Source organism: Macaca mulatta, chromosome 2, assembly GCF_049350105.2.
Source record: "Macaca mulatta isolate MMU2019108-1 chromosome 2, T2T-MMU8v2.0, whole genome shotgun sequence".
Lineage (NCBI taxonomy): Eukaryota > Metazoa > Chordata > Mammalia > Primates > Cercopithecidae > Macaca > Macaca mulatta.
In genome coordinates this window covers 15,626,202-15,742,324 of record NC_133407.1, presented here as the reverse complement: position 1 = coordinate 15,742,324, position 116,123 = coordinate 15,626,202, and the positions used below count along the sequence as shown (strand labels likewise).

Below are 116,123 nucleotides of genomic sequence, written 5' to 3'. Positions count from 1 at the left end.
CCGCTCCAGCGTCACATTTATGTCCTGTGGCGAATACCCTGTGTTTGGCGTGACACTAGGGGCCCTAAACTACCCACTACGTGCTTCGTCTTCAGTGGTATCCAAGCGACCGCAGGTGGTGGGGCCGAAGGGGTAAGGGTATTTCATGCACATTTTACGGAAGGAGACAAAACCCAGAGAGTTGAGGGACCACCGGGGTTCCTCTCTGAGCACAGGCGCCCGAAGCGCAAATGCGCGGACTGACCCAGCGGCGCCAGGCGGACTTAATCGCGGGCGCAGCGAGAGGCTTGGGACCCAGAGCGCCACCTACCGGCGGCACGGTCGGCGCAGCGAGCCCCAGAAAGGCAAGGGACGCTGTCAAGCCCAGGGGCCCTTCACCAAGGAGCCCCACCCGCCCTTCAGCTGAGCCTCAGCTGTGGCCCACATCCGGGGCCCAGAGCGCGGCGGAAACGCCAAAACCCGGCCAGCGGGTACCCGCACGTCTCCACCTGCCACCGTGGCGCTTGCTTCATTAACTCGGTTTCGTTTTATTTCTTGAACTTTAGTTTTAATCATTTCAGTTTATTTTGTTTTGTTTCATTTATTTCACTTTAACGTTTTATTTGATTTATGGTTTTACTTCATTAATTTTACTTCATTAATTTTTTTTTTTTTTTTTTTTTGAGACGTAGTCTCGCTCTGTCGCCCAGGCTGGAGTGCAGTGGCGTGATCTCGGCTCACTGCAAGCTCCGCCTCCCGGGTTGATGCCATTCTCCTGCCTCAGCCTCCTGAGTAACTGGGACTACAGGTGCCCGCCACCTCGCCCGGCTAATTTTTTGTATTTTTAGTAGAGACGGGGTTTCACCGTGTTAGTCAGGATGGTCTCCATCTCCTGACCTCGTGATCCGCCCGTCTCCGCCTCCCAAAGTGCTGGGATTAGAGGCGTGAGCCACCGCGCCCGGCCCATTAATTTTACTTCATTAATTCTGTTTTCCCCATTAATTAATTTTATTCTGTCTCAGTATTTATTTGTTTCACTACTTTATTTGTGGGTGAAGGTAAAGGGCGGATACCTTTTTTGTCTTATTTTTCGTTGCTGTTATTGTTTTTTGAGACGGAGTCTCGCTTTGTTGCCCAGGCTGGAGTGTAGTGGCGCAATGCAACCTCCGCCTCCCAGGTTCAAGTGATTGTCCTGCCTCAGCCTCCTGAGTGGCTGGGATTACAGGCGTGCGCCACCACACGTAGCTAATTTTTGTTTTTAGTGGAGACGGAGTTTCACCATGTTGGCCAGGTTGGTCTCGAACTCCTGACCTCAGGTGACCCACCCTCCTCAGCCTCCCAAAGTGCTGAGATTACAGGCGTAAACCACCACGCCCTGCCGGCCTCAGTCATATTTTTAAACCCCTTCCTGCTCTAGGCAAGATGCCTTGCCCAGTGTACAGGGCAGAAATGAGGAGATGACCACATAGTCCTAGGCTCAAGAGCCCCAAGCCAAACTGACAAACGACAAAGACCCAATAATTCAAACCAGGCTCCATGGAGGAAGTGTCATTTCAGGTGGGCAGATACAAAGGGATAGGAGGCTGGTTCAGGTGCCTGGATAATAGGAGCCATGTTCCAGATCAATACAAGGAAGGAGGCGTTCCATCACACTGTGGAGAGTCTCTTGTGCTGCAGCGAGCTGTCTGCAATTCGAGTTAGGCCAGGAAAGTCTCGGCTCTTGGTCCTGATGGTTCTGTGGTTTCCATGGGAGGGCCTTCAAGGTTGTGACATCCTCCCCCCATACCATGTACAATATGGTGTGTGTTATGTATTATTTTGAGGATAGGGGAAGATGATTCCCTATTTATTTGCTATCAGTTCTCTAGAAAGCACAATGAATTGCACTTCTGAATATTCACCTTACTTTCCCCCAACGTTTAATTTTAAAAAATATTAAGTATGTAGAAAAGATGGATGGCCGGGCCCGGTGGCTCACACCTGTAATCTCAACACTTTGGGAGGCCGAGGTGGGCGAATCACCTGACGTCAGGAGTTCAAGAACAGCCTGGCCAACATGGCGAAACCTATCTCTACAAAAATACAAAAATTAGTTGGGCATGATGGTGGGTGCCTGTAATCCCAGCCACGCAGGAGTCTGAGACAGGAGAATTGCTTGAACCGCGGAGGCAGAGGTTGCAGTTAGCCAAGATCACACATTTGCACTCCTGCCTGGGCAACTGAGCAATACTCTGTCTCAAAAAAAAAAAAAAAAAGATGGAAAAGTCGCTTAATGAGCCTCTTTATGTCCTAGATCCACCAACTGATTCTTTGACAGCATTTACTGTAGCATGCTTCCTCTCTTTCACTCTCTCTCTCTCTCTCTCACACACACCCCTTTATGTATGTATGTATCTATCTTTTCTTACTGAAAAAAAATTTTTTTTTGGAGTCTCGTTCTGTCACCCATGCACCACGGCCAGCTAATTTTTTTTTTTTTTTTTTTTTTTTGAGACAGAGTTTCACTTTTGTTGCCCAGGCTGGAGTGCAATGGCGCAATCTCGGCTCACTGCAGCCTCCACCTCCTGGGTTCAAGTGATTCTCCTGCCTCAGTCTCCTGAGTAGCTGGGATTACAGGTGTGCACCACGACGCCTGGCTAATTTTTGTATTTTTGGTCGAGACGGGGTTTCACCATGTTGACCAGACTGGTCTCGAACTCCTGACCTCAGGTGATTCGCCTGCCTCAGCCTCCCAAAGTGCTGGGATTACAGGCATGAGCCACCGGGTCCGGCCTCTACTGGACTTTTAAGAATGAATTTTGGGCTGGGCGCAGTGGCTCACACCTGTGAGCAAGCACTTTGGGAGGCCAAGGCGGGCTGATCGCCTGAGGTCGGGAGTTCAACCTCCAGCCAGCACCGTGAAACCCTGTCTCTACTAAAAATACAAACATTAGCCAGGCATGGTGGTGGGAGCCTGTAATCCCAGCTACTCGGGAGGCTGAGGCAGGATAATCACTTCAACCCGGGAGGCAGAGGTTGCAGTGAGCCCAGATCCCACCACTGCACTCCAGCCTGGGCAACAGAGTGAGACTCCCTCTCAAAAAAAAAAAAAAAACAATTGAGGCTAGGCACAGTTGCACACGCCTGTAATCTCAGCATTTTGGGAGGTTAAGACAGGCAGATCACTTGAGCTTAGGAGTTCAAGTCCAGCCTGGGAAACTTGGTGAAACTTTGTCTCAACCAAAAATATAAAAATAAAATAAAATTAGTTAGGCATGGTGGTACACGCCTGTACTCCCTGCTACTCAGGAGACTGAAGTGGGAGGATCACTTGAACCCAGGAGGCAGAAGTTTCAGTGAATCGAGATGGTGCCACTGTACTCCAGCCTGGGAGACAGAGTGAGACCCTGTCTTAAGAAAAAAAAAAAAAAAAGTCCGGGCCCAGTGGCTCACACCTGTAATCCCAGCACTTGGGAGGCCAAGGCGGGCAGATCACGAGTTCAGGAGATTGAGACCATCCTGGCTAACACGGTGAAACCCCGTCTCTACTGAAAATACGAAAAATTGAAATTAGCCAGGCATAGTGGCAGGCGCATATAGTCGCAGCTACTCAGGAGGCTGAGGCAGTAGAACGGAGTGAACCCGGGAGGTGGAGCTTGCAGTGAGCCAGGATCGCGCTACTGCAGTCCAGCCTGGGCAACAGCAAAACTCCATCTCAAAAAAAAAAAAAGACTAATATCAAAATCCCCCTTCTAGGAAACTACATTTTCCTCTTAGATACCAAATGGAATGCCTTCCTGATGATTTGCTGTTGTATAGCTTCACTAGTTCTGAAGACCACACGTCAAGATCAAGGTGCCAGCACGGTCAGGTTCTAATGGGGCTCTCTTCCTGGCTTATAGATGGCTGCCTTCTCCCTGTGTCCTCACTTAGCTGGAACTGGTTTCCCTCCCTCCCTCCCTGCCTCCCTGCCTCCCTCCCTCCCTCCCTTCCTTCCTCTCTCTCTTTCTTTTTCTTTCTTTTCTTTCTTCTCTCTTTCTTCTTTCTCTCTCTCTGTCTTTCTCTCTCCTTTCCTTTTCCCTTTCCCTTTCCTTTCCTGACAGGGTCTCACTCCATCGCCCAGGTTGGAGGGCAGTGGCACGATCTCAGCTCACTGCAACCTCTGCCTCCTGGGTTCAAGCGATTCTCCTGCCTCCTGAGTAGCAGGGATTACAGGCGGGCACCACCACACCCCACTAATTTTTGTATTCTTAGTAGAGACGAGGTTTCACCATGTTGGCCAGGCTGGTCTCAAACTCCTGGATTTAAGTGATCCACCCACCTTGGCCTTCCAAAGTGCTGGGATTACAGGTGTGAGCCACTGCACCCAGCTGGTATCTTTAAAAGTTTGCTCGTGCTTTTCTGTCTATTTAGCTCCCAGCACTCCTGTCCCCACACTGCTTCCAAAACAATCCAATAAGGAAAGCACAAAGACATCCAAATTTCCCTTTGTAAAAATGGCATGTTTTCTAGGTTGAGAAACTCCAATTTCCATTTAATTATTGTGGCTTTCATTAGCGCTGAACACCAGAAAGGGAGGAATCTGGGAGATTTGGGAGGTGGCTGCAGATGCAGGCAATAGTCAAAACACTGGTTAGAGGAGCCTGTTAGGATGAGGAGATGCAGCACGGGGTTGAGAAGTGGTTAGTGTGGCTGCTCTTTCTTGATCTACATCTGGTGAAATGCAGGGTGGACAGCAGTCCTGAGGTGGGGATTAATCCATCATCATCTGGTGGGGGCAGATTTTTAAGGTCCTCTATCTCAGATAGGGTTTGGTTTAATGGCAGGACTGGAAAGAAGCATAGATCGGAAAGGTTGTAAAGAAAGAAACCTTCGGCCAGGCACAAGGTCTCACATCTGTAATCCCAGCACTTTGGGAGGCCTAGATGGGTGGATCACCTGAGGTCAGGGGTTCGAGACCAGTCTGGCCAACATGGTAAAACCCCATCTCTACTAAAAATACAAAAATTAGCCAGGCATGGTGGTGCGTGCCTGTAGTTCCAGCTACTAAGGAGGCACAGGTGAGAGAATCTCTTGAACCTGGGAGGCAGAGGTTGCAGTTAGCTGAGATGGCACCATTGCACTCCAGCCTGGGCAACAGCGTGAGACTCCATTTCAGAAAAAAGAAAGTAAAGTGAAAAAGAAAGAAGCCTTCTTCCCGTGCCACACTAAATGGTTGGGACAAGGAGCCTACTTGGACAAGATTCCTGCTGTCCCCCTGAGAAGAGCAACACTAGCTACAGGCCCAGTGATGACACCACCAGGCACATGAGTCCCACCAACACAGGCTCCTGTCACTCAAGTCAGGCAAAAGGTGGGTTCTTTTCCATGGACTTTGGATTTTCACTTTGCTGCTTTCTAATTTCTTTGTGATGCGTCCATGTGTATGCTTCCTCCTCCTCCTGGATAGCACTTCAGGGAAGGTGGGAAACATGTTCTCAGAACCAAACTACTGAGGTCCAATTCCCAGCCCTACTATTTCCTGTGTGACCTAGAGCAAGTTACTTTACCTCTCTGTGCTGCAGTTTCCTTTTTTTTGAGACAGGGTCTTGCTCTATCTCCCAGGCTGGAGTGCAGTGGTGCTTGCTATGTTGGCCCACTGCAACCTCCGCCTCCCAGGTTCAAGAAATTCTCGTGCCTCAGCCTCCCGAGTCGCTGGGATTACAGGCATGCACCACCACACCCAGCTAATTTTTGTATTTTTAGTAGAGATGGGTTTCGCCATGTTGCCCAGGGTGTTCTCGAACTCCTCAGCTCAGGCAATTTGCCTGCTTCAGCCTCCCCAAGTGCTGAGATTATAGGCGTGAGCCACTGTGTCCAGCCAATTTCCTTATTTGTAAAACAGGATGATAATGATACAGACCCCTAGACCTGTTAACGAAGCTTAAATGAGGTTGTATTTGTAAAGCTCAAGAAACAGTCCCTAGTACTCAGTATTATACTAGCTCAGTGAAAGTTACATAAATTAAGTAAATGCAGAAGCTACCATCAATGCCATGTGGAACTCCTGTATCCAGACCTCCCTTGCAGACTTGGAAGGGAAGCAGGATGGGTTCACGGAAAAGTCTTGAGTGTTGGGATTAGACGCTCCTGGATTCAGATCCCAGCTCTGCTACTCCCTGGCTCCGTGAGCGTGTAAGCTTCTTGGCCTCTGAACCTCAGCCCCCACACCTGTAAAATGAGAATAATGCTCACTTTGCAGGGCAGTGGTAAGGAAAAGAGTTTCCTTAGCTAAGGCTACACAGTAAATGGCCTCTGCTCTTGTCAGAGTGATTCCTGAGGTTTTCTGGTTTTTGCCTATGAAAATCCAGTCCACTAGGGATGGCAGCTGCCACAGGTGTAAGGAGTGGGTAAGAGTGAACCTTCCCTGGCCTATACTTTCCCTGAATCCCCTGAAGTTTTCAGGCCTTCTTTCCCAGAATGGGGGGTAAAAAATAGGCTTTTTTCTTCCTTCTGGTTTTTCATAAGAACAGTTGTGGTTGGGCACCGTGGCTCATGCCTGTAATCCCAGCACTTTCGGAGGCCGAGGCGGGCGGATCACAAGGTCAAGAGATTGAGACCATCTTGGCCAACATGGTGAAACCCCATCTCTACTAAAAATACAAAAATTAGCTGGGTGTGGTGGCAGGCACCTGTAGTCCCAGCTACTCTGGAAGCTGAGGCAGGAAAATTGCTTGAACCTGGGAGGCGGAGATTGCAGTGAGCCGAGATCGCACCACTGCACTGCAGCCTGGTGACAGAGCAAGACTCTGTCTCAAAGAAAAAAAAAAAGAGAGAGAGAACAGTGTGAAAAACTTTGAAAATCACAGGAGTGGTTTTGTGATCAAAACCCTGAAGTCACATGCAACCCCTCATTTGGCCTGTCAGCCCCTCACAGGCCCCAAAAGTGGGGCAGCTGTCGTGGAGCCCAGTATTGCTATGGCCCTGCAAAGAGTCCCTCCCCTAAGTCTGGAGAAGAGAGTTTGTAACAACGTGGTGAGAGGTAAAATGAGTCTGATGCTCTGTAGGACTCTTGAGTATAGGTTCTATCTATCTATCTATCTATCTATCTATCTATCTATCTATCTATCTATCTATCTATCTATATCTATCTATCTATCTATCTATCATCTATCATCTATCATTTTTTACTACAATCCAGGCTAGACTAATCATTAAAATAGAAAACAGGGGCCAGGCGCGGTGGCTCATGCCTGTAATCCCAGCACTTTGGGAGGCCGAGGCGGGTGGATCACAAGGTCAGGAGATCGAGACCATCCTGTGAATGGTGAAACCCCGTCTCTACTAAAAATACAAAAAATTAGCCGGGTGTGGTGGTGCGTGCCTGTAGTCCCAGCTACTCCGGAGGCTGAAGCAGGAGAATGGTGTGAACCCAGGAGGCAGAGCTTGCAGTGAGCCAAGATTGTGCCACTGCATTCCAGCCTGGGCCACAGAGCAAGACTCTCTCTCAAAAAAAAAATTAGAGAACAGGATTCTTGAAGGAGATGACAAGCTGTGGTCCCTCCTTCACTGATTCCTGCAGTAAAATTCATAGAAAAGGATTCAAGGCCGGGTGCGGTGGCTCACGCCTGTAATCCCAGCACTTTGGGAGGCCGAGGCGGGTGGATCACTTGAGGTCAGGAGTTTGAGACCAGCCTGACCAACATGGAGAAAACTCGTCTCTACTAAAAATACAAAAATTAGCTGGGCATGGTGGTGGGCGCCTGTAATCCCAGCTACTTGGGAGACTGAGGCAGGAGAATCACTTGAACCCAGGAGGCGGAGGTTGCAGTGAGGTGACATCCTGCCATTGTACTCCAGCCTGGGCACGAAACTCCATCTCAAAAAAAAAAAAAAAAAAAAGCACTTTGGGAGGCCAAAGCGGGCGGATCACCTGAGGTCGGGAGTTCAAGACCAGCCTGACCAACATGGAGAAGCCCCATCTGTACTAAAAATAAAAATACAAAATTAGCTGGGCGTGGTGGCACATGCCTGTAATCTCAGCTACTCAGGGGGCTAAGGCAGGAGAATTGCTTGAACCTGGGATGCAGGTTGCAGTGAGCTGAGATCGCGCCATTGCACTGCAGCCTAGGCAACAAGAGCAAAACTCCCTTTGAAAAAAAAAAAAAAAGATTCAGCAGAAACAGATCGACATGGTTTTTTTCTTTTGTTTTGGAAATTTTAATCAGGTTTGGCTGTTCATGAAAACTTTTAATGGCTGAGTTTTTTCTGTGTTTTGTTTTGAGTGGGAGTGAAGTTCTGAAAGGGTCAGGAACAAATGGAAGAAAATGGAGCTAACGGGGGGCCTTGGAGCACAGTGAAGTGTTCTCAGGCCCACTGAGTCAGAGGCACAAGAATCAAATTGTAGAGAGTGAGGAGCTCAAGCCAGACAAAGCCAAAGTGGTAGATTTCCTTTCTTAGGGCAACTAGGTTTTCCTTTGCTCTGAAAGAAGAGGGGCTTTAAAATTTTTGATCTAAAATAGAGGTGAGTTTAGGGTGCCGTACGGCTGCATTTTTCACCCCTCAGAATCCCTTCTGCTTGAAAAAGGTCTTAATGAGGCCTAGTGGCCCTAACTCGACCTGCATGGTCAGTGTTTCTTTCTTTAGAGAGTGATTCTGCTGAATTAAAATTCAATTAATCCAACTTTAAAGGCAAGAAAAACTATTTGTGAAAAATCATTAAACAGCACATAAAACCTTTTGAGGAAGAGTGAATACTAGGAGAAGTACAGCCTGGCTTTTGTTAAGGTACTTTGGGCCCAATGAGTTAACTTTTTCAAGGAATTTTAACAAGATAGTGGTCAAAGTGGAATTTGTTCGTGTAGTTTATTTAAGGTTTTACAAGGCCCTGCAAAGAGTCCCTCCCCTAAGTCTGGAGAAGAGAGTTTGTAACAACGTGGTGAGAGGTAAAATCGTAGGGGGGCATTTTTAGACCTGGGAGAAAACAAAACAACTGGCCTAGATGCTTCAAAAATATCAGGGTCCTGGCCAGGCGCTTAAACACTTTATGGCAGGGCGCGGTGGCTCACACCTGTCATCCCAGCACTTTGGGAGGCGAGGCGGGTTGATCTTCTGAGGTCAGAAGTTCGAAACCAGCCTGGCCAACATGGCAACCACCCCCCCGCCCACCGTCTCTACTAAAAATACAAAAATTAGATGGGCATGATGGCACTCGCCTGTAATCCCAGCTACTCGGGAGGCTGAGGCAGGAGAATCACTTAGAACCCAGGAGGCGGAGGTTGCAGTGAGCCCAGATCGTGCCATTGCACTCCAGCCTGGGTGACAGAGCAAGATTACATCTCAAAAAAAAAAAAAAAAAAAAAAAAAAAACCACCAGGGTCTTGAAAGACAAAGGAAGGCCAGAGAACTGCTACAGATGAAAGGAAACTGGGCCCGGCAAGTAGCTCACGCCTGTAATCTCAGCGAGGCCGAGGCAGGTGAATCACAAGGTCAGGAGTTCAAGACCAGCCTAGCCAACATGGTGAAACACTGTCTCTACTAAAAATACAAAAGAATTAGCCAGGCGTGGTGGCTGGCGCCTGTGATCCCAGCTACTCGGGAGGCTGAGGCCAAGAATTGCTTGAACCTGGGAGGCAGAGGTTGCAGCGAGCCAAGATTGCGCCACTGCACTCCAGCCTGGGTGACAGAGCAAGACTCCATCTCAAAAAAAAAAAAAAAAAAAAGAAAACTGCGGAGACTTGACAACTGAATGTAGCATGTGATCATGGATTGGATCCTGGGAAGGGAGAAACAAATTTGCCCAGAAAGGACAGATTTGGGACAACTGGTGAAACGTGAATCTAGTCTATGGATTAGATAATGGTAGTATATCAACATTTAATTTCCTGACTTTGAGAACTGTACTTTCGTTATGTAAGATAATGACCATGGTCTTAGGAAATGCACAAGGAAGTGATTAGACATAAAGGGGCATCACTGGAGCACCGGTTCACGCCTGTAATCCCAGCACTTTGGGAGGCTGAGGTGGGCAGATCACATGAGGTCATGAGTTCGAGAAATAGAAGGGCGTCATATCCACAACTTTACTCCCAGATGGTTCAAGAAAAATAGTATACGTGTGTATAGATATATATACTCACACTTATACACACGTATTTACGTATCCCAACATATACATACTGTGTACATGTAACACATATATATAATATAAAGATATAGTAATATATATATAAATCTATGGGAGAGAAGAAGTGATAATGCAAATTGGGCAAAGTGTTAATATTTGGGGACTCTAGGTTAAGGATATATTGGGGTTATTTGTACTATTACAGTTTTTCTCTACATTTGAAATTATTTCAACATACAAGGTAAGGTAATAAAAAATTAAGTGAAACTAAATAAATTTAAGAAGAGATAAAAGCTTCAAAAAAAAGCCAGGCATGGTGGCTCATGCCTAGAATCCCAGCACTTCTGGAGGCTGAGGCAGGAGGATCATTTGAGGCCAGGAGTTCAAGACCAGGCTGGTCAACATAGTGAGACCTCATCTCTATTAAATAAACAAACAAACAAATAGGCTGGGCGCAGTGGCTCGCCTGTAATCCCAGCTCTTTAGGAGGCTAAGGCAGACGGATCACAAGATCAGGAGATCGAGACCATCCTGGCTAACACGCTGAAACCCCGTCTCTACTAAAAATACAAAAAATTAACCGGGTGTGGTGGCACACACCTGTAGTCCCAGTTACTCGGGAGGCTGAGGCAGAAGAGTCGCTTGAACCAGGGAGGCGGAGGTTGCAGTGAGCTGAGATCGTGCCACTGCACTCCAGCCTGGGTGACAGAGTGAGATTCCGCCTCAAAAAAATAAATGAATAAATAAATAATAAACAAACAAATGAATAAATGAAAAGAAACCTTAAAAGAAAAAAAAAAAAAGAAAGAACAAAAAGGAGGTAGACAGGGAAACAATCTGTGACATTTTTTGATTTCCTCTTGCCCCATAATATACCAAGACAGGTGCTAATAGGCTACATAAGAATCACCCCAAAGAGGTTTGTAACCAAACTAGGAAGACCTAAGGCACTTGCAGTAATTGAAAACCTGTGGTCATCCATGTGTCCAGCAGCCATCATTCAACAAAGAGTTAATGAAGACTTCTGGGCCGGGCGCGGTGGCTCAAGCCTGTAATCCCTGCACTTTGGGAGGCCGAGACGGGCGGATCGCGAGGTCAGGAGATCGAGACCATCCTGGCTAACATGGTGAAACCCCGTCTCTACTAAAAAATACAAAAAACTACCCGGGCGCTGTGGCGGGTGCCTGTAGTCCCAGCTACTCAGGAGGCTGAGGCAGGAGAATGGTGTAAACCCGGGAGGCGGAGCTTGCAGTGAGCTGAGATCCGGCCACTGCACTCCAGCCTGGGCGACAGAGCGAGACTCCGTCTCAAAAAGAAGAAGAAGAAGAAAAAAAGTCTTCTGGTTCCCAGGTCAGAGTTTGTGATTTAGCTCCTGCCTCCAAGGAGCTGGCAGTTTTATGCAAGAAACCAACACACACAAAATTATTGCAGTGTCCACAAGAATTGTGATGGTAGCATAAACGTGGAAGTGTGCATCTCAGTCTGGGGAGGGAACCTGCCAGAAAAAACTTACTTCTCGGAACATGTGACACTGAAAGTAGTTTCTGAAGGCTGAATAGGAGTCGGAGAAGGGAGTCGTGAGCCCTGGTAGATGAGACGGTCTGCAAAGCACAGAGATAGGAAACAGTATGCAACAGCCAAGCAACAAGGGCACATTAAGCAAAGTGGGTGCTGAAAAGCATCAGGCAGGAGTCTGGACAGGCGAGTCACCGCTGAAAGGCTTCGAAGAGGCTAGTTTGAGCTAGGATTTGAAGAAGGAGACTGCCAAGGATTCATGAAAACCACGTATTATAGACAAACAGAGGCAATGAGCACACAGGTCAGGAATGAGCAAATCCCGAGGCTGAGGGGATGGTAAACACTCTGGAGCCTGGGCGTCTGCACCAGGTGAGGTTGTGCAAGGTGTTTGCTTCTCACCTGAGCCTGCAGGCTTTCACATGAGGCCTCAGCCTATAGTCCCATGGTCAGGGTCAACCCAGGAAAACAGAAATGACTTCACATATTTATAACAGAGAAATTGAATGGGGGGATTTTGTTGGACAGGTGATAGAATCAAGAGGTCAGCTAGAGCAGGAAGCCGCTGCCACTTCTAGGCTGGAGGGTCAAGGGAGGAAGTGATGTTACCTGAACCCAGGGGTTGAGGTCACCTACTGGAAGCTGAAGCCACAACAGGTCTGTAACTGGAGCCATGGAAGAGATGCAGCCACTACTGAAGACGGGAGTTGCTACCCAAGGCAGAGGGAGGAGAGAATACCCTGGTTTTTCCCTTCTCATCCTCTAGTCAACTGTCATCCTCCTATTGGCTAAACCCAGCCAAAGCCAACTGACATAGGAACTGAGGGAGTATACCTGAGGATCAGCATCGCTGTGATCCAGGACAGACCAGGGGAAGGGCTGGGAATGGATCTGAGGGCACCCAGACCCAGAAGCAGTCCATATGGGAGCTGTTTTCAGTCCCACACATAAATTGGGCAGTCTTTTCTGTCCATGTGTCAGCACTGACCCATTCAATCCCCCAGTGTTCTTCGGCTAAGGAAATGGTACCACCATACCTCCAGATGCTCATGAAAAATCTCTGGAGTCAACCCCACTCTCACCTTTTGACTTCTGTCTTTCATCCAATCCATCAACAAATCCTAAGGGCTCTATTTTGTTTTTGTTTGCTTGTTTGTTTGTTGTTGTTGTTTTGAGACGGCGTCCAGCTCTGTTGCCAGGCTGGAGTGCAGTGGCTTATAAAATGGAGAAATCAAAAGTGCCATTTTCTGGCTATTTAGAACCATTATCGACTTTGTATTGGGGCCAAGCGGTGTTGCAGAAAAAAGTAAGACGCTTAGATTTTAGGTCAGGCGAGAGTTGAAGAGGTTTAAGTTTTTGAGAACACAGGCTAAGGGAGAAGAAGGAGGAATGGAGGGTGGAAGGTTGCCCATAGTGAAGGAGGCAAGCCCAGAGAAAAGACAGAGTAAAGACATGGAGAAGCGGGTGTAGTGAGCAGCCCTGGGCTGCAATGTGGGTGAGCAGCCAAAGCAGGCGTCCCACAGTTGACTTGCCACCAAGGGAATGTGGGTGAATGACCAAGGCAGGTGTCCCCGCGGTGATCAGACACCAATAGAGTGTGAGTGAATAATCAGGCAGGAGTCCCGCGGTGATTAAACACCAAGGGGGCCGGGCGCGGTGGCTCAAGCCTGTAATCCCACCACTTTGGGAGGCCGAGACGGGCGGATCACAAGGTCAGGAGATCGAGACCGTCCTGGCTAACACGGTGAAATCCCGTCTCTACTAAAAAATACAAAAACTAGCCGGATGAGGTGGCGGGCGCCTGTAGTCCCAGCTACTCGGGAGGCTGAGGCAGGAGAATGGAGGGAACCCGGGAGGCGGAGCTTGCAGTGAGCTGAGATCCGGCCACTGCACTCCAGCCTGGGTGATACAGCGAGACTCCGTCTCAAAAAAATAAATAAATAAATAAATAAATAAATAAATAAATAAAAAACACCAAGGGAAGACTGCCTTCCTGAGTCCGTGACCGGCGCCGGAGTTTTGGGTCCACGATAAAATGTGTCTCCTTTGTCTCTACTAGAGAGGAAAAAGAACTGCAATTGGAAGGTCAGGGAGATTGAAGGGTAGCTAGAGAGGCTGGAGAAGAGAGTAAAAAGACCGCTTACCCGATTTGAAATTGGTGAGATGTTCCTTGGGCTGGTTGGTCTGAAGACCCGAGGTCATAGGTGGATCTCCTCACGGAGTGAGGGCGAGGACAGGGGACTGGTCTCCCAAAGGAGTCCTCCTGTCCCGGGTCTTCGGCACCAAATGTCACACGCGTCTGTGTAAAGAGACCACCAAACAGGCTTTGTGTGAGTAACAAAGCTGTTTATTTCACCTGGGTGCAGGTGGGCTGAGTCCGGAAAGAGAGTCAGTGAAGGGGGATGGGGTGGGGCCATTTTATAGGATTTGGGTGGGTAGTGGAAAATTACAGTCAAAGGGGGTTTTTCTCTTGCGGGCAGGGGCGGGGCGTCACAAGGTGCTCAGTGAGGGAGCTTCTGAGCCAGGAGAAGGAATTTCACAAGGTTCATCGCTCAGTTAAGGTGGGGCAGGAACAAATCACAATGGTAGAATGTCATCAGTTAAGGCAGGGACTAGCCATTTTCACTTCTTTTGTGATTCTTCACTTGCTTCAGGCCATCTGGACAAATACTTGCAGGCTTGGGCTCAGAGGCCTGACACAATTCTCCTGCCTCAGCCTCCTACGCAGCTGAAATTACAGGCATGCGCCACCATGCCCAGCTAATTTTTGTATTTTTATTTTTTATTTTTTTGGTTTTTTGAGACCGAGTTTTGCCCTTGTTGCCCAGGCTGGAGTGCAGTGGCACGATCTCGGTTCACCGCAACCTCCGCCTCCCGGGTTCAAGCGACTCTCCTGCCTCAGCCTTCCTGAGTAGCTGGGATTACTGGCATGCGCCACACACCCATCTAATTTTGTATTTTTAGTAGAGACAGGGTTTCCCCATGTTGGTCAGGCTGGTCTCGAACTCCCGACCTGAGATGATCTGCCCACCTTGGCCTCCCAAAGTGTTGGCATTACAGGCATAAGCCACTGTGCCCGGCCAATTTTTGTATTTTTAGTAGAGACAAGGTTTCACCATGTTGGCCAGGATGGTCTCAATCTCCTGACCTCATGATCCACCCGCCTTGGCCTCCCAAAGTGCTGGGATTACAGGCATGAGCCACAGCGCACGGCAAGGGCTCTACTTTAAAAACATTATGTATTTCATTAGTTTGAAGAAGCACATTTTTCTTTTTCTTTTTTTTTTTTTTTTTTTTTTTTTAAGAGGGAGTCTTGCTCTGTGCCCCAGGCTGGAGTGCAGTGGCGCGATCTCGGCTCACTGCAAGCTCCACCCCCCCTTCACGCCATTCTCCTGCCTCAACCTCCCAAGTAGCTGGGACTACAGGCGCCCGCCACCTCGCCCGGCTAATTTTCTTGTATTTTTAGTAGAGACGGGGTTTCACCATGTTAGCCAGGATGGTCTCGATCTCCTGACCTCGTGATCCGCACGTCTCGGCCTCCCAAAGTGCTGGGATTACAGGCTTGAGCCACCGCGCCCAGCCGTCTCTTTTTTTTTTGAGATGGAGTCTCGCTCTGTTGCCCATGCTGGAGTTCAGTGGCGCCATCTCAGCTCACTGCAAGCTCCGCCTCCCGGGTTCACGCCATTCTCCTGCCTCAGCCTCCCAAGTAGCTGGGACTACAGGCACCCACCACCACGTCTGGCTAATTTTTTGTATTTTTAGTAGAGACAGGATTTCACCATATTAGGCAGGATGGTCTCGATCGCCTGACCTCGTGATCCGCCTGCCTCGGCTTCCCAAAGTGCTGGGATTACAGGCGTAAGCCACCATGCCTGGCAAAGAGGCACATTTTTCACTTGACATTTCTGATTTTGGGATGAAGTTTTCAGAGGACTAAACTAGTGGAGTTTTTCTTTGTGTGGCTATAATAATGGTATATGCTTCAATTATTTATTGCTGCTTAACAAACCACTTGAGGCCGGGCGCGGTGGCTCAAGCCTGTAATCCCAGCACTTTGGGAGGCCGAGATGGGCGGATCACGAGGTCAGGAGTTCGAGACCATCCTGGCTAACACGGTGAAACCCCGTCTCTACTAAAAAATACAAAAAACTAGCCGGGCGAGGTGGTGGGCGCCTGTAGTCCCGGCTACTCGGGAGGCTGAGGCAGGAGAATGGCGTAAAAACCCGGGAGGCGGAGCTTGCAGTGAGCTGAGATCCGGCCTCTGCACTCCAGCCCGGGCGACACAGCGAGACTCCGTTTCAAAACAAAAACAAAAACAAAAACAAACAAACAAACAAACAAACCACTTGAGAACTGAGCTGCATAAAACAACCACCATTTTACCTTGCTCACAGGTTTTGTGGGTCTGGAATTGAGAGAAGGCACAGCAAGAAATATTTGTCTCATCTTCACAATGCCTGGAGTCTTAGCTGATGGCTGGGATGACTGTAAGGGCTGGAGGCTAGAGTCATCTGGAGAGGAGTCACTCTCAAGTCTGGCTCCTTGGTTGGGATGACATGAATAGCTGGGGGCTCACTGGCTGGCTATCTATCTATCTATCAATCATCTATTGTTATATATTCTCGGAACTTCTCCATGTGGACTCTCCACATGGCCTCTCTATTATGGCAGCTCATGGTTCTGAGGGCCAGTATCCCAGCTTCTTATTCCAATTGGACTGCTATAATAAAATACCATAGATTAGGTAGCCTGTAAACAACAGTTTACCTTTCTGAAGGCTAGGAAATTGAAGATAAAGTACCAGTAGATTTGGTTTCTGGTAAGGGCCTGTTTCTTCATAGAAGGCATCTTCTCGCTGGGCGGGTGGCTCACGCCTGTAATCCCAGCACTTTGGGAGGCCAAGGTGGGTGGATCACGAGGTCAGGAGTTTGAAACCAGCCTGATCAACATGATGAAACCCCGTCTCTATTAAAAATCCAAAAACTGGCCAGGCGCAGTGGCTCACGCCTGTAATCCCAGCACTTTGGGAGGCTGAGGCGGGTGGATCATGAGGTCAGGAGATCGAGACCATCCTGGCTAACACCGTGAAACCCCATCTCTAATAAAAAAAAAACTACAAAAAATTAGCTGGGCGCGGTGGCAGGTGCCTGTAGTCCCAGTTACTCGAGAGGCTGAGGCAGGAGAATGGCGTGAACCCGGGAGGTGGAGCTAGCAGTGAGCCGAGATCGCGCCACCGCACTCCAGCCTGGGCGACAGAGCGAGTCTCCGTCTCAAAAAAAAAAAAAAAATTCAAAAATTAGCCAGGTGTGGTGGCACGCGCCTGTAATCCCAGCTACTCAGGAGGCTGAGACAGGAGAATCGCTTGAACCTGGGAGGCGGAGGTTGCAGTGAGCCAAGATTGCGCCATTGCACTCCAGCCTGGGCGACAGACAGAGTGAGACTCCATCTCAAAAAAAAAAAAGAAAGTATGTTTTCGTTGTAACCTCACAGGGCAGAAGGGGTGAGGGATCTCCCTGGGGTCTCTTATAAAGGCACTAATTGATCATGAGGGCTCCATTCTGATGATCCGATCACCTCCCAAAGGCCCCACCTCCTAATACCATCACCTTGGGTGTTAGGATTTCAACATATGACTTTTGTGGAGACACACATTCAGACAATAGCACCCAGTGAGCAAGACGAAAGTTTGCCTCGGAAGTCACATCACATCACTTCCATTGTACTCTGCTGCTTGAAGCAGTCATAAGCCCACCCAAATTTTAGGGGAAGGCACACAGACCCCTGACCTCTCCATAAGAAGAGTGTCACGGCCGGGCACAGTGGCTCACGCCTGTAATCCCAGCACTTTGGGAGGCCGAGGCGGGCGGATCACGAGGTCAGGAGATCAAGACCATCCTGGCTAACATGGTGAAACCCTGTCTCTACCAAAAATACAAAAAATTAGCCAGGCGTGGTGGCGGGCACCTGTAGTCTCAGCTACTCAGGAGGCTGAGGCAGGAGAATGGCGTGAACCCAGGATGCGGAGCCGGCAGTGAGCTGAGATCGTGCCACTGCACTCCAGCCTGGGCGACAGAGCGAGACTCCGTCTCCAAAAAAAACCCCAAAAAACAAAAAAGAAGAGTGTCAAAGAATTTGGGGCTATGTTTTAGAACTGCCACAGTGTATCTTAAAATTAGTGGAGTCTTAGAGTCCACAAAATATGGTATCTTGAATTTGAGTACCCCTCACAACCTCTACTGCTAACACCCTGGTCCAAGCTATAATCACCATCCATCTGCCTCAGTGATTCCACTCCATCTCTCCTAGGCACCCTCACCATCTACTCTCTACATAGTAGCCAGAGTGATCCTTATAAAGCATAAATCATGGCTGGGCATAGTAGTTCATGCCAGTAATCCTACCACTTTGGGAAACCGAGGCAGGTGGATCACTTGAGATCAGGAGTTCAAGACCAGCCTGGGCAACATGGTGAAACCCTGTCTCTACTAAAAATACAAAAATTAGCCAGGCGTGGTGACTCATGCCTGCAGTCTCAGCTACTTGGCGGGGCTGAACCTGGGAGGTGGAGGCTGCAGTGAATCATGCCACTGCATTCCAGCCTGGAGAACAAAGTGAGACCCTGTCTCAAAAAAACAACAATAAAGCCCACAAACAGGCCGGGCGTGGTGGCTCATGCCTGTAATCCCAGCACTTTGGGAGGCCGAGGCAGGCAGATCACCTGAGGTCAGGAATTTGAGACCAGCCTGGCCAACATGATGAAACCCTGTCTCTACTAAAAATACAAAAATTAGCCGGGCATGGTGGCGGGCACCTGTAATCCCAGCACTTTGTGAGGCTGACGCAGCCAGATTACCTGAGGTCAGGAATTTGAGACCAGCCTGGCCAACGTGATGAAACCCCGTCTCTACTAAAAATACAAAAATTAGCCGGGCATGGTGGGGGGCACCTGTAATCCTAGCTACTTGGGAGGCTGAGGCAGGAGAATCGCTTGAACTCAAGAGGCGGAGGTTGCAGTGAGCCAAGATCATGCCATTGCACTCCAGCCTGGGTGACAAGAGCAAGGCTCCATCTCAAAAAAAAAAAAAACAAAAAAACAAAAACAAAAAAAACCCCATAACAAACAAAAACACTGAAATGATATCATAGACTGCCTTGATCTTAATCTTCTATCAACTTCTTATCACCCAGAAGAAAATCCAAAGTTCTAACTTGGACTTATAAGGCCCTATATAATCAAACCCCTGACTTTATAGCTGACCTTACTTCCTGGCAGTTTACCCGCCTGTTCATTCCATTGTTTCACTGGCAACATTGCTGTTTCTCAAAGGAATCTATCATATTCATACCGCAGGGTGTTTTAATTTGTGGTTCCCTCTTTCTGTTACACTTCTCACCTAGAGATCTACATAGATATCTTTCACCTCATTCTGGTCTCTACTCAGATGTCATCTCTTCAGACAGGCCTTCCTTGACCTCTCCATCCAAAAACAGCACACTCAACTCTATCACTCTCTCCCCACGCCTAGCATGGCTTTGCTGTGCTTTCCTTTACAGCATTGATCACAAAAGGCTAATCTGCTCCACATTCATTTACATGTGCATTGTCTGTCTCCACCTACAAGGCTGGGACTGTTTTGCTCACTGCTGCTTTCCCAAAGCCTGGTATATGGTAGGTGCTCAATAAATACTAATTGAATGAATTCACTTATTGCCTCATTTCCTCACTGTGTAACCTCAGGCAAATCACTTCTCAGGGCAGTTGGCAAGCAGACTGGTGGATGGCTGTTCCCGCAGGGTCTCACTCACATAGTTGTTAGTTGGCCAGCTGTCTGTGGGGAGATGGAGGTAACTGAGCCACGTGTCTTTCATCCACCAGCAAAGTAGCCCAGGTGATCACATAGGTTGAATAGCAGCAAGAAGGCAAGCTCCACATTCTCTTCTGCTTGTGTCATGTTTGCTATTGTTCCATTGGCCACAGCACGTCATGTGGCCCTTCTCAGAGTCATGGTGAGAGGGCACAGTCAAAAGGCAAGCATACAGGGAGGCGTGAACAAATCGGGGGCCACGATTACAACAGTCTACCCCAACAGCTAATTTCAGAAGAGAGTACTAGCTTAAGTGCAGCAAAGGTGGGAGGTGGCAAGGAGGAAAAACAACTTCTGACTCAGTGTTCTGGAAAAGCAGGGGACTTAGAGTCACTTTTCTTTTCTTTTTCTTTTTGAGACGAATTCTCGTTCTTATCCCCCAGGCTGGAGTGAAGTGGTGCGATCTCGGCTCACTGCAAGCTCCGCCTTCCGGGTTCACGCCATTCTCCTGCCTCAGCCTCCTGAGCAGCTGGGACTACAGGCGCCCACCACCATGCCCGCTAGTTTTTTTTTTGTATTTTTTAGTAGAGACGGGGTTTCACCGGGTTAGCCAGGATGGTCTTGATCTCCTGACCTCGTGATCCGCCCGCCTCGGCCTCCCAAGGTGCTGGGATTACAGGCTTGAGCCACCGCGCCCGGCCTGTATTTTTTGTAGAGAGGGGTTTTGCCATGTTGCCCATGTTAGTCTCAAACTCCTGGGCTCAAGTGATCTGCCCTCCTCGGCTTCCCAAAGTACTGCGACTACAGGTGTGAGCCTCCATTACAGCCTAATATCTGTTATTTTTTTACTTATTTATTTATGTATTTATGTATTTATTTATTTTTGAGACAGAGTCTCGCTCTGTCGCCCAGGCTGGAGTGCAGTGGCTGGATCTCAGCTCACTGCAAGCTCCGCCTCCCGGGTTCCCGCCATTCTCCTGCCTCAGCCTCCCGAGCAGCTGGGACTACAGGCGCCCGCCACCTCGCCCGGCTAATTTTTTGTATTTTTAGTAGAGACAGGGTTTCACCGTGTTAGCCAGGATGGTCTGGATCTCCTGACCTCGTGATCCACCTGCCTTGGCCTCTCAAAGTGCTGCGATGACAGGTGTGAGCCACCACGCCCGGTCCTATTTTTTTGCTTTTTAATAGTAGCCATTTTGCCCGGGCGCGGTGGCTCAAGCCTGTAATCCCAGCACTTTGGGAGGCCGAGACGGGCGGATCACGAGGTCAGGAGCTCGAGACCATCCTGCCTAACACGGTGAAACCCCGTCTCTACTAAAAATACAAAACATTAGCCGGGCGTGGTGGTGGGCGCCTGTAGTCCCAGCTGCTTGGGAGGCTGAGGCAGGAGAATGGCGTGAACCCGGGAGGCGGAGCTTGCAGTGAGCTGAGATGGCGCCACTGCACTGTAGCCTGGGCGACAGAGCGAGACTCCATCTCAAAAAAAAAAAAAAAATAGTAGCCATTTTGATCGACGTGAGATGGTATCACACTGTGGCTTTGATTTGCATTTCTCCAATGATTAGTGATGTTGAACGTTTTTTAATGCTTGTTTGCCATATGTATGTCTTCTTTTGAGAAGTGTCTGTTCATGTCCTTTGCCCATTTTTTTAATGGGGTTGTTTGTGTTTTGCTTGTTGATTTGTTTAGGTTCCTTATAGGTTCCCGATATTAGATCTTTGTCAGATGTATAGTGTGCAAATATTTTCTTCCATTCTGTAGACTATGTGTTTACTGTGTGATAGTTTCTTCTGTGTGAAGAAGCTCTTTGGCCTAATTAGGTCCCACTTGTCAACTTAGGCTTTTGTTACAATTGCTTTTGTAGTCTTTGGCATGAAATCTTTGCCAAGGCCTGTGTCCAGAATGGTATTTCCTAGGTTTTTTTCTAGGGTGTTTACAGTTTTGGGTTTTATATTTAAGTCTTTAATCCATCTTCAGTTGAGAAGGAAGGATCCATTTTCATTCTTATGCATATGGCTAACCAGTTATCCCAGCACTATACATTTAATGGGGAGTCCTTCCCCATTGCTTGTTATTATCAACTTTGTCGAAGATCAGATAGTTGTAGATGTACAGCTTTATTTCTAGGTTTTCTATTCTGTTCCATTGGTCTATGTGTCTGTTTTTGTACCAGTACCACACTGTTTTGGTTACTGTAGCCTTGTAGTACTGTTTGAAGCAGGGTAGTATGATGCCTCCAGCTTTGTTTTAAAAGCACTATCTCATTTAATTTTCATAATCACCCAGAGCACTAGGTTCCATTTCTTTTTTTTTTTTTTTTTTCCTGAGACGGAGTCTCGCTCTGTTTTTTTTTTTTTTTTTTTTTTTGAGACGGAGTCTCGCTCTGTCGCCCAGGCTGGAGTGCAGTGGTGCGATCTCGGCTCACTGCAAGCTCCTTCTCCCGGGTTCACGCCATTCTCCTGCCTCAGCCTCCCGAGTAGCTGGGACTACAGGCGCCCACAACCGCGCCCGGCTAATTTTTTGTATTTTTAGTAGAGACGGGGTTTCACCGTGGTCTCGATCTCCTGACCTTGTGATCCGCCCGCCTCGGCCTCCCAAAGTGCTGGGATTACAGGCGTGAGCCACCGCGCCCGGCCAGGAGTCTCGCTCTGTTGCCCAGGCTGGAGTACAGTGGCCGGATCCTAGCTCACTGCAAGCTCCGCCTCCCGGGTTCCCGCCATTCTCCTGCCTCAGCCTCCCAAGTAGCTGGGACTACAGGCGCCCGCCACCTCGCCCGGCTATATTTTTGTATCTTTTAGTAGAGATGGGGTTTCACCGTGTTAGCCAGGATGGTCTCGATCTCCTGACCTTGTGATCCGCCAGTCTCGGCCTCCCAAAGTGCTGGGATTACAGGCGTGAGCCACCGCGCCTGGCCCTAGGTTCCATTTTCATCTCTTTTTTTTTTATTTTTTTTTTATTTTTGAGATGAAGTCTTGCTTGTTGCCCAGGCTGGAGTGCAGTGGTGTAATTTTGGCTTATTGCAACCTTTGCCTCCTGCATTCAAGTGATTCTCCTGCCTCAGCCTCCCAAGTAGCTGGGATTACAGATTTGCACCACCATGTCCAGCTAATTTTTGTATTTTTTGTAGAGATGGGGTTTCACCATGTTGGCCAGGCTGTTCTCAAACTCCCAACCTCAAGTGATCTGCCTGCCTCAGCCTCCCAAAGCTGGGATTACAGGTGTGAGCCACTACTCCTGGTCACAATCTTGAGCAACAAGAACAAACCTGGAAGCATCACACTACCTGATTTCAAATTATACTGCAAAACTATAGTAATTAAAACAGCATAGTATTGGCATAAAACAGATACATAGGTCAATGGAACACAATATAAAGCCCAGATATAGATCCATGTATTTATGCTCAATTAATCTGCAACAAAGGTGCCAAGAGCACACAATGGGAGAAGGACAGTCTCTTCAATAAATTGTGTCAGGAAAAGTGAATGTTTGCAGGCAGAAGAATGAGATTAGACCTTTACAACACATACAGAAATCAACTAAAAGTGGATTAAAGACTTAAAATATAAAACCAGAAACTGCAAAACTACTAAGAAGAAACAGGGAAAAAGCTTATTCACATTGGTCTGGACAATGATTTTTTTGGGTATGACCCCAAAACCATAGGCAACAAAAGCAAAAATAGACAAATGGGATTGCATCAAACTAAAAAGCTTCTGCACAGCAAAGGAAATCAATGACAGAGTTGAAGAGAACCTATAGCATGGGAGAAAATATTTGCAAACCACACATCTGATAAGAGTTAATATCTAAGATATATAAGTAACTCAAGTAGCTCAACAGCAAGAAAACAAATAACCCAATCAAAAAATGAGCAAAGAGGCCAGGCACGGTGGCTCATGCCTGTAATCTCAGCATTTTGGGAGGCTGAGGTGGGTGGATCACCTGAGGTCAGGAGTTCGAGACCAACCTGACCAACACGGTGAAACCCTGTTTCTACTAAACATACAAAATTAGCAGGCGTGGTGGCACATGCCTGTAATCCTAGCTACTCGGGAGGCTGAGGCAGGAGAATCGTTTGAACCCAGGAGGTGGAGATTACAGTGAGCCAAGATTGCACCATTGCACTCTAGCCTGGGCAACAAGAGCAAAATTACATCTCAAAGAAAAAAAAGCAAAGAGCCAGGTGCAGTGGTGTATACCTGTAGGCCCTCCTACTTAGGAAGCTGAGGTGAGAGGATTGCTTGAGTCCAGGAGTTTGAGGCAGACCCAGGCAACATAGGGAGACCTCATTTCTAAAACAATAAAAATAAAAAATTTAACGGGCAAAGGACTCAAATAGATATACCCCAAAAGAAGACATATAAATGGCCAGGGGCCGGGCGCGGTGACTCAAGCCTGTAATCCCAGCACTTTGGGAGGCCGAGGCGGGCGGATCACAAGGTCAGGAGATCGAGACCACAGTGAAACCCCGTCTCTACTAAAAATACAAAAAATTAGCCGGGCGCGGTGGCGGGCGCCTGTAGTCCCAGCTACTCAGGAGGCTGAGGCAGGAGAATGGCGGGAACCCGGGAGGCAGAGCTTGCAGTGAGCCGAGATCGCGCCACTGCACTCCAGCCTGGGTAACATCGTGAGACTCCGTCTCAAAAAAAAAAAAAATAAAATAAATAAATAAATAAATGGCCAATAGGTGTATGAAAAAATGTTCAACATTGGCTGGGCACGGTGGCTTACGCCTGTAGTCCCAGCACTTTGGGAGGCCAAGGCAGGTGGATCATGAGGTCAAGAGATTGAGACCATCCTGGCCAACATGGTGAAACCCCGTCTCTACTAAAAATACAAAAATGAGCTGGGCATGGTGGCACATGCCTGTAGTCCCAGCTACTCGGGAGGCTGATGCAGGAGAATTGCTTGAACCGGAGAGGTGGAGGTTGCAGTTAGCCGAGACTGTGCCACTGCAGTCCAGCCTGGTGAGGCGAGTGAGACTCCATATTAAAAAAAAAAAAAAAAGAAAGAAAAATACATCACCACTCATCAGGGAAATGCATGTCAAAAGCACAATAAGATATCACCTCACACTTGTTAAAATGGCTATGATCAAAGAGACAAAAGATAACAAAGATGGGAACCCTTTGTACTGTTGGAGGGATTATGAGTTGGTAGAGCTGTTATGGAAAACAGTTATGGTGGTTCCTTGAAAAATTAAAAATAGAACCACAGGCTGAGCGTGGTGGCTCATATCTGTAAGCCAAGCATTTCGGGAGGCCAAGGCAGAAGGATTGCTTGAGTCCAGGAGTTTGAGACCAGCCTGGGAATCACAGTGAGACCCTATCTCTACAAAAAATAAAAAATTAGCAGGGCCTGGTGGCCGCACCTGTAGTCCTAGCTCCTCGGGAGGCTGAAGTTACAGAGTGAGACCCTGTCTCAAAAAAACCAAAAGAACTACCATATGATCCAGCAATCCCATTTCTGGCTATATCTCCATAGAAAACGAAATCAGTATGTTGAAGCGGTATCTTAGCTTCCATGTTCATTGCAGCATTATTCACAATAGCCAAGATATGAAATCAACCTACGTGTCTGTGGAAGGATAAATGAATTTTTAAAATGTGGTATATCCAGAGAATGGAATATCATGGAGCCTCAAAAAGGAAGGAAATGTGGCCATTTGGAACATGGATGAAGTTGGAGGACATGCTAAATGCAATAAGCCATACTAAATGAAATAAGCCATTATGCTAAGTGAAAATATAAAGACAAATATTGCATGATGTCATTTATATGTGGAATCTTAAAAAGCTGAACTTATTATACAGCTGTTTTAGTCATGCAAGATGAATAAATTCTGGAGATCTAATATACGGCAATTATAGTTAATAATACTGTATTGTACAGTTGAAATTTGCTAAGAGAGTAGTTTTTTTGGGGGGGGGTTGGAGGGTGAACTGAGTCTCGCTCTGTCACCAAGCTGGAATGCAGTGGCACAATCTCGGCTCACTGCAACCTCCACCTCCTGTGGTTCAAGTGATCCTCCTGTCTCAGCCTCCTGAGTAGCTGGGACTACAGGCATGTGCCACCACGCCCAGCTAATTTTTTGTATTTTTAGTAGAGATGGGGTTTCACCATGTTGGCCTGGATGGTCTCGATCTCTTGACCTCGTGATCTGCCCACCTCAGCCTCCGAAACTGTTGGGATTACAGGCATGAGCCACTGCGCCCGGCTGAGAGTAGATCTTTTTTTTTTTTTTTTTTTTTTTTTTTTTTTTTGAGACGGAGTCTCTCGCTTTGTCACCCGGGCTGGAGTGCAGTGGCCGGATCTCAGCTCACTGCAAGCTCCGCCTCCCGGGTTTACGCCATTCTCCTGCCTCAGCCTCCCGAGTAGCTGGGACTACAGGCGCCCGCCACCTTGCCCGGCTAGTTTTTTGTATTTTTTAGTAGAGACGGGGTTTCACCAGGTTAGCCAGGATGGTCTCGATCTCCTGACCTCGTGATCCACCCGTCTCGGCCTCCCAAAGTGCTGGGATTACAGGCTTGAGCCACCGCGCCCGGCGAGAGTAGATCTTAAATGTTCTCACACATGCACAAAAAGCAAAAAGTTAACTATGTGAAGTGTTTAATATGTTAATTAGCTTGATGTGGTAATTATCTTTTTTTTTTTTTCTTTTTTTGGGACAGGGTCTCGCTTTGTCACACAGATTGAAATGTAGTGGTGCAAACCCTGCTCACTGCAGCCTCAACCTCCCAGGCTCCACCAATCCTCCTGCCTCAGCCTCCCAACTAGCTGGGACTACAGGTGCATGCCACCACACTCAGCTAATTTTTTTTTTTTTTTTTTTTTTTTTTTTGAGATGGAGTATCGCTCTGTCCCCCAGGCTAGAGTGTGATCTCTGCTCACCGCCAGCTCCGCCTCCTGGGTTCACGCCATTCTTCTGCATTAGCCTCCTGAGTAGCTGGGACTGCAGGGGCCCACCACCACGCCCAGCTGATTTTTTTTTTTTTTTTTTTTTTTTTTTGAGACGGAGTCTTGCTCTGTCACCCAGGCTGGAGTGCAGTGGCCGGATCTCAGCTCACTGCAAGCTCCGCCTCCCGGGTTCACGCCATTCTCCTGCCTCAGCCTCCCGAGTAGCTGGGACTACAGGCACCCGCCACCTCGCCCGGCTAGTTTTTTGTATTTTTTAGTAGAGACGGGGTTTCACCGTGTTAGCCAGGATGGTCTCGATCTTCTGACCTCGTGATTCGCCCGTCTGGGCCTCCCAAAGTGCTGGGATTACAGGCTTGAGCCACCGCGCCCGGCCGATTTTTTGTATTTTTAATAGAGACGGGATTTCATCATGTTAGCCAGGATGGTCTCGATCTTCTGACCTCGTGATCCGCCCGCCTCGACCTCCCAAAGCTCAGCTAATTTTTGTATCTTTTGTAGAAACAGGATTTCATTTCAACGTATTGCCAAGGCTGGTCTTAAACTCCCAGGCTGAAGCAATCCACCCGCCTCACCCTCCCAAAGTGCTGGGATTACAGGCATGAGCCACCGTGACCAGCCGATGTGGCACTTATCTTACAATGTGTAGGCATAACAAAATGTCATGTTGTTAGCCAGGGATGGTGGTGTACACCTGTAGTCCCAGCTACTCCAGGGAGGTGGAGGCTGTAGTGAGCTATGATTGTGCCACTGTACTCCGGGTTGGGTAACAGAGGGACACCTTCTTTGTTTTTTTTTTTTTTGTTTTTTTTTTTTTGAGACGGAGTCTCGCTCTGCCGCCCAGGTTGGAGTACAGTGGCTGGATCTCAGCTCACTGCAAGCTCCGCCTCCCGGGTTCACGCCATTCTCCTGCCTCAGTCTCCCGAGTAGCTGGGACTACAGGCGCCCGCCACCTCGCCCGGCTAGTTTTTTTTGTATTTTTAGTAGAGACGAGGTTTCACCGTGTTAACCAGGATGGTCTCGATCTCCTGACCTCGTGATTCGCCCGTCTCGGCCTCCCAAAGTGCTGGGATTACAGGCTTGAGCCACCGCGCCCGGCTTTTTTTTTTTTTTTTCTTTTTGAGACAGAGTCTCCCTCTGTCGCCCAGGCTAGAGTGCAATGGGCACTTGGCTCACTGCAGCCTCCGTGTCCCGATTTCAAGCAATTCTCCTCTCTCAGCCTCCCGAGTAGCTGGGACTACAGGCGTGTGCCACCACACTCGGCTAATTTTTGTATTTTTAGTAGAGATGCGGTTTTGCCACGTTGGCCAGGCTCGTCTTGAACTCCTGACCTCAAGCGATCTGCCTGTCTCAGCCTCCCAAAGTGCTGGGATTACAGGCACAAGCCACCAATTGTCTGTATTATTCACAATATGACTTTTTTTTTTTTTTTTGAGACGGAGTCTTGCTCTGTTGCCCAGGCTGGAGTGCGGTGGCACGATCGTGGCTCACTGCAAGCTCCACCTTCCAGGTTCAAGTGATTCTCCTGCCTCAGCCTCCCAAGTAGCTGGGACTACAGGCACCTGCCACCATGCCCAGCTAATTTTTTGTATTTTAGTAGAGATGGAGTTTCACCACGTTGCCCAGGCTGGTCGCAAACTCCTGAGCTGGCAATCCGCCTGCCAAAGTGCTGGGATTACAGGCATGGGCCACCGCGCCCGGCCATGATTTTTTTTTTTTTTTTTTTTTTTTGAGACGGAGTCTCGCTGTGTCTCCCAGGCTGGAGTGCAGTGGCGCGATCTCGGCTCACTGCAAGCTCCGCCTCCCGGGTTCACGCCATTCTCCCGCCTCAGCCTCCCAAGTAGCTGAGACTACAGGCGCCTGCCACCTCGCCCGGCTAATTTTTTGTATTTTTAGTAGAGACGGGGTTTCACCGTGTTAGCCAGGATAGTCTCGATCTCCTGACCTCGTGATCCACCCGCCTCGGCCTCCCAAAGTGCTGGGATTACAGGCTTGAGCCACCGCGCCCGGCCTCATGATTTTTTTTTTGAGATGGAGTCTCGCTCTGTTGCCCATGCTGGAGTGCAGTGGCGCTATCTTGGCTCACTGCAACCTCCGCCTCCCAGGTTCAAGCAATTCTCCCGCCTTAGCCCCCAGAGTAATTGGGACTATAGGCATGCACCACAATGCCTGGCTAATTTTTGTATTTTCAGTAGAGACGGAGTTTCACCATATTAGCCAGGATGGTCTCGAACTCCTGACCTCAGGTGATCTGCCTACACCTGGCATTACAGGTATGAGCCACTGTGCCTGGCTTGTTTTCGTTTTTTTCTTTGAGGCATTGTCTTGCTCTGTTGCCCAGGCTGGAGTGCAGTGGCACAATCACAGCTCACTGCAGCCTCAACCTCCCAGGCTCAAGTGCTCCTCCCGCCTCAACCTCCTGCTAGTAATATACTATTGGCATGTGCCACCATACCTGGCTAATATTTTTGTTTTTTCTATAGGGACAGAGACTTGCCATGTTGCCCAGGCTGGTCTCAACCTCCTGGCCTCAAGAGATCCTCCTGCCTTGGGCTCCCAAAGTGCTGAGATTACAGGCGTAAGACATTGTGCCCTCATATACACTTTATTTATCGATTACACTTCAGTAACCCTTGAAAAAAACCTTAATTTAAAAATAAATAGGTTGGGTGTGGTGGCTCATGCCTGTATCCCAGCACTTTGGGAGGCCAAGGTGGATGAATCAGGCCAGGAGTTCACAACCAACATGGCCAGCATGGCCAAATTCGTCTCTATTAAAAATACAAAAATTACTCGGGCATGGTGGTGCATACCTATAATCCCAGCTACTTGGGAAGCTGAGATATGAGAATCTCTTAAGCCCGGGAGGCAGAAGTTGCAGTGAGCTGAGATCAGGTCATTGCACTCCAGCCCAGATGACGGAGCAAGACTCTGTCTCAAAAAAAGAAAAAAAGGCTGGGCGTGGTGTCTCATGCCTATGATCCCGGCACTTTGAGAGGCCAAGGCGGGTGAATCACTTGGGGTCAGGAGTTTGAGACCAGCCTGGCCAACGTGGTGAAACCTTGTCTCTACTAAAAATACAAAAAATTAGCTGGGCATCGTGGCGAGCACCTGCAGTCCCAGCTACTCAGGAGGCTGAGGCAGGAGAACAGCGTGAACCTGGGAGGTGGAGGCTGCAGTGAGCCGAGATGGCGCCACTGCACTCCAGCCTGGGAAATAGAGCAAGACACTGTCTCAAAATAAAAAAAGAAAAAAAGAAAAAAAAAAAGTCTTCCCCCAATTTTTTTTTTTTTTTGAGACAGTCTCTCGCTCTGTTGCCGAGGCTGGAGTGCAGTGGTGCTATCTTGGCTCACTGCATCCTCTGCCTCCTGGGTTCAAGCGATTCTCCTGCCTCAGCCTCCTGAGTAGCTAGGACTGCAAGTGTGCACCACCATGCTTGGCTAATTTTTGTATTTTTAGTAGAGACCATGTTGGCCAGGATGGTCTCAATCTCCTGACCTCATGATCCACCCGCCTCAGCCTCCCAAAATGCTGGGATTACAGGTGTGAGCCACCATGCCTGGCCTTAAAAATTTTTTCTTTAATTTAAATGTTTTGTAGAGATGAGAGTTTTGCTGTGTTGCTCAGGCTGGTCTCAAACTCCTGGGCCCATGAGATCCTCCTTCTTTGGCCTCCCAAAGTGCTGGGATTACAGGTATGAGCTACTGTGCCTGGCCAATGAAGCTGTTTTTAAAAATGAGCTGGGAGTGCCCGGACACTGTCGCTCAAACCTGTAATCCCAGCACTTTGGGAGGCTGAGGAGGGTGGATCAGGAGGTCAGAGGTTTGAGACCAGCCTGGCCAACGTGGTGAAACCCCTTGTCTACAAAAAATAAAAAAATTAGCTGGGTGTGGTGGTGTGCGCCTGTAATCCCAGCTATTCAGGAGGCTGAGGCAGGAGAATCACTTGAATTTGGAAGGTGGAGGTTGCAGTAAACCTAGACTGTGCCATTGTACTCCAGCCTGGGCAACAGAGCAAGACCTGTCTAAAAAAAAGAAGAAGAGCTGGGAGTAACAGATGTCCCCATTATTTATTCCTGTGCCGCAGCAAATGACCCCAAAATATAGTGGCTTAAACAACAGTCATACCATTATGTTTCACAATTTTGTGGATCAGGGAATTCAGACAGGCTTGGCTGGGTGGGATGTTCAAGGATGGAGGTTTCAAGATGGCTTCACTCTTACACCTACCACCTTGGCAGGGACAGCTGGGAGGCTGGGCTCCAGTGGGTCCCTGTCCTTCATGGAGATTCTGAGCCTCTTCATGTGGTCTCTCTAGAAGGAAGGTCAGACTTCTTACATCATGGCTCAGGCTATGAGAGACCAAGGTGGAAGCTGCCAATTATCTTAAAGGTTAGGCCTGGACCTGACATAGCATTACTTCTGCCATGCTTTATTAATCAAAGTAGTCATGTTCTGGGAACAGGGAAAAGGCTGAGTTGGAACTGCCAGGCAGAGCTACGATGGCACAAGTGCACTCCAGCCTGGACAACACAGTGAGACCCTGTCTCTAATAATAATAATAATAATAATAATAATAATAATAATAATGCAAAATAAAAAAGGAAGCCACAATGGGTCCTAAGCAGTTGAGTCTGGGTATATGATGGTTGTGGGTGGGCCTTGTGTGGAAGAGTGATGGAAATAATACTGAGTCGGGCACGGTGGCTCACGCCTGTAATCCCAGCACGTTGGGAGGCCGAAGCGGTTTAATCACCTGAGGTCAAGAGTTCGAGACCTGCCTGGCCAACATGGTGAAACCTCGTCTCTACTAAAAATACAAAAATTAGCTGGTATGGTGGTGCATGGCTGTAATCTCAGCTACTCGGGAGGTTGAGGCAGGAGTATCACTTGAACCTGGGAGGTGGAGGTTGTAGCGAGCCAAGATCGCGCCACTGTACTCCGGCCTGGTGACAGAGCAGACTGTCTCAAAAAAAAAAAAAAAAAATTAATTAATTAATTAAATTAAGTTTAAAAACAAACAAAAAAAGGAAGCAATGCTGGGTAGGAGTTATGAGAGACTAGAGAGGTCCTCGGCTGCCAGGTTAAGCAGTTGAGTTACCTTTTCTAGGTAAGAGGGTAGTCCTTGAATTCTACAGCAGATGAAGTCAACGAATGAGTAAAAGACAGCATTAGGCCAAACAAGGATGAATAAATGGCATAAAAATTTTCAGCTACAAAATCAGGCAGCATTTGGAGTAAGAAGCGGGTCAGGCTTAACAGCATGTATTGATTTATATATCTTTTGATTTTTCTGCTTTATTTATTTATTTATTTGAGATAAGGGCACGATCTCGGCTCACTGCAACCTCCACCTCCCGGGTTTAAGCGATTCTCCTACCTCAGCCTCCCAAGTATCTGGGATTACAGGCGTGTGCCACCATGCCTCGCTAAGTTTTGTATTTTTAGTAGAGACAGGGTTTCACCATGTTGGCCAGGCTGGTCTCGAACTCCTGACCTCAGGTGATCTGCCTGCCTCGGTGAGCCACCATGCCCAGCTCGGATAATTTTTTGTATTTTTTGTAGAGATGGGTTTTCGCCATGTTGCCCAGGCTGGTCTCGAACTACTGGGCCCAAGCAATCTGCCCTCCTCGGCCTCTCAAAGTGCTGGAATCACAGGCATGAGCCACCATGCCCAGCCTATATTTTAAAAACAACTTTCATTGGTTTTACCCTTATTATGAAAGACACAAATTTCATTTTCAAAAATCCAGAATGACAGTTGAGCTTTAAAATGGTTGGCAGCAGGTAGCTACTTTGGGGTCTTGAGCTGGGAATGACAGGAGGCAAGACTGCAACTTTCATTGATGGAGGAGAAGGAGGATGTGGTTTATTGTGTGAGATGCTGAGGTCCAGGGGAGGGTAGTGATTAGACAATGACAGACTTAAGGGTTGGCAGGCAATTTGCAAACCAATCTGCTGAATACCAATTATTATACTTTTTTTTTTGTCTTTTTTCCCCCCTTTTTGTGGATAAAGAGGTCTCACTATATTACCCAGGTATGTCTCGAACTCCTGGGCTCAAGCTATCCTCCCGCTTCTGCCTCCATGAGAGTGGGGATGACAGGCGTGAGCCACTGCACACGGTGAATACCAATGATTAAAAAAAACAGTGAACATGGGGCCCGGCGCCGTAGCTCACATCTGTAATCTCAGCATTTTGAGAGGCTGAGGTGGGTGAATCACGAGGTCAGGAGTTCGAGACCAGCCTGGCCAGCATGGTGAAACCCCATCTCCACTAAAAATACAAACGAACTAGCTGGGCATGGTGACATGCTCCTGTAGTCCTAGCCACTTGGGAGGCTAAGGCAGAATTGCTTGAACCTGGGAGGCAGAGGTTGCAGTGAGCAAAAATTGCACCACTGCACTCTAGCCTGGTGACAGAGGGAGACTCCATCTCAAGAAAAAAAATAAATAAATAAACAAAAAGCAGTGAACATTTATTGAGCACTTACACATGCTTGGTATTATACTAAACACTGTACATTTAGTAACCCATTTAACCCTGATAGTCAGGTACCTGTATCATTCCCATTATATGGATTAAAAATTTGAGGCACCAAAGGGTTAGGTAACTTGTCCAAAGCTCCAGTTAAGCGTGGTGGAGCTCTCAAGTCTGTAGTCCCAGCACTTTGGGTGGCTGAGGCAGGAGGATTGCTTGAGGCCGGGAGTTTGAGACCAGCCTGGGCAACACAGTAAGACCTTGTCTCTAAAAACAAGAAAAAAGGGGGAAAAAAAAAATAGTGGAGATGAAGTGTTAGTTTAGCTGAGTTCTGTAGTTATCTACCAAAGCTAGATATTTACTTTTACCTTTTATATGTGCAATTCGGGTTTCTCCATTCTAATTTATAAAGTTCTAGGTGACTAGAGCTTCCATGATACCATCTGACATGTTGCTGTTCTGGACTCAGGGTTGTTGAAAGCAGCTGACATACTCTGTTAATGATTCCAAGCCAGAGTCAGGCTGGAGTGAAGAGTTGGCCCGGTGTGTAAGAACTCCATCCTCCCTTAACTGGCAGGATGCAGGCAATGATTCAGTAGGTGAGGCTGGTCACCTCCCCCATCCCCTCACCCCCTGCCATCATTCAAAATAGTAATTATGATGTAATGTTGGTTTAATGTTTAAAAAAATACTCTGATGATTTATGGACTTAAAAGTTATCTAAATGCACCCTGAGGATGATGGTGAAAGGTGCAATTTTGACATCAAAACAAGCGGGTGCATCGAATATTTAATTAAAGGATCAGATGAAGAAAGCAGATGCAAAGTCGCTCAGATGGAAATGTGGCCTAACCCCCCAACCCAAGGTCTGAGAGTGGCAGAGGCTAGTGTCACCTTTGAATACAAAACATGGCTACAGACGAATTCAAGAAAGAGTGAGAATGTATTGCTTATATAATTTTAGGGCTTTTTTTTTTCTGAGGCGGAGTCTTGCTCTGTTACCCAGGTTGGAGTGCAGTGGCACAATCTCAGCTCACTGCAACCTCTGGGTCCCGGGTTCAAGCAATTCGTCTGCCTCAGCCTCCCAAATAGTTGGGATTACAGGCGCCTGCCTCCACACCCGGCTAATTTTTTGTATTTTTAGTTTCTTTTAACAAATGATTAATTATTAAAATACAAGATGATTTAAGGATTCTTGAAGGCATATAGACTCCCTTTCAAATGTAAACGAGTGGAGGTAAAACTGGAAGCCTGCAGTCCTCCTCCTTGGCTAACAAAGGGTGTTTATTAGCTAGGATGGCAATGAAACATTTAATACAATGTAGTTTATAGCAGTGGACCGTGTCTTTGGCTCCTCATCTGGATGTGTAGCTCTGGCTTCTCATGGATAAGCTGTATAAAGCCTTATTAGATTCAAATACTGTCACTATGCCATATTAAAAAAAACATAGCTATGAACTGTATTTCTTATACAAGTGGGGTTAAATTAGTTGATTTAAAGATTTCCCTCTTTCCTACTGGTGCTAAAAAATTGTTAAACAAAATTAGGAATGTGCTAATTTAACAATTTACACTACAGGCCTGCTGCCTGGCAATGTGCTGTCAATTCAAGAAAAGAAAGCAAGCAAGCTACTTCATGATGAGAAATCAAACCTCACCCCCACTTCTCTCTCTTTTCTTCCTTTTTTTTTTTTTTTTTTTTCCTCTGAGCAATGGTCCCCAGGAAACAAACCCACAAACCGCTGTCAAGTCTGATTCCTCTTTCTGGAGTTACAGCCTTCCTGCTCCTCCGTGATGGCTCAGCGGACGCACCACCTCTGCTACTCGTTTTCAAAATACATGTTGAGTCTTAGGACCAGGACCAGGAGGACGATTGAGATTTTTTTCCTTGTCATCTTTCTTTTCTTTTTCTTTCTTTCTTTTTTTTGGTGGTGGGTGGGGCCAAACTAAGAGGGAGACAGCAGGTCTGGGCCATCCCTCCTCTGACCCTCTGGGGCCATCTTCCTTCTGGCAATTCTCTTTCCCCATCTGTTTTCCTCTTGTTTTTGTTTTTTAAAAGAGAAGGAAAAACAATCAAAGAAAGGAAAAGAAACGAAACAAAACAAAATTACATGAAACATCTCTATGGCAAGGCCAGTACGGTAGAAAATTATGGTTAAAAAATTATAGGAGTGCATTGATTCATGTGAGCATTCCATGTTTCCACACAGGTCTCAAATTATGGAAGAAATACATTGTTTAGGGAATAGATGGTGGCATGAGAAGCTTCCTCTTTTAATTTTTAAATTATACAAACTTTGCTTCTTCGTTTGGCAAAGGAGGGGCTCTGTTTTGGTTTTATTTGATCAGTAATTTTTCATTCCTTACACATTTCAGTAAATGTTCACTGATCTTCGCTTTGCTCCAGGTGCTGAGGAGGGAGCTCTGGGGGCAGCTGAGGGCTTAGGCATTCCTGGTGGGGCTGCCAGGCTCTTCCTCAGCCTGGGAAATGCTCCCATCACAGGACAGCACCCTGGCCCCTGAGATGGCTTCATCCTTTTGGAGAGGTACTTCTGCAGCTTCCTAGGGCCTTCGGCACATGTGTCTAGCTGGGTTGATTTAAGGGCTCTTTCCAGGGTGATCATCCCATGGATTCCAATGAGCAAAACCAGAGGAGCTGGGGAGGTCCACGTAGTGTATTTTTAAATTTCTCCATCTTTATGATCCAGGCATAGTTATGAAGGTTGGACACCGAGGTGTTTTTTAAAATTGCTTATCGAAGTATAATTTAAACAGTGAAATTGTGCACAGATCTTAAACGGCATTTATAAGTTTTGACAAATGTACACACATGGCAATCTATTTTTATTTCACTATCCCAGAAGGTTCCTTCATGCCCTTTCCCAGTCAATACCTCCTCATCCCCAAGGGTACTTTTCCTCTCCCCATAGCTTAGTTCTGTCTGTTCTAGAATTTCCTGGAAATGGAATCACGCAGTATGAACTCTTTTGTGTTTGGGTTCTTTCTCACAACACCATGTTTTTGAGAGTCATCAGGTTGTTGCCTGTACCAGGTTAAATAGGATATCACTAACAGCGAGATAGTGTTAAGAAGGGACAATTTTTACCCCGTTGGCCTCCAGGCCAGATACTACCTAAATCCTGGTAAGTGGCCCTCTTCGCCCTTCCAAGTGAGTCTCTCTCCAGGGCCATGCAAGTTTCTCTCCCAGAACCGCTCAGGCGGCCTCGGGCACCACCCAGATGGCTGCGGGGCCATCACCAGGTCGCCTCCCCAGAACAGCTGCCCCCTGCTTCCCCCCAGCCCCATTAAAACTCAAAAGGGAACTCTGGCCCCTCTGCCGATCAGAATTCAGATTCGCTTAATTCCACGCATCCAACTGCACACAACTGTGGGATGTTTTGGTGATCACAGATACGCACAGTCCTTTAAAAAACGTAAAAAGAAAAAAAAAAGGTGGGTAAAAACCGAGATCTCCAAGGCAGTGGATATCAGTCTCGGTTGAGCCAGGGATTCAGAATGAAATCTTTTCTTTTTTAAATAAACGGAAGAGTCGTTCTCTGCTCCTCGCTCAGAAGGTTTCAAAGGTCGTCACACTGAAGCCCGGGGGCGTTCATCTCCCCAGCGGCCGGGAGAAGGGAGGAGGTTGGAGGGAGGAGGGAGGGAGCACACAAAAGCGGGCCGTGCTGAGAGGGCTAATGTTTCCTGTTTGCCTGGAGCCCCCTCCCCTGCCTCCCCTCCCCCAGCCCCCTCCCAGCACTCGGGCGGAAGTGAGTTTGCTCCTTTGGAGATTAAAAGGATTCCGAATTCCGATCAGTCCCAATAACCGGCGTACTGAAGAGAAGAGGAGGAGGAGGAGGAAGAGGCGGCAAAGCAGAGAAAGAGGGGGCCGCGCGCGCGCGCACGCAACCCGAATTGGGGGAGTTGTGCAAAGCCCCAGGAGGCCGGGGCACGGCGAGAGCAAAGCCCGGTAGGCGCAGCGCGGCCGAGGCCACCCGCGTCCGGATCGGCGATTCGTTTCAGAAAGAAGATGACGCGGGCGCGAGCCGGCGGCGTTGGCCACGCGGCTCCCGAGCTCGCCGCGCGGGGTTGTTGCCGGTTCCACTGATTCCAGCGCGCCTGAGAGGAGCCTCCATCCCCGAGGCTCGGGATCGGAGGGGGGACCAAGGCGAGGGCGAAATGGCCCAATGACAAAGGAAATGTGATCCCCCTTCGCTGCCAAGGTTTCAGAGAGGACGGACGTGAGGAGGAGGAGGGGCGCAGGGCGCGCGCGGAGCTCGGATAGCATTGCACGACGGCCCGCGCGGAGCGGGTACATCTAATATCTTCCTGCCGATGAATAATTCAGGGCGGCCCGCGGGGACCTGCGGCCCCGCGCGCTAAGCCGAAGGGGAAAGAGCGTGCGGGAAGCGCCCAGGCCAGGCGAGGCGGGGGCACGAGGGCTCCGGGCCGCGTGGGGCGCGCGTGCGTGTTAAGCGCGGGCAGCCGCGGCCCGGCTGGGCAGGCGCGCGGGAGACTCGAGGCGCGTGGGACGCGCGTGCGTACTGCACGCGTGCGGCCGCGGCTGGGCCACCACGAGCTGCAGCTGCTGCGGGGCCCACCGCCCTGCAGACGAGGCCGCGCCTGGCGGTGCGCAAGCCCCAAGCGCAGCACGCCGGGCCACCCAGGAGCCCCTAGCCGCCGCGTCATGCGGCGGGGCAGCCGGCGTCGCGCGGGGAGACACCGGCTTGGCGACGCGCCGCTCCCGCCTTTACTACTTTGGGGCGCCTTCCCCTCCCAAGAACAGACTAGATTCGTTTAAAGAAAAGCAACGCACCAAATACTCGTAGAACCAAATTCTGCTCTCGCCAGGACTGGGACTGCACAGAGAACCCTCCTTTTGGGAACTCCTTTCGGCTATCGCGAAGCGAAGCGCCAGCTGCTCCAGGGAGTCTTCCGACCTCCCTGCCCCCGCTCGCCCCTCGCCTGTTGGGGCTTGTTCCGGTCTTCTTTCTTCGGAAGGCACGCGGCCCCCAAGTTATCCGGAGGAATCTGTGTTGCCGCTGGATAGTGGCATTTAATGCCTGCAGTGTCGGGGGTGGCAGCGCTCGGGCCGGACGTGGCGAAGCCTAGCGGGCAGCGCTGCTCTGGTGCCGGCTCCCGGATTGCAGGCCTAATCGATGCATTTTTCTGAGTGAGTCGGTGGCTCCCCCACCCACCTCGTCCGCTCTCTCCTCCTCCTCCTCCTCTTCCTCTCTGGTCTCCTCCCTCCTCCGGGCTGGGTTGCAAATGGCTTCGTTCCCCGAGACCGATTTCCAGATCTGCTTGCTGTGCAAGGAGATGTGCGGCTCGCCGGCGCCGCTCTCCTCCAACTCGTCCGCGTCGTCGTCCTCCTCGCAGACGTCCACGTCGTCGGGGGGCGGTGGCGGGGGCCCTGGGGCGGCGGCGCGCCGCCTACACGTCCTACCCTGCCTGCACGCCTTCTGCCGCCCCTGCCTCGAGGCGCACCGGCTGCCGGCGGCGAGCGGCGGCGCGCCTGGAGAGCCGCTCAAGCTGCGCTGCCCGGTGTGCGACCAGAAAGTAGTGCTAACAGAGGCGGCGGGCATGGACGCGCTGCCTTCGTCCGCCTTCCTGCTCAGCAACCTGCTTGACGCGGTGGTGGCCACTGCCGACGAGCCGCCGCCCAAGAACGGGCGCGCCGGCGCCCCGGCGGGCGCCAGCGGCCACAGCAACCACCGGCACCACGCTCACCACGCGCACCCGCGCGCGTCTGCCTCCGCACCGCCACTCCCGCAGGCACCGCCGCCGCCCGCGGCTTCCCGCTCGGCACCCGGCGGCCCGGCCGCTTCCCCGTCGGCGTTGCTGCTGCGCCGGCCTCACGGCTGCAGCTCGTGCGATGAGGGCAACGCAGCTTCCTCGCGCTGCCTCGACTGCCAGGAGCACCTGTGCGACAACTGCGTCCGAGCGCACCAGCGCGTGCGCCTCACCAAGGACCACTACATCGAGCGCGGCCCGCCGGGTCCCGGTGCCGCGGCAGCGGCGCAGCAGCTGGGGCTCGGGCCGCCCTTTCCTGGCCCACCCTTCTCCATCCTCTCAGTGTTTCCCGAGCGCCTCGGCTTCTGCCAGCACCACGACGACGAGGTGAGTGCGTGGGGGCGTGTGTTTGTGTTCACCGGATAACTGCGTGTATGCTCAACAGTGGTCTCCCGGCCGGTCCCGTAGCGAGGGGGGGAGGCCCTCTCCGGATTTGCTTTGTATTTCCTTCAGCTACGTGGCAGTCCTCGCTACCAAAGTAGATCATGACCTGGGAAGTATGTGGAAGTGGATTCTGTGTAAGTGTCGCGAGGGGCCCCGAAATATCCCATAGCGTGGGATCCTCCCTTTTCCGATTTTAATTTGTGTGTGGCAAAACGCGGCAATCGTCTTCAGTTAGGCATGAGTTGGGAAGAGATAGGTGTGTTTGTGTAGACGTGGCCTCCTGGCGCGGGCACGCCAGAGGCCTCCCAACGTGATGAGAAGGGGCTCCTTTATTTTCAGATTTTTGTTTGGAAAACTCATAGGTTGTTGCCTTTAAAATAGGGCGTGAGCCCGGAAGGGGTGGTTGTGTGGTGGTTGTGTGGGTGAGTGCGTGGAGTTGGTGTGCCTCCGTAGACCTGGTTTCCACGTGCGCACTTGTGAGGGGAAGACTGGTTTTATTTTTGTTGGGACAGCGTGGTAGTCCTTGCCTCCTTATGTTGGGTAAGAGTGGGAGAGTCTGTGGATCTTTGAGGGCCAAGGGCCCCCCGTCTTAAGGCCTTCTCGCCGCGGCTGCTTCCTATATTGTTTGAAATGCGTGTTCTGGCCCCTGAACTCTCCTAGCGTGAAATCGCCGTTCGTAGGCCCACGGCTCCACCCCGAGATAGAAGCAGAATAAGGGGACGACGTTATCTTCACCCGCCTGAGTCTCTTGGGCCGCGCCCGCCTGCCCGGACTCCAAGCCCTACAGGAACCGGTTTCCCTGGTTAGGAGGTATCCACCCGGCTCAACCAGGGGCTCCACTTCCTTGGAAAAGACCAAGGCAGCCGTACGCTGCTGGAACGCCGGAGCGCGAAGGGTCTTAGGGCTACATCGCAACCCTCGGGCTTGATTTCGCCCTTTGGGCTGTCGAGTAAACTTTTGCTTATTTTTCACACAGTGTGAACCCTTTCTCGTTTCCTTTGGTATTACGCGAGTATCTTCTGCTCCCCCGAACCCAATAAAGGCAGGCCAAAAGTCTTGAGAAGCGGGCTCTGCCGGAGGGGGTCAGTAACTTAAGCGATCTACCTGTAGACCGGTGAGAAAGGGTGTTGGTGAAAGTCTTGATAGCGTAAGCTGGAGACTTTTGGCAGAGGCTTTAAAAACCATAGTGGGGGTCATGGCCTGTGTGAGCTGGAGAGTGGGTACCGAGCACCGCAAAGGTGAGCCCAGCGCTGCTACCTTTTCCACTCCTAACCTGCTATTTGGGGAGGAGGGCGGAGCCATTGCCTGATGGCCTTTAGCTGGCTTCTCCTGTTGGGAAAAAGTTGAAATTCTAATCTACTTGTTGTGGGCATCTCCTTTTAAAGGGTTTCTTCTAGGTAAGAAGCTAGGGGGCAGTTTTCATTTTTAAACTTTGAATGGACTCCTAGTTTTAACATATGGGTTCATGTTCTTTAAGCACTTTTAGAAAAATGAATGATTGAGGTAAATACCGATCCAAATCCCAGGAACAGAAAAATGGAGCCAGTTCACTTGCAGATTGGGATCAAATGCAGGGCGAGCAGAATGGGGTTGAATCCAGGAGTTTCCCTCCTGAGAGCTGCTTTTAGTTTAAACGTCAGTTTATATTTCCAGTTAAAGATCCACCTATATTTTTATTTAGACTGAAACAGTAGATGCTCAGTGTTGGCAGACTTGTAAAAGATTGATTCACTTTTAAAATTAGAAAACCCTTCAAACTGCACTGGGGAGTGTGAATTGAGAAGTGAAGCTCTCCACTCACCCTGGGTGGGAGGTACTCGGAAGCTCTTCAGATTCACTTTTTAGCATGTGCAATGTCAGGTTGAAGTAACTAATACTTAACATAAAATTTGCTCAGTTTTGAGCAAGATTCTACTTACTCTCTTTAGCTTTTCATGAAAAACGTTTTGGAAATTAATTGTTTGGCCCTTTTATTCATTCCTGGATTTAGAACGCCAGAAATTTGAGATTAAAGGTGACAAACCAGTGTTCTGAGTAGAAGACAAGTGTTTAGGAGAGAAAGCACTGCCAGGTAGTGAGGTTCATAAACGGTTCCACCCACAGCTTAAATAATTCCTTTTCTTTGAAGAAAGTGATCACGTTAACAGTTTGAGAATATTGTTCCTTTAAAAAGACATCCCTCTGGCTGGGAAGGAGCTTTAGGACATTTACATTTGGAGGATGATAGGCCCATATCTTGACTGTGGTATACTGAATGCTTAAATCCACTTATTTTAATGTGTATACTGTCTACCTCAATTTTTAAGACAAGCTCCTTAACTGAGTTACTTCCCTTGTCAACAGGCTCCGCTAAATAATTCAGAGCAGCACCTTTTCCTCATAGTGACTAAGGCCACCTGACCTTGGGAAGGAGGCCCAAACACCCTACCCCAGCCTACAGTGTCTCTCGCCCAAGGGGACTTTCTTCCATAAGTGTCCCCTTGGAGATGTCTCCTTAAGATTGGCAAGTGAGGTGTCTTGTCTGAGCAATTGGCTTTAAGCCGTAGTGATGATAACCTGGAAATCTTTGGGTTTTTCAACGAAATAATGAGACTTGCTTGCTGCTACTCTCTTTGGCTTATTTCAACAGCATAGTTGGGGCTTTTCACTAGTTCTGTGCCTCCAGAGTCCGAAAGACCTGCAGGCTCCGTGGCCCAGCCAGCATGGGGGGGGGGAATCTGAGGCCGCTGTCCCCGGAACAGCTGGCCTCGGGCCCGCTGCGTGCCGCGGGTCCCGGGAGAGGCGGGCGCAGGCAGAGTCGCCACGGGCCTGTGCCGCCGCCCGGCCAGCCCGGAGCCTGTCTCGGCTTTGGGGACGTGGCCTGGCCGACGGCTGCTCTTCTCCCTGCAGGCACCCGCTGGGGTGTTCACGGCTGCTCTGGTCATGGAGAAGGGTCTTCGCTTGAGTTTGGGAGGAAGAGTTTCACAACTAGGGAGCTGTGAGCGCTGCTCCATCTGCTCACAAGTGGCCTTTTAGCATTGTTTTGCTTTTGGCACATAGGACATGAGCCCTTTGCAGCCTTGGAGGCGACACTGGGAGCACAAATCCTGGGTGTGTTATGTGCCTAAGCCGGGCGTCAGGATTCTGTGAATGGCGGGAAGTTGAGCAAGGTTTGAACCCAGGAAAGCCTCTGTCACTAGTGGTGAGGGGCAGTGGGGGTGACATTGTTGCCACCTGGAAAACATTGTAGCCCGCCCCACCCGAGGATGGCAATATTGTTCCCAGTTAGGCGGGTCCGGGGGTGGAATTTTCTGGAGTCTCTGGTTGGAAAAAGGGGTGCAGGTGTTGGTAGTATGCATGCGGTCCCTGTGTTGGGTTTTAAAATGCCACCTGAAGATAAAAGTTCTAGAATTCCAACCTGATTTGACCCTGAACATTGAGCACTCCCTGGGACTGTCTCCTGGCAGGAAACTTAAAGTGGCTTCAGACTCTTGGAACAAGATTTGCTGCCTAAAATAATCGGTGGTTGTGTGAATTTCTGTTTCGTATATTGCGAGTAAATGGGACCGTACCTGTATTCAGCACCAGTGTATATTATTCTCCGTTCCCAAAGTCTTAAGTTTTTTCGAGCCTGCATATACTCAGTGTATGCACGCTTATTTTTAAATTACATGCATGTTCTTGCGTAAATTATAAAATCCATACCAAAATATTTTTAAAAACATAATACAAATTTCCCAGTTATACTGTCCTATCTTTTCCTTCTTTAGAAGTTATCAGATGTAACTAAGTTGGTGAAATTTATGATACAGTTTGAGAATTTCTAGCTGAAATTGGGATTTCAATTGGAATCTGATTGATTCATATTAATTTCAACAGCTTTTTTTTTTTTTTTTTTTTTTAAGTAAGGACAAGGAGAGAAAGTGAACAGAAATGGGTATTCTAGTATTTCTGTACGTGCTCTACACTACCGGGTGAATATGTCCTCTGAGTGCAGACATCTCACCTACTGGCTGGAAAACCAAACTTTAACAAAGGTTGCTGCTTTGAATCCAGTGTAGCAGGTAGACATTTGGAAGCCTATTGAATTCAGAAAACGCTTGATAAAAATATATAGGAGGGAAATGTTCATTATTGATATGTTAATTGCTTAGCCTTTGTGGCCTTAAGCTATTTCCACTAAAGTGCATAGGAATGGATTTTTCAACGTGGACCCTCAGGAAGTGGGGGCCATGGCTAGTTTGGCAAGCCTGTGCTGATGAGGTTGCCTTGAAGGCATAAGGTGTCATGAACTGTGCTAGTAATATGGAGGCTGTTGTAGTATCAGCACTGTCTGGGAAACCTTTTGTGATTATTTGTTCAGTTTCCTTTCTTTGAAAAGATAAACTGTAGTGATTTGGGGATTGCATAGATTTGATACAAGATTTTTATTTCCAATTCTGGGAATATACATTTTGGAAAACAAGATATTTGGGAACAAAACGGGTACTTTTTCTAAACTGCCAGGTCTTCATTTGACAATAATATTTGTTCTTTATCATTGACATTGTTTTCTTTTTTTTTTTTTTTTGAGATGGAGTCTCACTCTGTCGCCCAGGCTGGAGTGCAGTGGCGCCATCTCGCCTCACTGCAAGCTCCGCCTCCCGGGTTCACGCCATTCTCCTGTCTCAGCCTCCCGAGTAGCTGGGACTACAGGCGCCCGTCACCAGGCACGGCTAATTTTTTTTGTCTTTTTAGTAGAGACGGGGTTTCACCGAGTTAGCCAGGATGGTCTCCATCTCCTGACCTCGTGATCCGACTGCCTCGGCCTCCCAAAGTGCTAGGATTACAGGCGTGAGCCAGGCGCCCGGCCAACATTGTTTTCAACGTGAAATAGGTGTACTTAAAATGGGGAAACCCAGGAGGCGGAGGTTGTGGTGAGCCGAGTTGCGGTGAGCCGAGTTGCGGTGAGCCGAGGGGTTGCCATGTTGGCTAGGCTGGTCTAGAGCTCCTGACCTCAAGGTGCTCTGCCTGCTTCGACCTACCAAAGTGCTGGGATTCAGGTGTGAGCCACTGTGCCTGGCCCTTAGATAGTTATTTTCTTTTTTCTTTTTTTTTTTTTTTGAGACGGAGTCTTGCTCTGTCACCCAGGCTGGAGTGCAGTGGCGCGATCTCAGCTCACTGCAAGCTCCGCCTCCCGGGTTTACGCCATTCTCCTGCCTCAGCCTCCCGAGTAGCTGGGACTACAGGCGCCCGCCACCGCGCCCGGCTAGTTTTTTGTATTTTTAGTAGAGACGGGGTTTCACCGTGTTAGCCGGGATCGTCTCTCGATCTCCTGGCCTCGTGATCCGCCCGTCCCAGCCTCCCAAAGTGCTGGGATTACAGGCTTGAGCCACCGCGCCCGGCCTAGATAGTTATTTTCTAGAAGGATCTCAGGAGGCTAAAATGTGTAGTTTTCTTAAGTACTACTTAATATGGATGTAACTTTCTCCTCACACGTAAAATTATGAGCATAATTGGACTTTTTGTCTTTTTACTGAAAAAAATAACTAATCACGCGTGTATAGTAAGGAGCTCTTGTGGAAGCTGTCAGTGAGGTGAAAAGGCTAAAATGCTTTTTGAAGTGTTTTGCCAGAGTAAAACGTGTTTGTAAGTTTTTCTGGTTCAAGAGGAATTTTCATTATTTCTGTAGGTCTAAAATTTAACCCCCTCCGAGTTATTTTTGGTGCTAAAAGTCACATGGTTTGCCATTTCTCCATCCGGTTCTCCACACAGGGCAAGGTTTATTTTGTCTGTATTCATTCTTAGCAAATAAAGGACCATTTCAGTGTCAGTTTTGACGCTTAGGCAAAAGGGTGAGATGAATTCTATACTATGCAGGCAGTTTCAAAATAGTGCTTCCCTTCTCCCACTCCCACCCATAAAACTAATAAAGGTTAAAGGGCTGGCTCACTAAGGCTGTTTTTGCTATCTCTGCCATTTTGGAAGAGAGCAAGAGAAAGATAATGATAATTACAGTGGCCTTAAGGGAGCAAGATGCCACCCATTGAAGCCCACTCTGTTACCGCTTTTCTTCTTGACCTTTCATGCATTGTGGCTTGCAAGAGTAAGCTTGATCCATCTTTCCTCTAAAGCTGATGTGACCTCCTACTTGTTCGATACTAAATTATTCCCCTCCTTTTGAGGTTTTGTCTATACTCACAAACCGAGTTGGCTGAAACCAGATTGACTGTTTTGATTGACAAGACTCTGACTTGTCAACCTAAAAAGTGGGAGGAGTAGGGGGCCTAGTGGTGTCCCTTTACATTTGAAACTGTTTGACTTAAACCATATTCCAAGGTAAATCTTTGCCTCTCCCATGCCATTTCTTGCCTTCCTCGTGGTGTAGATAAATGCAGTTTACTTACAAACTGGCTTTGAAGGTAGAATGAAATGAAATGGGGGACGATCCCACTCAACTGCCCTCCCAGGGGGTGCGGTGGCTTATGCCTGTAATCCCAGCACTTTGGGAGGCCGACGTCCGATCACATAAGGCCTGGAGTTGGAGACCAGCCTGACTAACATGGTGAAACCCCTTTGCTACTAAAAATACAAAAATTATCCGGGCGAATCCCAGCTAGTGAGGCTGAGGCAGGAGAATCACTTGAACCTGGGAGGCAGAGGTTGCGGTGAGCCAGGATTGTGCCACTGCACTCCAGTCTGGGCGATAGAACAAGGCTATGTCTCAAAAACAAAAAGAAACTCCATCCAAACCTGAGTTTTAGAGATACTCATATTAGACTTAGGCTAATAGTTTTTTGGGTCATCCTTACTGTAGATTTTCTTTTTTTTTTCTTTTTTTTTTTTTTTTTGAGACAGAATCTTGCTCTGTCGCCCAGGCTGGAGCGCAGTGGCGCGATCTCGGCTCACTGCAAGCTCCGCCTCCCGGGTTCACGCCATTCTCCTGCCTCAGCCTCCCGAGTAGCTGGGACTACAGGCGCCCGCCACCGCGCCCGGCTAATTTTTTTGTATTTTTAGTAGAGACGGGGTTTCACCGAGGTCTCGATTTCCTGACCTTGTGATCCGCCCGCCTCGGCCTCCCAAAGTGCTGGGATTACAGGCGTGAGCCACCGCGCCCGGCTCCTTACTGTAGATTTTCTAATCCTAGATGGTTCCTAACCTGAACTTTAATTCCCATCAGGTGAGTTCTGTTTTTTTTTTTTGTTTTTTTTTTGTTTTTTGTTTTTTTTTGAGAGGTAGTCTTGCTCTGTCACCCAGGCTGGAGTGTAGTGGCACCACATTGGTCAGGCTGGGCTCAAACTCCTGACTTCAAGTGATCCACCCAGCTTGGCCTCCCAAAGTGCTGGGATTACAGGTGTGAGCCACCACACCCGGCCAGGTGAGTTTGTTTTTATTTTTGAGACGCAGTCTTGTTGCCAGGCTGGAGCGCAGTGGCCTGATCTCTGCTCAGCTCACTGCAAGCTCTGCCTCCCGAGTTCACGCCATTCTCCTGCCTCAGTGTCCTGAGTAGCTGGGACTACAGGCGTCTGCCCAGCTAATTTTTTTGTAATTTTTTTTAGTAGAGACGGGGTTTCACCGAGTTAGCCAGGATGGTCTCAATCTCCTGACCTCGTGATCCGCCCACCTTCGGCCTCCCAAAGTGCTGAAATCACAGACGTGAGCCACCACGCCCTAATCCCAGCACTTTGGGAGGCTGAGGCGGGTGATCATTGGAGACCAGCCTGGCCAATATGGCGAAACCCTGTCTCTACAAAAAATACAAAATTAGCCAGGCATGGTGGTGCATACCTGTGAACCCAGCTACTTATGAGACTGAGACAGGAGAATCTGTCTCAGAGTTATGCAAGGGGGCATAACTTATGCAAGGGGGCATAACTCTTGATTGTGATCATTTATATGAGCTTCTGCAGAATAGCACATTTTGTCAACATTAATAGGTTTTAAATAGAGCGGTGGGCACAAAAAGAATAAAGTGGATGCAGATCAGTTGTGTAGACTGAGGACATACCCTTCTGGATCTGACACCCTGTGAATTCCACGGGCCCTTGAATGGACTTTGGAGCCTGAGTGGTCAGTCAGGTCAGGCGCCCCTGAGAATGAGAGCCTTTGTAAAACATCTGTTGGCTGCTGCATCCTGTAGCTGTTACTTCTGGAAAGTTTGGCCAGCCATTTTGTTCTTGTCTTAATCTTTTGCAGTTCAAATGTTTTTCTTGAAATGCCAGTGGATTTGGGGAAGTCGTTTCATACTCTTTTGAGACTGATTGGGATAATTACTAAAATGGTGTTATATAAAAAAATCTGCACTTAAGGTTTGCTGCTGAGTATAGATTTGATGACTACTTAAGCACTGGTGTTTTAAAAATGAGAATTGTGAATGAGTGGCATCAGCAGCCATTATTACCATGTGTGGGACACTTAAAGGAAGTCAGGAGTTTAGATCGTTTATCTCCACATTTTGATCTGTGCGCTCTGAGATCAATGTCAAAGGGAGACATTTCTGTTACTTAGGATTATCAATAGATTTGTACTGAAAATGCTTCCAGAAATGTTGTAGATAAGCATTGAGCGGGAGAGTAGAAAGTTTAGGGTAATAGTTGGAAAAAAGTAAGATTCCTGATAGGCAGTCTTAATCAAGTGTCCGTTTAATTATTTGGCTTTGCTTGAGTGCTCTGGTTCTAGGTTAGATTCTGCTTTGCCTCAGTTTTTGCATCTGTAAAATGAGGGTAACCCTTTGCGGTGTTGTAAGGATTAGAGCTGACATGTAAAGTCTTATAGCACAGTGCCCTACAATTGAAGGCAATTGTAAACTTTTTTTTTTTTTTTTTGAGGTGGAGTCTCGCTCTGTCACCCAGGCTGGAGTGCAGTGGTGCAATCACAGCTTACTGCTGTCTCAACCTTCCCGGCTCAACTGATCCTCCCACCTTAACCTCCCGAGAAGGTGCATGCCACGAAGCCTGGCTAATTAAAAAAAATTCTTTTTGTAGAAACTGGGTTGCACCATGTTGCCCAGGCTTGTCTCCGACTCCTGGGCTCAAGCCCACCCTCCTGCCTGTCCTCCCAAAGTGCTGGGATTATAGGCATCAACCACCTCACCTGGCCCCTGTTTACATTTTCTATGATGTGTTTGAAAACCACTAATTTTTCTTTTTAATTTTTTTTGTAGAGACGGGGTTCTCACTTTGTTGCCCAGGCTGGTCTTGAACTCTTGGCCTCAAGTGATAGTGATCCTCCTACTTCAGTCTCCTAGAGTATTGGGGTTACAAGCATGAGCCACTGCCCTCCACTAGAAAACACTAATTTTTTTTTTTTTTTTTGACACAGACTCTCGCTCTGTCGCTCAGGCTGGAGTGCAGTGGTGTGATCTCGGCTCACTGCAACCTCCACTTCCCCGGTTCAAGCGATTCTTCTGCCTCAGCTTTCTGAGTAGCTGGAACTACAGGCATGCACCACGATGCCTGGCTAATTTTTTTTTTTTTTTTTTGCGACGGAGTTTCACTCTTTGGTGTGATCCCGAGTAGCTGGGATTGCAGGCGTGAGCCACCACAGCTGACTAATTTTGTATTTTTAGTAGAGACAGGGTTTCTCTGTTGGTGAGGTTGGTCTTGAACTCCTGACCTCAGGTGATCCACCTGCCTCCCAAAGTTCTGGTATTAGAGGCGTGAGCCACCGCGCCCGGCCACGTCTGGCTAATTTTTGTATTTTTAGTAGATACGGGGTTTCACCGTGTTGGCCAGGCTGGTCTCCAACTCCTGACCTTGTAATCCACCCACCTGGCCTCCCAAAGTACTGGGATTACAGCCATGAGCCACCGTGCCCTGCCACCATCACTAATCTTTAAAGCCAGGATATTGTGTGGAGGCTGGGGAGAGGAAGGGAAACTGTGGCATATCAAGGAAGCAGATCAACTTGCTCAATGGAACAGTCTAATCTCTGCAACTAGAGTATTTAGTAAGCATTAATGTCATGGTATTGTATCTGTGTGTGTGTGTGTGTGTGTGTGTGTATGCATTGGAGGAGGCATCTGAAGAAGAATCAGATTGTCACAAGAAAGGCCTTAAGTCTTCATAGAAGAAGCTTCTCCATTACAAATGGGAATGCTGAGGCCTGGGGTATGAAATGACTTGATCAGAAACTGTCCTGACTCCTAGTCTAGCACTCTTTCCACATTGCTCTTTATGTGACAATAACATGTGTTACTGACAAACAGCTTTTTGAGATTAATCCTTAAAAATCTGCTTAATACTAAATTTACGGCCTGAATTTTTTTTTTTTTTTTTTTTTTTGAGATGGAGTCTTGCTCTGTCACCCAGGCTAGAGTGCAGTGGCACCATCTTGGCTCATTGCAACCTCTGCCTCCTGGGTTCCAGCATTCTCTTGCCTCAGCCTCCCAGGTACATGGGACTATAGGTGCATGCCACCATGCCCGGGTAATTTTGTATTTTTAGTAGAGATGGGGTTTCGCCATGTTAGCCAGGCTGGTCTTGAACTCCTGACCTCAGGTGATCCGCCTGCTTTGGCCTCCCAAAATGCTGGGATTATAGGTGTGAGCCACTGTGCCCAGCCTCTACATGTGTTTTGTTTGTTTGTTTGTTTGTTTTGATTTTATCTTCTTGCTTTGACCTAAGTCATTAAGGAGAAAATTAAAAAGCATAAATGGGCTCTGGTCTCTTAGCCAAAAACTGAGTGTAACCATCTTGCAAAAAACTGCTTGTCATTCCAAAATTAATTTAGTAAGTATTACCAGAACGATAATTTAGCAAAGGAGAAAGCTTTGAGTTTTGTTAAAATCTCTTGAAATGATAACTGCATCTCATAGTGTCAGGGTGAGGTGCATCCTCTGGGCATATTCTATTCCAGATTGCCGGGAATGGAGCCCACCTCCTGCTCCTGTCCCCATGCCCTCTCACCCTGGCCCCAACACCTCAGAGCAATTTGACATTAATGGAGTGGGGATTTTTACACTAAGTCTGGCCTCTTGTCGATATCAGCGGATTTAAGGACCACTTCCAGCTTTTGCCTGATTGTCAACTTCCAATGAGTTAGTGCAAGTTGGGTTTGACCCTCAGAAGATGCCCTTCATTCCTTTGCAGAAACAAAGGACACTTCTTAGTTTTCAAGCCATAGGATGCCTCCTCCTGCCCCAAATGTTGAGGGTTTTTTTTTTTGTTTCTATGTTTTGTTATTTTGCCGGAACTGGAGTGCAGTGGCGTGATCTAGGCTCACTGCAACCTCCGCCTCCTGGGTTCAAGCGATTCTTGTGCCTCAGCTTCCCCAGTAGCTGGGATTACAGGTGCCCGCCACCACGCCTGGGTAATTTTGATATTTTTTTTTTAGCAGAGACTGGGTTTCACCATGTTGGCCAGGCTGGTCTCGAACTCCTGACCTCAGGTGATCCACCTACCTCGGCCTCCCAAAGTGTTGGAATTACAGGCGTGAGCCACTGTGCCTGCCTGCAAATGTTGAGTTTTGATGGACTTTTCCAACCACATTATAAAGATGGGGGTGGGGGACTGTTGGGGGATTTTGGAGATGAAAGGGGAAGAGTAGCTTGAAAAATGCTCACAGCTTCTTGGTATAGGTAAGACCATGAGCCATAGGATAACGACTGGATTTAAGTCCTAGTATTGCCCTGTGTGACCTTGGACAAGTCACTTAACTGACTTGATTTCTGACCCTTAAGATGGGAGTGATAGGGGTGGCTACATCTTCCAGACCTATTTATGGGGATTTCTTTCACATGAAGGTGGTTTGAAAGAGATAGAAAAATTTATATTGTAATGTATGTGCCCGTAACTGTAAATATCATGAAAAAATTTGGCTTCAACTTTTCCTGCAAGTTGCAGCCAAACAGCTAAAGTTTGTTTTCGTGAAATTAAACAATGTTGCTTATCTTCCTTTTTTTTTTTTTTTGGAGACAGAATCTCGCTGGGATGACCAGGCTGGAGTACAATGGTGTGATCTCGGCTCACTGCAACCTCTGACTCCCGGGTTCAAGTGATTCTCTTGCCTCAGCCTCCGGAGTAGCTGGGACTACAGGCGCATGCAACCACACTTGGCTAATTTTTGTATTTTGAGTAGAGATGGGGTTTTACCATGTTGGCCAGGCGGGTCTTGAACTCTTGACCTCAAGTAATCTGCCCTCCTTGGCCTCCCAAAGTACTTGGGATTATAGGCATGAGCTATTGCACCCAGCCGTTATCTTCCTTAAAAGATATTTTTTGGTTGATGGCCAAGCAATATTTGATGCCATGAAATAACTTGGGCAGTTCCTCATTGCTGACAGAACTTGGATGTGTTAAAATTTGCCTTCAAAATATTTGAATGCCTATTTCTGTTCAGTGTGAATTGTGCTCTTCGCTGAAGGTGTGTAAGAGCAGTCTACGTTCTATTCCTTGCTTTAGTCTTGTGGTTTGACTGGGAATATAAAACTGAAAAGGAAAAGGTGAATTGCGGGGAGGGCATTCTCTACTTCCCTATATGGCCTCTTTATATGTGGCCTTATTTAAATTTTTTTTTTTTTGAGACGGAGTCTCGCTGTGTCACCCAGGCTGGAGTGCAGTGGCGCGATCTCGGCTCACTGCAAGCTCCGCCTCCCGGGTTCACGCCATTCTCCTGCCTCAGCCTCCGAGTAGCTGGGACTACAGGCGCCCGCCACCACGCCCGGCTAGTTTTTTGTATTTTTAGTAGAGACAGGGTTTCACCGTGTTAGCCAGGATGGTCTCGATCTCCTGACCTCGTGATCCATCCGCCTCGGCCTCCCAAAGTGCTGGGATTACAGGCTTGAGCCACCGCGCCCGGCCTTTATTTAAATTACTAGATGAAATTTAAATGCTAAAGTTGGCCATGCACATTGGCTCATTCCTGTAATCCCAGCACTTTGGGAGGCTGAGACAGGAGGATGGCTTGAAACTGGGAATTTCAAGACCAGCCTGGGCAACAAAGCAAGACCCTGTCTCTGCAAATTAGCCGAGCACCGTAGTTGTGCCCCTGTGGTTCCAGCTACTGGAGGAGTGGGGAGGGTCTGAGATGGGAGGATCACTTGAGCCCAGGATGCAGTGAGCTATGATCATGCCATTGCACTTTTCAGCCTGAGCAAGGGAATGAGATCCTGTCTGCTAAGGTTGATGGAATCCAAGTAAGTTCAGATGGGGAGATGAGTTTGGGGCTGAATGAACAGTAATGTTGGGGAATTACCCAGGTGTGGTGGCACACATGTGGTCCCAGTTACTCAAGAGATAAGATTGCTTGAGCCTGGGAGGTGGAGGTGGCAGTGAGCTGAGATCATACCACTGCATTCCAGCTTGGGTTGCAAAGTGAGACTCCGTCTCAATAAAAAATAATACAAGTTTAAAAATCAGACCTTTTACCTAATTATTACCCTCCTCTTCCTCCCTTCCTAGGGGGTGGATGATTGATACATTGAAGAAATAATATCAGGGGCCAGAGCCACATTAAATAATAATATAAAGAATTATTGACTGGGCTGGGCGCGGTGGCTCACGCCTGTAATGCCAGCACTTTGGAGGCCAAGGCAGGTGGATCACCTGAGGTCAGGAGTTCGAGACCAGCCTGGCCAACACATGGTGAAACCCAGTCCCTACTAAAAATACAAAATCTAGCCAGGCTTGGTGTTACGCACCTGTCGTCCCAGCTACTTGGGAGGCTAAGGCAGGAGAATCACAGGAGAATCACTTGAACCCGGGAGGTGGAGGTTGCAGCGAGCTGAGATCGCACCACTTCACCATTGCACTCCAGCCTCGGTGACAAGAATGAAACTCTGTCTTAAAAAAAAAAAAAAAAAAAAGAGGCCGGGCGCGGTGGCTCAAGCCTGTAATCCCAGCACTTTGGGAGGCCGAGACGGGCGGATCACGAGGTCAGGAGATCGAGACCATCCTGGCTAACACAGTGAAACCCCGTCTCTACTAAAAATACAAAAACTTAGCCGGGCGAGGTGGCAGGCGCCTGTAGTCCCAGCTACTCGGGAGGCTGAGGCAGGAGAATGGCGTGAACCCGGGAGGCGGAGCTTGCAGTGAGCTGAGATCCGGCCACTGCACTCCAGCCTGGGTGACAGAGCGAGACTCCGTCTCAAAAAAAAAAAAAAAAAAAAAAAAAAAGGCTGTTGTTCCCAAACCTGCTTATTGTAATTAACCCAGCTCAAGTAAAGATGAAATAGGGGTGCAGAATATTGTAATTTCTATGGAAACTGGAATTTCTATGAAAACTGGTAAAGTAAGCCCTGGGGAAACAGCAGAGAGCAAAACAGTCCCGCATCCCTGCTGTAGACTTCACATTTGGGATAATAAGATGATCCCCTGCCTTGGCTGTGTCCTTAATCTGCTTCTGACTGGAGTGGAGGCTGCTGCTGTTGCACAGAGGGAGCGTCTGTGGATAGCTGGTTTGGAACCCCCCGGCTGTCTCCCCGGTGTGAAGTAAGACATTCAGTGCATGATGGTTACAATCTTTTTTTTTTTTTTTTTTTTTTTTTTTTGAGACGGAGTCTCACGCTGTTGCCCAGGCTGGAGTGCAGTGGCGCGATCTCGGCTCACTGCAAGCTCCGCCTCCCGGGTTCCCGCCATTCTCCTGCCTCAGCCTCCTGAGTAGCTGGGACTACAGGCGCCCGCCACCGCGCCCGGCTAATTTTTTGTATTTTTAGTAGAGACGGGGTTTCACTGTGGTCTCGATCTCCTGACCTTGTGATCCGCCCGCCTCGGCCTCCCAAAGTGCTGGGATTACAGGCTTGAGCCACCGCGCCCGGCCGATGGTTACAATCTTAAGAGTGAGATGGGGAGGTTGAGTACAGGCTGCAGGAGTACTGAGCACGTTTTTTTTTTTTTTTTTGCTCAGGCTAAAGTGCAGTGGGAAGAACGACCTGACTTTTTTGTTTGAGAATCAAATGAAATATTTTCTGCAATATGCCCTATTTATAAGTGAAGACATTTATGTAGAAATTTAATGTGAAAGAATTAATATGGGGACAGTGCTGCATAGGGCTAATGGAAGCACCTACTGTGCCCCACCCCCATCCTTGATCTTTGGGGGGAAAAATGCGTCTTTGTTTGTTTTTAATTTTCTTCATTTTCCTAATACAACAGGTTTCTACTTCCTTTGTTTCTGTCGTTAGCTTGAAAAGAGCCTTCAGGGATTTAGAGGAATATTTCAAGAGGAAAATTAGTTTTTCCAATTTAATTTGATTTTGAAAACCACATAGGTGCTGCAAATACAAAGAAAAAACACAGGTCTGTTCAGCTGTGGACTGACCCAAAATATTTGGAGCTTTGGGGCTCAGAGTTACCTCCGTGTGTATAAGTTAAGTAAGGTTTCAGCGTCTCCACTTTTAAACTGAAGTTTGGTAGGTGAAAGAGTGATTGTGTTTGTTATGGTCATAAATGGAAACCATTTGAAGAAAGGATAGCAAAGCCTCATAGCAGGAGATAGTGATTAAGTCTAGATGACGTTTGGGACTTGACAAAGCAGCTACAGATTTCATGTTAAGCCTGTTGTGCAATAAATCCAGACTTGCCTTGATTGAGATCCTGTAGCTGAAGTTGTTTCCTGTCTTCATCTGCAGCTTTATTGTTGGTTTATGTAAGTAGATTGTGTGTTAATTACATACACAAATGTTAACATACACAGGCATACAATGAAAGACATTAAGTATACCAGGGTTTCCTAGATCGGGGGAATTTTACTTCTAGTATAGCCAGTTTTAAAGTTGGAAAATGAGCATTTCCTTTTCTCATAAAAGGAGGGATGGTGGGAGGCCGGGCGCGGTGGCTCACACCTGTAATCACAGCACTTCGGGAGGCCGAGGTGGGTGGATCACAAGGTCAATATAGAGACCATCCTGACCAACATGGTGAAACCCTCTTCTCTACTAAAAATACAAAAATTAGCTAGGCGGGGTGGCGGGTGCCTGTAGTCCCAGCTACCCTGGAGACTGAGTCAGGAGAATAGCCTGAACCCGGGAGGCAGAGGTTGCTGTGAGCCGAGATTGCGCCGCTGCACTCCAGCCTGGTGACAGAGCGAGACTCCATCTCAAAAAAAAAAAAAAAAAAAAAAAAGGAGGGATGATGTTCACATTTGGCATTTTGAGCATTCGTTTTGTCTATGGTCTACTACAGAATCTGAGCACAGAATTTGTCTGAATGTAATGACATTCAGACAAATTCTGCCCGAACTGGCAGAATGAACTGTCAGTGCCTTTTTGTCCTAACCCCATAGAATTTAATTTATACAGATTTTTTTGTTTGCTTGTTGAGACGTAAAACCAGTTGTCTTCCCCATCATGAAAGGTATGTAAAGCATCGAATGGAATAAAATTTAAAAGCCGTGTGCAAGATGAAACTATGAAGATGAGAAGGAGGTGATGTTAAGCTCTGCTTTGAGAGAAGAGGTTGAGTTTCAGGCTCTGTTGGGTTCCCGTTATTGGCATGTTAAGGACATCTGGACAAATCACAGGTTTTGCATGTGTAACATGATGGCGGGGGAGTGGGGGCAGAATGTCCAACGTGTAACAGTTCTGTAGCTTCAGCAGGTTAAGAAACATTCTCATTTTAATTCCTTGACTTTACACCTATTTGTAAATGTTATCACTGTGCGAGGGTCCTCTCCCCCTCTAAATGGTAAAAACAGACAGGTTGACTCACTGTGAACAGAAAAGAGGAACCCAGATGAATGAATGCTTAATCAAAAGTATGTTAACACTTGATAGGGGTGAAAAAGGGAGGGAAGGGGTAACAATTTTGTTTTAAATGTGTGTTTAAAAGACAACAACGTTTAATGGTTTTGGGAAAATGACGTTTTGTTTAGAATTCACAACGCCTGTCATTTTAGGTTGTAATTTTTCTGAGTATGTCTATGCCTGTGAGTATAATATTTGATGTTTTTCATTTCTCCTTCCTTCACCATCCTTAGTCAGCTCGTAATTGCTGGATGAATAGAAAACTGAGATTTTTCTCAGGGATACCTTTTATCCTAGGAAGTAACTGTAGTTAACTCTAATCGTAAGTAATATAAACCTATTTGTTGTTTGGATTATCTGTAAATTTTATTTTATTTTATTTTTTTATTTTTATTTTTTTTTGTTTTTTGAGACGGAGTCATGCTCTGTTGCCCAGGCTGGAGTGCAGTGGCCAGATCTCAGCTCATTGCAAGCTCCGCCTCCCGGGTACACGCCATTCTCCTGCCTCAGCCTCCCAAGTAGCTGGGACTACAGGCGCCCGCCACCGCGCCCGGCTAGTTTTTTGTATTTTTTTAGTAGAGACGGGGTTTCACCGTGTTAGCCAGGATGGTCTCGATCTCCTGACCTCATGATCCGCCCGTCTCGGCCTCCCAAAGTGCTGGGATTACAGGCTTGAGCCACCGCGCCCGGCCAAATTTTATTTTTAAAATGTACTTCTGTCCCACTTCTTTCCAAAGTGTGTGGTGTTCCAGGTTCGTGGGGTTCCTTTCAAGCAACCATTTACATACACAAGCATATAGAGTTTAGTCTCAAAAAACATGTGTAGATGCCACCCTGTACTGACTTGCTGGTCGTTATTTGCACTAAACTTGGCCTTTATAGTGTGAAATTTATTTTGCCTTTCTCTGCTTCTGATTGCCTCTTTTATTTGGCTGTTGCCAGCAATGCACATCCTTGTGTCCCTGTTACCCTCTCTTATAGAAGGGAGATCCTCCCCTCCCCCGCCTGCTTCCCCAGCTAGGAGATCTCTGGAACCCTGGAGAGGCACATTTGAGATGTTAATAAATCCCAGCACTTTGCTCCTGAGAGCTTGCCTCCCACCAGCCACATTTCCTCCCTCTCCACCCCTCCCTTATTGCCATCAATCTAATGAAAAAAAGGGTTCGTCCTGTTGTTTTACTCTTCATTTCTGCAATAGCTATGAGGTGTGCGTGAGCTTTTTGTATGTTTATTGGCCATTTGAGTTTTCCTCCTGAGTTCCCTGCTCCTGTTCCTGGGTTGATTTCTTGGGTTTAAAAAAATTTCAATTTGTAGGCATTTTGGATAAATACTGATTACTAGTTGTGTGTTACAAAGGATTTCTCTGAGGCCATGGTTTGCCTCCATTTAGTTTAACTTGGTATACATTTTAAATTTTAGTGTGATAGACATTTACTTTCTCTACATTTTGTGTCTTTAGGTCCCACTTTAGGATATAGTCTTGGTATATCATATGAGGTGGATCTAATTTTATTTAGAACAAATGATGAGCCTAATGTCCTGTCTCTGTTGGTGAATGGTTTCTTGTCCTTTTTTTCTTTGTACCTTAGATTTCAGGGAAGCCATTCTGAAAATAGCTAGTGGCTGTGGATGAAGAGCAGGTATATGAAGGTCCTTAACTTGTGAATGCCAGCTGGCTTGCAATCAGTTGAGTGTTCATGCTTCGTGGCCATATACTGGTAGCTATTATACTGGTAGCTATTAAGGAAATAGTCTCTGCAGACGTTCATTTATTCACAGCAGACAAGTGATGGTGCTTGTATTGGTCTAGGTCTTGTTACAAACCACCCATTCCTTCAGCATGTACCTATTCCCGGGCTGGGCTTTTTCAAAAACATACAGAATTGCTGTCTTATAGGTGCCTTTTCCCCCCTCAATTTTTTTATCTTCATTGGATTTTTAAATTGCAAAAGAAATAAGTAGTCACTGTAACACAGGCAAACTTGAAGTATATTTAAAAACAAAAAAAAAATTTACCAGTTTCACTCCCCAAATGTAATCATTGTTAACAGCATGGATAATATCATTGTTCTTATTTCCTAAGCGTATGCAATGCCATCTTTATGACTGACTGTAATTTAGTTGTGTACACATTGATATAAAGGTGTTTTGAAATATATATTGCATTTTGTACTGTCTAATAAGTTTGTGTTGCCACCACCACAATCAAGATAGGGCATTTCCACCAGCCCAGAAAGTTCCTTTACTACGTTGCCTTTTAGTACAAATCTGTGGAGAATTTGGCCTGCTTCTTTGGTCATGGGTCTCAAAAAGATTTATGAAAAGTATAGTTTGAGGGGCTGAGGATATGGTCAAGTCTCTAAGGATGAAAAGTTGCAATGTCTGATGTCCTGGCTTACTACTGATCTGATAATAGTTGTAAAACTTACTAACGTCACTGGGCATGGTGGCTCACGCCTGTAATCCCAGCACTTTGGGGAGGCCAAGGTGGGCGAATCACGAGGTCAGGAGATCATCCTAGCCAACATGGTGAAACCCCGTCCCTACTAAAAATACAAAAAATTAGCCGGGCATGGTGGGACGCACGTGTAGTCCCAGCTACTCGGGAGTCTGAGGCAGGAGAATTGCTTGAACCCAGGAGGCAGAGGCTTCAGTGAGCTGAGATAACGCCACTGCACTCCAGCCTGGGTGACAGACTCAAAAAAAAAAAAACCTCCTAAATTCTTTACCTCTATGGCATTTAGCTTCTCAGAAGGCTCAGATTCTCTCTCTTTTTCTGTTTTAAGGGCCACAATGCAAATGGCCAGGGCACATTGTTGTCCTCTGAGCAGATGCCTGCTGGCAGGCAAATTCCTCAAGGATTGCTCGAAAAATGTGGATGTGAATTTCATGTGGATGTGAATTTCGCTCAATCAACACACTTGTCATTGAGCATCTGCCATGTGCCTGGCACTCTCCGGGTGCTGGAGGACATAAAGCAATAAATAGGGCTTGCCCTCTGGAGGCCCTTACATCACTTATAAAGGGAAGTAGAATTACTGGGGATTTGGGGTACCGTGGATAATGATGTACATGTAGAAGTACTATATTATTTTGGATTAGGTACTATCCAGGTTTCACTCTTGTTGCCCAGGCTGGAGTACAATGGCGCGATCTCTGGCTCACTGCAACCTCCGCCTCCCAGGTTCAAATGATTCTCCTGCCTCAGCCTCCCGAATAGCTGGGATTAGAGGCATACGCCACCACGCCCGGCTAATTTTATATTTTTTAGTAGAGAGGGGGTTTCTCCATGTTGATCGGGCTGGTCTCAAACTCCCGACCTCAAGTGATCCACCCGCCTCGGCCTCCCAAAGTGCTGAGATTACAGGCACCACTGCGCCTGGCTTTTTTTTTTTTTTTTTTTAATTAAGTCAAGCACTGAAGGGGCATGCAGTGGAGAAGTGAAGCCCTAACGCAGAATGCCAGTTTCTATGTATTCTCCTAGTGGCGCTTGGTATAGGGGAGCTAAAGCTCTTTTGTCCTTGGAGGAAGGTTGCTTGTAGAGACTAGTGAAGGCTTATGAGAAAGTTCATAGCTTTTCAGGCCTGCTGGTCAATTGGATGTGACAGATTGGTGGTTTCCATTCCTGAAGACTCTTCTTCTCAGGAAAAATTTGGGTTCTGAGCTCTTTTTTTTTTTTTGAGATGAGGTCTTGCTCTGTCACTGAAGTTGGAGTGTAGTGTCGCGATCTCAGCTCTCACAGCAACCTCTGCCTGCCCGGTTCAAGCAATTCTCCTGCCTCAGCCTCCTGACTAGCTGAGATGACAGGCACATGGCACCATGCCTGGCTAATTTTTGTAATTTTAATGGAGTCGGGGTTTCAGCATGTTGGCCAGACTGGTCTCGAACTCCTGACCTCGGATGATCTGCCCGCCTGGGCCTCTGGGATTACAGACGTGAGCCACCATGCCTAGCTTAGAGCCTCCTTAATCAGAAATCTAAACTTACAAGGACGTTTCATTTCAGGGGTGTGAGTGGAGGGTGTTTCTTGTCATGGATCAGCTATTATACATGCCATTCAGAACTGCCTTTCATGGATGGTAAGGTCCTGTGTGAAAGTGACATGAATTTTTTCTGAGACAAGAGTCTCATTTGGTCACTGAGACTGGAGTGCAGTGGCACCATCTCACTGCAACCGCCGCCCCCTGGGTTCAAGTGATTCTCTTGCCTCAGCCTCCTGAGTAGCTGGGATTACAGGTGTGCACCACCACGCCTGGCTAATTTTTGTATTTTTAGTAGAGACGGGGTTTCGCCATGTTGGTCAGGCTGGTCTCGAACTCCTGACCTCGTGATCCATCTGCCTTGGCCTCCCAAAGTGCTGGGATTACAGGGGTGAGCCACCGCACCCGGAAGACATGATCTCACCAAGGAGGGACGTCTGATCCCCCAAGCCCCAGAACTTACAGTAGGCTTTAGGCTGTTTCCTCGTGCATAATTGTTGAGTCTTCACTGTAGAAAGTCAAATTGATTATTGAACTTTTTTGTGGGGGCAAGGTCCCTTATCACTTGGCACTAGCAGGGTTCGGAATTGGTTCCTCATATCTAATTCTTCCCTCATGCGTGGATCTGCTGGCAAGTCAGAGTTTGCTGGGCCAGAATGGGGTACGGGCATTGAGGGTGGGGGTACTACCCGGGGAAGAGGGTATAAGAGCCACTTGCAGGTCCCAGAAGAAAGACCTGGGTGCTTTTGAGGAGCTGGGTGTTGGGAAAATTGGGAAGCACTTTGCTGAGGACTCCACTGACGATTAGAACTGTATCTACAAAGCAAATGTTCAACCAATGTTTACAGAGTTCATTCAAACTGGCTGCAGTTTAAAAACTTGCCACCTCTGCCCTTCAAAGCAAGAGAGAACCTTGCTGTTTTGTAAGTATGCCTCAAAATGTCTTTCCCAAGGCCCCCGCAAGCCTCCTCCAAAACAGAAGTTGTTCATCTCCTGTTCATTTGAAGATGTACCCACTGTATTGTCAGTGGAGGAGTGCACCAGCACAGGGAGGGAGAAAAGTTTGCTTTCACCAATTCCTGTGTTCCCCACCCCTCTTCTCTTCCAGAGGTCCTTTTTGCTGGGGATCTCTGATTGGAATCTCCCTAGAATCATCTCATGTTGATGCAGGCAGTCTTTTAAATAGGCCAACAAGCCCCACATTCTGTGCTTTGAAGGACAGTAAAATGTTTGCACTGGTTACAGTAAAAGCCAGTACATGGCATGAATACAGAGCCCCTCGAGATAAAGTTAATGATTAAATTCAGAGGTTTTGGCCTGTTTCCTATACAGATTGCTCTCTCCTGAACTTTACTCCATTATGTTTTGAGACAAAGCCCCCAAATTGCCTTCTGTGTTTATAAGGTCCAGTTGTAATCTGTGCTGGAGCCTTTTCCTTGAGTTTTCTCCATTCCTCCAACAGGGCATGCAGTGGGGGTAGGCTTCCTTAGGGCCCCTTGCTGGGGCTGCTTTCTTCTGTCCAGTTTTGTTTGGATACCACCCCCAACCCACATGCTTGGGGCAGGAGGAATTCCACCCTGGGCTCTTTGTTCAGCAGGAATGGCTGCCTCCTGGAATGTTGATCACCTTGGCCCAAGTGGCTAACACTGGTGAAGCCTTGTGTTTCTGCTGCTGGGGAGCTTTCAGGGCTCAGCTGGGGGTGCAAGGGGGCATACGTTTGGCCCTGAGTGGTGGCCTCCCTTCTCAGTCACCTGTGGGCTAGTCTAAGTGAGCCAGCTTTTATCTTATCCACAAACTAAAGATTCTATCCCTTCCTCATTTAAAAAAGCCAGGGAGCCAGGCACAGGGAAAATGTGTGCCTTGATTATGTCGATAGCACCCTGAGTGTGATATTATACTATTGTTTTGGGAGATGTTACCAGTAGGGGAAACTGGGTAAAGAATACTAAGTATCTTTACCTAGTGAGGTGGCTCACACCTCTAATCCCAGGACTTTGGGAGGCCAAGGTGGGTGGATCACTTGAGGTCAGGAGATCAGCCTGGGCAACATGGCAAAACCCTGTCTCTACAAAAAAATACAAAAGTTAACTGGGCGTGGTGGTGTCTGCCCTGAACCAAGATTACGCCACTGTACTTCACTGTACTCCAGCCTGGGCAATGAGTGAGGCCCACCCCCAACCCCTACCCCCCAAAAGAAAAAGCCCCAGAGGCGGGGGATTGGTTAATATGTTTAGTGCTGTACCCATTCTTTGGCTTAACGAGGCTTCTCTACTGATGAAGCTTTGTAAGGTTTATTGTTTCCTTTTTCAAGAGGTTTGTGGGACTTCACCTAAGTTGGATTCCCAGGACTTACCAGGAAGCTTCCTTTTTAATTTATTTTAATATTTACTTTTATTTAAAAAATTTCTGTAGAGACAGGAGTCTTGACATGTTGCCCAGGCTAGTCTGAAACTCCTGTACTCAGGTGATCCTTGGCCTCCCAAAGCCAAGGGATTGTAGGCATGTGCCATGGTGCCCAGCCAGGGTGCAGTTCTTGAACTCACGGCATACACCTAGGAACAGCTCCACTCGTTTCTGAGCAGCTGTCTCTACCTGCTTTGCTCTAGCATAATAAAGATTGCCCCTGTAATTTCAGCAGGGATTTCCCCACAGCTCAGCAGGGAGAGAAGGGAGGAGTTCTCCCTTCTCTCAGTGCTGGTCCTCATATGCTCAGAAGGGGAATTTGCAGTTCCATCACTGTCTAGATTTACTGCTGGGAAAACATTGTCCGTATTGAAAACTGACAGTTTGATAATGGCATAATTATTTAGTGTTGCTCATTTTGCTTTGACTGCCAGGAAGCTCAGAGCCAAACTCTTGGTCTCAATCCAGGAAGTCCTATCCGCATGCTGCTCTTCTCCTTTCTTGACTGGAGCTTGCTTGTGTTTGTCTTCTTTGTAAGCTGCTTTTTCTTAGATTTGGATGAGAGTTCCTGAAATAAATTTCAGTAAAAATTGAGTGAAAGATGATGGGGTTATAAATTGTCCAGGATAGACAGGTTTTGATCCAACAAATCAGACTGCTGAGTAGGTAAAAGAATTAAGCCATTGTACCAGCATAGCACTTGTCAAACACGCACGTAATCCCCATGTATGCTCTGTCCCTTCCTGGATAGAGTCCAGACCCGTGCCAGGGGGCGGGTGCAGAGACTTGCTAGCATGTGCCTCACAGAGAAGCCTGGGCAGTGAGGACTACAAAGCTCTCCTCTGTAAAAATCAAAGTGATTTGAGAAACCCCAGGGTTATTCATGTCCCCTTATACAGGCCTTAGCCAGGTGTAGGCTCTTCTGATCCCCGTCTCCCTGCCGCCACCCAGGAACGCTCTATTCTGCAATTTGGTACATCTTGAAACCCCTTCTTGAGAGGTGGGAGGAAGTGGTTAATCCCCACTTCCTTCCCTGGGAGTTTTATGGGCCTCTGGGAGCCTGCCTTACTCTGGCCTTAATGGTCATAAATGACCCTCTCTCAGGGCAGGGTGAAGCCCCTATGAGTCTTTGCTTGGACTCTAGGCAGTTAGGTGCTTAATAAATGCTTTTTGATGGTGATTCCCTTGGTCTTCTGTAATTGGAGGGTGGGGGTGGGACTGTTTGTAGGATTATCGGGGTGTTGGCCACAGCCCCTCCAGCTGGATATGGGCCTGGAACGTTGTGATCGGGCAAGGGCTTCCAGGGGGCTGGGACTAGGTTTGACGGAATTGGTCAAGTCATGCTTTTGTTGAGAAATCCAAGGGGGCAGGGCCTCACCCTCCAAGGGAGCCCTCTGCTTCCTGTTACTTTCACCCCCCAAGATCTGACCTGCATGGTAACAGGGGGTAGGAGAAATGTGAAGGTAATCGTAATTGAGGTTTGATCTGGCTTTCACCTCAGGACACTCCCCCCAACTCCCCAGGATCCTTTTTTTTCATCCACCAGAGTTTTAAGGCATAGCAGTAACTCCCCAGTAAGCTTATTTCTTGGTTTGCCCAGCTCTTGGGACAGGCTTACCCAGGGACCTTCAAGTAAGGGATACCGGGATCTGTGAAAATGGAGTGGATGGCCCAGTTGTGCTTAGCACATTTAATCTTTATTAGTGGCAAAAGAGCTCTGGGAAGGAAATCTGGGCAGGCATCACCTCTCCTGCTAGCAGGTCCCCCTCCCTTTCCCTGCCAACTAATCCCCGTGCCTCCCATTCTGCAGGGTTTTAATTAACTGTGTTTAATCTTCCCCGGGAAGCAGGCTTAATGCCCGCCTGCGTGCTTATCCCGTTACCCGCTGGGTTTTCTGTTCCAGCCCAGCCAAGGACAAGTAACATTCTGGAGGAGTCTTCGCCCAAGGGCCATTAGCTGAGGGAACCTCCCTGAGCTCCTTTCCTGTCGTGCTGCTTTTTGGGAAGGTGCAGAGCCGGCCCAGAAAGCAGCCAGGGTGTGGGCAAGGGTTAATCTGGGCCCTGCCCGCCCACCCTGCCTTTGTGGAGGAGCTCCATAAATCCTGCTGGATTTAATGTTATGCAAATAACTCCAGATAATGCACTTTTTTCTGGTTAGAATCTCAAGATGTCTTAATGTGAAATACAGAAAAAATAAGTGTCCTAAAAACGATGAGAGCCGAAGTATTTTACGGGAAATCATTTGTGGTGACTGCCTACTATGTGCTTACCCATGCTTTCTGGCTGTGTCGGGGTTATTTTGTGTGGTTGCGTAAATCAGCCCTTCCCTGGTTAACAATGACCTGGGAGTTGGTTAGCCCTGGGGCTCCCTACCCCGTGGAGATTCTGATTCTCTGAAACTGGGGTGGGGCTCAAATTTGCATCTTTAACAAGTACCTCAGGGGATTCTAATGCTGGTGGCCCCTTTGAGAAACAGATTTAAATGTTGCCCTAGAAGGAAGGAGGGGACTTTAGGTCATGACGGAGTTCCCAGCACACTGTTTTGTTTTGTGAATTGGCATTTTACCCAATTGTCAGTCATAACTTTACTTTTATTCCCTTTCCTTGAGACTGGGTCTCAGCTTGTCACTTAGGCTGGAGAGCAGTGGCATGATCACAGCTCACTGGAGCCTCAGCCTCTCAGGCTCAAGCAATCCTGCCTCAGCCTCTGGCATAGCTAGGAGTACAGGCACTCTCCACCATGCCTAGCATCTCACCAGTGATCCACCATGCCTGGCCAATCATAACTTTTCTATTTAATTTTACATGATGTCTCCTGAATTGTAAGTTGGCAGACCTATATTATTATCAGATGCCTGGTGGGTTTAAGCAGCCCTTGATAATAATGAAGCTTTAACTTAGCTGATGAAGTAGGTTAACCAACTTTAAGACGTAACAATTCCTAGAATATTGAATCAACTTTTAGCCGTTCCTCTCCTGAGCCACCTTGAAAAGATAGCCAATGGGGACATTATATTTCTGAGAAGCCATTCCATACTTCCAAAGTTCCCCAATTTTAATGACATTGGGATGGAAATTCAATTTAAGACAAGATAGTGAAGACAATGAGTTTTTGGACTGAATTTGAGCTAAACTGCCCGAATTTGTTTCATGTGGGACTCTGCCTTCGACACAAGCAAGGGCAGCTTAGAACTAGGTTATGGAGCTGCTCTTGGGGTGAGGCTGTGCATCTCGAGGGCCTTGCCAGGTTTTCCCTTCTGGTTTCACCTCTAGTTGGCATCTCTGTTCTCTCTCTAAATGGAGCTGAACGGGAGCCACCTGGAGGCTTTCCAGGTACCTGTCTGGATTGTATAAAAACAGCTGGTGCTGTGCCATGGAGGGGAGTACAGTAATTTTCAGACAGAGCTGAAATGTTTGTGGCCGTGTCTCCCAGACCATGCCAGGGCTTCCATTTCACTCCCAGGGTTAATTGGGTGAAAATGTGGGAGACACATGGCTCAGACCCACAGAAGGCTTGCAAAGATGTAGGAATCCCCAGGAGCCAGGGCAAAAAGGATGAAAAAGAATGCAGGTGTTTAGTATATTCAGGAGTCCCCAGTGTCCCTCATCTGGCTAAGCAGCTCCTGCCACCACACCATGAACAGTCTTACTGCCACCTCGCTTGGCAGCCCTCCTTCCCTCTAGCAGGTTTGCAGGGAGTCTTGAGTTTGGGGTTGCTCACAGGCACAAACCTTTGTTAAACTCCGTGGTCACTAGGTAAATGAGATCATATGATATTATAAGCCAGTTGTATGTATTGTTAATGACAATATGCTCTGAGAGAACAAAAGGCCTTGGGATCTTACATGAGGTTACTGGGTCAAATTGCCATGCGACCTGGGCAAAGTTTCGGTTTGGATCCTTTTTTTTGAAACAGAGTCTCCCTGTCACCCAGGCTGGAGTGCAGTGGTGTGATCTCAGCTTACTGCAACCTCTGCCTTCCAGGTTCAAGCGATTCTCCTGTCTCAGCCTCCTGAGTAGCTGGGATTACAGGCACCTGCCACCATGCCTGGCTAATTTTTGTATTTTTAGTAGAGACGGGGTTTCGTCATGTTGGCCAGGCTGATCTCGAACTCCTGACCTTAGGTGATCCGCCCAACAGTTTGCATCATTTTTTTAAAAAATGGAGTTGGAGATTATGGCTCACTAGCTTGTGCATTTATTTATTGTGTTTTTGGGTGGGAAACTAACTTGGTAAGCCACTTCTTATTTTTAAATTGGTATAATAATTATATATATTTAGAGGGTACAATGTGATATTTAGTATATACATACATTGTGGAATGATTATTTTAAGGTAATTATCTCAGATACTTAGGTTTTTTGTGATAATATTATTTAAAATGTTTAAAATCTGTTCTCAATACATCATTAACAACTGTGGTCACCATGCTGTGCATTAGCTCTTGAACACATAAGTCTCCCTGTCTAACTGAAACTTTGTGTGTACCCTTTAACCATATCTCCCCTTGCCCCTCCCCTATACCCACCCCCGTCCCCACCCCACTCCTAGCCTCTGGTATTCTACTCTCTACTTCTCCTTTAGTTCTCTACTCTCTACTTCTGTGAGATCAGCTTTTTTAGTGACATCATGTGGTGTCTGTCTTTCTGTGCCTGGCTTGTTTCACTCAGCATAATAACCTCCAGTTTCATCCCAGTTATTGCAAATGACAGGATTTCCTTCCTTTTAAAGGCTGAATAGTATTTACCCATGCATATATGGCACATTTTACTGTCTTGTGAACAGTGCTGCAGTGAATGAGAGGACAGATGGCTCTTAGACATACTGATTTCAGTTATTTGGGGTATATACCCAGAAGTGAGATTGCTGGATCATGTGGTAGTTTTTGTTTTGTTTTGTTTTGTTTGAGATAAAGTCTCGCTCTGTCACCTAGGCTGGAGTGCAGTGACACGATCTCTGCAACTTCTACCTCCCTGGTTCAAGCGATTCTCCTGCCTTATGCTCTGGAGCAGCTGGGACTACAGGCTCACGCCACCAGGCCCGGCTGAAATTTTTTTTTTTTTTTTTTGAGACTGAGTTTTGCTCTTGTTGCCCAGGCTGGAGTGCAATGGCACGATGTCACCGCAACCTCCGCCTCTTGGATTCAGGTGATTCTCCTTCCTCCACGCCCCCCCCCCCCCCCCCCAGTAGCTGGGATTACAGGCATGCGCCACCACACCTCGCTGATTTTGTATTTTTAGTAGAGACGAGGTTTCTCCACGTTGGTCAGGCTGGTCTCAAACTCTCGACTTTAGGTGATCACCCTTCTCGGCCTCCCAAAGTGCTGGGATTACCGACATGACCCACCGCAGCTGGCCTAATTTTTGAATTTTTAGTAGAGACGGGGTTTCTCCACGTTGTTCAGGCTGGTCTCAAACTCCTGACTTACCGCGTCTGGCCTAATTTTTGAATTTTTAGTAGAGACGGGGTTTCACCGTATTGGCCAGGCTGGTCTTGAACTCCTGACCTCATAATACACCTACCTACCTTGGCCTCCCAAAGTGCTGGGTTTACGGGTGTGAGCCACTGCCCCGGGCCAGAGTAGTTCTGTTTTTAACTTTTTGAGGAACCTCCATACCCCTCTCCATAGTGTCTGTACTAACTTTAAGGTTGTGCATTTTAAGTGAGTTGATACAGGGAAGCATCACCAGTGCCTGACTTACTGTATCCTTACATTTGGCAAGTACACATTGACTATCTGTTTTGAGCTTAGCTTTGTGCTCAGTTAAATGCAGCCCCTTCCATATGTGACAAATGAATGTGCTGACAACCAGAGATTCGCCTGGAGTCGGCTTCCTCCCACATTTGCCTCTGAGTCTTGGCTTAGCTGGCTCTCAATATGGCGCTCTGTTTTTTTGTTTTGCTTTGGGACTGGTAATGTTTTGTATATTTATGGGCTCAACCAACTGTGGATTGAAAATATTAGAAATAAGGCAATAAAAATTCAAATACAGTATAGTTATTGACATAGTATTTACATTGTAGTAGGTATTCATAACCAATCTAGAAATGATTTGAAGTATATGGGAGGATGTTCATGGGTTATATGCAAATACTACACCATTTATATAAGGAACTTGAGCATCCTTGGATTTTGGTATCCAAGGGGGTCCTGGACACCCAGTCTTCCACAGATAACGAGAGACGGCTGGACTTTATACAAGCGTGGCAAAGAGCCACTTAATACTGTGTGACCTCGTGTGAGTTAATCTCTTTGCCTTAGATTTTTAATTTGTTAAATAGAGATGATAGGTAGACACTTAATGGTATCCTGTGCGCTGACGAAATGCACAGATCTGAATAGATGGTGAGTTTCGACAGTTGTGCACCCCAGGGTAGTGTGCATTTCTTTCTGCCCTCTTAGTTCTACAGGTCAGAGGAATCCTGCCAAAGGAGTTCTGCAAGGTCTGGCCCATAAACTCTTATCTTGTCTGCAGAAGTCAGCTGGTCTTGTCACTTCTTTCCCTGATAACCACCCCTCTTCCCTGGAGGGGTGGGGGCCTGAGTCATCCGGGCATGAAGCTGTTGTGGAAGGTTCCCTCCAAAGAAATAAGGGGATTGTCTTTGCTAATTCTTTCCTATCTCTTTATCTCATATTTCTTAATACTGTTTTTTTTTTAATGGTTCTTTTTGGGAAATGAGGCTCAAAAATATACCTAGTTTTATCTGTGATTAGGATCCTGAGGTTATTTTTCCCTTGCCCCAGGCAGTTTTAAAATGCCTGATGCCTCTTCATCTTTGCCCCTTAAACACCAGCCCTGGCCAGCTAAACGAAACCTGGGACAGTGGCCAGGCCATGGACCCAGTGGAATCTGGGGATGGTGGGAATCACCTTGGTTAGCTGAGACTTGAGGTGACAGGAAAACCAGAAAGCTGCGCTTTCATGTGGTCATGTCATGGAGTGGAAACGTCTGGGTTTCAGAGCCCTGCCAGACACATCCCTAAGCCCCTAAACCCTAATTCCTCACCCCTATTCAGTGAGTTCCCTGAAACTCTGGGGGTCTAGGGTTGGAGAGAGGTTAAGATGATACTTAAATTTTTTCAAACACTCTTATTTTAGGAAATGGGAAAAAGTGGGATCCTGGCCCTGGGCAGTCAGGGGAGCCTTAAGCTGGGTGTGCTAAGTGGACAGAGGACTTAAGGGCATGATAACTGCAATTTAATTTAAAAAGCTGCATGTTGGAAAATAAGCCCCTCAGTTTGGATGGATAAGGACAGAAGGAACACAGTCTTGTGAAACTACTTCTTGGTAGTTAAACATCATTTCATGGTGAAGGCAGAGCGAGTTCATTTACCTGCCTTAGATGAGAAACCCCAGTACTGCAGTTTCCCCCAGGACCAATTTTTAAACAGTGTGGTTAGAGGAAGGATCCTGTATAGGGCCTGGAGTTTTTTTTGTTTCTTCTTCTTCTTTTGAGACAGAGCCTTACTCTGTTACCCAGGCTGGAATGTAATGGTGCGGTCTGAGCTCACTGCAACCTCCGCTTCCCGGCTTCAAGCAATTCTCCTGCCTCAGCTTCCCCAGTAGCTGGGATTATAGGCGTGCGCCACCACGTCCAGCTAATTTTTGTATTTTTAGTAGAGATGGGGTTTTGCCGTGTTGGCCAGGCTGGTCTCGAACTCCTTGCCTCAAGTGATCCACCCACCTCAGCCTCCCAAAATGGTGGGATTACAGGCGTGAGCCTGGCCTAGGGCCTGGAATTCTAATGTTTATTTCTTAATTAAGCTGTGGCTGTTTTACTAGGTAAACAGGCCTCCTTCCCCTTCTACTTTTTTTGTCTGGTGGGGTAAGAGTTGGGTGCATTGGTTATGGATTCTTAACTTTTTTGTCAAGAACCCCTTTAAGAATCTGACCTGTGTACTTTCTCTCCAGAAGGAACTGCACACTCAAAATTTTGCACACTAACTGAGGGGTTACCAGGCCCTGAGATTGTCACAGTTGTGCACACAAATTGAAGGTAGCTCCCATCTGGCTCCTAAGCTTGTGTGGCTCAAAGTGTTCTTGGGGTATGTCTTCAGTGTCTTTCAAAGCAAAATAGTAATCTGTTGTTATGTATTTCCAAAAACGAAACAAACCCCCACACATCCGGGTGGTTTCAGAATTTAGGCCCTGTGGCATGGAGGTTCATTGTGGTAAAGCCTTCCTTCCAGTCGCCCTCCGTTCCGTGCCTCTTTTCCAAAGGCAGGTAATGGGACAGAAAGGTGTTGAAGCATTTCTGAGTTTAAAATACTAATCCTGTGGCAAATCTAGGGTTTTCTATAGGAGGATGTGGTGATTAGCGGGTGAAGTTTGCATCGTTAATTGGGAATACAGATTTTTTGTGTGCAATTCTCTAAAAGCAAGTGTTAGGGAGGGTGAAAAGCTAAGAGGAAATTGTTTCTCAAAGGATTTTCGCAAAAGGCATTTCCCTTCCCCCTCCTCTTATGTTTGACCTATTTATGTACTTTCAGAGTGTTGATGTCATAGTATTTCAAAGGGATATTGTATGTCTTGACTGGTAACTGCTTTTAAATAGGCCCAAAATACTCCCTCCTCCATTAATGATCGGCATGGCTCCAGCCAGGAATGGAAATTGTCAAATTGTCGTAGAATGTCTTAGTCATCCTAATGACTAGAGTCATTCTCTCTCCTGCTTAATTCTGGACCTTCTTTTGCAACCACTGGAACATAATCAGCAAATAAAAATAACCTTTAAGGAAGACTAGCTTGTGTAGACGAACGTTCTTTGAATTTTAAGCTGAAATGCTGAGTGCAGGATGGAGAGAACGCTGCTAAGCAAGGTATCTTGACCCGCTTGTTAGTGAGGGTTTTGTAGGGGGACCATTCCCTGCCCCATCCGCCTGTTCCTCTTGTGGGATTAATCATTTCCTTTTGACCTTGTGCTCTGCCCCTAACATGTTGCATTGATCAGATCCCGAAATCTCAAGTCATTCTCCACCCCCACCACCCACCTCATTCTAATTAGACATCCTGAGGTGCAGGTGGGGGAGGGGTTTAAATAGAAAAGGTATTCTCTGTCACAATACACAAAATGAAAAACAAATCATTATTTTTCAAAACAAGCCTCTCCACTTTGCTGTTTTGTTTTCTTATGATTCTGTCAAGCCTTTTAGAAAGCTCCACTTTCTCAATGTGACTATGGAAATGTTACTGGTTCAGCTTACACATTTTAAAGCCTTGTGTTTCTTAGGCTGTGGGGAGAAGTTTGTTCTTTTTCATAAGCCTTACATCTCAATTTCTTCCTCACTCTCACTTTTCAGAAAATTTCTAAGTAGATGGTGAAATTTGAATTTCAGGCTACAATTAGTAAAATAATTGAATACAATTGGTAATAGAGTAGAATACAGTGAACAAATGGCCAAGCCAATAAGGAGGGTATGCAGAACTGACTGATTTTGTGTATTTCCCTCCTTAACTGAATCCACCCAGCTAAATATAAAGTTCTTTGAAGACATAGTGTTGTCCTCACCTTTGATTAATAAAAGAGAATTGGCAAACTGGAAACTTTGTTTTTTTGTTTTTGTTTTGTTTTGAGACAGAGTCTTGCTCTGTTGCCCAGGCTGGAGTGCAGCGGTGCGATCTCAGCTCACTGCTGCTTTCGCCTCCCAGGTTCAAGCAATTCTGCCTCAGCCTCCTGAGTAGCTGGGATTACAGGTACCCACCACTATGCCTGGCTAATTGTTGTATTTTTAGTAGAGATGGGGTTTCACCATGTTGGCCAGGCTGGTCTCGAACTCCTGATCTCAGGTGGTCTGCCTGCCTGGGCCTCCCAAAGTGCCGGGTTTACAGGTTTGAGCCACCACACCCTGCTATAACTGGCAACTTTGAAAGGGGTGGGGCAGTTCTACTCTGTGTGACGTTAATCTTGGGAAACTTAATTATTTCAAACTTAAATTTCAGGGTGGCAAAACAGAGGTCTGAAGAGTATCAAAATTGCAAAAGAGAGAAAGGAAAGCTGATTTTATCACTTAGGCATAGCAACAGCTTGCTTTTGCCGCGTGGGCAGGAAAGGAATTTTCTCTTCACTTCCCACTTGCACGTACCGGAGACCCTCTGGAGCGTGCCCAGGGGAGTCCTGTGGGAACAAAGGCTCTGTATTGGACCTGCTGCAGCTTGGACCAGGCTGTTTTATGGCCGGTCCTCGACCTTGGACCAAAGTGGCTACAGATTCCCTGGGGGTAGCCTTTTGGATTGTGGGGCTATGAATGAAATTGGGGACAGGGACAGTGTCACGGCCTAAACTGGAGCCCCGGAGGCACATCCTGGAGAAGGACATTGAGGGCTGTGTTCCTTCTCTCTGACCAGAGGGAGGGTGGGGGTTGGGAGGTAGATAATTAGGTCTCTCCAACTTCTCCATATGTCCACTACTGGGTTTATGCCTGAGGGTGTTGTGTAGACATGTGAAGTATTGGGAAGCAAAACAGTGGTTCAAACAAATGCAGTGATAGGAGAGTGGGGCTCTCAGATGTGAGAACTTACAGACGACCCAAATTAAGACAAGAACATTTTGCCAGAGAGGTCTCCTTGTGCTAGGCTCATTGTAGGGAGCTATAGGGATGTGCTATTAAAGTCAGGCTTGTTAAACCCAACAGGCATTTATTCTCGACCTGGAGGGATAGGGAGCCATTGAGGGTTCTTGAGTTTGGAAGTAATGAAAAAAAAGAAAGCAGTTGAATTTAGCAGTGGTTGATGGCACACAGGTAGAATTGCCTCTGCCTGAGGATTACAGAACCCTAACTGGGTAGAGGAAGGTTTGTATTCGTATACTGTCTTTATTGTTTTTTTTTTGTTTTTTTTTTTTTTTTTTGAGACGGAGTCTCGCTCTGTCGCCCAGGCTGGAGTGCAGTGGCCGGATCTCAGCTCACTGCAAGCTCCGCCTCCTGGGTTCACGCCATTCTCCTGCCTCAGCCTCCCACATATACTGTCTTTAAAAAAAACAGAAACAAAAACAAACCAAAAAAACCCCTTTGGTATTCATTTAGTATAAGCAGTAATGAAACATGCAGCTTTGTAGCTTTGTCTTGGCAAATATTTCAGGAACATGAAGAGAACAGCAAAAGGTGTTTGCAATTAAGTTCTAAGTAGCTACACAAATACACCCCAGTTTGGTGTGAATAAAAAGTATGGGCGGGGCGCGGTGGCTCACGCCTGTAATCCCAGCACTTTGGGAGGCCAAGATGGGCGGGTCACGAGGTCAGGAGATCAAGACCATCCTGGCTAACACGGTGAAACCCCATCTCTACTAAAAAAAAAAATACAAAAAAATTAGCCGGGCGTGGTGGTGGGCACCTGTAGTCCCAGCTACTCAGGAGGCTGAGGCAGGGGAGTGGGGTAAACCCAGGAGGCGGAGCTTGCAGTGAACTGAGATCCGGCCACTTCTCTCCAGCCTGGACGACAGAGCAAGACTCCGTCTCAAAAAAAAAAAAGTATGAAATTTTGTTCTATGACATACAAAGAATGTGTGCCTAAGTCAGCACCAACACTGAACTCCAATCCAGGCTCTGCTCAGATGGGGCCTGTGGGAGATGCCAGCTACCCACATCTTGGGGCATCTGTCCTGTATGCTATCCCTCTGAACTGTACCCTCTCACTATAGATTTGGTTATCAAGGAATACTTTTACCTATTTTTCTTCTTTTCCACAGATAGTAACATACTGTGTACATTACTCTGTTCCTATTTTTTCCATAGTAACGTATCTTGGAGATTATTATTATATTTTGAGGCAGAGTCTCACTCTGTCACCCAGGCTGGACTGTAATGGCATGATCTCAGCTCACTGCAACCTCCGCCTCCTGAGTTCAGGCAATTATCCTGCCTCAACCTCCTGAGTGCTGGGACTACAGGCGCCCGCCACCACGCCTGGCTAATTTTTTTTGTATTTTTAGTAGAGACGGGGTTTCACCGTGTTGTCCAGGATGGTCTCGATCTCCTGACCTCATGATTCGCCCGCCTCAGCCTCCCAAAGTGGTGGGATTACAGGCGTGAGCCACCGCACCTGGCCAGAATATCCCATTTTTAAAAAAATGGTTGCCCTGGAGTCAATTTATTTAACAATTATTAACTAGTACTCTATTAATGGACATTTAGTTTACTTCCAGTCTCATGTGGTACTATAAATCATTTATTTTTAAGGAAGTGCTTCATTCCTGCCTGGGTGAACATCTAAAGATTGTCTTGTAACTTGTAAGTGTTCTTACGAGAGAAGGGCCACCATTTTTCCTGAGGAGAAATGGAAGTTAAAATTTTGTGCTGAGATAATGTTGAGCCGTTGGTGAGTTTGTCAAGTCTGGGGTTTGGTTTTGTCAAAAGTTTGTGGGAGGCCAGGTGTGGTGGCTCACGCCTGTAATCCCAGCACTTTGGGAGGCCAAGGCAGGTGGATCACTTTTGAGGCCAGGAGTTCAAGACCAGTCTGACCAACAGAGTGAAACCCCATCTTGACTAAGAATACAAAAATTACCCGGGCAAAGCGTGTGTCTGTAGTCCCAACTACTCAGGAGGCTGAGGCAGGAGAATCGTTTGAACTCAATAGGTGGAGGTTGCAGTGAGTTCAGACCACACCACTGCACTCCAGCCTGGGTGACAGAGCAAGACTCCATCTCAAAAAAAAAAAAAAAAGAAAGAAAGGGAAGAAAAGCCTTGGTGTTGGCCCCTTTGGGCCATCTTGGCTCACAGCAACCTCTGCCTCCTGGATTCAAGTAATTCTCATGCCTGAGCCTCGCAAGTATCTGGAATGATAGGCATGTGTCACCATGCCTGGCTGATTTTTTAAGTTTTTGTAGAGACTCAGAGGTCTCGTTATGTTGGCCAGGGTGGTCTCAAACTCCTTGACTCAAGTGATCTGCTCACCTCGGCTTCCCAAACTGCTGGGATTACACATGTAAGCCACTGCGCGCCTGGCCTACATTCCCATTGTAATAGTTTTGTTCCCTAGCACGTTCTCAAAGATGGTTATTTCTGGAGAGGCATCTCATTCGTGGACATACACATGGAAAGATGCTTCTGGACATTGCTTAGGCTGTTTAGGCTCTGAGAGGTTGTGACCAGCTCATGGAAACCTTGAGTTTTCCTCTGACTCTCTGTGGCTACCCAGCTGACCAAAGCTCTGGAATGGAATCCATGAATGAAATTTTGATGGAATTAGCTGTGGGCAGAGCTAGGAAGGAGCCTTAGTTTGAATATCCTCTTCATTCCCTAGGCCTTACTCAAGGAGGAAACAAGGCGGCATCATCTGGCTAAATCTTTCTAGCCCTCAGCCCCAACTCCTCACAAAGCTGTTTTCTGTTCTTTAATAGATGAGAATGGTGTTATGATGATCATTTTCTGGCCACAGTTGGATGCTGGTGGGATACAGTGCTCACCACCCACTTAAGTAGAGCTATTGCATAAGTGGTTATTTCCTCCTTTCTGTTTGTTCAAATGTGTATTGAGCATCCATGTGCCAGACACTTAGATGCTTGGAATGAAGCAGTGAACAAGAGGGAAAAGTCAGTTCCAGCCTTCCTTGTACAGTGATCTCCCTTACCCACAGGCAGCCACAGTTGGAAAATAGCTGAGTGCAGCACACGATATTTTGAGAGAGAGATACCACATTCACATAACACAGTATATTGTTACACAATACATTGTTATAATTGTTCTCTTTTAATATTGGTTGTTGTTACTCTTCTTACCTTTTATCATAAATATATATGTATAATGAAAAACATAGTATATGTAGGGTTTGGTACTATCAGTGCTTTCAGGCATCCACTGGGGGTCTTGGATGTATCCCCCAAGGATAAGAGGGAACTACTGCACTTAAATTCGAATGGGCAGGTGGTGTACACATTTTCAGGGATTGAAAAGGGTTGTGAGGTACCTGCTTTCTCCGATAGTTTTCTTTACCTGGAACTTTCACTACCACCGCCCCCTCACACCCCCCATCTACTTGCACTTTTAAGACTTGACTTCTCCTCCTCCAGGAAGTTCTAGGAGATTACATCTCAGCTGGACTTAATTCAGTTGTCCCTTCTATTAGACTGTTAGCACTTTGAGGGCAAGGACATCATAGTGCCAAGCATGAGGCAATAACGAACTGTACTGGGTGTTAAAAATAGGACCTCTGTTGGTGGAAGGTGGAAGGGAAGAAAGGTTGTTTTGACTGGACATGCATAAGAGTGGAGTCACTGGCCTCCTGCAGAGGAATTTGGGACACGTAGGGTCAGAGGTCATCATTCAGCATGCTTTCTCCCACTCTTATTTATGAAATCTCTCAACCTTCTTTTCAACGAGCACAGTAACCCAGCGAACCTGGGGCAGCAGTGCCTTCTTGGCTCATTGTCAGTCCTGCTTTGCAAACACTGTGATTTAACTTGCCTTGCCGCTTACCAGGCCAGAACCCTTCTGGGCTCATAACCACGCCTTTTCTTTCTGTTGGAACTGCCACGGACGTTTTTGGGTTTCATGTAGGGTCCTCGGATGAATTCTCTACCACCACCCCGAGAGGAAATGTAGTATCCCCATTTATGGGTGAAAACAGAGCTCAGTGAGCCAACTTATCCAAAATTGCTGGAGAAGGACCACTCAACATTTGAACCCAGGGTTTCTGACTCCTCAACACAAGGTGGCCCAAAGTTGTGTCCTGGCCTCCTTCCACGTGGCTGGAACGTTCGCTAACCGCTGGCCCCTCAAGGTCACCCAGCTATCACATACATACTTCTCTTCAGGAGCTTTCACTGGGTCCCCTGTTCCCTCTGTTTTACTTTGAGTTCTACACTTTGGCCAGGAATAGCGTGCTTCTTTGCTCAAGCTGTTCTTTTAACTGGCAGATTTGTAAATCTTCCACCTCAGTCCTCCTGGGTCTGTCCCATTCTCCTTGAGAAGCTATTTCTGATTTACCTGCTTATCCCACGGGCATGCTGCTGCAGTGTCTCCTAGACAGTGGTTGAAGTTGTTGTTGAATGGAGTCATTTTGTGCAAAATTTCTAGCCATTTTTAGCAATTTTTCTCTAACTGGCCTCTTGGGCAATTCACTCTTGAACAATGTGGGGGGTTAGGGGTGCTGACCCCCTGTGCAGTCAAATTTGTATGTAGACTCCCCCAAAACTTTATAGTATGCTTTTGATTAGAATTCTTACAGATAATAATAAGTCAGTTACCACATGTGTGTATTATTTGTATGTTACATGTATTATATGCTGCTGTATTCTTCAATAAAGTGAGCTTGAAAATAATGTTACTAAGAAAATTAATAACGGCCGGGTGCAGTGGCTCATGCCTGTAATCCCAGCACTTTGGGAGGCCGAAGCAGGCAGATCACTTGAGGTCAGGAGTTCAAGACCAGCCTGGCCAACATGGAGAAACCCTGTCTGTACTAAAAACACAAAAATTAGCCAGACATGGTGGTGGGCGCCTGTGATCCCAGCTACTCTGGAGGCTGAGACACAAGAATCCCTTGAACCCAGGGGCTGGAGGTTGCATCGAGCTGAGATCATGCTACTGCACTCCAGCCTGGGTGTTAGAGCGAGACTTAGTCTTGGGGCTGGGAGGAGGGAGGACACTAAAAGAAGAAGAAAATGTATTTTTTTTTTTTTTTTTTTTTTGAGACTGAGTCTGGCTCTGTCGCCCAGGCTGGAGTGCAGTGGCCGGATCTCAGCTCACTGCAAGCTCCGCCTCCCAGGTTTACGCCATTCTCCTGCCTCAGCCTCCAGAGTAGCTGGGACCACAGGCGCCCGCCACCTCGCCCGGCTAGTTTTTTGTATTTTTTATTTTATTTTATTTTTTATTTTTTATTTTTTTTTGAGACAGAGTCTCGCTCTGTCGCCCAGGCTGGAGTGCAGTGGCTGGATCTCAGCTCACTGCAAGCTCCGCCTCCCGGGTTCACGCCATTCTCCTGCCTCAGCCTCCCGAATAGCTGAGACTACAGGCGCCCGCCACCTCGCCCGGCTAGCTTTTTGTATTTTTTAGTAGAGACAGGGTTTCACCCTGTTAGCCAGGATGGTCTCGATCTCCTGACCTCGTGATCCGCCCGTCTCGGCCTCCCAAAGTGCTGGGATTACAGGCTTGAGCCACCGCGCCCGGCCGTTTTTTGTATTTTTTAGTAGAGACGGGGTTTCACCGTGTTAGCCAGGATGGTCTCGATCTTCTGACCTTGTGATCCGCCCGTCTCGGCCTCCCAAAGTGCTGGGATTACAGGCTTGAGCCACCGCGCCCGGCAGAAGAAAATGTATTTACTATTTAAGTGGAAGCAGATCATTATATAAAGGTCTTCATCCTCCTTATCTCATATTGAGTAGGCTGAGGAGTTAGAGAGGAGGGTTTAGTCTTACTGTCTTAGGGGTGGCAGAGCTAGAAGAAAATCCATTTATAAGTGGACCCTTGTGTTTCAAACCCATGTTGTTCAAGGGTCAGCTGTATTTTGGTAATTCCTCATTTGTCTTACTGATCCTCTCTATCAGGGGTATATTTTCCAAATCAGGCCATGTCTGAGTGTGAAGGGGGTGCTGTTATCAATTAAGCCTTTAAAAAAAAAAAAAAATTAAGCCTAGACATCGTGAGCAAACCTGTCCAGACTGACCAACCAACACCTCTAGAGACTAGAAGCTTCTCAAGTTGTTTTTTCTTTCAAGGCTTTTAGCCCAGTCTTAAATCCGATGTAAACAGTTTAAAAATTAGCAGTGAGCACAGCACACTTGATTATGAGGCCAGGATACTGTGGCCTCGTAGTCTCTGAGTCTGAGTACAGACCAACTTTAAGAGCTGTCTCTAAAACAGATGGAGTTGGAGGCCCAGGAGGAAGTTCTGGGAGAGCCAGGAGGCTCAGCTAAACAGCCCGAGCCTCCCTGGCCACCTCTTCTTGGGGAAGAGTTTTAGATGCAGTGGGATGAGTATTGTGGAAAGACTAAGGAAAAGCCACATAGGGCCTCAGAACAATTTGGGGGAAGGACAGAGCCAAATATTTAGATTTCTTGTGCCATGTGTATCACCTTTTCCTGACTTTAGGTGATAGACAAAGCAAAGAAGTAAAGGTGACTTTTTCAGGGCCAGATGGAGCAAGACAGGAATTTCAGGACCCAAGTAAAGACTAACTTGGGGGCTTAGAAAAGCCTCCTGAAAACTTCGATTATGTAACTGATATCACCTGATTGTTTCACCAGCTAAGAGCTTGTGAAATTTCTTTTTTTCCATCATAGCAGGTCTGGCTTCTCCCATCTTCGTGAAGTTTACCCTTGCTTATCTGACGGAGTGCATGGTCAGGTTCTGCCCCTCATGGCCTTTATAGGGCAGAAGTGTGGGGGTTCTCTTGGCTCCATGACCTGCTGAATCTGGGCGGTGGGTGCCTGTTTCACAAGTTCTGTTGAACAGCATCCAACAAGCTTCATTTGTTGGAATGAGGTAGGATTTCTGAGAAACGTTCACATCTGAGACTTGAAATTATTTTTCATTACCATCATTTGCTAAAAGAGGAAAAACATGATGAGTGGTACCGCAATTTTAAGCTTTTCTTTTTTCTTTTGGAGACAGTGTGTCGCTCTGTTGCCTGGGTGGTGTGCAGTGATATGACGTCAGCTCACTGCAACCTCTGTCTCCTGGATTCAACGATTCTCCCGCCTCCCAAAAAGCTGGGATTACAGGTGCACACCAACATGCCTGGCTAATTTTGTATTTTTAATAAAGATGTTTGTATTCACCATGTTGGCTAGGCTGGTCTTGAACTCCTGAGGTTAGGCCTCCCAAAGTGTTGAGATTACAGGCATGAGCCACTGTGCCTGGCCAACTTTGGGGTTCTGAAGAGGGGTTTGAGTCCAGTGGTTTTACGTACAGTGTCCCCAAATGTTGGTCTTTTTTCTGGTTGTATCTTGTTACCATTTAGTTGACATTTCCCTGCCTGGAATGCTGCTGACCTGGGTGCCTGGGTTCCCTGGCTTTCCAGGGATCATTTCACTTGGTCTTTGCTTACATCTTGCTGTAATGACTGCTTCTTTGGAGTGGACTGTGTACACTGGTGGGAAGAGGGTTTCGGGGAAGCCAAGGGACTGGGACTTTATTTCTGGCCTTAGTGGAGCCCAGTAACATGGTTCCTGGTGTGGCAGCTGAACTGATAACAGTGAGTGGGTTGATCCCCATGTGATTCCTGCACAGGGTGGGCCCTTCTTCCTCAGGTCACACTACCTAAGACTTAGAATCCAGCTTTCCTGCCACCCAGTTCTGTTCCCTGTTGGGCCAGTTTCTTCTGCTTTGCCTAGGCCTTTTGGCCCACCCTTTGTTGTGCTTTCTCTTCCTCCCCTGCCCTCCCCTCCTGTCTCCTGCCCTCCCCTCCCCTCTCCTCTCCTCTGCTCCCCTCTCCCTTTCCCTCCCCTCCTCTCTCCCCTTTTCCCTCCCCTCCCCTCCCCTCCCCTCCCCTTCCCTCCTCAATGGAGTCTCACTCTTGTTGCCCAGACTGGAGTGCAATGGCACGATCGCAGCTCACTGCAGCCTCTGCTTCTGGGTTGAAGTGATTCTCCTGCCTTAGCCTGCCAAGTAGTTGGGATTACAGGTGCCCACCACCATGCCCAGCTATATTTTGTATTTTTTGTAGAGACGGGGTTTCACTGTGATCAGGCTGGTCTCGAACTCCTGACCTCAGGTGATCCACCCGCCTTGGACTCCCAAAGTGCTGGGATTACAGGAGTGAGCCATCACGTCTGATCCCTCAACACCTTCCTTTAAAAAGGCCTTGAAATTTGAGGTGTGTTTTGCCTTTTATGCCTCATTTCAGTTGCCCTACTCTCCTCATTGCTCTACCCAGGACCCTCTAGATTATTGATGGTTGGTAAGAGAAAATCACCATTGCTCTCTACAGTTTGGGGTTTCTCCTGGGGAGGTGGGAGGACTCTTACCTGCCCAGTAACTGCCTAGATCACAGCCGTGGGGCCCACCTGCCTCAGGTTACTCCCTGTGTGGGGGACAGACGGGTAGCTTCCATCTCAGAAGCTCCTAAAGCAAGCTGCCCGGCCTGGGCTCTGCGCGCCTGGTCTGTGCCCCTTTGACATTTGTAGAGGTGTCTGCAGGGCTAGGTTTCCTACTTCTGGAGTAGAGGCTACAAACACTAACTTGAAAAGGGTTTTTAAAAATAAATCGTGGGGCCGGGCGTGGTGGCTGATGCCTGTAATCCCAGCACTTTGGGAGGCCGAGGCAGGCAGATCACTTGAGCTCAGGAGTTTTAGACCTGCCTGGCCCACATGCTGAAACCCCATCTCTACTAAAAATTCAAAAATTAGCCAGGTGTTGTGGCACATGCCTGTAGTCCCAGCTACTCTGAGGGCTGAGGCAGGAGAATCGCTTGAACCCCGGAGGCAGAGGTTGCAGTGAGTTAAGATCGTGTCATTGCACTCCAGCCAGAGCAAGACTGTCTCAATAAAATAAAATAAATAAATAACCTTTTTTTTTTTTTTGGAGATGGAGTCTCACTCTGTTGCCCAGGCTAGAGTGCAGTGGCTGATCTCGGCTCACTGCAACCTCTGCCTCCTGGTTCAATCGATTCTCCTGCCTCAGCCTCCTGAGTAGCTGGGATTACAGGCATGCACCACCACAACGCCTGGCTAAATTTTTTTTTTTTTTTTTTGAGACGGAGTCTCGCTCTGTCGCCCAGGCTGGAGTGCAGTGGCGCGATCTCAGCTCACTGCAAGCTCCGCCTCCCAGGTTCACGCCATTCTCCTGCCTCAGCCTCCTGAGTAGCTGGGACTACAGGCGCCCACAACCGCGCCCGGCTAATTTTTTGTATTTTTAGTAGAGACGGGGTTTCACCGTGGTCTTGATCTCCTGACCTTGTGATCCGCCCGCCTCGGCCTCCCAAAGTGCTGGGATTACAGGCGTGAGCCACCGCGCCCGGCCTTTTTTTTTTTTTTAAAGTAGAAACTGAGGTTTCACCACGTTGGCCAGGCTGGTCTCGAACTCCTGGCCTCAGATGATCCACCCACCTCGGCCTCCCAAAATGCTGGGATTACAGGCATGAGGTGGATGGCTCACGCCTGTAATCCAAACACTTTGGGAAGCCGAGGTGGGAGGAATGCTCCGGAGTTCAAGACCAGCCGGGGCAACAGAGTGAGTCCCTGTCTCTACAAAAAAATAAAAATCATTTTCTTTACAAGACTAAGCATCCCCCCGTTCCCCCGCTTTTGCACTGAAGATGTTTGCTCTGCTCTCGCTCATTTTGCCTTTTACTTACAGAGAAAGATGTCAAGAAAGGCTCTGGTAATTGCTGGAATGTCTGGGGGAAGATGAGGTACTGGGAGAGTGTGTCTGGCTTCTCTCTTTAATACTCTCCTTGACAGGTGCAGTTTTGGGGAATGCCATAGAAGAGCCCAGACTTGGTACTTGGGAGACAAATCCCCGTAATTCACAGACACACCCCAGCACCCACTCCTCCACACCCCCACACCCCACTTGAGCCTCAGCAATCCCCGCTGCAGCATGGGCACTTCTTGGCATTCAGAGAATTCACAGAGGCCACATATGTGCTACCTACTGCTTCCCAGGATTGGTCTCTTCCCAACGTAAAACAGTTACTCTCTGTGAACAACTCTGTATTAAAACAAAATTTCTATGGTAATATCTTTCTGCCCCCCCCCCCCCCCTTTTTGGGTGGAGAGTAGGCATTGCCTAGAAAGGTAAGTGGCTCTAAGCCTTATCAACGGATAGGACAGTGTCACCTTGATTCACTAACCCTAATCAAGACAGAAGGCAACTAAGTAACGCAGGGGACAAGGACAGAAGATGATGGAACTTGCAGAGAGGAGTGAAATGTTAGGTTGTGTTAACGGTAGAAAGCATGACTAGTAATATTTACCAACAGTTTTTATTACTAGTGTATTCTCATCTGAGTCTGTATTTCTGCTTCTCTTCTCAGGACAGTTTTACCCAGGTGATGAGTGCCTTCCCTTGCTTTAAAAAAATCTGCCACTCTACACCATCTCAGCCACATGGGCGATTGAAACCTACTTAGTTTCTTTAGGAACTGAAACGGTTTCAGGTGTACACTGTTGCCCGCTGTTTAAGAGGCGAGGACTGAGTTACATGGCCACCTACAGAGTCTGACCATTTTTTAAATGTCAACCCCAAAGTACCACTGACTCTTGTCCATAGCACAACAGATTAAAACCGTGCCTTGCTTTTGCGACCTTGGAGGCAGCCGGAAAACTTGTGTGTCTACGTCCAAATCTGTCTTTTCGTGTCCAGTTTAAAAATATATAATTTACATGGGCAGTGATCTCAGTGTTGGAACAAATCTCTTTTATTTGCTGCTGGAAGCTGCATGGGCCACTCATTAATACATCAGAGGTCAGATGCATGCCGGGGCAGCAGCTGGGACACTAATGATTTCATACGGCTTTGTATGACCGCTGGCCGCCTGTGGTGCTGTAAATCGGGACTCAGGGTTCTAATTTTTTCAAAACCTCCAGGGAGGTTGCCTCTTGCGAGATAGAACTTAAGATAATATTTATAGTAGAGGGCAAAGGAAAAATAATACCTAATGGGAACATTGTGGAAAAAATGGTAGCAACCTATTAGAAGTAAATTATGTGGGGCCATTGGAGTTAACTCATTTATGGGCTCCATGAGTATTTTATTAGGTCCTTAGCTATGAAGAGTGCTGCGCTGTGGCCAGGCTCCAAGCATCACCCCCTCAACACTTAGGTTGCCAGTGGAAGGATTCTCCCCTCACTTTTGGGAGGGAGGAGTAGAATTGAATCCTCCCCACCCTTTTTTTTGAGCCGGTCTTGGTGTGTCTCCCAGGCTGAGTGCAGTGGTGCATTCATGGCTCACAGCAACCTCAAACTCTTGGGCGGGCTCAAGCCATCCTTCTGCCTCAGCTGTGACTAGAGGCATGCACCACCATGCTTGGCTAATGTTTATTTATTTTTTTTTTTGTAGAGGCAGGGTCTGTCTTTGTTGGCCAGGCTAAGTGTACATTTTGAGTTTTGATGATTTATATATACCTGTGTAATCAGTCCTCCCCCATCAAATATAGATTATTTCCCTCACTCCAAAAGGATTCCCTTGGGTTCCCTCCAGTTCATCTCCCTTCTCACCTGCAACTACTGTTGTGATTTCTTCGACGTTTGGTTTTATCTTCGTATGTTAATAAATGGAGTTATGCAATATATTCTCTTGATTTTGGCTTTTTTCCGCCAGTCTAGTGCCTTTAAACTTCTTGTCTGTAGGTATATTTATTTATTTATTTATTTTTGTTTGTTTGTGTTTTGAGACGGAGTCTCACTCTGTCACCCAGGCTGGAGTGTAGTGGTGAGATCTTGGCTCACTGCAGCCTCTGCCCCCCGGGTTCAAGCAATTCTCCTGCCTCAGCTTCCTGAGTAGCTGGAACCACAGGTGCCCGCCACCAGGCCTGGCTAAAGTTTTATATTTTTAGTAGAGATGGGGTTTCACTGTGTTGGCCAGGCTGGTCTCAAACTCCTGACTTCAAATGATCCACCCACCTCAGCCTCCCAAAGTGCCGGGATTACAAGCTTGAGCCACCATGCCTGAACTTCTTGTGTGTAATTACTGACAAACGTCCTATTGTGTGGATGTACCACGGTGTATGTTGATGTGGAAGTTTTGTTTTTACTTTTAAACATCCAAGACTGATTGATTGAGACAGGGTTTCTGTCACCCAAGCTAGAGTGCAATGGAATGATCATAACTTGCTGTAACTTTGAACTCCTTGGGCTCAAGCCATCCTCCCACCTCAGCCTTCTGAGTAGCTAGCAAGTTTTATTTAAGTAAACATACTTATTTGTTCAAAACTGTGTTTGGGAGGCAGTAATCCAAAACACAACTCTGGCACTTTCTAAGCCGTCTCTCAGTATTGTGTAGTGTAACTTGGATCTGTTAGAGGACACCCCAAGCACAGGTGTGGTACTTGCCACCCTCAGGAAAATGCCCTTTTGCTGCAGAGCCTTCAGGAAATGTGTGAGAGACTGAAGGCGGTGGGCCGGTGGGCCATGAGTTTGCCTCAAGCTGTGTGGGGTGGGTGCCAGCCCAAAAAGCAGATTCTGATCTGGGAGGCAAATAAGTCCAAAGGGCCTAGGGAGCGGGTGCCCTCTGGGTTCGCCAGAGGCAGAGTTTGGAGAACATGTTATTCGAGATCCCATGCTTTGAAAGGCAGGATGCAGGATGTCAACAGGGTCCTGACACCGCAGTGCCCCCAGGGGCAGAGCACGAGTGTCTGCCGCCTGCCCTCAGGGCTCAGGCTCAGGCTCAGGTCTGGTGTAGGATGGAAAGTCTGGGTAAAGGAAATGGCAGGCATAGCTACATTCCCCACCACGCATCCCTCTTCCCCCACTTGGCGTGTGTATTGTCCCACAGTTGGTATTTTGCAACATCATGATCATACTTTTAAATATTAAGTGGTGTGTGTGTGTGTGTGTGTGTGTCTTCACAAAGGCCTGGAGAAGTGCTAATTTTAGCTCAACATGGGAGGTCCCTGTCATTTTCCCTGCCGGAATCTCCTTTTACCTCGACCTCTGCCCCTTATGACTCACCTGGAGGATTGCTCCTGCCTTGTAAAACTCAATGTAGCAGGGCCAGCTGGGGGGTGGCTCACGCCTGTAATCCCAGCACTTTGGGAGGCCGAGGCAGGCGGATCACGAGGTCAGGAGATTGAGACCATCCTGGCTAACATGATGAAACCGCGTCTCTACTAAAAATACAAAAAATTAGCTGGGTGTGGTGGCACGCGCCTGTAGTCCCAGCTACTCAAAAAAAAAAAAAAAAAAAAAAAAATCCTGGAAGCATCATGTTTTAATAAGTCATATTGTACATGGTGGCTCACACCTATAATCCCAGCACTTTGAGAGGCTGAGGCAGGCAGATCACTGGAGGTCAGGAGTTTGAGACCAGCCTGGCCAACATGGCAAAACTCATCTCCACTAAATATACAAAATATACAAAATAGCCAGGCATGGTTACAGGCATCAGTAATCTTAGCTACTCAGGAAGCTGGGGCAGGAGAATCGCTTGAACCCAGGAGTTGGAGGTTGCAGTTAGCTAAGATCACCCCACTGCACTCCAGCCTAGGGGACAGAGCGTGATTCTGTCACAAAAAAAACAAACAAAAACAAAAAACCCCCAAAAAACCCACTGCAGCAGCCCGCAGAGGTCGGAATCACAGAAAACTACAAACACGAGTTACAGCACCCTTTCTCAGGCCACACTGTGCGCTCGGGGTTAGGCGGCAGCAAGGGACATATTCATGAAACTGCTTTGTCTGACTCTGCCAAAACTGGTGGAAGGCATTCGCTGTGCTGCCCAGGGCATTGTTCTTATCTGGGTTTTCATCTTCCTTAAGAGAGTCATTGCTGGGGGAAAATGATTTTCTTCCAGGATGAACTCATTTTCACACTTTTAATAGTTCTGATAGTTCCTGTGAGCCACAAATGGGGCTGTTTCTCTTTTTATCAAGTCAGCAAGTAAGCTCAGCCAAATTCCAGCGTTCAACTCTGTAAACAGAATTTAGTCACTTTCATTATCTGGGCCTTTTAATTTGCTAGGTTTTGTTGTTGTTGTTTTTAAGACAGAGTCTGACTTGTTCTGTCACCCAGGCTGGAGGCAGTGTCAAGATTTTGGCTCACTGCAACCTCTGCCTCCTGGGCTCAAGCAATTCTCCTGCCTCAGCCTCCTGAGTAGCTAAGATGACCGATGCCTGTCACCACGCCTGGCTATTTTGTATATTTAGTGGAGATGAGTTTTGCCATGTTGGCCAGGGTGGTCTCAAACTCCTGACCTCCACTGATCTGCCTACCTCAGCCTCCCAAAGTGCTGGGATTACAGGTGTGAGCCACCACGCCTGATCAACGCTTTGTGTTTTGTGTATACTAGTAAGAGCTGTGTGCTCAGAGAAACACCCAGACATGGTGGTGTGCTACTGGAGTATGCTGAGGCTCTGAGCCCTGAGACTTTGCACAGGGCCATGTTGATGGAAAATAGTTCAGGGACTGGTGAAGCTGGACCCTTGGACTTTACCAAGGGCCTGTGTGATTCTGGGGCCTGGTCCCACAAGCCGGGGAGCAGGTGATAGGAGAAGGAACTACCCAGTGTTTGTGGAAGCCTTATAGAATGGTGCATTGGGGGAGCAGGGGCTTTCTAGATGTGGTTGGTTGGCTGCTGTTGGGGAGGAGTAATGGTAACTGTTGGGGGAGCAGCAGTTGGTAGTGAAGAATTTTTGAAGACAATTTAGGGAGGAAGGGAGCATGGTGTGGCTTTTGGAGTCACATAAAAACTTTAAGTGAACAAATGCTAACAGATGACATTTTGTGATTGTCAAACTATGCTTCTCCCTGGGCACCAGCCGTTGCGGTGAGTTCAGATGCAGAGGTAACAGCATCCCTCTCTGATTTCAAGTTTTCCTTTCAAATTGCCTTGTCCATGGAGCCTAAACATTTAAATTGGAGATGAGTGGATGCCTCTGACCCCACTTGAGGCTGTTCTTGGACACTCCCACTTTCACCCTACCCCCCGCCCCTTTAGATCTTCAAGTGTTATATTGCTTATTTAGTCTGAGAATGAATCTTGTTCCGCCAGACAATATTACATGTGTGCATTTCTTACCTTAACCTTTGAGGTCAGTTGAGCCTCATCCTTCAAAATTTCAGATTTTAGAAAGTTAATACTGTGCATTTACATAATACGTATAATGGGACTGCAAAATAACATTATTTTTGCAGTGAGATACATAAAAATTTACTGAATGACATAGGCAAAAATGATTAATCCTTTTCACACCAGTTCCAGTTTTTAAAATTATTTTACTGACAATTGTGTGTGTGTGTGTATGTATGTATGTGTGTATAGTGTATGTGTGTATATATACATACATATTTTTGAGACAGGGTCTCGGGCTCTGTGGCCTAGGCTGGAGTGCAGTGGTTCGATCATGGCTCACTATAGCCTTCATCTCCTGTGCTCAAGTGATCTTCTTGTCTTGGCCTCCCAAAGTACTGGTATTGTAGACCTAAACCAGCATCCCTAGCCAAAAATCTTATATATTTATTGTGTACAACATGTTTTGAACTCCGTATGCATTGTAGAGTATGTATGTTGAGCTCATTAACATGCATTGCCTCACATATTTTTTTGTAGTGAGAATACATAAAAATGTACTCAGCGATGGTCAAAAATACTGTAATAGCTATAGTACCTTGTCGTACATGAGTTTTGCTGCCAAATAGTATATGGAAAACTTTGTATTCCAGAGCATCATTTTGGATTTTGGAGTTGCAGAAAGGGGATTGTGGGCCTCGGGTGTGTGTATGTGTGTGTATGTGTGTGTGTGTGGGTGTGTGTGTGTGTATGTGTGTGTATGTGTGTGTGTGTGTTTTAATTCCTAACACCCCTCTTCCTTTTTATTGCCTGAGATTCCTTCAATTTGTAGAGATACCATGAAGCAGCCCCGCTTAATCTATTTAACAGACACTACTGAGACTGCCAGAACGCAACACAACACTTTTTCCTTGGGCTGCTCCTCTTCTAGGCCCCTTTTCAATGTTGGCACCCATCAAAGCCTTCCACCCAAGCAGAAGCAGATCTTAACTCCAGTCCCAACTGTGAACTGTGTCCATACCGACTGCCTCTCCTGGCATCCCCTGCTGGCCTTTTGTGTTCGGTTGTGTTGAGAACAGAAACTGGTACTTTGCCCTTCACATGGGTGAAGGTCGACCTGACTGAAAAGAATTCGGTAATTCTTACTATCCAAGCTTGCAAGTAGGTTTCCACCGATAACCATTATATCAAGTGATGTAACAATTGAATATATTACCAAATTGAAAACTAGGGTTTCTCTAAAGAACAAGGATGTTAACTGTGGCATTGCTTGTGCTTTTTCAAAAATCAGGAAAGAGTTTTAAAATTGTATTAGTATATACTGACAGTACATTCATATAGCAGCATACCATGCAGCCATTCAGAAAGCCAGGCATCTCTCTGCATGGAGTGACCCAGAACATTCAGAACAAGTTAATATAGTTAAGAGAAACTTTTTGTCTTAAAAAATTCAATTATGTCTAGAATATAGCTTTGTTTTTCCATGGTTAAAGTAGAGACAATTGAGCGAGACATTAAGGATTTTTTTAAAAAAACTTTGCTTGTATTACTTTCTGCATTTGAACAAATACTTGTTACCTAGCCAAATGAAAAATGTTTTGGAAACACTCCTTCCCCATACCCCCACTAAAGTAAGGTTAATTTGTCTGCGGCGGGGACTCTCTTGTCTTTAACTGGTGAGCACTGTGTATGAACTGGGTCCCTATTCCTTTCTCCTGTTTATCCAGGCCACGGATGTGGGGCAGCACGTGGCCAGAGCTACAGGAGGGGCTTCTGCTGAGGGTTTGGGCTGCGGGTTTGAGCCCATGCACTCAGTCTGTCTAAGTCAAGTAAAGCTTCGTTTTAATATTACTTAATAGACTTGTTTCATGGCTAGACTTTACTCCCTTGAACTTGGCTTACCATTTTTAAAACGAATCCTCTGTTGTCCCACCTGAGAACCTGCAGAGTAACACACACAGGTCAGGCTTCCTGTGGGCCTCATTTGCTTCTGTTGCCTCCACTTTACTTCTGTAGTGGGAAACTCAGAAACCCTCTGGGGTGGGTGGAGATCGAGCCAGGCGTCACGGTTCAGCCTTGGTTTGTGGGAGGCCAAGTAAATGTCCTCAGTCATTTTAAGGGATATTGAAGTAATCTTTAAAACGTTTACAGCAGTTTACGTATTTGAGTTGAGACATTTTGATGAACTTAAATGGCGATCTGGGCCTTCCTCCATCCTTCCAGCTTACATTCTTCACTGATAGGGGTAGTTGTATTTTAAACCTCAAGCTCATTCTTTGAGATGTGCGGGGCTGCAACAGAGGTCCCTTGGTGTGTGTGTTCTTGTTGGGCCACAGATAGGAGTGCAGAATCTAGATTCCAGAAGCCTGGATGCGTGTGCATTTGCATGTGCACACGTGCGTGCACACACGTTCATTAACAAAGCATTTTATTTAAACACTCGCTAAGATACAAACATGCGTATTTTGTATTTTTATTTATTTATTTTTCTATTTTTCCTTTAATCTCCCTCCCCCATTCCCCCCCACCAGTCCCCCGCCCGTTCCTTTCCTGCTGGGCTCACATTCCTAGGTCTTTGTCTCTGCCTGGTATTTTAGAAATTTTGGGAGAGGAAGGCAATGGGTGGGACGTTCTGGAAGCTGGGGGCAGGGAAGAGGGTGGTCACTTGCAGGGTCAGAGGTCAAGCCTCCTCCATTTAGCTGGGGCAGCCGGATTGTCGCCAGGCCCGAGGGGGCGTGTCTGTGCATCTGCCCGGGAAGCCCCAAACAGGCCTTGGAATTCCTGCTGCTAGACGACCTGTTCTTCCCAGTCCCTTCCCCCCTTTCCCGGGAGCCACTGTTCATGGCTGCTCCCACATTTCTGGCTATAGGACCCTCCACACAGCTCCAGCTTATTCCCTTAAAAATAATTTTACACCTGTTTCAGAGATAATTGCACCCATGCACATCCTTTCCTATCGATTGTTTTAACAGCTCTAAAACTGTGGTTTTTCAATCTCAGAAATTGTGGTTAGATGAGACGTGGAGCTTCTAAATGAAGAATGAAATCTTACCAAAGTTTTTCTCCAACTTTTATAGCTGGAAGGTGTATAAAAGTGGATTTCATTTTATAGTTTTTGGACAATGCATTCTTTTAAAAATTCATTGTTTACTAATTACAAGCACATTGAGGCCATTCTTTTACTCACTGGTAGCTTTTTATTATCAACCGTTTGGGTGCTCCCCGCCCCCATCTCTGTTGCAGGCAGCCTGGAGCTGTGGAATCACTGGCTCTTCTGAAACCACAGCGTGTTCTGGGTACTTAGAACTGCATCGATCCTGTATAAAATGATACCAGGCAAGGATTGCATTCAGAGACCCCTTTCATTTGTGTATCTGGGCTCTCAAGGCTGGTCATGGGAGGGCTCTGGTGTCGGCTAAGGGCACCCTGCCTTTCGCTGCCATCACCGTCCACTACCTGTTCTGACCAGGATTTTTTTTTCTGGACACTGCATCTGCAGAATCTTTTTTTTTTTTTTTTTTTGAGACGGAGTCTTGCTCTGTCGCCCAGGCTGGAGTGCAGTGACGCGATCTCGGCTCACTGCAAGCTCCGCCTCCCGGGTTCACGCCATTCTCCTGCCTCAGCCTCCCGAGTAGCTGGGACTACAGGCGCCCACAACCGCGCCCGGCTAATTTTTTGTATTTTTAGTAGAGACGGGGTTTCACCGTGGTCTTGATCTCCTGACCTTGTGATCCGCCCGCCTCGGCCTCCCAAAGTGCTGGGATTACAGGCGTGAGCCACCGCACCCGGCTTGCAGAATCTTTTAAAACCTACCATTCATGGGGGCATTGCAAATGTCCAGCATCATCCAGGTTCTGTGTTTTAAGGTTGATCTAAACCTAAGAAAAATCATCCTAATTCTTTATAGTTGCACAGTTGGAGTCTGGAGTGGCCACCCTGGCTCAGCCCAGAACTTGTTTTGTTTTGTTGTTGTTGTTTTTTGTTGTTATTGTTGTTGTTTGTTTGCACTCTTAGCCGGTGTTGCCTAGGCTAAGTTCATTGCCATGGTCACGGCTCACTGCAGCCTCGACTTCTTGGGCTCAAGGGATCCTCCCACCTCAGCCTCCAGGAATGAGCCACCGCGCCCAGCTAATTTTTGTAGTTTGCTCCAAGTGCTCCTCTAGCCTCGGCTTCTCCTGGAGCTTGGACTACAGGCATGAGCTGCCATGTCCAGCTACTAGAACTTAATTTTGAAGCTCTTTAGTTTCTGTTGTCAAGTCTCTATAGATAGGCTTTCTGCGGTGGAAGGGGTCTCCGGAGGTACCTAGTCAGGACCCTTTTGTTTCACAGATGAGACTGAATCCCAGACAGGTCAAGAGAACTGACTGGACAGAGGGTTCCATAGCCAGGTTGTGCCAGGCTCAAGTTTACAGCCTGAGGTTCTTTTCTACTCACTAGCCATGGAGATGAGAACAATGTAGGTAGTTATCCGAAGGAAGCAGGAGAGTGCCATTCAGTCCACACAGCTGTCTTGAGGGAAAGACAAGAGATGCCTTCTCAAGGTTGCTTAGCGGTTAGAAGCAGGGAGGCCACCCGAAGGTTTAGTGGCATGTTTTATTCACATGTAAAAGAGAGTTTTCTGATGGAAGGTTTTTCACACTTCACATCAGCATAGGAGTGATCTCTACATTATCTTGACAAATGGAGAGAGCAAAGGAAAGGAATGTAGTTCAAGCTGGTAGAATTGCTTTAGCACCATGTCGTAAAAAAGGGATCGGCCAGAAATTTTTCCTGAATTTATCCAGCTCAGCATCTTTTGGTTAGTATTTATACTTGAGAATTTTAGATTTAAAAGATTATTAGGATTAGATAATCTCTAAAGGATGGATCAGCTTAAAAAGCAACTGACTTAAAGGAGGCAAGTTGCTGTTGCCTGGTTTCAGTCTGCCACTATTGCTGGCAAAGCACTGCAGTGATCAAAACTGGCAGCAAAGTTGCAAACCTTACCACATTTCCCTTGTATAAAGTAGGATCTGGGCCCAGTGTGGTGGCTCACGCCTGTAATCCCAGCACTTTGGGAAGCCGAGATGGGCGGATCACGAGGTCAGGAGATTGAGACCATCCTGGCTAACACAGTGAAACCCCGTTTCTACTAAAATTACAAAAAAATTAGCCGGGCCTGGTGGCGGGCGCCTGTACTGCCAGCTACTCGGGAGGCTGAGGCAGGAGAATGGCGTGAACCCGGGAGGCGGAGCTTGCAGTGAGCGGAGATCGTGCCACTGCACTCCAGCCTGGGGAACAGAGTGTGAGACTCCATCTCAAAACAAACAAACAAATAAAGTAGGATCCATAAAACCTGATGGTTATAGCAGAACTGTTTCTTTACAAAGGTAAAAACACAGTATCCTGAATCTTTCCTTTTTCCTGTTTCTGAATTGTAAAGTTTCTGGAGAACCAGTTTAACCCATGCTAGATTACACGCTTCCCTATTAACTCAGCCCTGAGTGGAGTAACTCTGTGTGCTTGACTGAACCAGTTAGGGGAAGCATTTTTCTAGTGGACACATTTTATGCAAAGATTTTGGTTATTAATAAAATAAGCATCTTGGAGAAGGAAAGAAGCAGCAGTCTCCCTCTATTTGCCCCCAGCCCTCTCTGTTTGGAGCTCTCCACCTAAGAAAACTTTCTGGGCCGCCTCCAAGCCTTCTCCCCATCTGTGTCTCCCACAACACTTCTGCCCTGCTTCTCGCCAGAATGAGCTTCTATTCAGTCTGCGCGGAATCGCCTGGATCTCCACCATACCTAGCAAGGTGCTTTGTATTGGGGATGAGAGAGCCGGTGTCGCCTGTGTTGGACCCAGCTTTGCCGAAGGCTCATGTTGGCTTCCCTGCTGTGTCTTTGCTAACACTGTGGCCTTGAGCACCCCCCACCTCCTGTCTTCCCCTGGAGATGAAGTGTGGTGGTGTATTTGTGGAAGAATTCCCCTTGCCTACTGCTTCCCTGCCTGTTGCATGTTCGCTAGCTTCCCCTCATGCCCAGGTGTACCAGAGGCAGATTTAAACTCTGCTCTTGAAAGCAATCCAGCAAACATTTGCAGACTGGTGCTAAGTGCCCTGCTCTGTGGAGAGATACACAGTAATGAGACTGGCCCAGTTTCTGTGCCAAGGAGTTTTCTCTCTTGAGAGCTGCTTGTTTATTAGCAGGTAAAGGTTGTGCCAACCCTTTCTCTCTCTCTCTCTCTCTCTCTCTCTCTCTCTCTCTGTCTCTCTCTCTCTCTCTCTCTCTCTCCCTCTCTCTCCCTCTCCCTCCCTCCCAGCGTGCTGGGCCCCGGGGAAGTGTAGAACATCACATAAAGCAGTTCTGTCAGCACTGGCTGCCTCCCAGGTTCAACTCCTTGGAATAACTTGGCATGAAGAAGAAAGGCAAGGAGCTGGCTGACCTTACCACTAGCTTTTTGCCTTCGTTCCAGAAACTTAAGCCTGTGAGCTTGCTCGAGTGCCTGGGAGAACCATGCTTTGCACTTTGCACTTTGCATGACAAGCTGTGGTGTGAGGATGGTTGTTACTGGCTCTTAACCTTGCTTTACACATCCAGGCTAGAGCAGCAAAGGAAACTCTTCTGGTATATTCTTGCAACCAGGCCACCAATATCAGACTAGGCAACACAGTCTAAACAACTTTTCTGGATAATGAAGCTAAGATTCAGAAGAAACTCTTGTGCCGGGAGGTTTTTGTTTGGTTTGGTTTCTGCCTTTGAAGTGTCTCTGTTACATTCTGAGTGAGACTACAGTGGGATGTGGCATTCAGTTGTGTTCCCCACTCCATTCCCCCTTGATTTGGGGCAGAGAGAGTGGGAGAAAAAGGGAAGCAGACAGTTTTGGTTATGTTTGCAGTTACTCCGCTGCTGTCTCTCCCTGTGGGGTGTGCTTGCTCATTTGGAAGCTGGTGGTTCGGTTGTGGGATCCAGGACCCTCAAGTTGCTGTCTTCCCTCCTCCTCCCATCCTGTATCTCTATTTATGCCTGTCCTCTCTCTGGTCACCAGGTGCTGCACCTGTACTGTGACACTTGCTCCGTGCCCATCTGTCGTGAGTGCACAATGGGCCGGCACGGGGGCCACAGCTTCATCTACCTCCAGGAGGCGCTGCAGGACTCACGGGCACTCACCATCCAGCTGCTGGCAGATGCCCAGCAGGGACGACAGGCAATCCAGGTGAGCCTTCCCTACCCTTCCGCAGTTCCCATGTGAATCGGGTCCCCCTTTCTGTCAGGTGGCATGGACAGACATTTGGGGCAGATTCCAGTGTGGGGGGTGGAATAGTGACCCAGATGAGCTCAGGTGACATCCCTGCAGCAGCGATCCCTTTAGGGGTTCTGGTAGTCTTGTGAAGATGTCAAGGACATGTCCAAAGTTACTGGTCAGATTTCTAAGCACCTGGCCTGGGTCCTAGCATACCACCTGCACGTGTGCCACCTGGCTGCCTCCCGAAATCAGAGCGGACATTGGCACTTCCAGCCAGGACCGCGGAAAGGCTGGGTGCTTAATGCTTATTATTATTATTATTATTATCATTATTATATTTTTTGAGATGGAGTCTTGCTCTGTCACCCAGGCTGGAGTGTAGTTGTATGATCTCGGCTCACCACACCTCCACCTCCCGGATTCGAGTGATTCTCCTGCCTCAGCCTCTCGGGTAGCTGGGATTACAGGCATGCACCGCTGCACCTGGCTAATTTTTGTATTTTTAGTAGAAATTGGGTTTCACCACAGTGGCCAGGCTGGTCTTGAACTTCTGACCTCAGGTGATCCACCTGCCTCGGCCTCCCAAAGTACTGGGAGCTACTGAGCCCAGCCAATGCCTTTTATTTATTTTTGTTTTTGAGACAGAGTCTCACTCTGTCACCCAGGCTGGAGTGTAGTGGCGGGATATCAGCTCACTGCAACCTCTGCTTCTCAGGTTCAAGTGATTCTGCTGCCTCAGCCTCCCAAGTAGCTGGGATTACAGGTGCCCGCTGCCACTCCCAGTAATTTTTCTTTAGTAGAGTTGGGGTTCCACCATGCTGGCCAGGTTGGTCTTGAACTCGTCCTGACCTCAGGTGATGCACCCGCCTCGGCCTCCCAAAGTGCTGGGATTACAGACGTGAGCCACCATGCCCGGCCTAATGCTTTTTAGACAGAGACCTTTATGATACAGATTTACTTATTTATATGTGAGAAATTAGTGAGCAGGAGAATGTTGTGTGAGGTTCCGTGTCTACAGTCCTTTCCTGGATGGCAAATCCCCCGTAATTGAAACTGTCGTTTCTGTTGAATTCGTATCAACAGCTAGGGAGGGGCATGTGTAACTTTGAGAATTGGCAGGGTTCTCTTACATAGTTAGGTGATAGTGTCCCTGAATTGCTGTTAAATCTTGTCTGATTCAGGTGACAAGGTTTTAGGAAATCAGAAAATTGTGACGTTTTCCCTGTGTTGTAGGATACTTTGAAAGTCAAGAAAAGTTGTTCACCCTCTAGGAGAAATAACATAGGAACCATTTTAGAATATTTATATAAGTGAATTGTTTTAAAAGTAAGATTCTGGCCAGGTGCAGTGGCTCACGCCTATAATCCTAGCACTTTGGGAGGCCGAAGTGGGTGGATCACTTGAGCTCAAGAGTTTGAGACCAGCCTGGGCAACATGGGGAAACCCTACAAAAAGTACAGAAATTAGCCGGGTTTGGTGTGACACTCGCCTGTAATCCCAGCTACTTGTGGGACTGAGGTGGAAGGGTCGCTTGAGCCCCAAAGGTGGAGGTTGCAGTGAGCCAAGATTATGCCAGTGCACTCCAGCCTGGGCAACAGTTAAGAGCCTGTCTCGAAAAAGAAAAGAAAAAAAAGAAACCCTATTTTGAAAGTGCTGAAGAATTGAGATCACGTGTCTTACAGAAGAGGGAGGATGTGATTTAATAAGTTTCTCAGCCGCTATCACATTCCCATGCATGATACTGAAACAGTCTTTTCTGATGAGTCAGATTTTATGATGTTCAGATTATAAAACCGGAAGTTTGAGAGACTTTCTGGAATGACGCATCCTGTCATCGTTACACCAGTATTGTTTGTCGTCTTTAAAATGCCTTGAGTGTCTCTGTTGCTCTTCTCCTTTGTCATTGTCTTCACCTGTGCGCCATTCTGTTGTGTATCAGTGTGTCCGTCCCTGTGGATGAAGTGATTTGTGTCTTTCTTTCTTTTTTTTTTTTGAGGCTGGAGTGCAGTGGCCGGATCTCAGCTCACTGCAAGCTCCGCCTCCCAGGTTCACGCCATTCTCCTGCCTCAGCCTCCCGAGTAGTTGGGACTACAGGCGCCCGCCACCGCACCCGGCTAGTTTTTTGTATTTTTTAGTAGAGACGGGGTTTCACCGTGTTAGCCAGGATGGTCTCGATCTCCTGACCTTGTGATCCGCCCGTCTCGGCCTCCCAAAGTGCTGGGATTACAGGCTTGAGCCACCGCGCCCGGCTGATTTGTGTCTTTCATTTTATGCCATGACAGTTAGGACCTTGACAAACAAATGCCTTACCCTGCCGGTGTCTCCTCAGCACCGGTGCCCAGCCTTCACTGTGGCTCGCACCTATAATCCCAGCACTTTGGGAAGCCGAGGTGGGTGGATCATCTGAGGTCAAGGAGTTTGAGACCAACCTGGCCAACATGGTGAAACCCTGTCTGTACTAAAAATACACAAATTAGCCAGCCGTGGTGGCGGGCACCTGTAGTGCCATCTACTCAGGAGGCTGAGGGAGGAGAATTGCTTAAACGCAGGAGGCAGAGGTTGCAGTGAGCCGAGATCGTGCGGCTGCATTCCAGCCTGGGCGACTGAATGAGACTCCATCTCAAAAAGACAAACAACAAACAAAAAGAGCCACTGGTGTCTAGGTCTGAACTCCTAGATTGTGTTATGATTTTATTATGCTCTTACTGTCTTAGGAGGTCGAAAACACTTGGAGAATTATTGAGAGAATGCTGGTACTCTCTGTGCTTAGTGGGAAAAGCCACTGTGGGGGAGAAAAATGACTTGTAACAATTTGCTGGAGACTTAAGGAGAGCACCCAACAAATCGTGAGTGGGTAACATGGTGAAATCTCAGAGAAATGGAAATTCAGACTTTTTGTGGAGAGAAAAGAGTGTGGGAAAAATAAATATAGTCAACTGTATAAGTGGTGAGAACCTAGGCATAAATCCTAGAGGTATGATTTAAATGTTAGTTAAAAGTGTGTGCCCAACATTAATCTGAATTCTAGATCATGGGGTATTTTGGGTAGAGGCATTTTAGATCTGTTAATCTATAAGGCCACAGCCAGGTACACTACATAGATTGTGATTTCCTAGAAGGTTTTTGTTTAACCATAACTTGTGTGTACTTAGCATCCTTAAGTCTTGTTCTGTCACCCAGGTTGGAGTACAATGGTGCAATCTCGGCTCACTGCAACCTCCGCCTCCCAGTTTCAAGTAATTCTCCTGCCTCAGCCTTCCTGAGTAGGTGGGATTACAGGCACCTGCCACCACTCCTGGCTAATTTTTGTATTTTTAGCAAGAGACGGAGTTTTACCGTGTTGTTGGCCAGGCTGGTCTTGAACTCCTGACCTCAGGTGATCCACCCACCTCGGCCTCCCAAAGTGTTGGGATATCAGGTGTGAACCACCGCACCTGGCCGTTGTTGTTGTTGTTGTTGTTGTTATTTTAAGAGACAGTATCTCTGTCGCTCAGCTAGAGTGCAGTGGTGCCATCATAGCTCACTGCAGCCTGAAACTCCTGGGCTTTTAGGCGATCGATCCTCTTTCTTTGGCCTCCCACATAGCTAGGACTACAGGCATGCTCCACCACGCCCAGCTAATTTTTGTATTTTTTGTAGAGATGGGGCTTGCTTTGTTGTCTAGGCTGATCTCAAACTCCTGGCTTCAAGCGATCTTTCACTTTGGCCTCCCAAGGCGCTGAGATTAAAGGCATCAGCTGCCTTGCCCAGCCTGACAATTTCTTAAAATGTAACACAAGCCTTCATCCCTTTATTTTTCTCATGAGATTGCAACAATTCAGTCACATCTTCAGACTCCACTTCTAATTCTAGTTCTCTTTATATTTTCACCACATTTTTAGTGACTTCCTCCACTACTACTTTCTGCTACAAGAAGTTAATCAGCTTCTTCAAACATTCTATTAATGTTGATATTTTGACCCCTGCCCATGAATCACGAATGCTCTTTTATAGTATATCCAGTTTTAGTCTATGTGCTGCCAAAGTGAGCACCACACATGTTCTTAATGGCACCTGGAATGGTAAATTCTTTGCCCAGACCCATCAGAGGAATCACTATCTGTAGTAGCTATAGCCTTACAAAGTTTATTTGTTAAATAATAAGACTTGAAAGTTGAAACTACTTCTTGATCCATGGGCTGTAGAATGGATGTTGTGTTACCAGACATGAAAACAACTTTCATGTCCTTGTGCATCTCTAGCAGAGTCTTCTGGGTGAAGAGTCTTCTGGGTGACCAGGCACATTGTCAGTCAGCGGTAATATTTTGAAAGGAATCTTTTTTTCTCAGTGGTAGGTCTGAACAGTGGGTTTAAAATATTCCATAAACCGGCCAGGCACGGTGGCACAAGCCTGTAATCCCAGCACTTTGGGAGCCCGAGGCAGGTGGATCACCTGGGGTCAGGAGTTCGAGACCAGCCCGACTAACATAGAGAAACCCCCTTCTCTGCTAAATACAAAAAATTAGCCGGGCATGGTGGCTCATGCCTGTAATCCCAGCTACTTGGGAGGCTGAAGCAGGAGAATTGCTTGAACCCAGGAGGCGGAGGTTGCAGTGAGCCAAGTTTGCGCCGTTGCACTCCAGCCTGGGCAACAAGAGTGAAACCCCGTCTCAAAAAAATACACAAATAAAAATTTAAAAAATTCCATAAACCGTGCTGCAGACAGACATGCCGTCATCCAGGCTTTGTTGTTCCATTTGTAGAGCACAGGCACAGTACATTTAGCATAATGCTTAGGGGGCCTAGGATTGTCAGGATGGACAGCGACTGTTGGCTTCAACTTAGTCACCTGCTACATTAGTCCCTACCAGGAGAGTCAGCCCGTCCATTGAAGCTTTGAAGCCAGGCATTGACTTCTGAAGCTATGAAAGGTCCTAGATGGCATCTTCTTCCAATATAAGACTATCTCTTTCCAATATCAGGCTGTGTTCTTCCAATAAAAGTCTCCTTCCAAAAAAAATGTCTGAAGTCTGTTGTTTAGCTGTCTTCATCAATTATCTTAGCTTGTTCTTCTGGGTAACTTGCTGCAGCTTCTATATCAGCGCTTGCTGTGTCACCTTACACATACGTGTTTTGGAGATAGCTTGTTTTCTTAAACCGTATCAACCAGCCTCTGTTAGCTTCAAACTTCTGCATCTTCCTCATCTCTCACCCTTCATAGCATTGAAGAGTTAGGGCCCTGCTCAGGAAGGATTAGACTTTGCCTTAAGGAGATGTTATGGCTGGTTTGATCTTTTCTCCAGATCATTAAACTTTCTTCATATCAGCAATAAGGCTGTTTTGCCTTATTACTGTTTGAGTGTTCACTGGAGTGAACTTCTAATTTCTTTCAAGATCTTTTGCAATCACAGCTTTAACTGTTTGGTGTGAGAGGCCGAGCTTTCAGCCTGACTGTAGCTTTCTACTTGCTTTCTTTACTAAGCTTAATCATTTTAGAATTGTGGGACCTTTTCTTTCACTTGAATACTAACGGCCATTGTAGGGTTACTAAGTGGCCTGATAAACGCCAAAGATCACTTGTCACAGATCAGCGCACCAGATAAAGTAATAATGAAAAACTTGAAATACTACAAAAATTATCAAGGTGTGACACCGACAGTACGGGCTTTTGGGAAAATGACACCAATAGATTTGGTTGATGCAGTATTGCCACAAATCTTCAATTAAAAAAAAAATCACTGGCTGGGTACTGTAGCTCACAACTGTAACATCAACACTTTGGGAGGCTGAGGCAAGAGGATCACTTGAGCTCAGGAATTCTAGTCCAGCCTGGGCAACATAGTGAGACCTTGTCTCTACAAAAAATCAAGAAGGTTAGCCGGGCCTGGTGTTGAGCGTCTGTAGTCCCAGCTACTCGGGAGGATTGCTTGAGGCCTGGAGGTTGAGGTTGCAGTGAGCCACGATTGCACCACTGCACTCCAGCCTGGGCGACAGAGCCCAAAAAAGAACACAGCGAGACTGGGCAACGCAGCGAGACTGTCTCAAAAGAGAAAATGTGGGTTTTTCTTTTCTGTCTATGAAGTGCAATAAAATGAGGTATGGCTACAGTTTGTGATTATATTTTTTATTATTATTTTTTTTGAGACAGTCTTGCTGTGTTTCCCAGACTGGAACGCAGTGACAGATCTTGGCTCACTGCAACCTCTGCCTCCCAGGTTCAGGCGAGGAGCTGGCATTACAGGCATGTACCACCACGTCTGGCTAATTTTGCGTTTTTAGTAGAGATGGGGTTTTACCATGTTGGCCAGGCTAGTCTTGAACTCCTAAGTTCAGGCAGTCCACCCGCCTCAGCCTCCCAAAGTGTTGGGATTACAGGTGTGAGCCGCTGCGCCTGGCCAAGAATTACATTTTAGAGTGGACCGCAGTAGCTCCCCATACCCGGTATGGTCGCCTGCAAGTGTATGGGTGATGTTTGCATTCTCTTACCTTCTGACCATTGGTCTCTTTAAATACAGGTCATTATGCCACCACTGTTCTCCACAGTTGGCATCACTGATCGATATCTGTATTATTTCCCTTCAAATCCCTCGAGTCTCCTCCATACTGAGTGAGGAAGTGCACTGGAAAGTGCACTGATGCACCAGTCCAAATGGAGACCCTCAACTTTCAAATGTTTGATTCGATCTGTTAACATCTCAAAGATGGTTAAATTTTCTCTCCAGCACCATGCTTGTTGGGTGATTTCTCTTTCCTTAGTGTGAAGTGTATTTATCTGTTTTGGAAGTTTACCCAGCCTTTCTACATTGTCATTTCCCCCAATCCATCTGCCTTATATTTCTTCAAATGCCCTGCTGTTAGAGGTTGGGAACTATTTCAGTAAGTCCTGGTCTGCACATCTTGGAATGCGGTGCTTGGCTGGGTACTGCATAGTTTGGAAGGGAAAGACCTATTTTTCTACTATGCATTGGGTAGGGCTTTTGTGACTCTCAGCCCAAGGAGTATTTTTGCATACTTGCTGATTATTAAAATTGCAACAAAAGCTTTGAATCCCCTGAACCTGTTTGAAAAATGGAAGGAACCGTTTTTATCATAAAATGTGAGTTCCAAACATGAGGGATAAGCCTGGCTAGGAGACTAGGGGAAGAGGTGAGTAGGGTAGTACACCCATTCCTGTGCAAAGGGAGTGGTTTTGTGTTTGTTTGGTTTTGTTTTTGTTTTGTGAGACAGAGTTTTGCTCTTGTTGCCCAGGCTGGGCCTTTTTTTTTTTTTTTTTTTTCTTTTTTTTACATCTGATAGACGTTAGATGTAAAAAAAAAAATTAGTTTGGTAAGTAGTATGACATTAGTATTAGTTTGCCACCTCTGCTTTCTATTGAGGAATGATTAAGAAATCTTACAGACATAGGTTTGGTTGCCTTGGTCAAATATTAGCTTGGACACCAGTTGTGCTAATTAATAACCAACACATCTAAAAATATAGAGGGTGCCAGTTACTAAGTTCTACTCTTTGGGCTCTAACCCTGTCACACTCTTGCCATGTGATACTGGGGCTGTGACTCTTCAAACTACATGTATGGGAAAAGGACTTCTTCCCTTTTTCTTCCAATTCATTTAAATTATATTATTATCATATTATGTATTTGTTTTGAGACACAGTCTTGCTCTGTCACCCAGGCTGGGGTGCGGTGGTACAGTCACAGCTTGCTGCAGCCTCGATCTTCCAGGACTCAAGCAATCCTTCCAGCTCAGCCTCCCAAGTAGATGGGACTACAGGCAAGCACCACCGTGCCTGGCTAATTTATTTATTTATTTATTTTGTAGAGACTGATGGAAGGAAAAAAAAACCCGGCGCAGCAGAGCAGGGGTTGGGGCTCCTGGCCCCCGCCACTGCCGCTCGGGCTGATCTCAAACTCCTGGGCTTAAGCTATCCTTCTGCCTCCCAAAGTGCTGGGATTACAGGTGTGAGCCACTGTACCCGGCCCCAATTCTTAATAGCAATTCTTTTTCACTCCGACAGCAGAAGTTGGTTTCAATTTCAGATCTTGCCACTACCAGAATTAGCTGGACGTAACCTCGCCACCTTATTCTGTGTTCTTGTAACCACAGCTTTCTTTCCTTTGTTCTCTCAGACAAAGCAGAAGAAGCTGCTTCTGCAGGTGCTGTCTGCCTCCGTGTGCTCTTTGCCCCAGCAGTTCTCCCATACCTGTTTAACCATTTCCCTACGCTAAATTCTCTTTAAATGTCTAGGGAGCTCTCTGGCTGTCTCTCGCTTTCTCTGTTTTTCCCTGGATGAATCCTGACAGCCTGAGATACTACACATGTATCAGTGCTATTATGATACCTGCTTATGTGCATGCTCATTTGATTGGCCATTCTAATTTTTTAACTTCTAGGTAATGTGGATGTAATATCTGTCTGCTTCACGTTACTGACTTCTGTATTAGTTTATCGGGTCTGTTGTAACAATTTACCGTAAACTGATTTACTTAAAAACAGCAGGCCGGAAGTCCAAGATCAAGGTGTCAGGACCATGCTCCCTCTGAAGGCCCTCAGGAGGACTCACTGCTTTCCTCATCCGGGCTTTTGGCAGTTGCCAGCATCCTTGGCTTGTACCTGCATCAGTTTCCATTTCAGCTTTGGTCTTCACATGGCTTTGTTCTCTGTGTATCTGGGTCTGCACATGACCCTCTCTGGATATCAGTTTTGGGATTTAAGATTCAACTTAATCTACTATAACCTCATCTTAGCTAATTATATCTACAAAGACCGTATTTCCACACAAGGTCACATCCTGGCCCCCATTTAGTTGAGCCCAGAGTTTGGAGGGACAGTGTTTAACCTGACGCAGCTACCTAGTGCTTTGGTAAACACGATTATGGCTAGAGATGGGCAAATATAAAATTTATAGATTGTTCTGCTAATTGTTCTGCTAAATCCCAGGTGCCATAAGTATCATGGGCTTTGTACTTAGCTCCTCCTCTGATTGATATGTAATGGTACTTGAGACAGGATTGTAAAGGTGGAGCAGAAAGGTTATAGAAATATGCTGTTCCCTTCCAGCTTCAGAAGGGAAGTGGCATCGGAACTGGGTTTGGAAATTTAGGGTGAAGCATTCCAGGCTGGGGACAGCCTGTGAGCCCTCTGGATCTACCCAGTTCCCCTGTGAATCAGTTCAGTGGATCCTTAGGACACACAGGATCCTCTTAGGCAGGGAATGCAGTGTGGCCGCTAACCATTGGAGTCATGGGTGGTGTGCTTTTTGTTTTGTTTTGTTTTGTTTTGTTTTGTTTTAAATAGAGACCAGGTTTCACCATGTTGGCTAGGCTGGTCTCAAACTCCCGAGCTCAAGTGATTCGCCTGCCTCGCCCTCCCAAAGTGCTGGGATTACAGGCGTCAGCCACTGTGCCCAGCCACCATGAGTGTTTTTGGGGCTGTACCTTTGAGCGTGTATTGCATGCCATGAATGTGTCAGCTCTCATCCAGACTGAGTCAAACTGTTGGGCAGGAAGAATACTCATAAAAATAAGGTAGATTGTGTATTGTATGATGATGCCATCTATATGAAATACCCAGAACAGGCCAGGCGCAGTGGCTCATGCCTGTAATGCCAGCACATTGGGAGGCCTAGGTGGGCAGATCACTTGAGCCCATGAGTTTGAGACCAGCCTAGGCAACATGACAAGATTCCCCCATCTCTATTAAAAAAGAAAGGAAGGAAGGGGTGGGGGGAGGGAGGGAGAAATGCTCAGAACAGATTTGTAGAGACACAGTAGATTAGTGATCGCCATGGTGGAGAAGGAGGGAAGTGGAAATGACTCCTTAATGGTTATGGCCTTTGCTTTTTGGGTGATGAAAATGTTCTGAAGCTAGGTACTGGTGATGATTACACAACACTGCACATACTAAATGTGACTCATGGTAAATCTTATGATAGGAGCTAAGTGGCCTGACGAGACACAATGGCTGAACTTTTGTCCCAGGTGTTTACCAGATGAGAACTACTAATAACAGTGTTTTACTCTGTGCCAGGTGCTGAGCTCAGCTCAACCCATGCATTGCTCTGCATTTCCCTCACATCTCCCCTTTACCAAGGTTGGAGAAGACCAGGAGCTTGTCCGAGGCCTTACAACTAGTAAGAGGCCCTAAACTAACCCAGAATTGGAACCTGGGTTACCTGACTCCAGGGATGACTGACTAGCCTGGTTTGCCTAGGACTGTCCCAGTTTTAGCACTGAAAGGTCCATATCCTAGAAACCCCTCAGTCCAGAGCAAACTGGGTGACTGGTCACTCTGATTCCTAAGCCCATGCCAGGCTCCAAACCCGTTGTGCTTCCCTGACACGCTCCTGATTGGATCACCTGCCCTGAAACCTGTTGCACCAAGAGCAATCACTTTGGAATCCCTGATTTAATACCTCGGTATCTCAAAGAAATCCTTGTGGCTTTTCAAGACACAGCATGTAATATTAATGAAAACACCATGCCTTCTGTCTGGATTAATTTTTTATGAACAATAATACGTCTGATTAAACTGGCTGATTTACTAGGGCTGGTACAGGGTGACGTGTATGGTGACGTGTAGATGGTCTCTGACCACGGGGCACAGCTTCTTAGGTAGATCGGGGGATATTCCCAGTGTGCACTTGGCGTTCGTTCTGGCTGAGATGAGCTGTGTTGCCAGTACCTTGACAAAAACAGGATGGATTAGCCACTAGTCTATCGCACACCCTCACGTGAGGGATGGGCCTGGCCTATGGGGTTTTGCCCAGGCAAGAGAGTGAGGCAGGGAAGTCTGGGGAAGCCACTTGTGTGGCTGGAGTTGCACATTTTACATCTGATCCTCCTTCCCCATTTTCGGCTGTCACCCAGCTACACTGGTTTCACTGTGTTAGAGTATCTCTTAATAGTTCTGACATTCACTGTGTAGGTGCCATTTCTCATGCAAAGAAATCCAGCTCTTGCCAGCAACTCCTTTAGTTACATGTCAAAGAGATGCCAGCCTCTCCCTAAGTGCCTGTTTTCCTTCCAAGGGAGTGAATCAAGTGGTCTGGGAGCCCAGGGTGTCAGCTTTTCAAGTCTGGCAGAGCAGATTCAAATGTTTTGTATAAGGAATGACAGTCCTTCTAATGCCTCGAAGTTGTTTTTTTTTTTGTTTGTTTTTGCAGCTGAGCATCGAGCAGGCCCAGACGGTGGCGGAACAGGTGGAGATGAAGGCGAAGGTTGTGCAGTCGGAGGTCAAAGCGGTGACTGCGAGGCATAAGAAGGCCCTGGAGGAGCGCGAGTGCGAGCTGCTGTGGAAGGTAACGGAGCACTCCCCCACCCACGCTGTGCCCACTTGGCTTCCATGAACCCCAGCAGCGCTCTACAGGACTCTTTTCAGATCCAGGAGCCAAGCTCTTAAGTGTAAAACATTTGGTAATTTTCCAGAAAGTCTGTTGGCAGAAAGATGCAGGGGGTCCCTGGAACATTGTGGGTGCTGTGTGCGGTAAAACAAGAAGGGTTTTCAGAAGTACATGGGTAGCCAAGACTGGAAGCGGTGAAGCGGTCTCCAGTTTTATATTGCATTCACTCAAAGGGAGGCTAAAGAAGGGAGCGTAGTCAAAACTGTTGTTCAGAAAGGCAGGCTGGTAGGAAGCATCCCTATTTTCGGTGACCTGGCTGGTTGCACTTCCTGATCTCTTGTGGAAAACCAGTTTTCCTCTTCGGAGGCAGTGAGTGTGTGCCCTTTCTTCCTGTTGGAGCAGGAAGGAGTGCCGAGCACACTAGTGTGCGGTTTAGATAAAAATCAGCTGGAAGGACTACTCGCCCCACCCAGGCCAGCATTCCAACTGTTCCTTTTCTGATTTTATGTCCCCGCTCAGAAAGGAGGAGAGTTATGTCTATGAAAGGGCCAGTACTCCATGCCAGTTCTTTAGCTATAATTACATTCTCTGAACACATGAAAAAGGCTAGAGCTGACTTAAAAGAGTATCCTTGTGGAGCGTGCCTGTTTCCATCTCCAAACAATATGATGATGGTGGGGATGGGCCTCAGTTTCTGCAAGTGACCTTTGCTAACTACTGTGCCCTACACTGTTCTGCAAGGCATCGCTGGATTTTGCATTGCATCTTCCATTTAGTTAACTTCACAACTGGATGCTTTCTGCCTCTTCTCACCTCTTAAGGAATATGGCTCAATTGCTTTCTGACAAGAAGAGACTTTGGAGGTGTTAGTCCCAAGGTTTTTAATTCACATTTTTTGAGCACCTTTGTGGGCATGACATCGTTTTCAGACACTCAGATGTCCCCATGGGTCTGCCAGTGTTATGCCACCCACGAATGTTAATTATAACTGAGGGGCCCACTTCTTGCAACCTGAGAGCTTTGTAGTGAACTCTGCCACAAACTCGCTCTTCTGGATTTCCTGATGAAAAAGGCCTTTGTGTGTGGGGGTTTCTGCCGCTTTCACCTTAGTTACCCTCCCTCCTGTGAGGCTGACCCACTGTCCTCTCTAAAGGCAGTTCTGTTTCAGAAGAAGTAGCAAGTTTTTACTCTTGGGAGAAGCCTGTTGAAAGAAGAGTCAAATCCCTTCTTCGTTGTAGTAAGCAGTTAGTGCGTGCCCAAAAATTCATCCTCAGAGCATTCCAAAAGAAGCTGCCTTAGTTTGGACACTTTTGCTGTAGAACCTTGCTCCGAATCCTGTGGGGGTCCCTCTCTAATTACTGATTTTTTTTTTTCCCCCTGTTCCTTCCCAGCAAAGCCCTCTTGCCTTGCCTGTCTGTGTCTGGGCATCTCTTTGTTACAAGTTTTGTTTTCGTGCATCTCTGGTTACTTCACTTTAAGATATGTAAGTGCAAGGATTAAGACAACCCTGTTGTAAATATCCAGATGCCTCTCTTCATTCTTGGGCCTTATGTATTTTCAGTGGACTTGGCTACCTCATGGGGTTAGCTGCATGTGTAGTTCATGGGTAAGAACCAAAGGTGGAGGTTTGGCCCAATGGGCAAAGCTTCTTTAAATCTGTCCCCACGTGGGCCTCTCCGTACACATGTATCCTGGTTCACTGAACAGATGAAAAAGCAGGAATGAGTCGAAATCATATAATCACCCCTCCCACCCTAAAGGGAAAGTCAGGTTGAAATCCAGCTCTTTCAACAGTGGACGCTTATTCTGAAATAGCCTTCTATGGCTTTCAGATCTGTAGAACGACTCAAGTCACGATCCTCTGTGAAAACTATTTGGATAAGTTCATTCCCTTCACAGGGGAAAATTGCTTAGAATTAGAGAACTTCTAAAGAATAGAGAAACTAATGTTTCACTGGCAAAACAAAATCCCGTATTTCTAAATAGCATGGTTTGAGAACCTCAAGCAGGAATTATTTCGGCAAGTTAGAATCCATGTCCATATATATTATAGCATTTTAGATTTAAAGGGCTCTTTTGGAAATAATATAGACAAATTATTACCAAAAGCGTGCTATCTTAAAATTTGGGGTATAGGGCTTCTCAGGTTCCCAGTTGGGTTTTTTTTTTTTTTGAGACGGAGTCTTGCTCTGCCGCCCAGGCTGGAGTGCAGTGGCCGGATCTCAGCTCACTGCAAGCTCCACCTCCCGGGTTTACGCCATTCTCCTGCCTCAGCCTCCCGAGTAGCTGGGACTACAGGCGCCCGCCACCGCGCCCGGCTAGTTTTTTGTATTTTTAGTAGAGACGGGGTTTCACCGTGTTAGCCAGGATGGTCTCGATCTCCTGACCTCGTGATCCGCCCGCCTCGGCCTCCCAAAGTGCTGGAATTACAGGCTTGAGCCACTGCACCCGGCCCCCAGTTGGGTTTTTAAAACTGTTTTTAAAATACAGAAGTAAAGAGAAACTGGCCAAGCACAGCGACTCACGCCTGTGATGCCAACACTTTAGGAGGCTGAGGTGGGAAGATTGCTTGAGCCCAGGAGTTTGAGGCCACCCCTGGCAACATTAAGACCCCATCTCTACGAAAAAAAAATTTTTTTGATGCCCTATGGTGGTGCATGCGTAGTCCCAGCTACGTAGGAGGCTGAGGTGGAAAGATCACTTGAGCCTGGGAGTTCTGAGGCTGCAGTGAGCCCATTGTCAACACATAGTCTTTATCCTTCTCTGAGAGAGAGAGAGAGATACACACATATATATATATATACAGGCACACGCCACCAAGCCCGGCTAATTTTCGTATTTTTGGTGGAGACGGGGTTTCAGCATGTTGGCCAGGATAGTCTCAATCTCCTGACTTCAAGTGATCCGCCTGCCTCGGCCTCTCAAAGTGCTGGGATTACAGGCATGAGCCACCGCACCCACACACTACGTGTGTGTGTGTTCTTTAAGAGGTTTCAGGCTTCTTGCGGGGTAAGACTAGCCATGAAGTCCTGCCTGATTTTGCCTCTGGTAGCCTCTCTGTCACTCTCTCCACTTTCACAGCTACTTCTGTTGGCTAAACCACTTCCAACCCACAGCTGGGTGATCTCTGGTCTCTGTTCCCTCATTTGTTCCCCTTTAATAAACATTTCCCAAACTAATCCTTTTGTGGTGGTGGTGTTGTTGTTGTTGTTGTTGTTTTGAGACAGAGTTTTGCTAGTGTTGCCCAGGCTTGAGTATAATGGCATGATCTCAGCTCACTGCAACCTTCGTCTCCTGGGTTCAAGCGATTCTCCTGCCTCAGCCTCTCAAGTAGCTGGGATTACAGGCGCCACCATGCCCGGCTTATTTTGTATTTTTAGTAGAGACAGGGTCTCACTATGTTGGCCAGGCTGGTTTTGAACTCCTGACCTCAGGTGATCCACCCACCTTGGCCTCCCAAAGTGCTGGGATTACAAGCATGAGCCACTGTGCCCGGCCCCAAACTAATGCTTTAAGAATATGAATCTGTCATGTCATTCCCCTACTAAAAGCTGTGGTTTTGAAATGCTGAGCCTGTGCCCGCAGTAGGACCTTCATGCTGGCTGTTCCTTTGCTGAGATAGCTCTCCCTTTGGCCTTTTGTCTGGTCTCAGCCTGTAGGTCTGAACTTGTGAAAGGCACTGTCCCTCAGCACTCTGTCTGTATCAGGGCCCCTAGTCACTGTCTTCCACATCCTTTTTCTACTTTTTTTTTTTTTTTTTTTTTTTTGAGACGGAGTCTCGCTCTGTCTCCCCGGCTGGAGTGCAGTGGCACAATCTCAGCTCACTGCAAGCTCCGCCTCCCGGGTTCCCGCCATTCTCCTGCCTCAGCCTCCCAAGAAGCTGAGACTACAGGCGCCCGCCACCACACATGGCTAATTTTTTGTATTTTTAGTAGACACAGGGTTTCACCATGTTATCCAGGATGGTCTCGAAATCCTGACCTCGTGATCCACCCGCCTCAGCCTCCCAAAGTGCTGGGATAACAGACGTGAGCCACTGCACCCGGCCCCTTTTTCTACTTTTTAACGGCTATCACTATCTGACATGATCCATATTTCTTTGTTTGCTTTCGAATATTCCTTTTCTAAACTACAACTCTGTGCAAGCAAAGACCATATTTTATATTTTCTGTGGATTACGGCAGTACCTCCAATGCCTGGCAGAGTGTAGGTGCTCAGTAAACTCCTTTGTCAGGTGGCTGTTTTTGGTTTTGGTGGTGGGATCTTGCTATTTTTTTAAGGTGGGATCTTACTGTATTGCGCAGGCTGGAGTGCAGTGGTTATTTACAAGTACAGTCATGGCACACTACCGACTCAGCCTCCTAGGTTCAAGTGATTCTTCCACCTCAGCTTCCCGAGTAGCTGGGACTACAGGTGCACGCCACTGTGCCCAGCTCTAGATGGCTGTTTTAACTTTTATTTTTCTTTAATTTCTAGCTTACAGAAAAGTTGCATTAATTATAGCAACTCCATATATTCCTTATCCAGATTTACTGATTATGTACGTTTTGTTCCAATTATTACTATTACTGTTTTTTGAGATGGAGTCTTGCCCTGTTGCCCAGGTTGGAGTGCAATGGCGTGATCTCTGCTCACTGCAACTTCCGCCTCCCAGGTTCAAGGGATTCTCCCCACATCAGCCTCCCAAGTAGCTGGAATTACAGGTGCCCGTCACCACACTTGGCTAACTTTTGTTATTTTTAGTAGAGACAGGGTTTTGCCATGTTGGCCAGGCTGGTCTCGAACTCCTGACCTCAGATGACCTGCCTGCTTCGTCCTCCCAAAGTGCCAGGATTACAGGCATGAGGCGTGCGTGTGCGTGTGCGTCTTGTGTGTGTGTGTGTATGTATGTATATGTATATATGTTTGTGATCTGAGAGTGAGTTGGCGTATTGGAAGCACAGCGCTTTTACCCCTAATCACATTGCAATTATAGAAATCAGGAAATTTGATTTTGATACAGTACTAGCATCTATTCTTCAGTCCATAATCAAGGTTCCACAATTGTCCCAACAGCACTCTATTCACCCCAGCCCCAGCCATTTCCCCCAGTCCAGGGCCACTGATTGCATAGTTGTCCTGTGTCTAGTAACTATCTTCTGTAACCCAGAACAGTTCTTCAGGGTTTTTTTGGTCCATTTTGCTTTTGCTGCCTTTGAAGAAAGCCCAATGTCTTCTGTAGACCATTCCCCAATATGTGTTTGTCTGGTGCTTCCTTGTGATGAGTTGTGGCTTATGTGGTATTTTCTGTGCTTGGCTCTAAGCCTCTGTGTCTTTCTCCACTCTTGCTTTTCCCTCCAGGTAGAAAAGATCCGCCAGGTGAAAGCCAAGTCTCTGTACCTGCAGGTGGAGAAGCTGCGGCAAAACCTCAACAAGCTTGAGAGCACCATCAGTGCCGTGCAGCAGGTCCTGGAGGAGGGTAGAGCGCTAGACATCCTGCTGGCCCGAGACCGGATGCTGGCCCAGGTGCAGGAGCTGAAGACCGTGCGGAGCCTCCTGCAGCCCCAGGAAGATGACCGAGTCATGTTCACACCCCCTGATCAGGCACTGTACCTTGCCATCAAGTCTTTTGGCTTTGTTAGCAGCGGGGCCTTTGCGCCACTCACCAAGGCCACGGGCGATGGCCTCAAGCGCGCCCTCCAGGGTAAGGTGGCCTCCTTCACGGTCATTGGTTATGACCACGATGGTGAGCCCCGTCTCTCAGGAGGTGACCTGATGTCAGCTGTGGTCCTGGGCCCTGATGGCAACCTGTTTGGTGCAGAGGTGAGCGATCAGCAGAATGGGACATATGTGGTGAGTTACCGGCCCCAGCTGGAGGGTGAGCACCTGGTATCTGTGACACTGTGCAACCAGCACATTGAGAACAGCCCTTTCAAGGTGGTGGTCAAGTCAGGCCGCAGCTACGTGGGCATTGGGCTCCCGGGCCTGAGCTTCGGCAGCGAGGGTGACAGCGATGGCAAGCTCTGCCGCCCTTGGGGCGTGAGTGTAGACAAGGAGGGCTACATCATCGTTGCCGACCGCAGCAACAACCGCATCCAGGTATTCAAGCCCTGCGGCGCCTTCCATCACAAATTCGGCACCCTGGGCTCCCGGCCTGGGCAGTTCGACCGACCAGCCGGGGTGGCCTGTGACGCCTCACGCAGGATCGTGGTGGCTGACAAGGACAATCATCGCATCCAGATCTTCACCTTCGAGGGCCAGTTCCTCCTCAAGTTTGGTGAGAAAGGAACCAAGAATGGGCAGTTCAACTACCCTTGGGATGTGGCGGTGAATTCTGAGGGCAAGATCCTGGTCTCAGACACGAGGAACCACCGGATCCAGCTGTTTGGGCCTGATGGCGTCTTCCTAAATAAGTATGGCTTCGAGGGGGCTCTCTGGAAGCACTTTGACTCCCCACGGGGTGTGGCCTTCAACCATGAGGGCCACTTGGTGGTCACCGACTTCAACAACCACCGGCTCCTGGTGATTCACCCTGACTGCCAGTCGGCACGCTTTCTGGGCTCGGAGGGCACGGGCAATGGGCAGTTCTTGCGCCCACAAGGCGTAGCCGTGGACCAGGAAGGGCGCATCATTGTGGCAGATTCCAGGAACCATCGGGTACAGATGTTTGAATCCAACGGCAGCTTCCTGTGCAAGTTTGGCGCTCAAGGCAGCGGCTTTGGGCAGATGGACCGCCCTTCTGGCGTCGCCATCACCCCCGACGGAATGATCGTGGTGGTGGACTTTGGCAACAATCGAATCCTAGTCTTCTAATTGCATTTCCTAGGTTTCTGTGTTTGGGGTGTGTGTGCGTCTCTCTCCCTCTCTTTCTCTCTCTCTCTCTCTCTCTTTTTGAATTTCAAAGAAGAAACAGTCTCAGGGAAATTTCTTTTTTCTTTTTTTTTTAAAAGAGAACAAGAAAAGTACAACATTGCTTAAGTCCTACCTCATCTTTATTTTTTTACAGATGAATGTACTTATCTTTTCTGCAGGGATTGAGCCTGTGAAGTGATAATTTCTATCTACCTCATAAATCTTTACATTTCCTTCTGCAGCAGGCCCTCTTCCCCTCCTCAGTGGAGTTTGCATTTCCCTCTTCCCCTGCGTGGGGCATGATATGCACAAGCCTGGCATCCGTATGGCTGGGAGGGCACTGGGTGTGTGTGGTGGGGTGTATTCTGTAGATTGAGCCAAGGAAACACAAAAAAAACTACTAAGTAAAAAAACAAAAAACTATAAAACATGGAAAAAATAGGATTTGAAATGCATAATTATAGAGTATCTGTGTTCTTGAGAATACTGTGTTTATATGGGGTTAGATTATGTTGTGTCGTTTTGATCTTTTGGAAAATCTTCTCTTTTTTTAAATGCTGCAACAGAGAAATTTCCTCTGTTCTCCGTTCATACCTCAGTGTGTTTAACATCCTCTTCTGTATCTTTTCTTAATCTTAGACGTTGTGGCTGTGGCTTGCTAGCCAAGAAAAGCAGACCCTTCATGTTTTAGGGTATATAATCTTTATTTCTTTTAAGGGAGGGTGTGTGCATGTTTGTTTCAAAGCCATCTTGCACCCAAGTAGCTGAAAATGACACACTGCCTCCCCAAGAACCTCTCCTTTTCACACTTTGGTTTCTTGAAAAAATATATAGATGGTAGCTCAGGATTTTTGATTAAACGTATTCTCAAAAGTTAAGCTTTCTTATTTTGCTGTTAGGTTATAAAGGGTTAAATGGAAGGAAGAAGGAAGTTAACCTCATTCTCAGAGAGGGTTTTCAGGCATGGGCTGATGTGGACATGAATGTGGGTGGATGTGTGTGCTGAGAGAGTCAGGGAGCACATTAAATAACAAGGCACCCCTAATCTATAGTTGTTCTGTAGTCCTTGGAGTTTCTTTTCCTAAGAAGAGCAGGCAAAGGAAAGAACTTTCATTTTACAAGCACAATTTTTTTCCTGCTTTGAAAGTTCAGGGAAATACAATGTTTGAAAGTCAAAATAATACCAACAGCCCAGTCCCACACCCTGTGCTTGGGTCACTTTTTATAGGATTGTTTGCACCCAGGCCGTGCTTTAGGACCTCGTGGTTAACATGAATCCCCCCGCCCCCCTCCCCTCAAGGCCTTTGAGCATAAAGGATCTAGAAACCAAATTGTCCAAACCTGAAATGTAGGATGTAATGTCTTTTCTTAAACCTGTAACTCGGTACCAAAGAATGAAAAATTAAGGCTCCCACTGCAGAACTGTGGGGTAGAATCTGTGTCACTTTACAGGATTGGTTGGTTGTAAGCTGGACTTGGGTACAAAACTTGTGCTTCTGGGCATTGTCTGTCTCTCAAGTGCAAAGCAGATGTAGCTGATACCCTGCTTGTCAGAACCCAGTGGGTTCCTGCATTGCCCCAAATACTGAAATAAGAACCAAATTCTGGAGGAGCCCTCCTCAGGGAAAAGAGGGACTCGGAAACAAACGTCAGTGACTTACAAGGGAGACCTCTTGTTTAAACATAAAGACTTAGGGATCAACTTCTGTTCTCTATTTAAGAGAAATTTCTATTGCAAAATGGGTATAGTTTTAAATGAACAAAACAGATTAACAAATGGAGCAATTTGTTTCTATTATCCCAATAGAAAAGGAGATGATGGGGACAATGTGACAAGTCAATCAAGTTTCTTTTCCCATATACCTCTTTTGGACGTTTAATTTACTACTACTACAAGCTACGCTGTCTCTTCCCATTGCTTTAATTCTAGGGTTTCTGAGTGACCAAAATGGGAAGGGAAAAAAAAAAAACCTCATCTCACAGAGAACTGCATGCAATAAAAGATTCAAAAGTTGGAAAGTAACTTCAAACTGCTGCTGGCTCCCAGCTGCTGTTACAGGGTGGGAAGGTGTTAAGAAATCTTGTTTGTTAGAAGCTCCTTTTACTGTAGAATTTAATAGCGAATCCTTCCCCAATGCCTGTTCAGTTGCCTGTTGGCCATGAAGCTCTTTCTGGTAGAGTTAATATAATTAAACATTTTTGCTGTTTTCTATTTTGGAGTAACTTGGTGCTGATCCTTCCCTCTCCGCAGCCGCCCAACAAACCACCCTTTAAATACCAAAGACAACTGGTTTTAAATGCTTGAAAAAAAAATTTATTGAGGAGATGGATCTTGATTAAAATCCTTTCATAGTCATTTTCATCCTGCTCTTTTCTTTCTAATTTCCCCAGATGTAGGAAAATTTTGGGACCTGAATGAGAAATGTTCTTGGTGCGTAACAGTTGCTAGAGCTCCTTATTTGACGTTTTACTATGAATGTGATTCAAAAGCCAAGATTTTTGCTCCATGGCTGAAATTATCAGGTCTTAATTTACAGACTTAAAAATTTGCAGGCTTAGAGCAACTAGAAACTATCCCCTGAAATATGTGTGTAGGTCAGAGATACTACTACCTTTGTCCTCAGGGGTGGTGTATCTCCTTACCGTTCTGTATCCAGAGTGGTGCATGACTGGTATTTGAGAAACATGGTCACACTTGGAAAGCTTCTGTTTTTAAAACATTGGCCGTTTCTGGCTGTCCACGATTGACTCCTGACCCATAGGGATTGGTGCGAAGCACTTTGGAGAGTTCATTGTATGATGTGAAGTGTTCAAATCAAAGAAAGATGATAAAAGCCAACATTTGGCAGTCCCTAGTGTGAAACTGTGAAAAGTACCTGTGTTTAAATACGTAATCTCCTGCCCGTTATGAGGTAATGCCAGGGTAGCCAGGAGTTGGGTCAAAGAAGGGAGTCTTCAGCCTGATGGAAAAAATAAGGTCCTGGGTGTTAGGAGGTAGGAGAATAAAAAGGTTTCTGGGGAGTAAATGTGACAATTAGACAGTAGTCCCCATGGAGGTCTGATCTGGTCAGGTGGCAAGGGTTGGGTGGGGTATGATGTAAGCTCAGTTTCTGTTTGGAGATGCCCATTGGGTTTGGATATATAGGTTTGGGTATTGAGGTGTTTAAAGGAAATCTAAC

General features: G+C 47.2%; 2 protein-coding genes across 2 annotated transcripts; one reads left to right on the top strand and one right to left on the bottom strand.

Moving 5' to 3' along the window:
* The first annotated feature begins 36,550 nt into the window (after window positions 1-36,550).
* Window positions 36,551-114,346, top strand: TRIM71 (tripartite motif containing 71). The gene is made up of 4 exons (XM_015132387.3): window positions 36,551-38,898; window positions 94,597-94,764; window positions 105,937-106,071; window positions 111,454-114,346. Exons 1-4 carry the CDS (start codon window positions 38,047-38,049, stop codon window positions 112,903-112,905), a joined length of 2,607 nt encoding a protein of 868 aa, XP_014987873.3. The 5' UTR covers window positions 36,551-38,046; the 3' UTR covers window positions 112,906-114,346.
* Window positions 36,592-37,096, bottom strand: LOC106997155 (uncharacterized). The gene is given in 2 exon segments (XM_077991361.1): window positions 36,592-36,666; window positions 36,668-37,096. Coding segments are annotated over 2 exon segments (504 nt in total).
* Window positions 114,347-116,123: the final 1,777 nt, after the last annotated feature.

What these genes read in the sequence shown, in the direction of transcription:
- TRIM71 (XM_015132387.3), top strand. Translation starts at nt 38,047, where the DNA reads ATGGCTTCGTTCCCCGAGACCGATTTCCAGATCTGCTTGCTGTGCAAG. An exon ending in GCCAGCACCACGACGACGAG is followed by an intron (nt 38,899 to 94,596) that starts GTGAGTGCGTGG and finishes TCTGGTCACCAG; the next exon opens with GTGCTGCACCTGTACTGTGA. An exon ending in AGGGACGACAGGCAATCCAG is followed by an intron (nt 94,765 to 105,936) that starts GTGAGCCTTCCC and finishes TTGTTTTTGCAG; the next exon opens with CTGAGCATCGAGCAGGCCCA.